Source organism: Rhinolophus ferrumequinum, chromosome 14 (assembly GCF_004115265.2).
Source record: "Rhinolophus ferrumequinum isolate MPI-CBG mRhiFer1 chromosome 14, mRhiFer1_v1.p, whole genome shotgun sequence".
Lineage (NCBI taxonomy): Eukaryota > Metazoa > Chordata > Mammalia > Chiroptera > Rhinolophidae > Rhinolophus > Rhinolophus ferrumequinum.
The window spans coordinates 5,077,565-5,221,743 of record NC_046297.1 but is presented as its reverse complement, the minus strand read 5'-3'; the positions used below and the strand labels follow the sequence as shown (position 1 = coordinate 5,221,743).

Here is a 144,179-nt window from a genome sequence, read left to right as displayed (position 1 = left end):
GGCGATGCCACACGGCAAGCTGGATCCAGGAGTCTGAAAGTCCAGGGAGAAGCCAGGGCTACACACAGACATCTGGCACCATGCATACACAGACGGCATCTCAGTCGTGGCTCTGGACAAGACTTCTGGCCCGAGGACCTAGACCAAGAAGCGTAGGCCTGAGATAACTCCAGGATTTCGATGGACGATGGAGGAGTGTCCAGGGAAGTGAGACAAAAACTAGGAAGCTTTGAGAAAAAGTCTTTTAAGAAGGAGAGTCATGAGCTCTGTTGAATGATGCTTAGTGGTCGCTGGATTTCGCTCGTCCGGTGTGTTTACCTCGCTAAGAGCAGTTCCAGAAGAGAGGAGGGCAGAAGCCAGATTTGAGTGGGTTCCAGACAAAATGGGCGATGAGAAAACGAAGTAGAGACATGTCTTGAGCCCTGAGTAGCCCGCCTATGAAGAGAAGCAGGAAAATGGAGCAGTGGCTGTAGGGTGTTTGGGCGAACGGAGGGTTTGGGAGACTTTTTAGTTAGAAGAGATCTTATAGCCCCTGTCTGCACTGTAAGGAGGGAGGTGATGGATTTGTTACTTACTGAGCTCCTACTACATATGAGGCATGTTACAAATTCCCGTAAAGTACTGGTTGGTACTTCGGGTTTGAAGCCAAAAGAGTCTGAGCTTTGGACTTCTTGGCTATGTGGCCTTGACGTCTTAGTTTCCTCATCTGAAAAATGAATGAATTAAAAATCATTTTGAAGCCAATTTACTTGACTAATGTATCTAATTACACATGGTACTTACCTCAAATGAATGGTGACAATGAAAATGAAGTAATACACGTAAACGCGTACACAAGGGCCTCACACATAGTATGTGCTCAATAAATATTTGTTCTTTCCAGAGATGAGACAAGAGAGCCCCAGAGGTTAAGGAACTCTGGTTATTGAACAAATACTGTGTTTCCCCGAAACTAAGACCTAGCCGGACAATCAGCTCTCATGTGTCTTTTGGAGCAACAATTAATATAAGGGTGTAATATAATATAATGTAATATAAGACTGGGTGTAATATAATATAATATAATATAATATAAGGTCTTATATTAATTTTTGCTCCAAAAGACACATGAGAGCTGATTGTCTGGGTAGGTCTTATTTTCGGGGAAACATGGTATACGGAGCTTCTGCTTTTTGCTGAGCATCATGTGATGCCAGGAGTACAGCAGCAGACAAGATCAGAAGTGTCCCTGTCCTCGCAGAGCTTAGCGTCGGTCAGTGGTGATGGTGGTGGTGATGATGATGGTGGTGAAACCAACCATCGCTAACATGTATTTACAACTCACCAGGCCCCGAGGCTTCACAGTAGTGAGTAACGAAAGCGGACTCTGTCTTGTTCCATTTTGTCACTCTATTATGTCACCCTTCCCAGGGGTATCATTTTACAAGAAGAATGAAACCCAACTCCATTGAAATAATCCCGCTGTGTGAGGACATGTTATTGAAAGGAAGACAGTACAGGCGATGACTAACCTTCCTTGCTTTCTCCTTGATTTCCCAAAGATCCTATCTGAACCGGGTTTGAAGTATTGTTTTCCCCCGCATCCTGCCTTCTTTCCCCTTCCTTGGTTTCTCCCAACGTTGTGTGATTAACGAATGACACAAATGTGAGAGGCACCATGTTAAAGCTCCTGTGGAGTATCAAAGATAAGTGTCATGGGCTGAACTACGGCCCCTCAAAACTCATGTTGAAGTCCTCACCCCCAGGACCTCAGAATGGGACTGTCTTCAGAGGTAGGGACTTTAAAGAAGTGATTACGTGAAAATGAGGTCATATGGGTGGGGCTTAGTCCACTCTGACGGGTGTCCTTGTAAGAAGAGATTAGCACACAGACGTGTACCAAAGGGTGACTGTGTGAGGAGAGAGGCCTCAGAACAAACCAGTGCTGCCAGCACCTTGATCTCAGACTGCTAGCCCCCAGAACTGTGAGCAAACAGAGTCCTGTTGCCTAAGTCACCCAGTCTGCGGCACTTTGTATGGCACCCGAGCTGACTAAGACAGTAAGTACAACACCCCGTGGCCTGCAGGACCTGGCAGTGTCGTGAGGAACTGGACATCTCCTACCTAACGCCAAGCAAGGAGGGCCACGCTGGCACCGTGTGAGAAACTGGGAGGTGAAAGTCCCGGCACCTGGGACAAATTAGTCATTTCCATCCTCGGAGTGAACAGTCAGGCAAAGAGCTAAGGAGGAAATACATGGTGATCTGGAACTAGGATGACCCCCGGGGACGTACTGGGTATCAGATGGTTGACAGGGCTCTCTAGTGAGATGGCCTGGCATGAATCATTTTTCTTCTACTAGGAGGTCACTCTCTTTGTCCCCTGATGTATTATTCTTACCAGGCTCTGTCATCGAATGATCGTTCTAGTATTACCGCACTATTATGTTCATTAAGGAGAAAAGGTATTATTGTCCCCATTTCACAGGTGGGGAAGTTGAGGCACAAGAAGGTGACATGACTTGTCCAAGGTCACACTACTAGTAAATAGTGGAGCCAGGTGTATACCCAGCAGTCTCCTGCTTCACTAGTCATATAACTGAGACCAAGCTTGGCCAAGGAGCGGGACGGGGGTGGATGGAGGCCATGTGGAGTGACGGGTGTTCGGGGGAGTGGGAATTCCTCTCTCGAGACACATAGGTTGGAATCTGAAGAAGAAGGCTAGGCAGTAGCTTGAGAAGGAAGGAGAGGTGATGGAAGTTGTTTTTATTTTTGAGGACAGGGAAGATTAGAAACTGTGGGTAACAGGGAGGAGGGAAGAAATAGTGAAGATAGGAAAGGAGGTCATTGGCAAAGAAAGTTCCGGAAGGAGAGCAGGAGCCTAGTGAACGTGCATGTGCAGGTGGGGGAGTTTGGGGGTGATGAGGACAGAAATTGGAAAGAAATCGGGGCACAGTTTCCTCTGAGGTGAACACGCAGAAGAGCTACAAGGAAGAGATTAGGAGACGGGGTGCAAGAGGATGGATGCCCGTGACCCCGGTCTGGTCTTTTCTTTCTCTCTTCCTTCCTGCTCTCCTTTATTCTTTCTTCTTTTTCTCTCTCTCTCCCTCTTTTCCCTCCCTCCCTTCCTTCTTCCTTCCTTTTTCTTCTTTCCTTTCTTTCCTTCTATTTATTGTATTACATATTTTAATTTTCCTGTGCCGTACAAGGCAAGGGGAGAGAGTGGGGAGGAAGACCAAAGGGGAGCCACGAAATGCGGGGACAGATGCCATAGGGAATTGGAGAGATACTGAGGACAAGCAAAAGGGCAGCCAGCAGTCACCCACTGCCGGGTGTAACTCTAGCAGGAGCTGCCGCGCTGAAGACGGCGGTGGTGGGAGGGATCAGATGGGGTGGGGGTGGGGCAAAGTCCCGGGATCCGAGAACTGACAGAAGGAGACAAGAGCCCCTGGGGCCACCGGCCATGATAGCATTACCTACATCCGAAGTGACAAGTGACGTGAGCCTGCTGGGTCTTACATTGTCCTCTACACCCCTTCTCACCTCTTTCATTGGACCACTTCAAGTGAAGTGAAAGCCTCTGGAAGGCAGGAACTATGTCCTATACCCCAGTTTACTTCCCACAGCATGTGCCCCCCTCTCCTCCTGTGCTTTCAGCAGCTTCCACATATGCAAGTCCGAGTTCAGCCCAAACAGCCCTTTGTGTGACGTGGCCTCTCCTCTACACACAAGTATTCCTGTTCCTTGGGAAAATCATGACTTTATCTCTTTCTAGTTTTCCGCATCATAGTACACTCATTTATTCGTGTCGTCTCTCTCTCATCATTGAAGATGGAGGTAATTGTTCTCAACCACTCTTTTTAAAAAAAAAAAAAAAACCAGGAAGAAAATTTCAGCCTCAGGGTACGCACGCGTAATGAGTTTATTTCCCCTGCACACTTATCACTCCGATTTTTGGGAATCTGACTATTTACGTAGGAAGTCACTCTCACATTTCAGAGACGCAGTATTTCTCCTGGGCATGCTGGGGGTCTCCGTAGGGTCTGCGTGCCGGAGACAATTGTTTCAATTTGTGTGGTCTCATAAGCGGTCTCAGAAGATTAGATGTGAACGAACGGGAATCTGCAGGAAATCGAGCCATAAGGAAACCAGGGCGACACGTAGTCACATGGGTGAGGAAGAAAAGAGCCTCACCCCGGGGTAAGGACCGGTAGCAGAAGGCTAATTGTTACCATGGCTGGTGTGAGCCCGCCGTGTCACTGCCTGGCCTAATGGGAACCTGATGTGTCCGCTTCCTGAAACCCCAGCCTGCACTTCAAACGCAGCAGCCGTCCTGCAAGGCCCGGCTGGCTGGAATGGAGGTTTATTTCCTCTCCCACAAAGGAGTATCTCCCCACCCCACTCTCACTCCATCCGCTAGGATCCTGGCAGGGCTCTGGGAGCACGCCCCCCCACTTTTCCCCATGTAACACTTCATTCTGACCCATCCAAGCCCCTCTGACTCTAGACCGAAGGGAGAGAAAGCTCACAGGGCATTTATCGGCAAAACCCACTGGGCCAGCTGGGAGTGCACCCAGGTCTGCACACACGTGTAGTGCCATCAGGCCCTGAGAACTCGCGGTTGGTGGGTATGGCAGTGCCAGGAAAGAGAGCCCACAGGTGGGACAAACCCTTCCGGCCAGGTCCTCTTGTCCTACCTGCATCTGAACACTTCTTTTTTGCCACCACTCCTGACAAGAGAATGACAAAGTGGCCTTGTCTGTGTGACAGGAAAAGTGCTTACAGTCCCTGGTGGTTGGGGCCAGTCCAAAGCCCCAAGGCAGGCCAGCTACCCTGCCTCCTCTCTGAGAAGGCGGGTGTTCTGGAAAGTAAAGCTTCCTGGGCTCTTTTTTCTGACTTCAATTCCCACTGGCAGCCTTAGCGCTTTTTCCTTTGCTGAGATTTCTAAAGTTCCCTTTTTTTTACCTCCCTTATCGACATGTAAGCTCCACACGAGGGTGAAAAGGTAGGTGTTTAAGATAGACGACAACAGCTGGGATAAACGGCGTCTTAAAAGGCTGTCTTAATGAAATGCATCTCTTTATATTGGGGGCGTTTGTAAGCAGAATGGGAATGAAACTCGAGAAGATTCTGTGATAACCAGACTATATCCTGTCAAGAGAGAAGACTGTTTCTCTAATGACACAAAGATGAGCTTCTAGATAGCCCAGCAGATAACCGTCTTCCGCTCTGCGTCTCCCATCATAAATCTTCATTCTTACTCAGGTTTTCTGTAGATTTCTGCGGATAGAGCTCATTTCCCTAGAGAGACAGGCCTAAGGAAAGATCTGGAATTCCTCCAGTTAAAAAAAGCCACCATTCCGTTTAGGGAACATGTGCTCCATGCAAATTAATATCCTGCAGAGGGTGGTCTGCGTCTTCTAAAGTCTGTTTGCAGGTGGCAGAGCAAAGATAAGGCTTCTGATAAAGATTTGCTGGAAAGGAAAATATTCCTCAGAAGAGCACAAAGCCCCCTAAACTTTCCTTTTCCAAGTAAGATTCCTTTGGTGAGATATTCTGCCGAGTTTTGCACTCTCAAGGCATTTTAGTCACCTGACCGCTAACTCCTCTCTTTTCAGAGTTGTCTGTGATTTCTCACTGAAAGGGCCCAGCCGTTTGCTAGGCCTCTAAGTTATTTGTCCTCTTTGAATCTTAATTTCTTTATCTTTGGTAACAGTTCCCTACCCTGCAGGTTGTAAATGAGATTGTGTGTGTGAAACTGCCCAGCCGACGGTGGACACTCCATCGTATATAAACTCCCTGCTTTATTTGATTTATTTATTTATACACAGACTGTATGGGGTGGGGAGGTTTCAGAATCTGAACTGGGTTCAAGTTCTGGCGACTTTTGTTTTGTACGAGGGGTCTCCTCACAAAAACCCTAGCCTGGTGTCTTCCCTGAACTTCAGACTTTTCATCTGTACACATGAGGAGACTGAAGTTCTCCTCTCTTCAGAAAGGCCTGATGAGAACCAAATGAGCAAACAGCAATCTTGTAATGGACATTTGTAGATGTGTAAACTGTAAAGCACATACATTTTGGTAGTTATCGTCATCAATAGTCTTTGCCATTGAATAAAATACACCAGATACTCCAGAAACCACAGATACACTTAAGAAATCAAAGAAAAATATTTCTTTCTTATAAAACAATTATCTTGCTCTCACTTTGACGGGTTTTCTTAAGATCTGACTCGGAGGAAGGCTTTTGCCGAGACGCGGTCCCAGAGGAGAGCACCAAAACCCACGCCCTGTGCTGCAAGGCAGAAACCCAGAAAATTAACGACGGTCTCTTGAAGTTCAAAATCTATGGATACCCAAATGATTTATGAAACTCCACTTGAGTGGAAGATTGTTGGTGTCCCTGGCACGCCTCTCCCTGTCTGGCCTCCCTTTCTTCTTCACAGGGATCCTGGCGTTCAGGGAGCCAGTGTAGGTGGAACAGCTGGAGGTCCCCAGAGCCCCCTGGTGTCACAGCTTATCAGTGTTGACAGACAGAGTACATGAGGCCTCGCTTCGTGCCCAAACAGAAAACACACTTCTCTTTTTCTACCTAAGGAAAGAGCAACTTTATTTATGACGCTAAAATATCTAGGAAGCCACGGGTGCATTGATGTCACTGGGGAAACTCCATGCCTGGACCTCACTATAATCTCATCCATGACCGACCCAATTCCTAGTGGTTCCAAAGCCTAACACAGGCAACTTTTGTTCGTCCTCCAAAGAAATAGCATAGATGTTATGAAAATGATAGGTACCCGGGACCCTCTTTTTGATGCATTTTAACTGGAAGAGGAGTAGGAAGTTTGCACAATTTGTGAATTGAAGAACACACACGTTAGATAAAGCAAAGACATCTGATGCAGTGAACACCTCCCCCAATCCCCACAATCCACTGATTCATAATTTTGGACAAAGTTAATCTCTCTACATTTTGACTTGAGTATTTCAGATATATATATTGCAAGGTCTTAGTGGAATGCTCTGGTTTTATTAAATTAATTTACAACTCCAATGAGAAAATAAACATCACCCCAAAGAAGTCCGGATTCACTTCCTCATGCTTAATATGAATAGGTGAAAATCAACGAGTGCATTCATTATTTATTCCACAAATATTTCCTGAGTCCTTACTGTGGACCGAGTACTGCGCTTGGTACTGAGTATACATTGAAGAATAAATAAGATATGGTCCCTACTTCAGCCCTGGCATTCCAATATTAAAACCACGTGCACAGCTTCCTTTGGCATAAGGAAAGAAAAACTGATACAAGAAAACCACCTCCAAACTCACGGTAACTTCCACTATATCCGGGCTGGCAGATAGGAAAGAGTCACTTGTCACCTGTCAAGGGGAACCTGGGGCTGTCCGAGCCCGGCCTAGCCACTCAGGGAACAGGCTCGGGAGTCTACCTGTCTGGGCTGAATACTGGCTTCTCCACTCTCTAGCTGGGCGCTTTGGGGCAAGACACTTGATCTCCCTGTGAATCTGTAAAGCAGGACTTACATTAATACCCACCTCATAAGGGCTGTTGTGATGATTAACTAGGTCAACACATGTAAAGCCGTTAGCACAGTGCCTGGAAAACAGCAGGTGCTCAATAAATGCTGGCAATGGTTATTCACGTCTGGGCTCTCCCATCAGGGCTCCCCACACAGCCTGGGGCCCGGGCAGGACTGCTTCCCTCCTCAGCATATGACTTCGACATCGGACACAGTTTCCCTTGCTGGCCCTCTCCCCCCTGACCCTCTGTGCTCTCCTTACCACACCAGGTCCCATCAGCCTGGGTGGCCTTATCATGTCCTTTGTTCCCAGCTGACTTCTCTTGCGTCCTTCAAGGCTCAGCTCCAGCTCACTCCCCTGGGGAAATCTCCTCACCCCGGAAGGCACTCTGCTCAGCTAACAGCTGCACGTGACGCTAAGGCACACTGGACTCCAAGAGCCTACTGTGTGTTCCGTCCCGCCAGAGGGGGGCTGCTCTGAAGCCACAGGACAGGTTCCATTCATGTTTGTTAAATGATTAGTGAGCAAACTGACAGAGGGAGAGAAGGAGGAGAGGAGGAAGGAGGGAAGAAGGGAGGGAGGGCAGGAGGGCAGGAGGGAGTCCCGGAACCACCCAGTTGGGCTTCATTGTAACACCTGGACCAGGCAGGGAGATAAGCTCCTTGAGGAGCTCTGAGCCCTACCACCATTGTCACCTCTTCCCGACTCCACAGGGCTCTGCTATTGGCCTAAAGACAGAAGGGCAACAGCCAAACCCCGGGAACAGCTAGCTTTATATGCACTCCCCACCCCTGAACTCTGAGCACCCCGGAGACCTGCACACAGTCTCAGCACAGCATAGGCGCCTGCCCTGTGTGTGTGAGCACAGGGAGCCCCCATTCTCGGGAGGGGTGGCTGTCTCGGCCTTGAGTGCATCAAGACTGCAGGCGCAGAGCTCCCCGCGGAGCACGTTTCTGGGAGCCTCCCCACAGAAACTCTCCACCTTTCTTAGCCCCTTAAATTGGGTTCATTCTTTCCATCTCTGGTTCACCAACAGCACTGCATTCTGATTAAGGAAGGGCACTCCCAACCCAATGACGAAAGGGTAACTTCCCCAAACCAAAGGCCCCGGCCGGCCGGCACACTAACATTTTCCAAAGCCTTGCTTGCTGAGAGCAGGGAGAGGGGAGATTCTGTGTCTGAATATCACAGCCCAGAGTGCTGCAGTGAAAAACAGTCACAGGAGGTGGGTCTCCTTCCCTGAGATCTCTGAAAAGGGCAGGTATTGAGTTCATCCGAGGAGACGGTTCAACTACCAAGAGCTTTTCATTCCCCCAGTCTGCACAGAAACAATTCAACGTTAGCATAACAAAGTGTAGTTTTTCAAGTTTCAAAACTGAGCTCTCCATACCCCGTGATTTTCTCTCTCCCCTTTCTTAGCCTTCTGCGCATGTACTCGCTTTGGGCGCACCGTGAGTGGTACCGATATCTTGATGTCTGGTGCCCAAGGCGATCGGCTACCCTTTTCAGGAATACGGCTTTCTGATCGCTGTCCTCAGAACAGGTTCACTGGCGCGTGCTCCTTCGTTGGGCAGGCATGACCTAGGGCACATACTCCACCCACCAGGCAAAGGGGGTGAAGTAGTGAGCTCAGCCCGCCCATTGCCCTCTCCCTGGGAAATGTGGCCTCGTTTCTTCCTGGTGGGTGATAATGTACATGTGTGTACCTAACTTGAACTGGGAAATGTATTTTTAAAATATGCCACAGGAATTGAATTTTTTAACACCGAATTTAATTTTTGACACAACGAGACACTTCTGTCCTCTGGCATAGTATCTGGGCTACCATAGGTGCTCAGAAAACATCCATTTCTTTTTCTCCTACCTTTGAGAATCAAGTCTTGTTTGAGATGAACTTGGGGTCTTGATTTTTCGGGCAAAGCATCAGATCCCACTGCACGAAGCTATGGAGCAGGGAAGACCATGGTCCTTGGACCTACCCTCGTCTGGCTTCCAACCCTGGTTCTCCCTGCCACTCGTTGGAGCAGCAACACCAAAGGAAGTCACAGAAGCTTCCTAAGCCTTAAGCTCCTCATCTGGAAAATGGGGAGAATGGGACCTGTCTCACCAAGTTGTAAGATTACTTGAGATAAAGTATGTAAAGCTTTGCTCATATGAATCAGGCATCAGTAGTAGCTACTATTTAATGCAAATAATCACATCCCCAGTGGTCCTGTGTTGGGAGACCAGCTTATTTACAGAAATTGCATTTTCTTAAGGAAAAACAAGCCTATAATTTGCAATCAAACATCGACCCTGGAACAGAGGTCCGTGGGAGTCTGGCACGTCTGTCATTTTTTAAGATGTGTTATGACAACCACCTCCTCCCCAAGAGTCCTTCTCGCCCCAGCAGGAAGGAGACCAGCACATACACTCTTTCCATAGGATGGACCCAAATCTCGCTCTCCACCTGTCTAACCTCCTTATCCGAGAGCTGTAGCGAGTCTGAACCAGGCTGTCCACTCTTTAAGGTTCTGTTTTATGTTTTCTCTCTTTCTTACCAAATCCTCCCAAACACTGCCTCGGGACTACAACTTCTGGAACCGAGGTATCGGCCGCCATACACATCCCAAGAGAGCCTACTCCCCCGTCAGGGTGCAGCCAGCTGTGGGTGTGCTCTGCCTGCTATTGTGTTTATTGCTGCAGGAATGGAAGGGGCTCCCCTATCAGTAGGCAGTGTGCTGCACTTTGCAGAGTCTGCGGTCAAGGAAAGCCAAGGCCCCCCTAAGATGACCTTTGGAAAATCTTTAATATAAAACAGTAGTTCTTGAATCTGGGGGACTCTTGGGCTCTGGAAAGTCTGTTGACTCCATAAGAGCTCTCTTTGTGGGACTGGGGGAAATATGCAACTTGTTTACACAGAGATTTTTAACCCAATTTCCGATGACTCACAGGCCCCCTGCCGTCTGCAACTTTTGAGTACGTGTCTAATCTGGGAGAGTCCCAAACAGCACCCCGGTTCTTGCCGGCATTCTAACTGTCTCTTTCTGCGACTCAGCACAATGGTGAGCACCTCAGAATCCGAGCATTGGGCTGGAGCCTGCACAGCCGACTGGCTCCGCTCTGGGTGTCTCCGTCTGTAACAGAGGGGTGATAATTCATCCTAATGGGGACATCCTGGCCAGTTTCCTCAGGCGCAGACATTGTGCAAACTCCAGAAGCTCCTCGGTCCAAGAAAAGAAGCATTATGCAGAAAGTACACTGCATGGTAATAAACCTGGGACCTTTCACGAGCAGTTGTTTGAGGTCATTTTCTCATCAACAGCACTGGGCTCAAAATGGATGTGCAAACCAGAAGGTTAGGGAGTGCTGGCAGCCTGGGGGGCTGTTTTCTGCCTGGTTCAGGGGAAGCTGCTGCAGGAATTTTTGCCTCCAGCCTCTTGTTGAGTGACAGGGAAAGAAAAAAAGAATCATTTGAAGCTCCCCGATTCAAACGGCTTTGGCGCGTCCAGAATGCCAGGTCCTCGCTGCCCTGGAGAAAGCCAGTCTGGTGCCAGCTTACGAACAAATGTGTTCCCACTCTCCCCTGGAAAGGCTCTCCCCACCCCTGCTGAGGGGGTGGATTTCAAAACAGCTGACTTCTTGCCCTTTCTAATAGGACTAAAAGTGTTCCTGTTTCAATTCTAAAACTCCCCCCCCCACACACAGACGCACACGCACACCCCATCTTGCAAGCTTCCAGGGCCTCCCCGGGAAAGGCTGGTATTCTGGGTCCCTGAAATGGCGCCAGGCTCTTAGGCACAGAGAGGAGGTTAGAGGAAGGGTTCGGCGCAGCACACAGTTATGGCCCTGAAAGCTCACGTTGCATGCTAATGAAATGCTATAAAACATCAAACCCGAAAGGTACCACTCAAAGCCACCAAAAGCCTTTGTGCAGCCTGCCTTCTGCAGCTGCGCATCTGCGCGTCCCATGCCTTTCCCATACTTCCGTAATCATGCGCTTCCTCCTTTAAAGACACACAGACGCCCTCCCTGAGCAGGGTGTTTGCAGTGCTGACGGCCCCATCTCTCCCTGACCCCGTGGAGCCTTTCAGTCTAAACCCCCGCGCCGCCGGCGGAGTCTGGCCGCAGCGCAGAGGACGGCACTGGGGCGCAGTGATTAAGTTAGCTGTGAGCTGCTGCGAGCGGACTGGGGATTTCGTCGCAGCAGCTGCCTGCCTCCGTCTCCCCAGCCGCCCTCCCACGTCTTCCTAGAGACCGGCTGTGTGTGTGAAGGAGGTGCTGTTTCCCACAGCTCTGATCTAATTCGGCTGAAATTCAATCTCCGTGTGACCAACGTCAGCCAGCGTTCTCCCACCCGCCACCAGGCTCCCCTCTCCGGGCTGTGTGCGCTGCCCGTTTACACTGCGTCTCACCGCCTCCCTCCACGGCCCCTGGGTATAGACTTACGGTGTCAGTGGGCCAGCCCTGGGGGCCTGCCTGCTGCCCGGACGCTCACCCCTCATCCCCAATGCTCGGAAGACAGACACCCTATACCTGCCACTCAGCGGCTTGAATGGGGCTCATGAGTTATCGCTGGAGAAAAGGCAGCTGAGCCAGATGAGGCTGGGAACTCAAAACAGATGTAAAAGACATCAGGCTGAGTTTTCTGCGGGTCTTCAATGCCCAGAAAGATTTATGACCCCTTTTAACCCTCTTTTAACGTAGGTTGAACTGGGCTTGTTTTATAACAAGGAAACAAGCCTGGCAGTCATACAGAAAATCATCAGGCGACACGGCCTGCCCCGGGGTCTGGGGACCCTGGCTTCCTTTCTTTGTCCTCTCTCCCTTAAGCTGGAGCCCTAAGCCTCTGCATTCGGTGGGAACATTCCATCACAACCTCTTTATAACTCTCGATTCCCCACATAGCCCAAAGCCACCAGTGGCTTTGACCCTAAAGCTGGCAGTGCAGCTTTATACTGAACAAGGAGATACGTATCTTTTTAAAAGGTGGAGACTGCAAGAGGCCACACTAGCCAGTGATGCAGTGAGTGGCCCTGGTTTTTTTTTTTTTTTCCCCTAATTGTCACATAATCACGTTATCCGGGCTCAGGCATACTTTCTTTTGAGGGAGAACGCTTTGAACTTTGCTTTGCACTTCCTGCAAGAAGAGGATTTCTACCTCAGGGCAGGGAGGTACAGGAAAGCAGAGGTTTGCGAGCCTTTTACAAGCCCTGGGAAGGGAAAGGGAAGGGGTTCACAAAGGCATGGTAATTAGGGACGATGTGTCAAGGCAAGCAGGTGCCTCCTGAACCTGACCCTGCTCGCCTTCTCAGGGGCTGCCTCAGGAGCTCAGCAGTGGGCACCCAAGCCCTTCTGGGAGGCCAGAAAGCACGGCGACCTGTCCTTGCTTCCTTCATTTTATTGCACAGTGAGAAAGTGGAGAGCGAGGTCACACATTTAGTTTTACTGTTATCATCTAAAGAGCAATACAGCTTGCATGAAAAGATGTCTTTTGGCTCACAACCATCTAGCTTGCTTATCTTGATACAGAGATAAGAACAGGCCGGTGGAACTGGAAAGTGTTTCCCTCACCTTCTGCAGACTCCCTGGTCTGGGTCGTACCACAGGGAACCGAACTGCAAATCCTGCTGACTCCGGGGAAGAGGAACGCTTCGTTTCAATTCAGCCTCACACAGAGTTTAGGGATCACAATTAAGACCAGACGGAAGAAGTCTTGAGCACTTTTAAAAAATGTTTTTTAACCTACTGTGGTCACAGTAGGCTGGGTCATGGCGGGAGGTGTCGTGAAATAAGGAACATGATTTTGGGGGGAGGAGAGTTTCCTCTAGTCCTGAGAAAGTGCCCCCAATGTTAACACATCAATCTTAAGGAAACAGGCCTGGATTTTGCCAACTTAATTTCATATAATTATTTCAGAGTTTGAGACTTTACAAGAAAGAGGGAGTGGAGGAAACAATGAGAAAATTGAAGAGGAGGAACAGGAAAGGAATGAAATTGTCTTTGTTTTCAGATCCACATTTCTGCCCCGTGCCTGAGGCTTCCTCTATGTTTTCATCCTTTAGGAGCAAACGCACAGCACATGGAGCCTCTCGGAGGGACTGGTTCCAGCTCCGGCCTACTTTCCAGGGACACTTTAATAGAGCATTCTTTTGTGTCTTGAGTACTGGGACACTAAATGTGTGGTGAAATGGGGCTGCAAGACCTACACGCCAGTCTGGCCCCTGGCTACTGAGTCCCAGTGTCTTTTGCCCAAGTCATTAAGCCGCAGGGTCCCCAATTCCATCTGTACAATGGAGGTAGGACTACCTCTCCTGCCCGCCTCAGGGGGTTAGACAGAGGAGAACACTTCAGAGGTTAAAAATGCTGCTATACAGATGAAAGGCATTACTTGTACAATAATAAAGCCTGACTATATGAGTATTTAAATAAACTTAACTATTTCTTGTATTCAAGTAAGAGTCAGATGCATAGACTTCGCTAAGCCAACAAAAAAACACAGCGATCATCTAGTTGACCTAAAATGCAAATTACAGAGCCCCCTCCTCCAGAAGTCTCCATTCAGTAGGTGCAGAGTCCAGCCTAGGAATCTGTATTTGAAACAGACACCTTGGGAGAGCAGACAGGTCAGCAAGCCAACTGGGAGAAGCACTTTGTTTTGCCACATGAAGACATTTGTCCTTCTCCCGGTCCCTGGCCATGTCCACGCTCCCATGGAGGCTGGCTGTGAGATGAGAGGACATTACTTTCACATCCCTTCATTAATATTTCAGTATCTACAACATGAAGGATGTCAAAAAAACAAAGCAGAAGGGGGGATTATTTAGATGGGTTTGGTTTCCCTTTAATGATGAGAAAAATGCATGTCTGCTATGAGTGGATGATAAATTGATCCAGAAAATGTTGCACAAGTGTTCTTTGCTAAGCTGCAGGGTCAGAGTCAACAATATAAAAGAAAATATACCTCCGCTCAGTTGAAAAGGACTTACGTTCGAGGCATTGCATAATGGAGCTGGTATGGGTTACACTCTGTCAAATAGCCCATTCGGTTATTCAGCTTTCCACAGCACTTTGCCAAAAAGGACAATAAGGGACAGAGAGATTTAGCTCCTGTTGTTGAGTTTGTTTTTGCACCTGTGTTTTTTTTGTTGTTTTTTTCCTTTAATGACAATAGTTTGAGAACATCATGATAATGTTTTTAAAGATAGTCCGTGAAACAGTTTGGATGTGAAGTTGGGATAAGAAAATGAAGAACCTCTTATAAAAGGAATCCCTTTCCACTAACCATTGCCTAGAATTAAGTGAAAACAAAGAATGAAACTGAGGAAGGAGTTTCTAGAAAGATAAATGACTCCTAGAAACCGGGGAGTAACTTTTCACCAAAGTTAAACTCACTTGTCTTGCAACTTTCTAGTTGCTAAAACTTTCATTCGCTAACATGAGAGAAAACATTAACAAAAATGGCCTCTGGGAAATCAAAATAGAGAAGTCACAACCTACTCAACCGACTCACAGAAAACCTGAGTTTCTCACACAGTTCTAATACACACGTGTGTGCACATGTGCTCCGTGTGTATTAGTCTTCTACGCCCAAAGCAAACAATGAAAATTATAAAATGAGGGTAGAAGAATTTCTGAAGATGGGTACATTGATAACCAGAAGTGACTGGTGATGGCCTGGTAGAAAGCAGGGAGACGGGGAGTCTATTTAGAAGTTTACGAAATAAGTTCAGAATCACAGAAATCTAGGGCTCTTTCTACCCCCAAAGACCCTCAGGACCCCACTGCACTGCAGCAAGTACAAAACCGTTGTTCACGAGAAGGTTCCCACGACATCAAGAAAAGGTTAAATTATGTTCTATTTTCTCTGTTCAAGAAGGGACTAAATAATATATTTGGGAAAGATTTCCATTAAAGTGTTTAAAATTAAAGAAGTTTCCATACTGAAGGTGGCAAATCCTTATCTTTCCAGAACTCTCACTGACTCAAAAAGACTTTCTTCCCAAAGTTTCTGGATAAGCAAGGTCTTAAGAGGAAGAATTGGGGGTGGCGGGGGAACAGCTGTTTTGAGTTAAACAAGAAGCATGTTAATGACAGCACAGGAGTCAGAAAGATACTCGGGCTCAGCCAGCCTGCTGGTCAGAGAAGTAATGTACTAAATAGCTGAACGCAAATAATGATTCAAGGTCTGTGATAATGGACGTGAGGAGGGAGATTCAGGAGCCACTGAGGAATGAGGTACGCTGGCATAAAATCCTTCCTCCCCCAGGCCTTCAGCCCACAGCTGGAACCGGAAGTAGGCGGGGGTGGGGGTGGGGTGGGGGGACACCACCTGCCCCACCGGGTGCAAGGGGTGCTGAAACTGGCCTAGGCTACCTCGCCAACGTTTGGGCTTTACAGAGAGCATTTTCTGAGCAAGGTGGGAAGCTGACCTACAGATGGGCCGTGGCAGGTGTGACAGGGAAGAACAGCGATGGTGTCAGCTGAATACGAATGACAAACACAAAGTGTCATGATTACTAGGAAAGTTACAGGCACCAGAGACACAACGAAAAGAAGCCAGAAGGTCCCTTTATCTTTACAGTGGTTCCGACGAGGGGGTCAGCAGGTCGGGGCAGAGACTGCCAGTTAATTACTTCCGTGTGTCTCTAAGACAGCAGAATGCCTGCTCAGAGAGCTCAGCCTCTTTGCAAGGAGACCCTGAGCTTCCTGGTGTGCACAGGGAAAGGCTGGGACGAGGATCCCCAGCTGAACCTTCCTGAGGAGACGATGCATGGCGCCAGGGCCCCGACCTGTGCCTGCCTTTCACCCCGACACCGACATCACAAGCCCCGGAAAACTGCCCCCAGCCTCCTACTGACTGGGGAGCTCTGTCTCCGCTGAAATGACTGAGAATGAACTGTCTCTATTTTGGAAGAGAAGAGTAGCAGGAACACAGTCAGAATCAGGATACGAACACCAAGTCCGGCCCTAACCCTCTCCCAAGACACTTGACAAGACGTAGCCACACGTAGAGGACTTTTAAACGCAGAAATTCTTCAGAATTTTTTTCTAGTTCTGTGTCACCCTCTAATTTATGCTACAGATTATAGGAAACACAAATACACAATTATTACAATTTTTTTTTTTTTGAGTACGAGGTCATGGTTATCAAACCACCCCGCTGTACATAACTAACTCCGGAATCCAGCTTTCTCCTCAGCCCAGCGTTCCAATTGCCTACTGGACAGCTCCTCCTGGATATCCGTAACTTCTCAAGTCTTTGTACTTGAATTTGCTTTTCTCCCAATGCAGGCCTGTTATCACCTTCTCTTCCTGGTAAGCTCTTGAGATGAAGTAAGACTCGTAGGCTGGGTGATGATAAACACACGTCCCACCACAGCACTGAGACACAGTGGCCCTGGCCGAACCTCAGGGACGTCCACAGGACTTAGAACTCAGGTGGCAGCGCAGACCACGGGCCCACACATCAGCGACACCCCTAAATCATTAGCACTTGAGGTAAAGGGGAACGAGGTCGGTACCCAGGCAGAAAGCTGCTCACCTGGACTCCCATTCCCAAAGGGCTCCCGCCCTGTCTTTCCTCATAGGCTCACGAAAGCGGAGCCTGAAAAGGACCTTGGAGACCTTCGAGTTCGGCTCCTTTGCGTGCAGATGAGGTCATGGAATTTTCTGCGCCCTCGGTCCCAGAAAACCTGTGGCAGGGCTGTCACTAGAGCCAAGATCATGTCTTTCTGCTTTCACAAGGACACACACACACACTGATGAGGAACAATTCACACCCTTTCCAGGGATCTTTACACTTTAGCAGGGTTCAAAGAACCCACTATCCCAGCTCTGAGGGCAGATCGCCAGGGTTCAGCCACAAAGCAGAGCAGGGCTTTACAGGCTAGCTGTCCACAGGGCTTCAGATTCTAGAAGGCATCTCAGTCGACATCACAGAGGTCTAACGTGTATACAAAGCCTCACTATCCCTGCAACTCTACTCAGTATCAACGCCTTCGCAGCCAGACAGGGAAACACCTGTGACTCCACCGTACATCATCAGTCTGTGTGTCGTAATTGGGGTCATCATGCCACCAGGGCCACCTTCTCACACGTGCAGCCGTCTACACGATTTCCCCCCAAAGAAAACTAAGGCTAATGAGAAACGCTCATTTCCCTGTCCAGTTGTTCTTGGTATTGTGTTGCCAATTTAGGGATTGCTCAGCTATACATTTGAGCAGGAGGGGCCACTAATGGTGTGGGGGTCACAGCCATGGGCCTGGATTCAGGAGATCTCTGTATTTCCTCTCCTTGGTGATTCTCAAGCCATTTCCCCGGGCAGCCTCATTAGATTGCACGAGGGCCAGCATGCCAGGTAGTAGGCGTTGCTTCTTGAACATGACCTCACCCACTTCTTGCACCCCTCATCCTTTCGTCCTTAAAGATTGGAAATAGCTTTGCCATTTACATTTACCTCCACCCCGATATCCCCCACTTCCTCCCCATTTATCTTAGCAAGGTAATTGCAAAAGAAACTATATTCAGAAGACACAGTTGAACTCGCACGTCGGAGGCACGCGATAAGCACGAAGGTTACCCTCATGGCTGGTATCCTTTCCTCTGTGCTTATGAATCAAGAAGCCCTGGAGCACAGGGCATGGTACTAAAAGTCAGATATTCACGTAGGCTGTAGGTGATAAAGATGGAAATATTAAATACTAATAAGGGTGAGGATTGTGACTCTAGACAGGATTCTTGACGTGATTCTAGATTCTGGAGTGGTTTATGATTCTAGATAGGATTCTCGACACATGGAGTTTTCCACCAATCCCAATAAGGAACCTACAGGATTTATTTCACAAAGGATCCATCCACCAGCATGAAATTCAAGTTCTGTTCCCAATCTTTCAAAATCATGACTTTTTCAGTCAACTCTATCATATATTCATGTTTGTTGTAATATAAAATCCTCCCACAACTTCTAATAAAACGGACGCTTGAAGAAGATTCACCACGTTTATTCTATGACTCTCAGTTGCCCCCGTAAGACCACTGCATAACCAACACGAGAAATCTAACTTGACCATCCAGAGAACAACGGAGAAAGCCAAGCTCTTTCAAGGTCTGAATTACAATTTTATTTTAAGCCTTTCCCCTGCCCCCTTCCAAAGAAAACCCTCTAAAATCTGACATATGTTTCTATTGAGTAAGTTTTGGGGTGCTATCCAGTCAATGCGCCATTTTTTCTAAATTATTTTTATCCACAGCCCTGTTAAAGGAATAGACCAGCCTTCCTTGTTAATTCTGTTTGCCAGCTGACTGGATCTGACCCAAGTAGGTCCAGTCAGACACTCGCCTGAGAATTTAAAATGGGGACCCCGCAATTACCTGGTGCTGGGCCTTAGAGATGAGAGGTCACACAGAGCCAGGGCTGGGGTATTCTTTCTATGCCATGCACAGTCTGAATTAGAGCAAGCCAGTCCAGAGAGAAAATGACTTTTAAACAAAGCCATTTAAAAAGAGAGAGACTACAGCAATGAATAAGTGAATAAAATATCTTTCTGATCAAAACAGAATTAAATTAGAACTCAGTAACAAAAAGCTATACAAAAACCCCACCAAATATTTAGACATTAAGCAGTATACTTCTAGATAAATCCCAGGTCAAAGAAAAAAATCTAAAAGCAAATGGGTGAAGGAAAAACACCCGTTGGTGTGGATGACTCTCTGAAAGACTTGTAACTATGCTGAAGGGTTAGGAAGCTGATACCGCCTCCCTGCTCAGCTGTTAGCCTCTGCACTTAATTCAAGGTTAAAGAAATCTTGTGTGGGTTTTTATGGAAACCAAAAGTACACGCAATTCTTCTGAAGGCTTGCTGATTGCTCTCAGGGCATTGTGTTTTAATTTTCATCTCTGGAAAATATCAGGAACAAGGAAAGCACTTCCCACCCCCACCCGCCAACCCCCGGCTCCATAGGACAAACAGCACTGAAATAATACCAACATCTTGGATCGACCTTCTTGAGAAAGAAGCTCGCCTCGCCCTCCCAACAGGCCCGACGTCTGCACAGTTTGTGCGCCAAGAGTGGGACTTGGCAGCACTCCTTGTAAACTCCAACCGCAGGAGGCCAGCGATTGAATTGAGATTGTTTCCTCTGGTCAGATTTTGTTGGTGGGACAGAGTAACCCGATGCTACCCAGATAGAATCCTGGAAGATGAGATTGATCTAGCCTCGATATCTTTTAAACTGATTGTCAGTCATTTAATCGACACAAATAAGGAAATTGGAAAAATGGAAATGGCGAGGTGCAAAGGCAAACTTGGCAGCAAATTTCCCACAAGTCATTACCCAGCGTCCTTTGAGGGCACAGGCATCCCTTGTAACCTCTGAAGAGCCAGCAGTCTTCAAAGGGGTGAGGACCATGTCGTCTGGCTTCAGGGGACAAGGGAGCAGGGAAGGAAAGCAGGCGTGGGCTGTGGGAAAAGTCCACCTTGACATCTGGTGGGCCAATACCTCTGTGTCTTCAAAGGAAACCCTACCATCTAAGCCAGGACACTCTCTATACTTTTTGGTTGTGGCAAAAAAACCCATAAATTAAATTTACCATCTTAACAACGTACATTTCAGGGTTCAGTTAAGGAGTGCTCAGTACATTCCCGTTGTTGTGCAACAGACCTCCAGAACTTTCCATACGACAGCACTGAAAGGCTGCACCCACACTACACACTAATTCTTCCTTCCCCTCCGTCAGCCCTTGGCAACCACCTTTCTACTTTCCGTTTCTACGATTCTGACTATTTTCGACATGTCATATGAGTAGAATCATATCGTGTCTGTCCTTTTGTGGCAGGTTTATTTCACTTTGCATAATGTCCTTGACGTCCATCCATGTTGTAGCATGGGATAGGATTTCCATGTTTTTTAAGGCTACATAATATTCCATTGCACGGACACACTACATTCTTCTTTATCCATTCACATGAGTATGTTGGTGGACATTTGGGATGTTTTCACCTCTTGCCTGTTGTGAATGAGGCTGTGATGAATACAGGTGTGCAAATGTCTCTTTGAGATCCTGTTTTGGGTTCCTTTGGATACATACCCAGAGGTGGGATTGTTCGACCATAAGGTAGTTCTATTTTTAATTTTTTGAGGAACCTCCATACTGTTTCCCATAGTGGTTCCACCAGTTTATATTCCTACCAACGGTGTATAAGAGCTCCAACTTCTCCACATCCTGGCTAACCCGGGCTATCTTCTGCTCTTTTGATGGTGGCCATCCTGAGGGGTGTTGAGAGGACAGCTCACTGTGGTTTGGATGAGGACACTATTTTACCTGAGGCAATGGGAAGCCCTCCCTGTGGGAGGTGGGGGCATTTTCTTTTTGGCCCCTAGGTTGAGAACTTGAACTTCTGCATTGGAAAGCGTGCCAGCCTAAGCGTGCCAGCCTAAGCAGACCCTCACTGGCTCTGAGCAGCATGCCAGCGAGTCCCTGAAGCCACAGGCTAAATGTGGTGTTATCCTCCAGTTCACCAGTTCTAGTCGATGGTAAGTAACTTAAAGCATTGTTTTTATATTAGAAGAAACACAAACATAGTATGAAATATACTAAATACTGACAGGCGTTTTTTTAAGAGAAAGCACAGGGTCACCGGCACTTTCGCCCCCAGCAGTGGGAAGCCCGAAGCCGTCCCCATGACAACCCTGGGAGGTGCCCGCGCTGTCTTCTCTGCCACTAGAAAACTGGTGGCACGATTTGAAAAGCACTCCCGTGGTCTGCAGAGTACCAAGAGCATGTGTCTTCTTTCTTATTTAGTCACAGAATCTGGGAGTGGAAAAAACATCAGAGACCATCTTAACCCCTAACGTCATTTTATAAATGAGGACCCAGAGGCCCGAGAGGCGAAGGGCAGGTCTCCCACCCCAGAGCAGCGCTTCCGGGCCCCAGACCCCAGTAGCTGCGCCCATCACGGCTTAAGGGACTTAAGCTGCTGAGCGAAAACAGTCATCGCAAATGTCAAGCTGCAACCCAGCTATGCAGAGAAAAGTCGGTTATATTTGTCCTGCATGTAATGAGAATTGGCCTCGTCCGCTGGGAAGTGAGAAATGACCACTAAGTCTGTCTGAAACTTGAATCCAGTGCGGAACACAAACGGTCGGTTAGGTGAGCTCAGCCTCTCCCCTCCTGCTTCCCCTCTCGGCGCCTCCTGCAGGTGGCTCGGCGTTGTGCGCCCCCACCGACCTCCTGGAGCCAGGGTGACGGGGCCTGCGGACTGGCCGGTGGCGCTGCGGCCAGCTGCACAGTGGCTCTCGGAGCGTCACCGGGGAATGGTTGACTAGGGAGGCTCCTGAGCTTCCAGCTGGTGTCTGTTGCTAGCATCCCACAGGTGATGGACTCGCAGGCTATGCTTTGTCGGCCCCGTCTGAGGACGGGGCCCCTCCCTGCCGACTTGGCCTCCCCTTGACTGTCCCTGGCGGCTGACCCCTCTGAGTGTCTGCCCATCCTCCATCTGGTCTGCTAGCCTTGCCGTCCTGGGCCTCCCTCTGTCTTGGCTGCAAAGCCACCTTACTCTCCCACAGCAGGGCCATGGGGACTTGCTGACTCCCAACGCCCATGTCACCTGTGAACCCAGGTGCACAGCAGACACTCCCTCCGTCTAACGCCTGGCCCCACACACTGTGCTGACCAAGAGGGCTGGGCCCCAGCCAAGTACGGTGCACGGTGCTCCCAAGTCCAGAGAGGAGCAGGGAAAGGGATCCCAGGCCAACGTGCTCTGCACCTTTATCTAACGTACCCATCCCTCTCGGGGCGAAACCTGGAGAGGGCAGATAGGAGAACCCCTCTTAACTCTTCTCCTTCCTCTCTCCCTCCCTCTCTCCCTGTCCTCTCCAAATCCACTGTCACAAAAGAGGCAACACTTCTCTGAATTTCACACTTTGGTCTTTTGGACAGGAGTTTATAGTTTGGGGCAAACTTTACGATCTGATGGGCCAAGCTACCTCTTGGGGGACTAACGAGGAACCAAAGAAACTGTGATGGTTAATTTTATGTGTCAACATGGCTAGGCCGCGGGGCGCCAGGATAGTTGGTCAAACGTTATTCTGGGTGTTTCTGTGAGGGAGTTTGCAGATGAGACTAACACTTAAATTGGTGGGAAAGCAGTTTGCCCTCCCTGAGGTGGGTGGGCCTCATCTAATCTGGTGACGGCCTGACGAGAACAAAGAGAGCAACCCTCTCCTGAGGAGGAGAGATTTCCTGACTGGGACATCAACTGTTTTCCTGACTTTGAACTTGAACTAAAACACTGGCTTTTCCTGGGGCTCGAGCCTGCAGGCCTTCAGATTGGAACAGCATCTGCTCTCCCAGTTCTCAGGCCTTCAGACTCGGACTAGAACTAAACCATTGGCTCTCCTGGGTCTCCAGGTTGCCAACTCACCCTCCAGATCCTGGGACTTGCCAAGCTCCATAATGGTGTAAGTCAGTTCCTTAGAATTAATCTCTCTACACATTATATATAAAATATTTATATATTTTATACAATTTATATTTTACTTTCTATAATATATACATTGTATGCATGTATAGATAATATGTAATATATATGCATGTATATATGATATGATATATGATTTGATGTGACAGGATGTGATACAAGTATGTATTTATGTAATATTATATAATATACAGTTTATGCATGTATATAATATGTCTCTCTATATAATATGTATCCATACGTCCTATTGGTTCTGTTTCTCTGGAGAACCCTGACGAATACAGGTACCTACAACCACCCTCCTTTCTTCTTGGTTGTAAAGCCTGTTGTTGAGGACTTGCCCGATTCTGCGCTCCTGGCTTGGTTTCTTAGGGGTGGGGAGCAACCAGATATTGGGAAATGCAAAGAGAGGAATTAAAATGCGTCAATTTAATGTCTGTGAAAATATTACCCCTGTACACAGATGGGTTTACGGAGTCGAATGACCAAACTGTAAACGATCGACATACGTCTCGACAGGAACACAGTTTCTGCTTCAGAATGCTTCCCAAGCATGCAAATGATTCGCAATTCCTGGAGGCCAGGTCTTTCCGGCACCTAGCCTCTCTCTGGGGGAGGACCACATCATCTGAATCAAAGACTGGAGTATCTTCTCTCTCAAAGAACTGTATGCAGTATATGAATGAAAGTGAATTTCTCCTTCCTGCGTACTGGAAGAAGAGCCCTAGAGCTAAGTCACAGCGTCTGGTCACAGAAGAGGGGAGTGTGAGTAGTGGAGACGGCCCCCAATATCACCCCATCATTTGAAATTTAGAAGAGAAGTCGTCCAATGAGCAGCTTGATGGACCCTGGGCCCATCTCACACGGCGCCCCCCGGAGGTGGCAGGACCTCTGACCGAGTCTAGGAACCCAGCACTGAGGTGGGCACTTTGGGGGCGGTGGTGAATGTCTGAGACTGTCACTCGGCCCCACTCTAGAGGAGTCACTTTCCTTCGAGAAGATGAAGGGGCTTCAATAAAGAGCTTCTCTTCAGCAAACATGTTGAGCTGAAGACCAGAAGCCTCTCCCCATTTCTCCCAGGAACCTTGGATGATTTCAATGGGGAGGAACTGAGAACCCTACAACAATAACTAAAACTGGAGGTACCCCCAACTAGATTGATAAGGGCTAAACTTCATTTACTTTGACGGATAACAATAAATGTGACATTTCTTGAGTCCCAGGGTTATGGAGCCATTTTGTACCCATTATATTTATAGGAAAAGTCTTACAATAGCCTCAATACAAATCATAGTTATATGCTTGATGCTTGAATCACGACATCTGTGATGGACCTTTCTGAGCCAGGCTTAAGTTCTGTGTCTAATGGCAACACAAAGGCCATGAAGAGACTCAGTTTCTGTGACAACTGGTCTATACATTACTGCAACCTGCCATCCTTCTTGAGCAGGTTAAGTTCTACCTTTTGAGTCATTTTGTCTTCTCCCTCCATTTTCCCTTCCCTCCCCCCTTTTGTTTTTCATTTACCAAACACTGACTGATAGCCTTCTATGTACTAGATGGTGAAGATAAAAATAAAATTGGAGCTTCCCGCTCTTAAGTACCTTACAGACCAGAGGCACAGAGGACAATGAACTTGGAATGTGGTAACTGCTCACATAGATTTGTCGACGGCACAGAAGAGCAGCCCGTAGCCCAGCCTTATATCTCCATTTTGCGAAATGGGGAGAATAATATTTTCCAACCGACCAAATCATGAAGGAAATGTGAGGGTTCTAAAAGCAGAAATTAGCAGATTAGCAAATCACATCACCAAACGACAGGATCTTCATTAATACGACACTTGCTCCTGACTAGAAATATGGCAGAATAATTTGGTGGTGAATCTTAAAAAATAAATATTGATGTCATTTTACATTTCAGTTCCCAGGAACGTGAGATTCCACCGAAGTTAAGCAGGACATTGTACACGAGGACTTTGGTCACAAACCCTTCGCTGTGGAACTGAGAATCCTTTAACATTGTCCCAGGGACGGTTTAAAAGGAGTCACCCTTTGGTCCCCCGCCCCAGCCCCATGCACAGGGTAGGAGGGAGGGCTGCTGTTTCCTGACTCCCCCTTCTCTGCCCCACCTCCAGCTCTCTCCTGACAAAGGAGGGAAAGGTGAGGCCCCATGGTTACAGGACGAATGCGCAAGTGGAGCTCAGGCTTGTACTTTTCATCCTGGTTGTTAATGTTTCCAAGAGCCTTTGGAGGTCGGGTACCCGAAACTTGTCACCCAAGGGGTATGGACCTGTTGTGGTGCAACATCCCATGTCATTTTTGACATTCCTGACCCAGGCTTGTTTGTCCCCTCTTATTTAATTTTGAACTGAGTCGGAACTGGAATCAAAGCTGATTTCAATTATACACCTAAACTCTAAGATTTACAGAAGTTTTAGAAAAAAAATAGAAAGAGAGAGAGAGAGAGAAAATTCAGCCTGAATGTGTGTTTTCTAAAAGAAAAAGAAAACCAATAAAGGGAAATTAAGTAGGAGGTTAAGAAAATATTTTCATGTATACACATTTCAATTTTTTATAGTGTGGCAATAGTTTTTACGTCACTGTAGCTGTCTTATTTTAATGCCTTTTATAGTTAAATGCATCTTGCAAAAACGAAAATTTTTCTGAAATGTTTATATCAGTGGCAAATGGATTTTGGCACATTATCTAATATGAATTCTTTGCTTTCAAATGATCGGTAATACTATTAAAACAATGTTGGATTATTTGTTTGAATTAACCTGCATAATAAAAAACCACAGGCAGAAGAAAAAAGATAAGGCAGTTTCCCAGCATTCAAATGGTTATTCTTGCTCAAAATTTCAGCTGGCTGAACCACAGTAGGTAATTGAGAACAAAACATCTTTATGTAGATTTTATTATTGCTAAAAAAACAAACAGCGACAAAAACACTTGGGGGCCGATTTTCGAAGTGCAATTCCAAAACGCACCCCATGTTGACTAAGGCCCAGACTTACATGACACTTCAGAAGTGACAATAAAATACAGGTGGCAGCAGCACAGGTCCCATCATGAATTATAAGTGGGGACCTCAACTGAGCCAAAACAGTACAAAGCACAACCCTAACAATTAAATATTTTTAAATTTAAAATATTGCACAAATGACATGTCCAAATGTTGCCGTTAGATGGTAATAACACCATGCCATCTTTGTCTATCTTTTTCCTCCTGAGTTGAGACCCATCAGCCAATTGGACATGCATTTTCCTGCCTCTGGGCTCTCACTTGGACAGCAGGGTATAGGGAGAAAGCGGTAGTCAGTGTGGAAACAGAACTGGGAGGGAGTGAGGACCAGGGCAGGCAGCGAAGGGCCTCTCTGCCAGAGCCTGTCAATAACGCGGGGCTGTCGGCGTGATCGCTGAGCGCCGCCCCTCTGCCCTGCTGCAGGCTCCTTTCCCAGTGGACAGTCGGGCCAGCTGTCTGGGCAGCAGGAATGGTCCTCCTTTCCCAAGCCCAGGCCTGTGGGAAAATCTTCATTGGCCAGTAATTGATTCCATCCTGCCAGCTCCATTACTTCAGGCTCCAGTCAAACTGGCAGGGAGCAGGGGAAAGGGGCCGCTGGAGGGGTGAGGGGGTGAGAGCAAAGGCCATCAGGGCCCCCTGCAATTAACACTAATCTGAAAATTGGCCTCTGACAGCAAAGCGCAGCACCTGACAGCTAATTACTTATGTCAGACTGATGTGTACTTCATGGAGAAAGGTTATTTATCAGAGACCGGGGTTTTCTGCCCACCCCCTTCCTCACCCCCGTTTTTTTTCTGTTGGTCTTAGTTGAGAACAGTGGGGAATTGTTCCTGGTTGCTTAGATCCTGGAAACCCCGAAAGTTCTCCTACCTCATTTAACTGAAAGGCTCCCAAATTTCCTTTCTAACACCTGGTGCACGTGTGCTGTGCAGCTCGCCTGTACTGGAGACCAGAGAAAGACGTGGACATCCCAGCAGGTGGGCTCACTTCCTTTTACAAATGGAGCCGAAGCGATGGAGACATGGGAAATCCCAAAGAATCAACGTAAGTGCAATAAGGGATTCAGGAAGGGAAAACCGCCTTCATTCATCTCCTTTTCAGAAAGCGAGTCCACACTGGGGAAGATCAGTCAATGGCTTATTTTGCAAATAAAATCAAAAGCCTTCTGTCTTAAATGATTTCAACACCCTTTCTCTAGCTTCATCTATCTGTGTAGGGAGTGTCCAGGTGACCCACACAGGTACATTGTCTTTCAGCTGGTGATGTGATCTGCCTTTCCAATAATGAAAGAGGTTATCAGTGGAGAAGAGGGGTGTACAGGGGGCTTCCCTTTTCTACTTTATACTTTCTGCCAACAAATATTTTTTGAGCACTATTTTATGTTAGGCACAGTGCTGGGCGTATGAAATAGAGTCCATTCTCGCTCTTAGGAAGTTTAAGGTTTGGTGAGTGACACAGATAAGTAAGGAAATTATGCTGTGGCATGATACACATTACGAAAAGGTTTGGAAGCACCTAAAACAAGACCGAAGCTAAATGTGTGGCACCTCTGAGCGGAGATCTGAATAAATAGAGGAGGTAGGCCAGTAAAGGAGGGGGCACAGAAAAGATAAAGGACATGGGACCTACACAAAATCCAACACACGACAGAATTTTGCAGGGTGGAAGCCCAATGTAGACATGACCCAGAGGAGGCTGGTAAGTGAGGCTCACGGTTTATTTGTCCCAAGGTTTTCCAAGTAGAAATCATAAGGCTTCCAGTTTAGTGGCCTTTTCACTATCCACCCTAGGCATCATCCCCTTTCATCTAACCTGACCTCATGCAGGTAGCCATGCAGGTAGCCATGCACTAGACGAAGCCACGCCAGGGAAACTTCAGTCCGATCAACAAGCAATAAGGCAACTGGGTGAATATTAGAGCCGGAATCAGAGCCAGGGAGAGTGGGCAACTACAAGTTTTTGCTCACCAACCACCTGTCTTTCCAGTGGGGATCCCTCTCCCCCGCATGTCATGTGAGTCTGGGCTTCCGTAAGGATTAAATTATCCAACAAATGTTGCTGAGTGTGTCCGCTGTGCCAGGTGATGGAAGTCACCAAGGATACTGAAATGGTCCCTTGGGACCATCCCAAGACAGATGCGAAACAAACAGTGATATAAAAAACAAAATAATGACACATGTGGTAAGGGATAAAAAGTTAAGAAGTACATTATCAAAACTCATCCTCTGCATGAAACTGTTTTGAAAACTGCATATGATAATGAAAATGAAAGATTCTGTCCTAAAGGTATCTAAAGTGAAGTCATGGAAAAACGAGTAAAGGAGAACACAACTTGAGTTCTCACCGTGTGTCCGTCCGGTACTGGGCCAGTGCTTTGTATTCACTATGGCACTGGTTTCTCTTAACAAACCTATGAGGGAGTTACTATTTCCCAAGAAGTTCCTGAGATGCAAAAGAGTTAGGTAACTTGCTCAAGGCCATCAGCCAGTAAAAGGGGATTGGTAAGGCCTGGGCCAAGCTGGTCAGCCTCCCGGCATCCCTCCCTGCCAAGAATGCATCCCCATCAGCACCTCAGCGGACTTCCTTCTTCAGCACCTGGGACTAGACCACACCCAGGCACATCACCACATCCGGCGGCCAGGGCAAACCTAACTAGAATATTCCATGCTCCCACAGAACACCTTTTCACTTAGTAAGAGTTACCACCTACCATCATCTTGGGAGAAATATTTATCCTTTCATAGGCATGAGACCCTTTTCATGAGGCCTGGTAGGTAGACATTGCGACACAAATCTAATTTCTATCCCATTTTTTTCTACCGCACTTACCACCAGCCCCTCTAAGAAGTGTGATACTGAAAATAGAAAAACTCATTAAACTTACGGTATGTTTTTGAAAGGCAGAGAAGTTACTATCAAAGCAGAAAAGCAGAACTATTCATTGTTTCTGAAAACAGGAAATCAGAGGAATAGACCAAAAAGAAAAGACCTTGCAAACAGATGTACCATCCTACAAATGTTAGTCTTAGCACACACGGTTGATTTCCAACAGGCCCTCAATGGCAGAATTAGGAAGGGACAGTCATTATGCTCGGTAATCACTTACGGAGCATGGCAGTTACCACAGTCACGACCAAGGCTCTGGGCACCGGCACAAAATAACTCTGCTCTAAATAAGTAATGAACAGAGAAGCACCAGTGCAGCTCAGACACAAACACCTAGACAAAGCAAGCAAGTTCACAGCCGCTTTGTGCCCAGCGGCCCCGGGTTCTGAAGTTGTTTCAGGATACAAAGCCCACAGCTCCAACTGAGTGACCCCTGAGCTGGGGCTCCTGTCAAGACAATGTCAGCAGCAGCTTCTGGAAACCGCAGACACTGTGATCTCCGTCCATAACAGATCGTTATGTTTCGGCTTGTTAATCGCCCGTTTGGAGGACAGAAAGAGAACAGTAACCAAAGTGACCAGGCTGTGGCCTGCACTTGGCCCCCGGCTCCCGCCTGGAAGCCACCTCCCCACACAGGCTTTTTATAGGCAACCAGTGGAAACAGGCAGATAGTCTCTCGGCCCCATGCAAGGTCTCCATGTCACAGCTCCTGCTATCTGTTTGCAAGAAACCCAAGGGTGTGACAACACTCGCATCCACTTGTGTTGCCTAAATGCTTCTTCAGTCAGTGTTGAAAACGCTTCAGTCTTATCAAAGTCTTATTTTTCTTTCACCTGTCTATGTTTCAAAACATCCTTTTCTTTTTGAATAAAACCAAACAAAAAATAAAATACCTCTGGTATCAAGAGTGAACGTGATTTTGGGGGGGTTTGTTTCTACGAACTGATCTTTGGCCAATTTGCTTATAAATGAATGGTGAGATGGTCTGATTAAAGAGTATATGTCATCTGTTTTATATAAAGGACTCGTGTTTTGGTCTTCTCAGAAGTACTGATTTTTCTCAAGAAATAGTACCTAACAGCATCTTCACTCCAAGCGTGGTGTTTCTTGCGAGCCAGCCCATGGAACAGCCAAGGACAAGAACGGCAATGTACCCACCTGGCTCCCAGCACCACCAGCACCACCTCCCACGCTCTTCCGCTTACCGCTTACCACATATCACGAGACCATATGTATGCCCAGGACCCCAAATATTTCTGCATGAGGGGTTCCCCATACAGCCCTCTGGATTGCTGGAACTCAGCCATAGTTCTCAAAGCTTCCCAAGTCCCTGGACACCATCAAGTGCCCCTCTAAGCCGAGTGACACCTGCTCTCTGCCTGTCTGGATGGGTGGAAGCCTGCTGTGAGATCACTGGCACAGTGGCAGACCCCCGGAGAACTCCCTTCACCAAATGCTAGGCAGGTGGGCTCCACGGCCACCACTCCAGGGCTGACTTGGAGCACATACTCAAAATCATCCTCATCTAGAAAAAAAAATATATTTTGGCAGCCCCAAAATATAAACTCTCATCAAGTTTAATTGAGAATTATTATGGAGACAGGCTTGACTTCAACTGTCCCTTGGCCATACATATTCCAATCTCTCTGGGACCTGTTTGACACCTATTGACACGTCCATGTCGTGTGATCTGGAATTACCTTTCTTAACCTGAATTAATTGCACCAAGCTAACTTCCAGATCGACGTTTTCTTAAGCATGAAGATGGTGTTTTAAAAAATAATAATGGTGACTTTGGCTCCTCCGGTTCCAACAAAGAGAAAGGCACACGGCTTGCAGTCATTATCTGGCACTAACTGACATGCAAATCCACCTCCCGCCGCCCGGTGCGGTGTTGGGGCACAGCTGTGAGTCACCAGACAGTAATGTGGATTTAATTTGAACTGGTGCTGGAGGTCGTGGGCACAACTCAAATTAGACATGTGGTGGGCGTTTAACCACAATATTACCAATTCCCATTCTGACATCTGACAGCCCTTAATGATTAACTGCATGTAAATGGTCAAACCTTCCCTCCCGGTTGGACCAGGCTCCAGCTCTACCAGTCCCTGCATTGTCATTGTCAGTTGCACTTGAGACAAATCATAAGCAGAAGATCAGACAGCTTCAGGGGTCCTACGCTCTCTGATCTAGCTGCTTTTTAATTGGGCTGGAAGACCTGCCAAGCAGTTCCCATATGCTGCCTCCTAGAAAGATCTAATATTCTCTCGGAGAAGAGGGAAATTGATTGTGCTTTGAGGCTCAACTGGAGGCTTTGGGAAGCAGGATTTGTGGTGGGATTGCAGGGTTCCCCAGAATACACCGACGGGGCCCCAACCCAAACGTCACTTCTCCTCTTCCGAATCTTCGTCCTTGTCTGACTTTTCTTCCTTCTCCTTCTAAAATCTCTTATTCAGATTAAGCCTCTGAGTGACAGAGTGAATTTCTTTTGGGTCCTCCATCGAACAAAGAAGGGAGCTCTCTGAAAATCTATGGGAAATGCTGCAGAGGTAATCAAACCCAGAACTGTAAACCCGTCATTTCTTAAAAAAAAGTAATGCCAATTCAAACTTGGAAGCCCACAAACAAAACATTCTACTGCTTCTACAGAGCTAAGCGAAGGTCCTAGAGCTACGTCTGTCTTTGTTGGACAACACGAACATTCAACTGATTGTTCAGGCAGCTCTGATCGTCCCCAAAAAGATGATTTTACCTGTCAGTAAAGGAAACCATGATTGATAATGCGTACAGCACACATATAGGGACCAATGACACAAGTACATTTATGATCAAATTATAGATAATTTGGGGGCGGCCGGATGGCTCAGTTGGTTAGAGTGCGAGCTCTGAACAACAGGGTTGCTGGTTCGATTCCCACATGGGCCAGTGAGCTGCCCCCTCCACAACTAGATTGAAGACAACGAGCTGCCACTGAGCTGCTGGAGGGGTGGCCAGATGGCTCAGTTGGTTAGAGCGCAAGCTCTTAACAACAAGGTGGCCGGTTCAATTCCCTCATGGGATGGTGGGCTGCGCCCCCTGCAACTAAAGATTGAAAATGGTGACTGGACTTGCAGCTGAGCTGCGCCCTCCACACCTAGACTGAAGGACGACGACTTGGAGCTGGTGGGCCCTGGAGAAACACACTATCCCCCAATATTCCCCAATAAAAATTTAAAAAAAAAGAAATTATGGATAATTTGGATAGAAACAGAAATTAGTTTGCTTTTGTATTATGGATGAAAAAGAATTTACTAAGCCAACGAATGATATAAAACGGATTGTAGAATTTGTAAAACAAGTAAAAGCACGCCCTTTGCAATGTTGTGAACTTCTGTGACGCACCATTTAAGTACAACTGAAGTCCGATTACGAACGTTTGTTCTCTTTTTAGTAAAACAGAACCCCTACGTACCCCCCTAAATGATGTTTTATGACTCTAGTTGGATATCACCAAAGCATAAACTTTGCCCCCTTTTCTTTTAAGATTCTACAGTTGAGACTGGATTTGTCCAAGTTAGGCAGTAGTGGCAAGGTTTCTAAAGGAGCTGGAGGAGCGATCATGGCAGCTATTAGGAAGCGTAGTGACAAGCCTGCTGTTCTGTGCTAAGTAGTAAGTAAGTAAACAGTCAAGGTGGCTCTCGGCCTCCTCTGCCCCTAATCCCGTCCTCTCTTCTCAGGTTAAGCACACTTGAAGTATCAGCTCAATTATGACCTAAACGACCACGGAAGAGGAGGAATAAGAAACAAAAAATGCATGAGAGAGAGAGAGAAGAAAGAAGTGTTCTTTAAACATCATCATGCATGAAGCAAACGCTAGATGTGAGGGCCCTTGGAACTTCAGCTGTGGCTGCGTCCTGCTCATATTTCTGTGTCACAGAAAAAGAATCAGCCCCCTTTAAAGCCAGGTCTGAAGGAAGGGCTAAGATCAAACAGCCTCAGAATAACCAGGAGATTAAAGCTCTTCAACTTCCTGCCCTGGGACTAACTAACTAATCTACTTAAGAGTTGGAAGAAGGTGAGGGGCACCATTGTACCAGAAAAGCTTTCCAGATCAGAAGCAGAAGCAGGACACGCCTGCAGGAGCCTGGGACCAGGAGTAAGAAGACTTCTGCTGTGCCCACCCAGGTCTGCTCCCATGACTTCAGACAAGTCCATACATGCCCCTTCTCTAGGGGTGAACCTGCTGGTCACCTCCCCACGTGGCTCCCCTGCTCAGACACTTTAGAAGGATGGGAAAGACTTCCCGGCAGGGGAAGAAATCAGCTCCTGGCATCCTGTACTGTTCTCCTGACCCTTGCATGGCCAGGGCACCTCTCAGCCTTCACTGTTGCTCAGGGTCCGTCTTTCACTGCTGGTTTCTCAGCACTCCCAGGTCCTGCCAACTCCGGGTCTGGCTCTCCTTTGTTCCATTCCCAGCCTCGCCTTGGCAGTCCTGGGTCCTGGCCTCAGATATCTGCCATAATTCAGGGGCCTGGCATGTATTTAACTAGAAACCTAAAAGTATTTTGGAAAATGACTGTGAGCTGATATGAAAGGGTAGAGCTACTTCCACAAACCAGTAATGCTGACCGACAGACAGGCGTACTGTTATTTGATGAAACTTAGGAGAAACTTTGCAGAAAGTTTTACTATGTCTCCTACCTCCCTTTCTCCCCCAAAATGTGAGGTATGTTTCTCCATCAGGCTTACACTCATGTACACAGTTGACCGGCTTATGAAACTGAGAATATTAATATTTAAACTAAAAAAAAATGAAGTATCTGTAAATACCTTGCAGTATCCTCAAATACTCACCATATCACAAAAAGGAAATTATTATAATGTACTAAAATCTACCCCAAAGGTACTGTAACAAGCTCCCTAATGAAAAAAAAAATTTGATGTGTTATAAACGTAAATATAGCATCAAAAACTATGGGATAGTATTCTAAGGTAACGTAATGTTGAAATAGAACCCTAAGAATAATTGTATTTTGCTTTCTAGATATATTGAACAGTTAAAACATCCGGACTGATCAGTCTTTCCTCCATCATCCAACTTCTTCCATTCAAGGTGATAATGTTATTTGGACATGTGGTGTCTCTAAGAATAGAAAAAAACAACTTGGACAATAATACAGAGATTACAAATGTTCATCAGGCAGCATTTATTTGAGCTCAGGCCTGTTCATTAAATGCCTGTTGAATTATGAATGGAAGAATGAATGAATGAATGAATGAATGAATGAATGCATGAATGCATGAAAATCCAAATGTTTGGACTGCTGCTGAAAAACTTCTAAGCCAGTATCTAATCTATTGTTTTTTCAAATCTGGTAGCTCAGAAGACTTTCCTCAGTCTACAGTGGCATTTAAGCGACAGTCCAGAGATATTTTCACAGTACAAAGAAACATGATTTGGGTACCTTTCAAAAGTCCAACCAGTTTGACCAGGCTGGATTTTCTCCGTCTGCGCACTTGACCCCCGCCTCCTTGGCTGAGGGAACTGAGGAAGGGGTGTGAGCGATTCCATCCGAACTGCTGTGTTTTCACTGCGACGAACCCCTTGCTAGTGACTCCAAGTAGAGACGACTGTGATCCCCACCTCCCACCTCACGAGAGTCATTTAGGAACCCACGAAGGTCAGGGGGAGCGGGGTGCCCTGACTCAGGATCCTGAACCCCGGAAGCACAGACGGCGAGCCTGGCGGAGTGGGCTGAGCAGGACACGCACAGAAAGCATTCCAACGCTCCATCACCACCAGCTGAGTGACAAATGCGGACGGTCCCCACGTCCTCAGTCCTCATGTGCCGCTCAGTTCAGTCCTTGCTACGGAATGAACAATTAGATTGCACATCGAATAGTGCTGCCCACTAAACAAAGTGTCCTACCAATGTCCAGATGGGCCCAATAGCAGTAAACGCAGGTTTTTACCTAAAACAATACACTTTCTAAAGTGCCTACGAGGAGCACAATTCAGCGAAACGTAGATCACAATACCACACTGGATCCCGACTAGAGGGCAATGACAAAAACTCTTAAGACCCTCAGAGCTGGCGTGGAATGCAGCTCCAGGTAGTTAGACTGTGATATTAGGTAGTTAGACTGCCCTGTGCCTCAGTTTCTTTATTAAAAAATGGAGATAATATCTATATGTAATGATTCATAAAGATGAAATGAAAAAATGTATAGGAGGAACGGAGAGCAATACTAGCACCTAACAGGTATTTAGTACCTATTACTACTAAGTACTATTCATACTCACCTAAAGGCTTTGGAAAGTATCAAGCCTTGGACAAATGTAAGACAGTGCTAATGACCACATGCTTGGGTTTGGGGGTAGGCAGGGTGAGGGGTTGCTGTTCTGAATTTAAAGTCAAACACACAAGTAATAGCATAGGGATAGGAAAAGAGATCAATGAAACAGAGTAGAGAGTCCAGAAATAATCCACATACATATGGCCACTGACTTCCAAATTAAGGTGCTAAATTAATTCAATGGAGAAAGGAAAGTCCATTTAATAAACGTTGTTGGAACAGCTGAATATCCATATGAAAACAAAACAAAACAACAAAAAAACCCATTGATCGCAATTTCATTCCATACACAAAAATTAATTTGAGATGGATCACAGACCTAAACATAAAACCCAGGACCATGAAGCATCTAAAAGAAAATATAGAATATCTTTACAACATTGAGGAAGGCAAAGATTTCTTAGACTGCATATAAAAAGCATTAACCATAAAAGAAACGATAAATCAGACCACATTGATATTAAAATTTTCTGCACCATTAAGACAATTAACAGACAAGCCACAGAATAGCAAGAGTCATTGCATACATACATCTGCTAAAAGACCTATCTAGAGCATATACTGTGTTTCCCCGAAAAATAAGACCTAACCGGAAAATAAGCCCTAGCATGATTTTTCAGGTGACATCCCCTGAACATAAGCCCTAATGTGTCTTTTGGAGCAAAAATTAATATAAGACCCAGCCTTATTTTCAGGGAAACATGGTAACGAACTCCTACAAATTATCAATTAGAGGGCTTTAAAATACTTTAAAAAGAGCAAAAGAGTTGAAAGACACTTTGCAAAGTCAGAAGTATGATTGTCCAATAAGCACATGTAAAAAAAAAAAAATGCACGACCGAGATAGTCATCAGGGAAACCCACGAGGATGCTAACACAAAAAAGACTAGTAAGAATACGTGCTGAGGATGTAGGATACTTGAAACTCTCACGCACTGCTCAAGTGGGGATGTTAAAACGTTACAAACACCTTGGAGAACCGTTTGGGGGTTTCTTAGGAGGTTACACTTACGTCCACGCTAGAAACTAGTAATTTCACTCTTAGGTTTTACCCAAGAGAAATGAAAACGTATGTCCACAAAAGGGCCTCATTCATAATAGGTGTGTCAATCAACCCAAATGTCCATCAAGAGGAGAATGGATAAATGGTGATGTACTCATACAATGGAATACTACTCACAAAAGAACTGCTAGTACATACTCACTGTGGATGACTCTTCAAAAACGTCATGTCAGGGGAAAGAAGCCAGACACAAAAGGCTACATACCATCTGACTCCATTTCCATGAAATCCAAGAACAGACAAAACTAATCTATGGTGACAGAAGTCAGAAAGTGGTTGTTTTATTGGGGAGGGGGGCACTGGGAAAAGGCTGAAAAGGGGCACAAGGGAACTTTCTGGAAAAATGCAAATATTATAGATCTTGTTTCGGGTGGTGGTCACAAGAGCATACACAACTGGCAAAGCTCAATAAAATGAGCCCTGAAGATCTGTATGTTAATATGTGGTAATTATACCTCAATTAAACATATGCACACAAAGCCAGGTGACCTAGGTCCTGCCTTCGCCAAGTCTGCAGCCCGGGTGAGGACAAAGGGATGGCCCCGTTTAGATTATCAGAGAAATTACCGTACATTTATAAAGCATTTGTGGAGCCCAGTTCATTCCAGCAGCATGCTGCATGGCACACAAAATGTCCCCCTGAAGCCCGTAACCTGCGTGAGCTGGAGAAAGCCTTGAAGGCATAAAGAAGCTCTTTGGCTCCTGCCCCACTGGCTAGTGATTGACTTAAAAGGAGTTGGCAGGTGGCTATGAAGGGGCCATTCTGCTTTGGCAGAAGAGCCCTAGGTTATTAAATTCTTCCTCTCTGGCCTGTGCACCTCCACTGTGTATTGTTTTGCCTCGTTTATGTGCGTCTGGCAGCCTGAGGCAGGCCCTTGCCCTCCGTGTTCTCCCCACAGGGAGCAGGCCTCACTCAACACGCATCATGTTTTCACTGCTGATCCTAGTGGTCACGATAGCACTGATAACACAGCAACCCTCTCCCTGCCTCACACGCGTCATCCTGGGACCAGAAAGTCCAAGTGCAAACCATTCGGCCCCTCTGCCTGTTCTTCTTAGGTTGGCTTTCTGTATTTGTCTCCTAGGGCAATCCTGCTTTTGAATTTGTGATGTTCTAATTGATACTGTCTTTGGCCGAAACCTCAAAACCTCTCCACAGAAGCCATTCCTGGTTCCCTGGGTCAGTGGATGAAGGGAAGTGTCCTGACACAGTTCAGAAAGAGTCTGTGGGGTGCAGGGGGGGAGAAGCCAAGAGCAAGTCCTTTATTTGGGGCATTGTTGCTGTTTCTAAACCATTCTATCTGTGTCCCCTTTTCCCTCACAAATGGAATATTGTTCCCTTTCTCTCCGCGAACAGGCACAAAGGGGAGAGGGGAGGGACAGCTTAAGAAATGGAGCAGGAAAAGGGTATACAAAATGGTTCACTTTATGAGTAAGACACATAGACGACAGAAAGGGGGGAAGGCCTGGGCGGGGCCGTTGTCCCTCTCTCATTTAGGGCAGATTAAATCGCACAGAGCAGCTGGAGACAGTCTGCAAGGGAAGAGCTCACACTTAGCGTTCCCCCTCGAACCTTCTGCTGTGTGCTCCCCATTCAGTAAAAACACTTCATACATGTGATTAAGGGTAGAAAACAACCTCACTGATAATCCCCTGTGCAGGTGCTGTGGCCATACTGCCCCTAACTCCTTAAAACCAAGGGGGTCTTCCCACTCAGAAGTGCAATTCTCGTCTTGCCTTCCACATCCCAGTCTTTTAGAGATGGAATCCTTTGAGCTCCCCAGCCATCTGACTTCCAGAAAGTCCGCATCGGATCCATGTTTCAGGATTCCAGAGCAAGTATTCCTTGACCCCCCCGCTTGGACCTTCTCTTGTTTTCCTCTACTGTTGGATCTGTGCTCTACTCTCTTAGGGCACTTAGAATTTTCAGCTGTAGCCATCCCCCTTTCTTCCTGCAACTCTCAGCTGAGGGACTGACTTCCTATTATCTCTGGGAAGACTGGCCTGCGACTTCATCACACTTGTGGGGACTTCCATGAAGTTCATGGAGTCCTGTCTCTGGGCTCCAGGAGAGCAGGAATGATGTCTCGTCTGACCGTATATCCGATGTGTTCCCTCATGCATAGTACACCATACATGTCGCGTGTGTTTCATGTTCAGGAAGGGTTCCTTGAATTTATCTATTCGAAGGTCACGAAGGGCCTTCTGTTTTGTTTTTTCACCCCAGAAGGGAAGTCAGAAAGAATATTGCAGTGAGAACAAGAGTAGCAGGTCTAGAGAAAGTGGCAATGGTAAGTGGACACAACTCTTTCGAGGAATTTGTTTATAAAAAAAAAGAAAGAGAGATAGAAGAGGAAATGGAGGTGGAAAAGGAATTGTGATAAAAGTAAAGGCTTGAGGGGTTTCTGAGAGCTGAGCACGTGTGTGGGCAGTAAGGGGGGGACCAGTGGAGAGAGAGAAACTGAAGATAAAGAGAGAAATCACGACAACGAGATCAAAAGCTCAAGAATGACAGGAAGAGTAGGTTTAAAAGTACAGATGGAGAAGAATAAAATGCCAGTTATTCTGAGATAACAGGACGATGAAGAAGACGAAATGAAGAGGAAGAAAGAAGAGACCATTAATGAACACAACCAACTGGAAATAAGAGTCTCATGTGGATAAACCTTCTGCGTGGGCAGTGCCTGCTGGAAGTGAGTCTGGGAAGTCCTAGAGGGCTGGGGGTGGGGGCAGGGGGGGAGGTTGGAAGAGCCAATGGGGAGGAAGAGAGTCGGGCAGCAGCTCAGTTAACTGTGAACTTCTCCCTGTGCCCCCTTCTCAGCTCCACCCAGCTGAAATGCTCCCCAGTCCGCATGAACCATGCAAACACAAATAGAGAGCAAAACAGACACATTTAAGAACTGGAACCAACAGGTTCAGGTTGAACCAGTATTAAGAAAAAGTTGCTAGGGGTTTCACTTATGAAGTTGGATTTCCTAAAATACCGGGGATGCCCAAACAATGTATACAAGTGGACACTTTGGTCAACGTCGCTCAAGCAGTAGTTCGCTGTCATCAGAAGTGTCTGGACGCTGATGGGAACCACTTTGAGCACCTCTTGTCATTGCAGACGTCAAACGTGACTTGTATTCATCTTTGTTATCAGTGTATATTGAGTATGACAATTTTAATACCGTTTTCCTTTCTTAAAATGTGTATACATTTCTTTTGGCACCCTCCGTATAAGCGGCTCTTCAGCAGACATCGTTAGAAGTTGTACTTCCAAATCAGTAACCTGATGACTTCAAATCCACCGAGGACAATGTATCCAGCCTCTCTGCTATATTAGGTCGTGTGCAAGGCCTGGGATAGAAGGGGTCTTCTGACTTCCAGAAGCACGTGGACTGGAGGTGGCACAGTGCAAGACGTCGTGTCACTCATTCGACAAGTTTGGCACGCTGCTATGTGCCAAGCGTGTCACCCTGGAAGACTGACGCCCTCACCATGAGCACGTACGGTCTCTTAGAATTCTGACACACACGTTATGTAAATACCAAATATTTAACTACAAACTTCATAAATGGTACAGAAATGCTTCCTAACTGCACGAATAAAAATAGAGCATATAACAGACCTGCCAAGGGGGTTGGAGAAATTCTTTCTCAGGAATTAAAGGACATAAAGGAATAATTTAAACCAGGGGGAGGGAGGAACCATCCAGGTGGAGAGGCTCGGAGGCTGAAGGCTCGGAGGCAGTAAAGAATGGGGCATCTGAGCAAGTGAGAGGTTGCCAGGGTAGCTGGCACACCTACCACAAGGGGATGACAGCAGGATGAGGGATGAGGACGAAGAGGAAGGTAGGATTGCCCCAAGGGAGAGCTCTGTAAGTCACGTTACTGAGGTCGGACTTACACTGAGGGCAGTGAAAAGCCACTGGCGTTTTAGAAGGTATCCCTGCCTGCAGAGTGGAGGGAGAATGGATCAAAGAGGGTGTCCAGATTGGATGATGGGAGACCTGTTGGATGACACGGTAGACGTTCAGCGTGAGAGAACGTCTACCAGGCTTGGACCAGGATTGGCACTGGAGGTGGAGGGAAGCAGGGAGAACTGAAGGACCAAACAGTGGACAGGATCTGGGAGAGGAGAGCACAGCGGGGTCACCGATGGGTAAGTGAGGGGACAAGATGCCACTGAGACAGAGACATGGGAGGAGGACTCCTTCTGCAGCCATGAAGTGGCTAAGCAGGAACCTGAACAATCTCACAGCCATGCCCGCACCAGGTGTCCTCCCAGCACAGTCAGGACACTGCTCCCTCAGGTCCGGCCCGACAGCAGCTTGGTGGCGGTGATGACAAGACAAGCAGTCCCAGCTCACACACGTGCACCCTTGTGCTATCGGACAGGGTGGCAGTCTTTCCTTCCTTCCTTCTTTCCCTGGCGGAGGCCTCAGTCTGACACCGGGAACAAAACAGAAGTCTGTGATACGATTTTTTGTTGTTGTTGTTGTTTTATTTCCAGTAGCCCTTTTACGTAACTTTCCACAATAACCGGTCTTTGAGGGCCTGGCACAGGCTGTTCTCTGCGCTGGGTGACACTTATCTTCCACACTCAGATGAAAAGATAAGCGTTGAGTCTATAGATAGAGCACGAGGCAGCTAATGAGGCATTAGGCAATGTGTTTCCTTGCTGCTCGGCCATTCAGCCACTAAAAGCGCCTCCGGATTTGCCTGGGCTGTCTCAATCCCTCGTCGCCTACTGCAGCTCTTTCCTACCGGTGAGGGATTTGACACCTGACACAGCATGGGACAGGCACACAGCGGGCTTCTGGTCTCTTTTCTTTAAAAGGAAAAGGCAGGGATTCAAAATTCAGAAGCAGGACGAGCTCAGATTCTGATCCTAAGTGGGGAGTCCCCAGAGCCATGGCAGCACTGAGTCAGGGAAGGGGTAGGGGTGCGCAGAGGGGTGGGACTTTACATTAGGGTGATCACGGGACACTTGAGGAGTAACATTTGAGGAAGGGAGGATGGTGGGGGTTCGGGGGGTTCAGGAATCATTCCAGGCAGAGGGACCGCCAGTGCAAAGGCCCTGAGGGCAGCGGTCTTGGTGAGTTTAAGGAACCACAAGGCCAGTGTGGCTGGAATGAAGGGGCTGACGCAGAAAATGGGAGCAAGGGTGGGAGCTGAGAGAGGGGCTGCTGCACAGGGCACAGCGGCTGGGCCTCGGAGGCCATTCTAGGGACTTGAGTGTTTATTCTGAGTAACATGGTGCATTTTCAGTAGAGGAATGACACGATTTGACTGGTTCTTGAACGATCATTCTGGCTTCTATGGTGAGAAATGTCCGTAAGGGAGCAAAGGTAGAGGCAGGAAGACCACTCAGGAGTCTACTGCAGTAATTCAGGGGAGGAACGAAGGTGGGTTAGACAGAAGTAGGGGTGAGGAGAAGGGGTTGGATTCTGGATATGTTTTGAAGGTAGAGGCAAAGGGTTTATTATGAAATCAGAAATGAGTCTAAATGGAAGAGAAGGGTCAGGGTGAGTCCAAGACTTTGACCCGAGCAGGTGGCCAAATGAAGTGAAGACAGAGACTGGGGGAGGTTGGAAGTGAGGGGGATCAGAAGTTCATTTTAGGAGATATTATGTTTTGTGACGCCAACCAAACATCACAATGGAGTAGATGTGGAGCAAACAAGTTATGCGTAGAAGCCTGGTATTCTAGGAGGGTTCAGGCTAAAAATCCAAATTTGGGATTGAAGCCATGAGACCGAATGACGTCACCTGGGGAGTGAGCGTAGATTGAAAGACAGCAGGGGTGAGGACAGCATCCCAGGCACTCCAACATTAAGATGTCGGGGAAAGGAGACGTGCAAGCATGCTTGCACATTCTGGAGGTGTTTCTATATTGTATTCTCCTCACAATCAGAGCTTCCACTAGAGTAAACCGGATTAGATAGATCCTTCTGCACCAAGGCCAGCAACTTCTGAGGTTGGCAGCGCCTTGGCTACAATTTTCTAGAAAGTCCCCTCAGAAGTGGCCACCAAAAGTTGTCTGTTGAGAGTATGGGCCCAGTATTCTAATCCCACCTTCTCTGTTTTGCATTTGAGGAGACAAGTGGGAGAAATGAGAGGGGCCTTTTTGATCCCTTCAGTAATAGTTCCCAGGCAGAGCCAGTCTGGAATGGTCAACTACCATATACATATTCGAATATCAAGATGTGAAAGTCACCTTGTCCTGCGAATTAAGATGCTGTTCACCGTCATTCACAAAGAGAGAAAGACAACCAACACCCTTGGCCGGAGTCTTTACAGACTACTTGGAGACCATGAGCCCTGAACCCAACCAAACCAGAAATTCTCTCATTTCAAAGGATGCCTTTTACAATTTATTTTTCCATGTGCGTTTTATGCCTGACTCTTGAGGTTTTAACATTGTGAAATTTTTTAAAATATGAAAATTACATTAAATAAAACGTTTAAGCTATTTTCTGATTGCTCTCTCTTCTCCAGCACAAACTGGGAAGAGAGAACGGGGGTCCTATTTATTTTTGAAATATGAATAGTTAAAGTGTTAGCTCATCGAGGAGCAAACACGAGGATCTGGAAAGAAATCATAGGGAATGTAGTTTTCTTTTAAAGAAAAAAAATAAAAAGGAAATTTGATACCCTTGGTGAAGGGCTTCCTAATTTTCTTTTTCACAAACCTAAACTTTGTGTTGTTACCTTATTGTACCTCTGAGAATTTCTTAAATGTCTAAACAAAGGAGTAGAAAGGACACGGCTCCAAAAGGCTCCAAATCCTTTCTCTGTGTCAGAATACGATGCCAACCCCTCGTCCCATTAACCGGCTAGACCTCGTCTCTTGGAGCTGCAGAGAGAACAGTCCTGTCTCTTAACTTACCCCTACGTTCATTGGGCAATGCTAGCTGCATTTTCAGCAACTTGGCTAAATAATAAATGAGATGCAGACACCTGACTCAATTTCTCGATTGATATTTCCTTTGAAAAGTTTAAATCTTTCTTGTAAAAGGAGGAAGGGGGAGGAGAAAAGAGAATGCCACCTTTCTGACACTCCTCTGATATTCAGAGTCTCAACACATATTCCCTACATTTGTAGATGCCTGAAGACGTGTGTGCATCCAGACCTCGGATGAACAAGCGGCGACCAGCAACTGGGGCCTTGTTGTTTCCCGCCGGCAGATGCGGAGGCGCGGGCTTTAGAAAAACACAGACCCGGTTTTGAAGACTAGTTCCATTGCTTTTACTACTCATGTAGATAAGGGCAAGTTACCTTCCCTCTTTAAGCTTTAGCTTCCTCGTCTAAAAAAAGAAGATAATAAATACCTTTCCTATGGGATTCTTGTGAGTACTAACCGAGATAACTTAGGTAAGCACCCGCCACACAGCTGGCGCTCAGCAAATGCGATTACCCCCCCCCCCCAATTAGCAATGCAGAGAAACAGACTCAAGTACAGTTACTGGAGAAAGAAGGTGGTTTGAGTGTGTTTTGAAATAGACATCATCTACTAGAGAGAAAGCACAAAATTCTTTTCAAATGTTTACATGTTGTAATTTGCATCGTCTTTTCTTAAAGCAAGGAAAACCTGGGCTTTACTAAATCTGTAATGTAGCTTTGTAATTACGGCTCCAGGGCACGCACGAGCTTTCCCCGCTTTTTAAATTGATATCAGATGAAGCTTTTTCCAAATTCAAATATTAGGATACATTTATTTTGGAAACCTCCATCAGTCATCCTTGCAATTGAGCTAAGCCAAATGAAATCCTAATCTCAGAATTTCGTTTCTGAGGCTGTATTTCCATTCACGTAAATTCTTTTCGTCTTTGTATAGCTCAGGAAGAAGCGAGTTCCTCTGCTCCGGTTTCCTTATTTTTTGTGTTCTCTAGAGAAACTGAGATATTCTCTTTTCCTATTTCTTGGACCATAACCGTGACCAGTAGTGGTCTGATGTGCTCTCGGTACCTCCAGTGTAACTTTCCATGTAATTCTTGTGGTCAGTTCTTAATTTGCGTTTCCCAGATATTTTCTGTAATTTTATCAAATTGCCTCCCAACCCTTAATGACTTACGCAGACAACCTGGTGACCCAAATCTAACATGGCTAGAACTCATGGTCTGGATCTGGACCGCACAAACTAAGCAAAACCAGGCCTTGACTCTTCTTGGATGGAACACCAGAGGAAAAGAGGATGGTATTATTTAGCGGATGATAACCTTTCCTGGGATCAGCGCTGAACCAACCACCCACCGTAGTCAGAAGTTTAACTGGAGGGCATCCATTGGAACAATATGTAAAACTAAGGTGCTGTTACTTTTTCCTATCACAGTGCTGCGTTTGTCTAGCCTTCTGGAGGGAGGAGGAATTCTACTTACATATTTCACAACCAACTGCAGCGTATTCCCTTAAGTGAAAAAAGTTTCTATTTTAAATCGAAATCTTGATGAACGTTTCCATCTACTCCCCTGCCTCTATTTTAAGCAGAGTGCAGTAAGCCTCATTTCACCTTGTCTTAATGATTCAAGTTCACAGTGCTTGCCATTTGGACTGATACATATGTCAGTGACCTCCAGGTCGTTCGTGCCGAAAGGAAAATTTCGCTCACTCACACGCACAGAGGCTCCAGGTGACTGTTTGCTTTTTCAATTATTGTCACTTCTTTTTTGGGTCTTAAATATTCTTTCCGGTTTCAGTGACAGTCAGCATTCTGTCTCCTAATGGTTCATGATGGGATGGGGAATAAAAAGCCAGTACCGTGAGAATCAGGCCTCAAGAAGAAGCAAATAGGCTCTGAGTGGAAGCCCGCAGGGATCACCTAATAATAAGACATCTAGCCTTTAGCATATGGCTATCTTGGGCTTTTTTTTTTTTTTCCTTTTTTTTTCCCTAATGCTCTCTAATTTGCTAGTTACATGTCTGAGCGTGAAGGCTGGAGTCCTGATGACTCCAGTGAAGGAGGCGCTACTGCAGCAGGGTATTTCCTTATAAAAGAACCAAAAGCATTTAGTCCTCATCACCTCCAGGCACTTTTATGTATTTATTTATTTATATTTTTTGGGACAAATCCTGCTTTCTTGCATTTATTAACGGGAACAGAGCAGTGAAGTGACTTACAATAGGCGGGCTGGACCAGAGACAGAAATGGCATCGTTTAACTTTTCTGATCAATTCAGTAAACTCATAATTTACAGGACTCACACTGACCTGAAATTTCAGTGGAGTTTTTTTTTGGGGGGGGTTAGATAAATGCTATGGACAGAGTGGTACCTGTTCATAACAATACCATATTTAGTGATTTTGCTAAATGGTTAATTTTCATAAATGGGAGGGCTGCGGAAGACCTTACAGAAAGAGAGAGCAGAGCTTTATCAGTCAAGTTTAACGGGCTGGATGCCTCATGGTACCTGTTTCTGCCACTTGGGCCTCAGGGATCTGAACCCGATTTAGACTTTCAAGATGAGAGTTACTGCCAATCATGTGGCCCCTCGAGAACATGTAATAAAGAGAAGACACGTGTTCCTTGTCAGGTGTCTGTAATTCCACCTGCTACATACAGGGCATTAAGTTGATTTATTTGATTTTTAGGAAGGTAAAATCCTGCACTCAATTCAACAACCCTTTAGCCTCAATCTTTAGAACACGAAGTTTTTGTTCGAAGTAAAGCAGTACCTAAGATTAACAGATTTATCAGGATGTATTAAAACAAATAAACAAAAAGGATGCAAGCAGCAGCCATACAGGCCATAGCAGGAAAACAGACTAAATGCATTGTGAGCCCAGAAGTTCCCACCTTACCCCAGGCCATTCTGAGGTGGGAGCACGGGAATGGGGGAGGGACCCCAGGTTACAGGAATGGAGGATGCTGAAAGCAAGGTACCTGCTGACCGCCCTCCGGAGACTCCCAGGCTGAGAGGAACACTGTCTGGAAAAGAGGGTCTCGCCGTCCACACCCCACCCTGAACAGATAGCAGTGGCCCCGAGAACTGGTGGACGCCTGGTCCACCAGGAATAAGGCAGTGTCCAGTGAACTGTTAGCTTCACTCAGTGCAATTATTTATCTTTTACATTAAATTCTGCTCAAGTCTCTTTAAATTGATTTTTCAAACACAGACCTATCTACTTGGATTTGAGCAAGAAAGCAGAAACAAAACAAAACTTCAATTTCGTTTTGGTGCCCGTGATCATTCAGTCACGTCCTCTGAAAATGAACGTGGCACAGAAAGGGAGGGACACGTGAACGAGGGGTATGAGGCCGCTTAGTTGGAATTAAGACACTACTTGCATCCATCAAGCGTCAGGAGTTCCCCAGCCTGGAATTTACTTGGCTTGAACAGTTTTTAAGGGGTTGACTTTTACTCTGAACCCAGTACCACCCCCCCACCCCCCCCACACACACATGCAGGCAGACACAGGCATATACACATCAGCTTATGTAAGGACGCCGACACAGGCAAGGGAGGGAAGTCAAGATGAAGTGCAGGGAGAGCCGGGTGAGGATTAGAAGGAGCTCAGCAAGTCCTATTGACACAGCACTTCCTTCAAGCCGCCCAGCTCCTGCAGATACCATCTCAGTAATCCTGCGTGGCGCTCTGCGCTCTGGCACCGCGGGGAGGTGGTTCAGTCGGTGGTGGTGAGGCTGGAAACCGAATGCCCGGCTCCTGACGCACAGGCCATTGTCCTGCGCACTCAACCGCGCCACCTTCCTGTCAGGTGTCTGGTAAACAGGTCAACTGATCTGCGATTAGGGTGCCTCCTGCCTACGTGCAAAGTGACTGGGGGAATGGAGCCTTTCCTTCCTCGTAGGACATGTTGAAGCACAAATCAATGAAGCTCGGGGTTCAAATATCATCTTTCACTGGAGAAAACGGACTCTGAGCGCCTGCACAGGGGGCGGCGACCTGAGTGGGAAGCTGATGCCTCTGGGGGACGCTGAGTGACAAGTCCTGGGACCCAGGGGCCGGCGAAACAAAAACAAGCCGCACTGGTTCATTTTTTTGTACTCTGAAATGCCACTGGCACATTCCTTTCCTAGAGAAAGAGAGAGAGAGTGAGAGTGAGAGTGAGAGAGAGAGAGAGAGAGAGAGAGAGAGAGAGAGAAGAGGAAAAGGGTCCTGAGAAATACAATGATCGGCGTCCGCACTGCGGGCCAGAAGGCAGACAAGTGTCCCCTCCAGCCCGGGCCTGGGGGCGAGCATGGGGGCGGGCCTGGGGGCGCCCCGCGGGGCCTACGCGTTCCCAAGCCGTCAGGGGTGACGAGGTGGGGACTTTGGCTTTGTGGCCACTGTTTTCACACAAGAGCCGGTCCCCAGCCGCTCCCTGGAAAGGCCCCCGCCGGAGGGTCCCATCCGAGGCGCTGCAGTCCGGGTCACAAGGGCATTTCACAGCCGCTCAGGCGGTAAATGGAACGTCAGCTCTGGGGCATCCCGCGTTTGTGGGGCGTGGGCGGCCGGCGGCGCTGCCCTTTCACGGCCCCAGGCCCGTGGGCGTCTGGGGGCCTCCGGTCCCCTCCCGGGGCGTCCCCGCGGCCTCCGGTCCCCTCCCGGGCGCCCCCGGGCTCCTGCAGCCTCCTGCTCTGGTGCAACTTGCTGGAAACCCAGAGGCCAAGCTGAAACCTGGAGAGAGAATCGTGGGGAAGAAACCGACCTAATCTAGGTCAGACCTGGAAAGATAACTAAATTCATCCTAATTAATTATTAGATTCTCCCTTTTAGGTAACATGTACCTCAAAGGGGAATTTTCACCCAATTCGATCAGATACCAACCTTTTCCTCTAAAGCCATTTCACCGTGAAACTGGGCGTGAGCACATCGGTCAGCCCCAGCCGGGCCTGGCCTCGCCTGCCCTTCGCCCAGGTCAGGGATTCCTGAACTGCCCAACACGCCCGTGTATCCCCTCAGCAGGGACACGGCTTCTTTCACCATGGCCTCTATTCTGTTTCGGGGAGAGGCAGCTTGAGCTCTTGGGAAACACACGAGGTCCTTGCCCCTCTCGGCGTCACTCACTCCTCGGAGCCAAAGGGGTCACCACTAATTGCTGTGTGATATCTGGACTCACTAACCTGTGTGATGACCTCCGCGACAGGGCACAGCTGGTGGGCCTGTGTGAGTGGATGCTCCCCACCCAAGTAGAGGCCCCAGACTCTGCATGCCTCACACACCTGCTTGGTACCTCCACGTGCATTTATTCTTATTTACTCCATACAACAATCTATTTCACGGATGGTAAAACAAGCTTCTGGAGGTGCAGAAAGTTGCCCAAGCTGCACAGTTAGGTGTCAGGTGTGTCAGCCTCCATGCTCATAACACATGTTCCACCGTCTTGGACTCACAGAGGAGGAAGGGTACTGTGTGTGGTAAAGCAGCAGAAAACATGGAGGGGGAGGCAGGAAGGGAGAGGCGTTCATTTTTTGTCAGACACTAGTTTAGAGACCCAGCTTGCAGATGCAACGTTCACTTTCTCACTGGAGGCGCCCTGCATTACCGTTTCACTCTCATTTTCCTCTAAGGGATTTCCTCAAAGGCTTGACATTCTGACCAGCACCAGTGGTGCCTGTTTCTCAAATGCTCAGCAGGGGAGATCCCAACATTCATTCCTCACTCAAGTCTCAGATAAGCTAGTGAAGAGTGTGAACCTGCTGTATTGCTCAGGTCGCCATCACGAAATACGGCAGACTGGGTGGCTCACACAACAGAAATGTATTTTCTCACAGCTCTGGAGGCTGGAAGTCCAAGATAGGGAGGGGGGCCAGCATGGCGGGTTTCTGGTGAGGACTCTCTTCTTGCCTTGCTGACAGCCACCTTCTCACTGTGTTCTGAAGTGACAGAAAGAGAGAGAACTCTCTTGTCCATTTATCATAAGGCAGTCCTGACAGATTAGGACCCCGCAGTTGCAACCCCCTTTAACCTTAATTACCTATGAATGCCCTGTCTCCTGCTACAGTCACATTGGCAGTTTGGGATTCAACGTATGAATTGGGGAGGCCACTGGGGGGACACAAGTCAGTCCATAGGGCAGTCCCAGAATTCAAAGCTCCCGTACCAAGCTTCCAGTTATAAGATAAATAAGTTCTGGGGAGGGAATATATAAAATGGTGCCTATAGCTAACACTGCATATGGTATGAAAGTTGGTAGGAGAGTAGATCCTAAGAGTTCTCATCACAAGAAGAAATTTGTTTTTTTCCTTCTACTTTTTCTTTTTATTGTATCCATATGATATGATGGATGCTAATTAAACTTACTGCAGTAATCATTTCACAGTGCATGTAAGTCAAACCATTATGCTGTATGCCTTAAACTTCTAGAGCGATGTACGTCAATTATATCTCAGCACAACGGGGAGCTGTGGCACCTTCAATGGCAGCAAACACTTGGATATTGGTTAATGCACTGATATTAATGGAAATGGGGTAGGAGTAAATAGGAGAGAAAGAAAGGGCTGCCTTGTTGCTGCCATAGGAGGGTTTTCTATTTTAGAATCCCTGACTTGATAGTCATTGTTCTGCACATACCATAAAGTGAAGCTTAATGCCATCTTCAGGGTGTGATACCATGAGACCATCTTCACGATGGAATTGTAATACAATGCCTTCCGACACTTCAAAAATTAGACTTCTTTCAGGGACGTCAAATAAGATCTACTTTACAGAGAATTGTGTTTAAGGAAGATTCTCTCATGTAAATTGGTGCAGCTTCTATGGAAAACAGTATGGAGGGTCCTCAGAAAATTAAGACTAAAGCTACCATATGACCCAGCAAGCCCGCTTCTGGGTATCTCCCAAAACATTTGAAAACCCTTATTTATAAAGATATCTGCACTCCCATGTTAACTGCAGCATAATTCATAATTCACAGTGGCCAAGACATGGAAACAACCTAAGAGTCCTTTAACCAATGACTGTATAAAGAAGATGTGGTAATACATACAATGGAATAGTATTCAACCATGAAAAAGATGGAATAAATGTCATTTGTTACAACGTGGATGGATCTTGAGAATCACGCTAAGTGAAATGAGTCAAACAGAAAAGGACAAGAACCACATAATTTCACTCATGTAGGACATAAAACAAAAAGCAACAAAAGAACAAACAAAATAAGCAAACTCATAGACACAGACAACAGTATTGCAGTTACCAGAGGAGAAGGTGGCAGGGTAAAGGATACAGAGGGTAAAGGGGGTTAAAATATATGGTGATGGAAGGAGAATAGATTTTGGGTGATGAACACACAACGGAATATACAGATGATGTATTATAAACTTTTACACCCGAAACTTATACAATGTTATTAACCAATGTTACCCCAATAAATTTTAATTACAAAAGACTGACTCACAACTAGAAGAAACTTACACAAATATTTTTACAAAGCTAGAATCATCTCTTTAAAAGAGCAATTTTGAATGCAATTCAAAAGAGCGATTTTAAATGAGTCAGTGGATTGCCATTTTGGTACAATTTTCATTTATTTGCAAAGCACGTCCAGGAAGGCCAGATTGATCCAGAACCTGATTCTATTTCTCCATATGTGAAAAAAGAATAATCTTATTGAGAAAACTTATCTTGTTCAAGCATATGGACAACAGAAGCAATGAATTCATGTTCACTTTCATTTGTCAAATGTCACTACATTTCTGTAAGTTTGGTTGATTGTGGTAAAGAGGTAGGAACTGAGCACTGCCAAGTTCTAATAAAATTCCTCTCTGACCTCAATGTCTGGAAAAGAAAAATGATGCACTGGACCTTGAGTGGTGAAGCACAAGAAACGACAGCTATAGCACTGGCCTAAAAAACTGCATCCTTCTGCCAGTAATCCTTCAGTCATTTACATCTGAGGGTGAATTTGTTTTCCTCTTAAGTGATGGATGGAATCAAAACACCTTTTCCACAGTTTAATCTTTTTACAAATCACTGTATGTTTTATTGTAGATAGTGTTTCTTTTCTGACCCACAGCCCTCATATTATTAGGTCACTGGCAAGTTTGATGGGATAGAGCAAGAGGTGAAAGTAGGGATAATTCTGATTGATTGCATCTGGCTGGCAAGCCTGGGGTGGGATGGGTAATTGACGGCAAGAGGTTTAGGGCTTCAGAACTTCTGTATTGGAAGTACTTACTTACTGCCCAGTGGGAAGAGGAAATAAGATTCCAGCAGATGGGTAAGGAGCAAAGAAAGGGGATTGGGAAGCAGACTTAATTTGCTTTATGGTTGAACTAGATTAGGTCCCCAGCACGGGCAGTAATGCCATACACCCCTGGAATACGGCACCCTTTTGGGAGGAAGGTCCATGAGGACCATCACAGAACTATTAAGTCAGAAACAGAGGTTACTAAACTGCTGTTTAACTGAGACAACTATTGCTCAGAAATAACGAAGACACTGCATCCTCAATTGTAACGATTCAACATTCCTAGTTCCTGGGCTATCTGTATCCTAGATTTATCCTTTTATCTTTTGTCTCCATAGATAAGTTATATTAAGTCACATTTACTGGGAAACTTAGGCTCTATTCCTTGACCACCAACTACAGAGTAAGTACATGAAATTTTTTTTATTGTGGTGAAATACACATAACATCATAAAATTGACCATCTTAACCATTTTTAAGTGTACAGTTCTGTGTCTGTAGCACATTCACCTTGTTGTGCAACTGTCACCACCATCCTTCTCCAGATCATTTTCATCCTCCGAAACGGAAACCCGACGTATTCAACAACAGCTCCCCATTCTCCCCTCCTTCCAGCCTCTGGGAACCACTGTTCCACTCTGTCTCTACGAGGTGACTATTCCAGTTCCCTCCTAGAAGTGGCTCATACAATACTTGTCTTTTGTATAAATAAGTCTGGCTTATTTCACTCAGCATGATGATTTCGAGGTTCTTCCATGGTGTAGCATGGGTCACAGTGTCCTTCCTTTTTAAGTCTGAATGATATTCCACTGCATGTGTGAACCACATTTCGTTTATCCAGTCATCCATACATGGAAGTAATGACTTTTTTAACTAGCACACCAGTACTTACATGTGTAAATTACACTATCTTTCAGATGAGAGCCCTTGGAAAGTTATACACTGCTCAAGGATGACATGTTATGGCTGAACTGTGCTTCTCCAAAGTCCTATGCTGAAGCCCGAAACCTGAGCACCTCAGACGGGGCTCTATTTGAAAAGAGGGCCTTTAAAAGGATGATTGAATTACCAAGGGTGGGCCCTAGTCCATTATGACTGGTGTGTCCTCATACGAAGAAGAATTGTGGACACACAAGGAGACACCAGGAGCGCACAGGCAGACACAAGGTCACGTGAGGACATAGCGAGAAGACAGCCATCTACAAGCTGAGGAGAGAGGCCTCAGCAGAAACCAACCCTCCCAGCACCTTGATTTTGGGCTTCCAGCCTCCAGAGCCATGAGACAAATGAATGTCTGTGTTCAAGCCACCCAGTCTGCAATATTTTGTTATGGCTGCCCAAGCAGATGAATACAACTTGTTACAAATAAGCATTTTGCATGGTTTTTTCTCTTTTTTGTGGCACTGCCTCAGAATCAGTGTAAGCCCATGCACCAGAATCAGCCTCGTTACTTTATAGTCACAAACAGTGTTACTCAGCTTGATCACTGGATTTTTTTTTCCATCATATTTGGCTTTAAATGACTTTTGACTCTTTAACGAAAAATTAAATCCTTTCTTAAAGGATAAAACACCTTCCACTGAGGACATTCAAAAGAATACTCTGCCAATTTCGAAGGCAATTCCAAGAGGAAATTGCTTTGAGCAACAGCGACAGAGTTGAAAGGAGTATTTTGCCTACCATGCATCAGAGGCTATAACACTCATTAAAATACGTACGCTCTGTGATATTTGCTAAAGAACCCGTCGCTTTATTTTATATTCCTGCCTCTTCCATCTAAACAAAATGCCTGTACCTTTGGAACCTGCCACATCCTTTTTGTTTCCTCCCAAAACTCAAGCTCCTCAAAGAGTTCCATGACCTGCCTCTTGATCCAAAGCTTCAGCCTCTGTGGCCTTAATCCGCAGCTGGATTGCTTTCACACTGTGGTCAGAAGGATCAATTCCTAGTGTAGCCCTCTCTCCTCTGCCCCCAGAAGGAACAGCAGAGGTGGCGTCGTGATGAAAACACCGAATGAGAGGAGAAGAGGGCAAGTCCTAGAAAATGGGGCTTTCGTGCTTTGAGGGAAAAGAACTGAGTTGAAATCGGGGACCTTGAACCATTATGGGCACTAAGCTTGGTGGAGCCAACATTTCCAAAAAGCTTTCCATTACATTGTCTTGCAAAGTCATTTTACCAGCAAAGAGGAGTTTGGGATAGGACTCACGCATCAGTCGGCATGACTGCACCAATGTCTGGCTTTACGGAGGGTCCTTGTCTACCAATATCCCAATGGAAACTTTTCAAATATAACACCAACTAACAGTCTCATTCTTTTTCTCCAAAAGAAAGTCTTATGTCTTGCGGGGCTGAGCTCCGTGAGGATGAGGTCTGTGCCTTCATCTTCCCCTATGTAGCACCTGGGGACACTATGGTGACACTTGATCCATCCATGTTGAATGAATGACCTATACAGCCCTTCACTAGGTTTTCAGGTCCTGGAATTCCTCTGTCCACTAGCCTCTCCTCTGGTTCCCATTTCTATCCCATTCCCACTTGATTTTCTCTCATTTTGTGATCCTCATGTGGAACCCCAAATTTATAGTAACCTTTTGCCCGTGGCCAGAATAGCTTGTAGCTTCGTCACAGCTCTGACTTTCAACTTGTGAAGTCGGTGAGGACTTTGAAACATAAACGGATGCTATGTAAGCCTGCGTCTGAGTCTACTGGAAATAGACCTGTACTGACCCTCTTCCCTCTTCTGGCGGATCATCTCTCAGGCATTTGGAACTTGGAAAAGATGGTGTCGTAGCCCAAGGAACCCAACCATTACAACTCCCTTAATTTTTGAAGTCAAATGGCCTTAAGGTGCCAGATTTCAGACGGTTAATACAATTAGGTTTATCCAAGAGAACTCTTTTAGTTAAGAAAAAGAAATCCTAGTGCATGATGACAATGCTTTTCATCAAAAAAGAGACCAACGGACGAACACACCTATTGAAAGACTGACCTTCGTCTCCCGTCTTGGAACTCGGTGACACTGAAAGAACTCATCTATTGTAGGTTACCCTAAAGCATGCCACATCCGAAATGACTGCATGTGGACGGAGACCAAGGAAGAGACCCCCACATGGTAAAAGAAGTTTAAACTCCTTATCCTTAGGAAAATACTTTTCCAATGATTTCCCAACTCTTTCTGCAGACCTCCTTGCAGGCTGGCGGGGGGGAAGTGAGGGTCCCCTTTGTGAGGAACTTAACTGTGCCTCAACTTGGCAATCATGATCATGCCTATTGAGAACGAGCTTTCTCTTTTGAGGACCAAGGAATGCAATATGCACAATTTCTCTTTTTTCCCTCGGGAGCGATTTTATTCCTCATTAATGCCAAGATAAAGGGCTTATAAGGGCCCTTGACATGTAAACGTCTAATTAGGAAACTTTCAAAGCTGACATCTAAAATGCTCACTTTTTTAAAAGGAGAAGAAAAAGAAAAAAAGAATTTATCATTATACTGTGAAAGAAGTCCTCCAATAAAACGAGCTTCTTATCTGTGCATTCCATTCCGCTAGGCTAAGCCTGCTGCTCTCAGTCCTGTAAATCACATGTTCACAGTCTCATCTGGAACAGTCCTGGGGGCACGTCTTAGCGTGAGTTTCCCTGAAGGATGAGCCTGACACGAGGCTTAAGTGCAGACAGGTCACATGGGCGGTGATCCTAGAAAGCAGGAAAGAGAGAGAGAGAGAGGAGAGAGAAGCACCTATCGTGGGAGGCAGGGGCGTGACTCTTCTCAGGGACCACCTGAGAAGCCCACTTAATGCTTTCCAGAATTTTCCTTGTGAAAGACAGGAAGCAGGTCCGTCTATCTATCAGCTCCCATCCAGTTGGTCAGAGGTCATCCTCAGAGTGTTAACTTCGTGATCTTGGCATGGGCTTGGGCTAAGCCAACAGGCTTCAGTATCATGATGCCGCAGGGTAGAAAACAAAAATGTGTGATACATTATCTACTGCTGTATAACAGACAACCCCCAAACTTAGTGGCTTAAAACCACCAAGAATTATTATTTCACAGTTTCTGTGAGTCAGGAATACAAAAGCAGCTGGGTAATTCTAGCTCAGGGTCATTCAGGGGGTTGCAGTCAAGATGGCGACCGGGTTTCTGTCATCTGAAGGCTTAACTGGGGCTGGAGGACCTGCTTCCAAGATGGCCCACTCACATGGCTGATGACATATCTCAGCTCCTCACTGGCTGTTTGCAGGTGGCTTTATTTACTCATCACATGCACCTCTCCAGACGGTTCCCTGAGTGTCCTTACAGCATGGCAGCTAGTGTCTCCCAGAACGAGTGATCTGAGAGAGAGGAGGGCAGGAGCCACAATATCCTTTATGACTTAGTCTATAGTACCCATGCTGTGGTCACACAATCCAACCTGCTACCATGTGGGAAGGGACTACACAGCATGGCCACAGCCGACAGTGGGGACAACGGTGGCCATCATAAGGCTGGCTACCACATGTGGGCATGGGCGTAAGGGGCACTGTCAGTACACCATGGGCCAACGCGACACGGAACTATTCACCCCGGCCACGGCTGAAACAACACGCGAGAGCAAGGATGTAAGGGGTGCTTTCCAGATGCCACTTTGAGCTTCGCCTCCATCATGCCTTCCAACAGTTGGATGCAAAAGTTCTGACCAATAAAATTTATGTGAAGTCTGCTGCTGAGTTCTGAGGTTTTGCTTTCCTGATACACACATTACTCCTGACACACGCCTTACTCCTGACACACGCACTACTCCTGACACATGCACTACTCCTGACACACACATTACTCCTGATACACACATTACTCCTGATACACGCATTAATCCTGATTCACGCATTAATCCTGGTACACGCATTACTCCTGACACACGCATTACTCCTGGTGCACACATCACTCCGTCTGGAAAGTCGAGATAGTGACTGCAGCTGGAGCCCAGGCAGCCACCTTGTAGTCACGAGGGAAGGGCCAAGAGAACCACAAAGGCCTGGAGCCACCCAACAACCACCAGCCACTGGCTAGCCCTGTACCTGTGTGAGAATAAGAAACCTCTCTAGGCTAATAATGGCTTTAGCCACTGTTGTCGACTTTTCTGTTTCATACAGTCAAATGCAATGGCTAATGAACGCAGGTAGCGCACACGCATATTTTTAGATCATTCCTAACCAAGTGATCGTTTCCATACGCCGTCCATTTTAAAATTTGTCATTCTCTTCAAAGTTGTCAGGTTTATAAGACCATCATTGTTGACTTTCTTCTGAAAAACATATCCGTCCCATGGTGAGCCTGACACTCCTGCACAGTGGTGTTTTTCAGTCTCTGCTCTCCTTTGGCTCTACACTTACGGCAGTGTTTCTATCCAGGTCCCCACTCCCCTCCTGACCGACTCCCAATCGGCCCCACATTTCCTCACAGAGGCTTTCCCTGACTCCTCCAATCTCAATCCAGTTACCCAGCTACATTCCCAGGCAAGCAGAACTTGTTCGTCCTGGAAGTTAACCAAATTTATATTTATACACACACGCGCGCACACACACACACACACACACACACACACACACACACCTGAGAATGTGTGTAACATCGTTTCCACACTGAAGTGTAAGCTCGGTGAGGCCAGGGCTACACTGGCTGTGTTCACCCCTATACTCCTGGTCCCCAGAAACGTGCTGGTCAGGGTGTTATGTCCACACTGTCTTGCAAGGAGCCCCTGGCAAGTCCAGGAGGAACGCTCTTGTTCCAAGGACTCCGAGAATTTAAACACTGTCAGAGAGGGTCCCCACACTGCTTTCTACTCATTGACATGTTTAAGCTTTTCTATTTGTTTCTCATTGTTGATTATTCCTCATTGAAAGCCTGGAGGGAGCAGAAAGGCGCCCACCCGCCCGGGACAGCCACCTCCCCATGCAGTCCAGCCAAACTTCCCCACTTGTCAGCGTTTCCAGGGTGACAGGCCAGGTACTAATCCCTCTTAGTCGCCCTAAACAGGGGGGGAAATACTAATTGTCCACAGTTAAGAGGCGAGAACCTCTTAATGCTTTCTCGGGTTTCTTTCTTTCTTTTTTTTTAAGGGCTGCATTTTGAAGAGGTAAATATAGACTGGAGAATATCTGTTTACACTCTGGTCGCAGAGCAGGCATCTGGGGAGCATTTAACTATGGTGATATGCTGCTCCCAAGTAAAGGTTCTGTTTGTGACAATATGACACAAAGTTATTTGGCTTTTCAGAAAGGCGCCATTCTCCTTCTGGCTTCTGTACAGAAGGAGGCAAGATTTCAAGATAAGCTATTTTGAGAATATTAAAACATGTGCGAACCCAAATGAAAAGACCAGGAAAAACTGAAAAGGAATCCAAGTCATAAGAAAAACTGAAAATATAATACCTGCTTGGAAAACATATTGCGATTGGCCGTTTCTGCTCTATATTTCCTTCAAGTACCTACCTACAATGGAAATGCCTGTACGCGTGTCCTGACTACCTGGAAGCATGGGTTAAGCCAAACTGTCTGGGTTTGAGCTCCATGGAGGCAGGAAGTGGGAGAAGCAGGGAGGTAGAGGCAGGCCGGAAGCTGCATTTCCGGCGTAGGCTACACACTGTGGGGCATAGTAATATCTGGAGACGAAGGTTCTGGAAGATTTGGGTGCTTTTATATCCTGATCACTTAGGTTCCAAAGGAGCCAGGGAAAAGAATAAATAAACCTTGGACTCAGTGATTTCATTCAAGGTAATAATTGCACAACTTGCTTCATTTTCTACTGGAATTAGAATATAAATTCTAAAAAATTAAACATTTTAAGTTACTAAATAAAATTAATTTAAAAGTAGACTATATGAGGAGACATATAAACCAACATCCCAATCCTTTAGTCATTATTTGGGAGGTACCCACGTGAAGAGGGGAAATGTGTGTGTGTGTGTGTGTGTGTGTGTGTACACATATATACATACATACACATTATATATTATATAAATATATATTTAAGTGTAAATATATATTTATAGATATTCATGGTTTTAATGTAACCTCAAAACACTAAAAGCACTGTGAGAAAAGAACTTTTTTTTTTTTTTTTTGAAAAGAACATTTTTTAACTGGTAACACCTTTCAGTGCCTTTTCGACAGGAGTTTTGAAAGGTTACTGGTAAGTTACCTACCACAGACGCATCATAAAGAACTGACCAGAAAATGTCAGAAACACGGAATAAATCTAAGGTAGAGAATTGTATCCTTTTGTACTTTTTGTGTCCCTGTAACAAGGGTGACTGGTTTAGATCCCATCCAGGAGATGGCTGCTTTTGTCAGAGAAAGAAATATTGTCTCTGAATGTTATTCCACCGGAAAATTTTTTTTTTTTTTTTAAAAACCTGACAGGGCCAGAACATCCATCAAGAAGTTATGACCGTATAAAGTCACTTTCAAGTACACAAAAACAAGGGGTACTGGCGTCCTCTCTCTTTCCTCCCTGGGAATCAGACTTGTAAATCTGAACTTGAGGTCAGAGAAATGAGTTGCTTCCAGCACACCGCTGATATTGGTGCCAGTAAAGTGTACACGATCGCTTAAAAATGGTCTCTACTGTTACTGTTTTGTTCACAACTTGGAAGGGACACAGCCAAGAGCAGGTCTACTGGTATGTTCTGAAGTCCAAACAGGGAAACAAATGAAGAAAATCCCTAGAACGTGCCTGTGAAAGGACAGGTAGGAAGGCTGCCCAGTGTTTGCAGTGTGGGTCTAGCTGGGCCTCCTTCATAGCGTCCATGCTGTGTTTTGATCTTTAGGTGAAGAGTAGAAATACTTCTCCATGTATGTCACAGTTTAATCTGTGGGGCTTGGGCTGGACGGCACACAAATGGAACTGATGGAATTCTACTGTGGGTGGGACAATGTGATTATTCTGAGTGAAAAGTGAACCTGCCATCATTTACTATGAGAACGGGGGCATCTGAGAGGTTCTCAAACCAAACAGCAGATATGCTCTCTTTGGGAGGACAAATCTGATTAAGAGGCACCCTTGTCTCCTTTCTCTAGTACTGAGTGAGATGCCAAATGCTTAGCTTCAATGGAACCATTTGCCAGCATCCATGAGGAAAACACTCCCTGTCAACACTTGGGGAAGCAATCCGTACGAATGACGGAGGGAAGCAGAGGTCATCGTGAGTCCACAAGACCTGCCTGCAGTTCATGAAAGAGCCAGAATGGTCCAAAGGAGAACACAATCCCGGGCCTTCTCTCTTCAGTCTCCTCCAACGCCCCACAACCTTTACACATGAGAAGTTCATCCCTGACTGCAATGACTACAGTGAAAACGCAAATGTTTGTGCCCCCAGAGAAGGAAAGGGCAGTTAACAGAAAGTATCACCCTTCAAAGCACACACAGTCACCTCCGTGTCTGCCCTGTAGGCCAGGAAAACGCTAAACAAGGAGCCATGGCCCAGAAACCAGCTTTTGGCTAGAAAATTACCAGGAGCTATGAACCAGACTCAGAGGGAGACCGGAAACCTGTGTGTCCATGAAATGTGTCAGTGCGGCACGACCTGTTAATTCCTGTTCAAAGCCTCTAAGGCCAAGTGATGCAACGCCCTTTACTCAGAAAGCGTGGGGTGATGGTGGAGTGGGGATGAAGGCTGTGGAAGAGAGGGGGAGAGAAACGAAGGGAATCCAGGGACTGTCGACCAATCTCACTGCCCAAATGTCTGCTCCCGGTCTTGCAGAGCAGAGTTTGCTGGACGTCTAATCTTTCTCTGTTGGTAGAGACTCTTGACAATGGCGGCCACTGAACCAGCTAAATTACATTCACCAAATTGAGACGACTATTTTCTACGGGTATGACACTGTGTTGGGCATAGAAGATACAAAGATGAGTAAAGAGCAATCCCTTTCCTGGAGATATTTACCACTTATTAAGAAAACATAAACAATTCTCTAAGAGATAAATCTACAAAGTACAAATTGGCTTCAAAGCAGAAATAATTAATCCAACCATCCTTCCATCCCCTCATTTACTTAGACACTTCAGGCCTAGGAAATTGCCCCAGGACACTCTTAAAACTGATGTGAAAAATAGTCAATTATTTTCTTATTTGTTTTCTCTTTTTCTAAAACTTTTCATTTCAGTGATAGACCGATCACAACTTTTAAAATCTCAAACAAAGATTTTTATGGGGAAACAATGGATACAACGCTTTGAAATAGGAATCACAAAATTTATGCACCGTTTTGCAATTCTACAAAATTTCTCTCAACCCTCTTCCAGATTACTGTTAAAGCAAGCTTATAAATTAGAAAAGCACACGGACACCAATAAAAGTCACAGCTGACAGCAGAGAAAGGAGGTGGCAAAAATGTGTAAAGCAAACAGAAGAACTAAAGGAAGCCCGTCACTGAGTCAGTTAGTATATAACCAAAAAGCTGCCACAGTTAAAGCAGCGTGGGGGTTTCCAGAAGAGGCAGGTACAATGGCATAAGTGAGAGTGGTATCAACTGATATCACGCGCAGCGACAGGTAACAAGTTAAAAAACTTCGAAGAACGCAGTGGTCCTGGGCCATTCGTTCAGCAGCAGCGGGCAGCTCTACCCACCTTAATCCCTGGGAAACCCCATCATTCTGAACTTGTTTTCCATAATGGTAGCCCTGAGTCATCAGGGAAGACTTTAAATCCTGTTCAGTATTCTCTGATTTTAAAAAGCAGGAAATGTGTTGGGGCCCGGCGACTGAGTAATTCATTTTAGAGTTTTACATGCAAGGTTTGGTTGTGTAGATATTTACCCACTCCCTAGCAACTGAAATCTGATCCATCAAGAGTTTACAATGCTTTTGATCAATAAAATTTCAAAAGCATTTTCTCTACTAACTATCAGCCAGGGTCACATATCATTAGAAATGTTAGTCAGAAAAAAAAAAAAACAGGTATTTTCCACATATCCCTAAAATTATTTTAAACCTGAAACCTGGCCTGTGGCAGGGAAAGCATTTTGGGTAGAATTGATACAGAGGGATAGACAATAGGGGGAAAGTTGCCAGCAGTAGAAACGGCATGGGGGTCACTTGGCATGTTTGCTCACGCTCCTAGGACCTGACTGCACAGGCGGAAGGTGGAAGGTAGGCGGGGTGGGGTGGGGGCTGGAAATCATAAGCTAGTGACCCCACGCCTCTACGCAATCGATGTGACAATAACAGTGTTTTGTCCCAATATGCAAATCCTAGGGAAGGGCCACACTTCTGTGGACAGTCCCTTCTTTCATTTGGAGGACGAGATCGCTGGAACAGGAAATAAACCTGACAAACAGGCCCTTACGGAGGGGAGCGGGAACCCCTAACACGCGCTGGGCCTTCCTCTCCTGGCCTCCACATGGAGCTGTCTTCACACTTTCAGGGTGGTATTTCAGGGGCCCTCTGGTGAAAGCAGAAGCTGGTTTCTGTCTTGGGGCAGGAGGGCAGGATAAAAGCCAAAACACACCCAAGGGTCCTGGAAGGATGAGCAAGCCTTATCCAAGGAGCCAGAAGTTCTTGGTTATAGGTGAGTTCTGTGTCTGTTTCCCTTCAGACCCATGGGAGCTTTGCACAGTCTTCCTTGCTGGTGATGGCCTTTCTCCAAGAGGCCAGCCAGCCCATACTGTAAACATCCAAGAGGGATCACCTCCTACGGCCCCAGGCAGGCTGAGGGAATTATTTAGATGACAGCCATTACAAAGTTAACTCACCTCACATGAGCAAGACTTTCATTTCTGGTTTACCAGAGGATCCAACTTTATAATCACACTCTTTCTTGTTCTTTGTGGAATAATGTGTTTTTTCTGGTTTTTCTAGTCCTTGCTCCACACCCATCAAGCACCATTTAAGTTAGATTATGTGGAGGCTGATGATAATATCCCCGTGGTAGATTTCCCAGGACTTTTTCAGGTCCATTTGTCATTTCAAACTTTGTTAACACCTGCACCGGAGGGAGAGCAGGAGAAGGGATGGTGCTATCAAAGACAGAAATGACCAATGGACCAGAATATTTTTAAAAAACAAAATTACAGGCATAGGATTACCTTAAATTGGTATCCATTTTGTGGTTCTATTTTGGAAATTTACTAGTATATTGGGCATCACTAAATATGTCTAAAAGATAGTTATGCAGCAACATAACTGAGACATACCATTATTTCTGACCCACAAGTTTGCAGAATTTACCCACAATCCTTGTCTCAGCTGCCTGCCCGAGTGGGATTCCCACTCCTTTTAGTATTGGTTTGGGAGTTGGGACATCATCTTTATCTACTGGCTTCTGTGGTCTTGACTGCATCGAAAATGAAAGATGCTGCATGTAAATGTTGCCTGGAAAAAACACAGTATCTTGCTTTCTTTTATTCACTCACTTGAAGTAATTATTGCTATCACAGTGTCATGCGCATTTTTTCCCAAACCATAATGATTTGAGACTTATAGAGTATGGTACAAGAGTTGGTTGGGATTGTTTTTTCAAGCAGGCAATTTTGTGAAGCAAATGGCAGTCGTCTAAGCCATTTTCTGCTTTCTAAAGTTTTCATCTGTCCACAGCATGATCTCAGGGGCCATACAATTCCTTACCTGGAGGCTAAGATCCTACGTTCAAAATCCTGTTTTCCATTCCCCACACACAGAACGCAAGGGTGAGACTATAAATAAGACACATTTGTTCACAGAGTTTCCTACGTACTTTTGACGGAGAACATCTCTGGGCTCTTTGTAATTTGTGTAAAAGAAACATAGGGAAAAGGTTATCGTCTCTTCAAATAAATGACACGTTTCCCTCAGGAATTTATACTAAAATGTGTATTTATTTTCGAAAACCCAATGATGTGAATATAAGCAATGCAGTACTGGGTCAGCCCGATGGTGTGACCGGCCTGTGGTTTCAGCGTCTCACAGGATCCCACTCACACTGGCCTCAGAAGTTGCGGGATTTGTTTCCAATTCCCTGCCTGCCTTTAATACTCAAGTCTGGACTTATCATTCATGGATTCACCTAACCCTTTCCTGACCTGACTTACATCTTTAGCTGCTAGCAATTACAGAAACAATGAGTCCCTGAATGGCCAAGGCTCCACCCCCACCCGTCACCAGGAGAGTGTAGCAGGTGAGTGAAGGACGGGATGAATAACTGAAACTGTCACAGTCGTCCTCTGGTTACAACCGTTCACATCTCTCCCACACACAAAACTCACGGACTCACCTCCTATGTCCCCCACTGGTCCCCCCAGCCACATAATCGTGGCCTCTGCCAAGAGTCCAGGATCTTGTGGTCTGCGTCCACAATCCTGCTACTCCTGCTCCAGAGACCTATAAACTGGCCAGAAAATGATCTGCGTTCCACACAGCCCGGTCGGCAGCTTCTGCGAGGGCTCCGATAGTCCTCCCCTCTTGGAACTGTGGCCTTGAGATGTCCTCTCCCCTTGATGAACTTGCTTCTAACCAACAGATTATGGCACTGTTGAGGGGATGTCACTTTTGTGATTAGGTCACATACTATCGTGACTTCCATCTTGCCAGCAGTCTCTCTCTCTCAAAAAAAAATAAAAATAAAACAACTTGCTTACACAGGGGGGCAGGAGGACACTTTGGGAGGTGACGGAAGTCTGTGATGGTGATGGTGGGGACGGCTTCATGGCTGTGTCTTTGTGTTCACACTCCTTGAGTTGTATACATCATGTACAGTTTTTTTCCATGTCAAACATTTCTCAATAACATGGTTTAAAAGAAGACAGTCTGATTTGAGGTGGCACGTAGACAGCCTCCACCTCCAGCTGCTGTACCTTCAGAACCCACCATGTGCATGCTGAGGTGACCCTCCCCGGGCATGTCCAGTGACTGAGCTTGGCGGCACAAACAGCAACGGGCCACCGCGGACTCACGGGCAGTCCTCTAATGGGCCATCTGCTCGGGGGGGCCGGACCTACGGAGTGTGTGATGTGTGACAAAATCTTTGTGATTTGCAAGGTTCCGTCTTTTGCCCGGACCCCTCCCATGAAGTCCAGACCATATGTCATGACCAGCTGCCTTCAGAACATCTCCACTTAGATGGCTCAGGGGCATCTCCAGTGTACCATGTCCAAAACTGCTCTCTGCACAGGCCCTCACTCACGCCAGCTCGTCCCGAGCCCGGTGAAGGGCAATTCAACTCTTCTAGCTGCACAGGCCAAAAACCTTGCTGTCGTCCCTCACTCCTCTCTGAGCACATACTCCATATCCAATGTCAGGAAATACCTTTGCTTCTACCTTCAAAATATATCCGGGTAGCATCATGCCCCACCACCCCCACTGCTACTGTACTGGTCCAAGCTGCCATCTGTCGCAGGAACACTGCAAGGCTACTCCTACAGGTCTCGTGGCTGCCGCCCCAGTTCCTCTTCAGTCTGTACTTCAAGGGATCCTAAGACGTCAGTCAGATCCCAGGCGGCCTCTGCTCAGACCCTCCAATGATGCTCCATCCCAATCAGAGCAATGAACGCCCAAGTCCACAGTAGGACCTCCGCAATCTCCGCACGTTCAGGTTCCTGTGCTCTCCCCTTACGCTCAGCTGCACCGGCTTCCTCCCTCCTCCCACTGGACAGGCCCAGTCCTGCCTCACAGCCTCTGCACCAGCTGTTCCCTCTGTTCGAATCCTTGTTCCCAGAGACTCACGTGGCTGGCTCCCTCATTTCCTTCAGGTATTACTCAAAAATGAATTCCTGGTAACTGTGTATGGTGAATGCTAACCAGGCTTATTGTGATCACTTCACAATACATACAAATATCAAATCAGAATGGTGTACACCTGAAACGAATATAATGTGGTATGTCAACTGTACCTCAATAATAATGAAAAGAACGTTCTTGGAAGGGCTTTCTCTAAATACTGTATCAGTGGAAAAATAAACAAAATCTTTTACATAAAAAAGTGAAGTCATCTGTGAGGCCTCCCACTGACACTGCCCCTAAATTTCAATCTGTCACTCTGATAACCTTAGAACCCCATTCTCTGCTTTATCTTATTTTATTTTGAGATATATCTAACATATAAGATTACATTAGCTTCAGGTATATGACGTAATGATTCGATATTTGCATATATTGCAAAATGATCACATTAGGTCTTGTTAACACCCATCACCATATATAGTCACAAAAATTATTTTCTCGTAATGAGAACTTTTAAGATCTACTTTCTTAGCAACTGGCAAATATGCAGTACAGTGTTATTAACTATAGTCACCACACTGTACATGATTTCCCCAGGACTCATTTTACAGCTGAAAATTTCTACTTTTTAACCCTCTTCACTCTTTTTGCCTTCTTTACCTTTCCCCATCAACCTGTTATAGGTATCCATGAGCTCGTTTTTTTCTTTTTGCCAGATTTCACATTTAAGTGACATCATATGGTACATGTTTCTCTGACTTCACTTAGCATAAGGTCCGTCCTTGTTGTCAGAAATGGCAAGACTGTCTTCTTTTCATGGCTAATATTCCAATGTGTGCGTGTGTGTGTGTGTGTGTGTGTGTGTGTGTGTGTGTACACAGACACATGCACACACATCACATCTTCTTTATCCATTCATCCATCAAGTTAGATTGTTTCCATGTCTTGGCTATTGTAAATGCTGCTGCAACGAACACGAGGGTGCAGATATCTTTTCGAATTAGTGTTTTCTTTTTCTTTGGATAAATACCCGTAAGTAGAATTGCTGAATTATATCGTAGTTCTCTTTGATAACAGCCATGCTGACAGGTGTGAGGTGGTACCTCACTCTGGCTTGATTTGCATTTCCCTGATGGCGAGCACCTTTCCATGTACCTGTGGCCATCTATACGTCCTCTTTGGAAAATGTCTATTCAGATCCTCTGCCCTCCCTGCTTCATTTTTGTCCTCAGCACATATCACGATATAACATACTATATATTTTACTTACTTACTACTTCCCCCAATTGAAGGTAAGCTCCACGACGCAAGCAATTTTGTCTAATCTGTTTAGTGCTGTTTCTTTCACGTTTAGAATAGTGTTGTGCACACAGGACACTCAAAACATATTTATTGCATGCAAGGGTTTCTCAGTACAGTTTACACATTCCAATCAAAGGGAGAAATGGGTATAAAAGCGCGTAGGGAAGATACAGCTAAAGAAAATTCTAACAATAAGAGCTATAATTACAGACTTCATTTATCATGTCTTCTTTCAGTCATGTATTCACAATTTTCAAGGTGCATTCTTGGTGAGTATGTGGGTTCAGCAAAGGAGTGGACGCACTAAGCAAAGTCCGTTTATTTCTCACGAGGGTCCTCTCTGGGTCTGGGGTCTTTCTCCTCCTGGAGTCCTAAGAGAACGGCTTCGGCCTCTAGTATCGTTGTGTCTGTCGTGGCTCCCAGGAACCTAGACGTCAGTTCAAGATCTAAAAGCCGCAGCCGGACTCTGGTCCCTACCAGGTATTTCCTAAATAGGAAAAACAGAATTTCATTAATGCTGCCTATGTCATCACGTGAACCACTAGTTTAAAGTAAAATCCAAATTCTAATTTTAATTTGTGTTGGCTGAAGTTCATGAGATTAACACTAGTAGCTGAGAAATAGTTGTTTTTGACAGACAAGTAATTTAGTTGTATCAGAAATTTCACCTTAAAGTTGCCTTTAAAGATTTTTATAGCCAAAATAAAAATGTATTCCAAACTGAAATTCAAACCAGTTAGTTCCTGAAACTGACATTTATTTTAATATGTCATTCATTTTTAAAGTCAGAGAGTATCAAGAGGACAAAAAGGTTTTCAGACACATTTTTTTCTTCTAAAATTAAAATCGTCTTTTAAAGGAAATTTTATAAAAGCAAAATGGAAAAAAAATCTAAGTGCAAGGTGCATACTAATGGGGCTTGACTGCACTGTAACTCAAGAGTACTGCTGGCCGTAACATGCAGGGATAGCTCCATCTGGTCAATAAAATATTCAAATTATTTTATAGTACCAAATAAAAACATACTCGTTTACCTTTATCCCTTGATCAACTATTGTAAGAGTTTAAACATGAATATTACACAAAGGCACAGGAGAGTGAAAATACTGCTACCAATTGAACAGTAGAAATCATTAAAAATCAAAATATATACTTCAAATACTCGAAGTTAATCTTAAAATTAAAATAATTCTATGTAAGCAAGAAATGCAGAAACCAATGCTTTCCTAAAAAGTCACTGTAAAATGATTCTGTATACCATATAATGAACTGTATCCATACAATGTCTGGTGAGGTATTCCGAAGGAATTTATAAATAACAAGTCATTTGTCTTTCTGATCTTAGAAGTGAATGTCCTTTTGTAAAATTTGGAAAATAATGAAGTCAGCTGCATTTTCTAGTCCTTTTCTATGTGTGTTTACATACATGTGTATGTGTGTGTACTTGACAGCAAAGATCATAGTTTCTGTTTGTTTAAAGAAATGAAACAGATATCCAAGACTATTGAGGCATAGCTTTATATTCTGAGAAAACAGCAATTACAGGACATACTGCATAGGAGTTAACCACTGGGAAAATGAGGTTAGTTCACAGACAGGGTGAAGCTGACCAGTTTGCACATTACCTGTGTCCTAATGGATTCTTTCACTGTCTTCGGAGCACGCCCCACCGTGATGCGTGACGCCCCTGCTACATCCCCTCCCCTGCTACATCCAGTTAGTTATCACGCTGTGTTCAGTTTTTGGCACGGTACTTCTTGAACGTAGCCCTTCAAGTCTTTCATCCCTGGTTAGAGCTTGAAGTACGACTCGATCTTCCCGGGGGCCACCTTTCTAGTCACTTCTCACGATGGGCTCCACATGTGGCAAGCTCCAGTGGAAGTGGCCGAATGTCCTCATACTTCTCTTCCTGTCCCTCGGCTTCCGTCGCCTGCACTGCTTGAACTTGCTATCTAAATCCTGGTAGTGCCTCAGTATCCAGGCAGAACGCATCAAATGCACTGACCACATAGATGGAGAAATGAACCCAAGAAGAGTCCCTTTAAAAAGGCCACCGACAGCCTGGAGGGGGCTGACCCTCCCGTACACACTGTCCGTTCTGGGAAATCCAGGACACGAACAGGTCAGCATATTTCTCCCTCAAAGGAACAGCCACACAACTAATGTGGAGGTTATCTGCGCTTTAACTTTGAAACACTTTATTAAAGGGAAAGCAAGAATGAATGTATTTCTGAGAACTCCATTTCTGCCAACGTCGTCTGAGGTGAACTTCAGCACTGTAGCCTCTGATAATCGCTTATACTAATTAGTCTTCCCATTTGGGTTTCCTTTGTTCCACATAACGAGATTTAAAACGAATATGCCAGTCAAGTCTTTCCCCGGATTGTTTGTGCAGCCTTTAAATGGTCACATTATTCAAAGATTTTGGCCGAGGTATAAAAAGCCTCAAGAGGCAATGCAGTGATTACAAGTGAGGGCTCTGGAGCCGGATGACCAGGTATGTCCCAGCTCCATCACTTACACATACGCGACTTTGAGCTAGTCACTTTCTCTCTCTGCTTCAGGGTCCTCGTCTGTAAAATGAGACAATTCTGCCTACCTCCCAGGTTCCTGTGAGCACGAAATGAGTTACCACTCATGCCAACCCCTTGTAAATGCTCAGAAATGTTAGCTACCATCATCACCATCACTGCCTCCACCACCACCACCACAACCACCATCACCACCATCAAGACAAGCCCAGGGACACCTGGCACTCTAGTGGAGCACACAAGAGCACTCCCAGCTCATTCCACGTTATAATTAAATCAGTAACGAATTTCAGTAGAAGAGAAATGTGGAGGTGGGTTTTCTTCCAGTATTTGCTTTGATTCAAATCCTACTAATTTTAATGGCATAATCGTTCCTCTGTTAAAATATAACATAAATGTTCTACAAAAACGAAAACCGTTTCTTTGGAAATGAATGTTGAATTTCCTTTGAGGATGTGAGGCAAAATAGCATTGAACAGAAGCAAGTAAAATTCAGAGAACTCCACATTTAACAGTCCGCATTTCTCAGCATTTATCAAAATACAACTAGAAACAAGAAAGCAGCACAAAGCGTCAGTCACTGAAGGGTCGCAGTGATTTATCTCATCTACTATTCTTTCCCACAGTGGCTCAAGGAAGACCGCAGGGCAGGTAGAGCTGTCTAACTTTACCTGTCTCCTGTCACCTGGCTTCTTTAATTCTTGATAGAGTTAAGCCTTCTATGAATCTACTATATTTTCAGCACACACCATTTCTTGGAAGTGGAAGATTAGTTTCTCTAGGTTCATTATTTGTTCTTCCAAGAAGCATACTTTTAGCTTCTTTTTAAATTTACCATTTCAATAATAAACTTCTAACCTAATCAACCACCCCCTTTCTTGACTTGATAGACCTGAATCTGTATCTTCTTTCAATAATGGGGTTCTATCATTCTTATACTTAACTGGTTTTTCTTATTCCATTAATATCAATGGACTCTTCTAAAAAATTGACAAATACCTATGAACATAATTTTGCTACAATTTCAAAGGATTACCTGAAGATCATCTATGGACCACTAAGATTAACACCTCTCGATTTTTAGTCTATTTATCTTCTTGAGGTCAAAGAAAATGGTCCTTATTTCACCTACACAACATCATGGACTGTAATAATTATTTCTGTTGCTTTAATTCCAATGTGCTTCTTAAGGTGGGAAAACCCAGGAATTCGCTGAACAAGCTCATTTGGCCAATGCTCAGAGCCACACAGCTAGTAAGTGGCAGAGCCAACCTCTACCACAGCCTTACTTTCCAATGGATGTAAGACAGAAGCCCTGTGTGTGTGTGTGTGTGTGTGTGTGTGTGTGTGTGAAGACATTTTCTTTTCATTATCCCTGGTCACTTAATCAAGTCTAACCTAGTAGGAATGAATAAGGACCAGTGTTAAAGAATTGGGCCCACAGCAGCATTACATTTTCAACTTAAAAATATGGAACAAAAAGATAAATCAAGAAAACACACCCAACAAAGGAATAGGCTTACGATCATTATCTTAAGAAGCCAGATGGGTCCACCATCTTGAATATTGACACCATAATGTGTTGGAAATGTTTAGAAGTGCTTTTTGGTTGTCACAATATCAGCTTGACATTTAGAAAGGGTGGCTGGGATGTAGACATTCTGTAAAGCTCAGAACTCTTTGGTACCACAGAATTGTCCAGCTTCTGAACTAGACATGGAGGTGGGGGAAAGGCCTAACTATGCCTGCCAAAGACGGAAAACAAGTTATTTATTGTTATTTATTGTTATTTATTTATTGATTATTTTTTTGTTTTTTAATAAAAGTTTAAGTATACAATGAATATCCAAGAATGCAATCACTGTGTACACATTGATAGAAGATTGACTTTGTTCAGAATCTTAGTAAGCATCGTTCACTGTTTCAGAAAATCACATTACTCAAGCGACACCACCATTTCACTTTTGTGTTTGGCTATATATGTTCAATGTATCTTTTTTACAGGTTAAACTTTAGCTAAATCTTTGCATTGGTAGACCAGTCTCCTCTATACCTGCCATCTAAAAATACATGACTGATGGTCTTACCTTTCAATGAAATGCATTGAAACTTAATTAAAATGTCAATGATACCAAACTCTGCTGTTCAACACAACTTTCTATGATAATGGAAACACTCGATATAATGTGGCTCTTGAGCATTTGAAATATAGCTAGTGTAATTGAATTGAATTCTTAAATTATATTTAATTTTAATTAACAGTGCAAATCTCCACAATTTCAAACTGACAATAAAAATAGTAAGCATACTTGTCCCACAATATACTAATATACATAGTTGCAGAAAGACTAGCTTCATAGGAAAAATGGAACTCTGAAATAATTTGTTATAATAAATAACTACTACTATTAATAGCTAGAACCAGCAATAATAAACAATCAGATCCACGTTTGCCGTTGCTAACTCCTCAAACATTTCTTTCCTGGTTTTGTATTCTTTCTCAAATCTGTGACACTGTACTAGACACACAGCAACTGAATTGTCTTATTAGGAATTTAGAGGTTAAATTAAATTCTCAATAAAGACCGTCCCCCATGTTACAGACATAAAATTGAAATACAGGAAGTAAAGTCACTTGCCTATACCACAAAGTGATATAAGAGGATTCACACATTTTTTTTTTCCTCTTCCTTTTCTTAAGTTCTCAATTACCTGTGACTTCTTGCAAGAACTGTAAACTTAATCCTTTTAGGGGAGGTAAGAATTTACCACTTCATACAGTCTTATAATGTCTTCCCTTTGAAATAAAAGGTAAGCCTTGTTGCTGCCATCCAACTCATTATTTTAATCTTTCCCCATTAGAAAAATGACTGTTCGGTGGTAACAAATAATGAATTAAATGATCAGAAAAAAAAAAATCTTCATGACTTCAAGCCCCGTTGTCTATTTTTTTTTAACATCTTTTAATTAGGAGAAAACCCAGATATTAATCTTTCAGAAAACTATTTCATGTTAAAATCACTAAATGCTGCGGTCTTCAAGGGCAACGAGGACGTATCTGATGAGCACATTCAAATGAAGACAGCCTAGTTTTCCCTGCTCGCCGTGCTGCTTTTAACTCGAAGTGTGTGCCGCGGACTGAAGTCTGAACTCCAGCCCAAACGGGTTCCATCCCGGCCTTCACCATGACCACGCTCCTCCACTGTGCACTTTTCAGACCATATGCTGCAGTAAATGAGCTGCACATCTGAGCTGTTTAGGAAAAGGGCAATTAAATCTGGTTTTGCATTTCTGTATTAAGGACATAGTTTAAAGACTTTTCTTTGGAGAGGTTTTTGACATTCTTTCCAGACATTCTTTAACATCTGTCAGTGCACGCTTGTGATGGTTCTCAGACTTAAAATAGAGAGACTCTCTGACTAGATCTTTGATACAAACATATTAAATAATACAAAGCTGACAATTACAAGGCTTGGATTGAACCTCAGTATCCAAAGAATAATACTGTGAAGAATTTTGACTTTGCTAGTCAATTGAGTTGTCTTGCTGTAATCATAATTCTCCGAGGTTTTAAAAATAGTTCTTTTGAAATCATTAACCATCTATGTTTTCATCCCAGTCAGTTAAAATACTTCAGAACTTTTTCTGATTTTCTTACAATTCCTTATTTAAAGCTTTAAGACTTTACGAGTAAATTTTTCTTTTTTGAAGAGAAAAAATGAAAATATTTCTAATGGTTTAATTAACACCAATCTATTTTTTCTAATTTGTATGAGTGTTCACAGTAATGTTGATCTATATGTAAGTGTGTGAGAGAGAGAGAGAGAGAGAGAGAGAGAGAGAATATGTGTGTGTGTTGAGTGTACTTTGTTCTTTAAATGAACTGTGTGCATTCTTCATCATTAAAAGGCACAGTGCTAGAATAGATCTAAGGTCTTTTGCAGTTCTATGTTTTATTCTATTTTTACACAACTTTAAGTGTTTGAAAACTAATTAATATAGAGTAGGGTAATATTAAATGCAAAATTGATTAAATATATATACAAAACGCAAAAATCTAAGATTTTTTATTAGCTATATAAAAAATTTTATAGCCTTAAAATTCAATTAACAAGTGAGCCTTTATACGCAGACTACTTGATATATTTTAGATTTGTCTCACTTTTTCAAAGTACCATCGCCATGTCTCCTTGACCCATCCAGCCTGTTGCTTCCTTCTGTTCAGCCTGTAAGTAAGACGCCTGTCAAGATCCTCTCACCACCAAACTCTCTGCACTGTATACCAAGCACAGCTGCCGTGGTTAACAAAATAAAGGGAGGGCGTGTGCATCAGCTCCATCGCTCTCCAATATGTCCCTTCATTAAAATTTAAAATACAGCACAAATTTTACATCCTAATTTATTATCCCAGTCAGCAGAAGATGTACTTGGAAACAAAAATTATTATAATCATAACTTCTGCTACATGAATCATTACCAAAAGCCCTTTCAAAAAACGCATGACTATTCCTTAAAAAAATACTATACAAGGTGTGACTATCAACTAGGAGAAAATACACAATGCATAACAACTGGCAATGGAACCCTGCGTGCCCTTAGGTATAAGCAAAGGAGATTGTTCAAAACACCAAACTACATTTCCTCAACTGCAATCATCCTGGATGAGGATTTTAATCTTTTTCTGCAATTCTAATGTAAATACTTACATGATTTTGTTTTTCCCTTAAGACAGCCAAGTTCCTTTCAACCTTGTCCTCTTAATTAGTATTTTTTGCCACCATAAACAAAAAAAAGTGTTTGTCTCTTATTCAAACTGATTTATTTTATGAAATGTGAAAAATGAAATGTTTAAATGTCCAATAAATAACTTCACTTTTTAATAATATAGAATATGCATAGAACATATTATATATGGCATCAATAATGACAGTTATAATCTTAGAGTTACAAAATAAGATGTGTTAAGAAATCTGGGAAAGAAAAATCCTATCATCTAACAATCATAGTAAGTCTATTTTTATAAAAAAATTGTTGCTGGTCAGAATATGAACATATGTATTCATACTGGAAAACAACTTTGCTCATCTAATATTTGATATTTAAAACACACAATTCTTACTTTGATGTCCATAATGTCTATACTGCATACAATTGTTAGGAAATCAAAGACACACACACACACACACACACACACACACACACACACACCCAAAAAGTCCAAAGGAAACAGAATGAGTAAATATTCTCAGGCACCTGAGATACACTGATGACTAAAATTGGGGTGACAGTTGGAGCTAATATTATGGCATCTAAGCAAAAAGGCATATGTTTTATGATATATAATTTTTATTTTATGAGAGAAGAAAAAATATACATTTATCGCCAGAGACAAGTTTTGTCAGTGTAGCAGAAAGGAAGGAGTGTGAGCTTTAAAGAATTAGAGAAAGATCTAGGTTTGATTGTGATTGAGTTTTCTCTTTCTTTTAATCTGGTTTCTATCTCTGAATTAGTTATACCGTGTTCCCTGGAAAATAAGACCTAGCTGGACCATCAGCTCTAATGCATCTTTTGGAGCAAAAATTAATATAAGACCTGGTCTTATTTTAATATAATGTAACATCCGGTCTTATTTTAATATAATATAGGACCTGGTCTTATTTTAATATAACATAAGACCTGGTCTTATTTTAATATAAGACCAGGTATAATATAATAATATAATATAATATAATGCCGGGTCTTCTATTAATTTTTGCTCCAAAAGACACATTAGAGGTGATGGTCCAGCTAGGTCTTATTTTCGGGGAAACACAGTAAGTATTGTTAAGTTTGCCACAATTACCTACTTAGCATCTGCAGGGGTGAGGATTTACCAACAAGGAAAGGAGACACTAGCTCATCCCTTCCCAGCCCACGGAGGCAAGATGAAGCGAGAGGCCATCCTCCACCAATTCCTACTTTAGCAGGTAGGTCCTGATTTCTGTGCCCTTTCATCACGAGACGAGACAAGACGAGACTTTCTCAGATGCCTTTTAGAAAGCCAAACACTTAAGAGACTGTTACCACGCTAGCTTGTGTGGGCTGGCAAGGGTCAGAGGGGAAAATCTTTCATAAAAGGATCAGACCCAGGCTTCAGATTTCATGCCATTCTGAGTTCTGAACAGCCTCCTCTGCAAGAAGATACCCAGAGGTGACAAGGGGAGTGGAGGGTGGGGGTAGAATGCAAAGACTCCTTCCCATGCTTACGAGGCTGAAGGTGGGTTGCTTTTGGAAAGACCCTCGGACTTGGAATAGATCTTGGGACTTGACACTTACAGGCCCTGGTTGATATTTGCCCTTTGTACCCCTAAATCTGCCTAAATCTGAGCACATTTATTCAACATTCCAGTTCATGCCCTTTATTAAAAGGAAAAAAGACAACCAACTACACAAGTACAGAAAGTGAGTAGTTTAAAGGCGCTTGATGTAATATCACATGGTTTTAAATAATTGCAAGCTGGCAACAGTCAAAGTGTGGTTTTGCTCCCCCAAAAACTTAATTCCGTTTTAGGCTGACTTAGTATAAGTTACATTCCACATACTACTGTCAATCTCCCTTCACTTTTCCGACCACACGCAGAGTATCGTGATCCATCCTGGCAACACAATTGCAGGTCACTGATCATTGGGCTTTACCCAGGAGACGGTGACAGAATCTTATATTCTGTGGAATGACGACCTTACGGAAAGGAGGATACTTAGCAGATTGAAAAACAAGTACAAAGAGGACCTTGTAACTGTCCGAAGAACTTGAAAGGCTTTCATATTAAAGAGGTCGCACTATTGATTGTGTATTTCTGGTTCATACGCCTACAAAAAGCAAAAATAAGAAAAATGGGTAGAAGGTCGAGGTTGGCAGGTCGAGTAGATTTCAGTTTAACATAGGGAAGAACTTCTAACCTGGCTGGCTAGAAAGGCGATCGATTATTTTGTGTATTAATGGAGGAAATCACAGGGAATTTTCAAGATGGAGGTCACCGTGGCAATGATGGAGTTTCAATTTAGTAAGGGCGGAATTAGACGACCTCCAAGACTCCTTCCATTTCTGAAATTCTATGATTGTTTGACTCAGAATGCCAATTACGTCCTCCAGCATCAGGAAGCACAAAAGCTAGAAAGCAAGTTAAAAGCAGCCAAATTAGTCAGAAGGTAGGTCAGATGTGCGGTAAAAAACGTAGAATCAGGTCACTTTCCTCACTTAAGAACTCTTCCAGACCAGCAGGCACGACACTCTCATTAATGACCTACCACCCCACAGGCGCCCTGCTTTATTTCCAGACAGCACTTATCTGTTATGCACGACCCGCTTATTCACCTGGCTCCAATCTGAAGCTAAAGATGATTTGTGACATGACTGCTGGCTAGATGGCCAGCTAAACAAATGCACACTTAACTTGACCAGGAAACAGAGTTATTTTACCCCTCCTATGAATCACCTCTGCAGGGAGGCGATTTCTACATCACCTTCTAGTACAAATGAGAAGAGACTTAAAAAGGTCAAACACCGCCATCTTTTTCTATGACCTGCACTACTCTCTGTAATAAACCTGTGTGAATGTGGACGTATGCCCTTCTACTTTGGCATTCGACAGATTGTTGGAGAAAATGATAGCACTAATAAATCTATATTCTCAGATGCTACCAAAACTTGTGCAGCTGGTTCTGCACGCTGTGGTCTGCCCTGGACAACTCTCCCTTGCACCAGCGGTTGGTCGGTCACACGAGCTCCTTCACCCGGCTTCCCGTCTCAAAGCCACACTTACTTATCTTATATCCTGAGTGGCAGCTTAGGTGCTGACAATGTGTCACTCGGATGCCTCAAGGACTCCCTGCTCTCTGGGTCATTCCTATCAAAACAGGAGTGTGACGACACAGTGACCAGGGGCGTATGCTCAGCAGCTTGATGGCTTGTGCTTCATATCTGAGGAAAGAAAAGGTTTCTGAGCAGACTGGCATCTCTAGGGTGACTTTGTCTTAAATGCTAATAGAGTAAAATACTGTCAAGAGTCAAATATCTTTGGAATAAAATTCTGCAAAAAAAGAAATATTACACATTCCAAAGTCTCTGAATCAAAATCAAATCATCTATTTATGACATAAAAATGTATATAAAAGCATTTTTTGTTTGCTTTTGGTTTTATTTAGTAGGAGGTTGTGCCTATTTCCTTGGGATTAGGTAATTAAATTATTTTAAAGCTTTCACTACCCAGAAAACAACTTTCAAAAAATACTAAAATTCCAAAAGAACTGTGTTAGGTTAGCGTTTTGTCTAATGTAAGTGTCTCTGAATAAATTCTTATGCTTTTAAAGTAAAACAATACAGGGTAGGACAGTGATGTAATTCTTTTCTTCACTACTCAGAGGGGGTGAGCAGGCCCTGGTAAGAAACTTTACTTTGAGGAGCATCCATTCCCCTGGCAAATTCCACTCTTTACAGGTTACCTGTAGCTAGCCTTCTTTGCTCATGCAACTGGACTTTCGAAATCAGTGCCTGCAAAATGGAGGGAAACCTCAAGATCCGGGAGCTTTTTAACATCCCAAGAAAAGGTGAATGAACAGACTTCTGTTCAGAGAGCATATATCACGTTATAATAATGGCTAAAGAGAGCCAGCCAGAGTCTATTGGTGTACTGGGTCGAGAGAACTAAAACCTCGGATGACAAACCAGCTGACAGAGTACCAGAACAATGCTGTTTCCTGATCCACTCCTGCTATGTGAACAGCTCTATGATCATTTACGTCACCTCGGGCAAGGTTACCTTTATTGGGAAATGGAATCCCCGTAGTACCGACCTGCTAGGATTGCTAGAAGACTGTACGAGAATGCACACAGAAAAGTCTACCAGGACAAGCCCTGATTTAACAAAGAATGGTTCGGGCAGAGAGAAGCATTCTAGGTACACACAGAGAGATTGCTAAAATGTGAAACGTGTATCCTGCACCTTCTGTTCGGTAAGAACACCTCACCCTAAATGAACAAGTGGGTTAAGAAGCAACAACCCAATTAAAAAGATATTTTCTTTGACAACAATTCTGAAACAGACTAGTAATTATGAGGGGGAAAAAAGTTCTATTTGAAAAGTGGTTACAGTTCTAACTTTACAGCCACGGACACTCTTGTTGGATGACACTGAATAAAAACTAGTCCTTGCAAAGTCATTCTGATGCCCGAGGATGGGACAGGCTCCACGGCCACAAAACACTGCCAGCTCTACCTTTTAAATAGAGTTTGCCAAGATGAGTGTGTCATTAGCCAGGCTTGGCTGAAACAATCCACTGCCCACAAAGCTACTTTAATGTACTGTCTCTATTGAAAATCACAGTAATCCAACAATACATGACGAGCCTTTCCCATCACTGCAGCGATTCCCACCACAGGCAGCACTTTGTCCCCAACAAAGAAGCCTCACATTCTCCGTCTGCAGAAGCCCCAGTCCTGCCTGAGCCTGTAAGGCAGCCAAGAGGGACATCTGTGTGCTCGACAGCACACGGCACTGGCTCTCTCCTTCGTCCTTTCTTTCCTTCCCTTTCTGCTTTCTTCTTTATTTCCTAGACAATACACTGGGCGATTGCTTGGTAAGGAAATGGCCTTTCAGTCCCTTCCTCTTCCCTTTTATTTATTTGTTTGTTTGTTTAACATCACAGTCAGACAACGACATCTGCCATCTACGATTAAGTCCAAATCCTGAAAACACAGTCAAATTTATTTTCTGATATCGTCTGAGCTTACTTGTGGTCATCCGAAGGCGCTGCCTTTAAAGATGACGATCCCTAACAGTAGCTTAATAAAAAGGAGCGATCCAATTCTGGAAATATTCTACAACTTCATTTTTATTAATAGAGTGATAAAGCCAAATAAAATACCTTAAAAAATGGTAATATACTCTTAAGAATTAAAAAAAAAACGTATAAACTACATGTTCCCTGTAGAAAAGTTACAATATAAGCAACTACTTCCACAAGAATATTACATTTTGGTATTTTATACCCAGAAAGACTTCTGTTATGTCAACTTTCACCTCAAATCAATATTTAGGCTTAAAGAAGTAAAAGAAATTCAGGCACACAAATGGACAAAGACTGTAAGTAGGACTTCACCAGAGAAAAATGAGGTATGAGAGGTCCACAACTTCTACCTGCTCCCCAAACACACGAGAATGCTCAATTTGATTAATGATCAAATAGATGTAAATTAAATCCAGATATTTTCATTATCAATATGCTTAATATTTAAAAACAGTGCCCATGCTTGCACAGGAATAGACTAGTTGGGATTTTTAATCAGTTCTGCCTTTCTGGAGAGCATTTGGGGATCTGGGCGCTGATACCATTTGGCCCCGCAATTTTACTTTTAAGATTTTATCCAAGAAGAGATGGGCATTAAGAATGTTTACTGTAACTTCATTTAAAATAGAAACAACTTAGAGAGAGCCAAATACCCAACTATGGAGGATTTATTAAATAAATTGTGATACATCTCTACAAGGAGTACTAGACAACCAAAAAAAAAGGTTTAAGAGAATATGTAATAAAAAGAAAATGTTCACCGTATAGTTCATAAATGAAAATAGCTGGTTATGAAATATGTATATATGATCGCAACCACCTTTAGAAAATGTATGCTTGCTTAGAAAAAATTAAAATGTTAGTGATGGTATTACTTTATGGTATGGTAAGAAAGTTCTCTATTTTATAATAAATATGCCATTAGTTTTAAAACCAGAAAAAAAGTCCCTGAATGAACTGCCTCTTAGAATTGATGGCGTAATTTATTATCATTAAAGAAATAAAGGGTAATTCATTCCTTCTCAAACATACATTAACATTTCCCTGGGTATCAAAACAGTTCCATTGAAATAACAACAGTTCCATGTGAAATAAAATGTCCCATGAAGGGTGCAGCGAGGGATACATAGGAAGAAAGAATCAGCACAATAGTTTAAGAGATTGGGACTGGAAAAGTCTCTTAGATTTATCATTTTATGTAGTAGGGGGCAATCACAAAATCATGGCTCAACAAGTTTAATGAAGATTCAACAGACTGACACTGATTTTCATTCCCGAAAGACCAGACCGTGTGAAATGTATCTCTAATTCTCAGTAGATGGAAACAACATAAACACCAAATAACTACAATCTGTGCAGAAGTGTGTGCGTAATTATTGGTAGAAACGGAACAGATGGAAAATAATGAAGTTTTTAATTCTTTAAGTCACAGACAATATGGGGTGCACTTTTACCTTGCACAGCTTCACATTATGTTACATGACAAAACTGCATTACCAAGGAAATCATTTTCCAACTGACTTTTAAAAGGACGAAAGCATTCTCTAAGACCTTACATCTGTTTAACCTCCTGACATGTTGCAGAGGAGTCAGGAAGCTACAGGCAGATCTGTGAGTTCCGAAAGCGTGGACCTGCTCTCTCGAGTTATATCACTGCTTCCAGTGCACATTTTGTAAACTGGTTTTAAATCACATAGTTTGTTTGTGATTCTGCTACAGTAACCTGTCTGTGTATTTCTTTTGAATGAATGAATGAATGAATGAATAAATAAATACAATTATCTGCTTAAAATGGCCAAAAAAAATAGTGTTTGCAAAGCAGCTGTTACACAAATAAGCGAGGCAGAGCTGTACTCTATTGATACCAGTTTATGACATGGTATTTAAAAACATCACCGAAAAAGTGATACAGTCTCCTGGTTTGTGATCTGGATTTCTCCTCACTGTACACAGCAGAGTTCATGTTATATTTTTAAAGTATTATAATTCTAGAAGCTCATGAATACACCTGTTTTTCTGTGTTCCCTAGAATACGACCAAATCATGCACATAAATAAAATTAAAGGCAGAATAGGAAACGAGGAATGTGAAGCCCTGCCAACACGACACAACTTTTTAAGGATGTACCGATTCCTTTTGATTTAATGACTGAATAAGCGTGCAGCGGGGGCACATTGCCTGTCATGTGGAACGCGAGTGCCATGTACCAAGATGCAGGTGTGGGTGTGCCAGAGAAACACACATGCCTCCACGGAGCGCTGGGCTTGTTTTTTAATGCAATTTCCTTAACTCCTACGATTGCTACACATGTGCTTCGGAACTTGACATGTTCTTCCATCAAGTCCCACAACTTCAGAAGGAGATGTTACTGTCACTATTTTCCGAGAGAAAAAAACGTCCCCCAAGTCACAAGCTAGTAAATCGTAAGACTGGGATTCAAACCCTGATCTCTGACTCCAGTCTGGGCCCTTTTCACTATGTTAGTGGGTCAGGACAAGTAAACTGACTGAAAGCTACAATTACGGGGACACCTTATGGTTGAAGTTTCAGCACCTGAAAGCCACCAGATCAAAAACATCTTGCTTTTGGCCAGTGTTTCCTTGTCCTCAAAGACACTGACAAAGCCCAACTGTTTACTCCAGTTAGACCCAAACCAGGTGTGTGACGCAAGAGAATTCACCGATAAGTGGACCATTCTGTTTGCAAATCTGTCAAAAAGGTACATTAGACTGTCAAGTTACGACTTCACTGATTTCTGGAGAAGTTGAACTGTAAGTTCAGTGATACAAATGCGTTTTCTGTCAGGGAACCCTGATTTGATCTCATAAATAAGTGAAAAAAACAGCTTTAGGTGCATTTACAAACATTTCTGCAGTGAAACGAAGCACTGAACGTCACACCTCGTAAGAGTGGAGGGGGCTTGGATGTGCTGAGCGGCCTGGGGGGGCTGGGGGAGCTGGGGGAGCTGTGGCGACTGCTGCTTCCACTTCTGGTTTCCACCCAGAGCACGGCAACCAGAGACGCTTACTGAAAGACGAGGGCAGGGCTTCTCACACATTCCTCAGACCGGACTCGGTTACCTCTCCCAGCTTTCACCTTCCCTTCAAAATGATTTCACTCACACTGCAAAAGCAGCTCCTGGGGCCGGCCACCTTCTCACACATTTGGGAGCAGGACCCCAGTCCTCTGAGAAAGTCCCTGCCTGCTCAGGGACACAGTGATTCCTGAAGTCCCATCGTGATGCCGTCACGCAAGCCAACGTTTTCTGTGCCATCAATTAGCCCGTTGTTTTTTAATACTTTGCCTGCATGGCAGTTTGAAAGCAGAAAGTATTCCTAGTCAGAGGTACCTGGAATACACAGACTTCCTTGCCCTTTTTAGGTCATTGCACTATATTTAAAAGTCTACGGTACAAGCAATAAATGATTATTTTTGTAATAAAACCCAGCCAGGTCTGTCATCATTTTGAAAAATCTGTTATTAAATATTCCACTGTAGAAGGTCCTCGGAAGGAGCGTACCTTTCGGCGTTTGGACCCTGTGGTCCACATCTCATTACTCCTTCTGTCGCCTGGCACTTGCCTCAACTTCCTACGTTACGTTGTTTTTAGAAGTACACCGTGCCTGTCTCTTCTTAGCTGGGAAACCCAGTCATCCTACTCAGAAATGCACGTTCATGAGGGTGGATGAAGCTCTTTCTGAGGCCGGAAGCACTGTTTCTTCAATTTCAGTCAGCACCTGGAGTAGCTGGGGATGTGCCGAAGGCCGGTTTCGGGGCCTCATCCCCAGACATGCTGATCCCTCACATTCGGGGGAGATCACGGGTTACACATTGAGCAGAAATGTCTGGTAGAAGATACCAGGTGTTCAGGGGGTTTGTGGCCACTGCTCTTAGAACCCCCCGTTCCGTTCCTGCAGGTTCTCTGCTCTGCTCTGGGGGGCGCTCATGACAGGAATCGCATTCTAGACAAACGATTTTTAATGTTTCTCTTATTCCAATTCTTCTGATGCATTTTGCTTTTCACAGCAGCTTTGCAGGATGGGGTATATGCCTATACTACCCACTTGGGAAGAATATCAGACGGGGATTAAGAAGCCCTGCCTTTATTTCACAGCGAAAGAAACTGTACAGCGGAGTCTCTCTTTCTTCACTGTCTCCAAAGGTGGCGCGCGTAGCTTTCCCAGAGTATCGGGTTGCTGGTCTAGGTCCACACACCACCTAGGTGATAATTCACTTAGATTTAAACTACTTTTTTCAAAGCCAACTTTCCCAAACAATGCATCATCTACATTTTAAATGCTAGGTGAAATTCTACCACCACTCTCAAAAAAAGGACAAGGAGGCGTATTGTACTGGACAAAAGACATGCAGAAAAGTATTGACAGTACAAGCCATCTATAGTACCCCTGGGGTAGAAAGGATTGTTGAAAGAGTTTTCTCACACATGAAAAAGCAACAAAGAGCACAACATTGATTATATTTCATTACTTTTTGGACCTCAGTACAGAAATAGCTGAAAAAAAGCCATCACTTGTAAAGATGAATTATCCCTTTGCCCCACAAACAGACAAGGCAGTGATATACACCTGTGCTTAAAACTTAAAATTTCAAATCACATTAGTGGAACGTTAGCCCCAATCCTAGAAAAATGTGTCTTTAAGAAAAAGTGAGACATAGAATCTTTGGGACTTATAACTTTATAAATGACATCATTTGGAGAAACATGAAAACCCTCAGCTCTTCCCGCCTTTCCTCATTCCCAAACGTGGCAATGTAACTTCCTGATCCATTGCTGCCTCTGTTCTTCCAGGTCTCAAGAGAAGAACGATGCTCCAAAGAGCACAAACATATAACTACTATTCTCCATACCCTCTGTTATTCTCTGTGCGTAACATTTTGTGCGTGTGCAATCTTAAAGCCAGAGCTTTTGCCAATGCTCATTTTCCCACACTAAGCAAATATTGACTAAGAAAAGACATCTGTGGGACAAATAAGTACAGTATTAGGTGGGTGCAAAAGTAATCGCGGTTTTTGCCATTTTTAACCCTTTAAATCGCGATTACTTTTGCACCGACCTAATATAAAAATTACACCCTCGAGACTCGCTGAGAAGTGACCTATTCAAACCTCCTGCTCCTCGTCTTTGTAAATCAACATGCTGCTTCTAACGAAATACAGCTCTTCTACGATCTTAGACTCATTTTTTTTTAGTCAAATTAGCTGGCATGAACTCATGAGCTAGAAATAAATTTGAGAAGTTTAGTTTTAAATGTTGAAAAGTTAAGTTCATTGCCAAGGATAAGTCACTTGCAATGAAAGAGAAAATAGTTTTGACAATTTATTCAGATCTAAAGAAAAGGTAGCTATGTATACCTTCCACGGCATTCTGCAGCGTGAGTATGCATGACTTAACTACTCTAAGTTAGGGAGAAAGGGATTAAGACGAAAAATGTTTTTCATGTCCCTGCTAATGGCTGCCCAGCTGCTATGGAAGGAAGTGAAACTTGGTTTGTGCGTGTCTAACTTATTTTAATGTGATCAGCTGGTAAGGAAATTTGTTGAAGAGGTTTAATAAACAAGCTGAGTCAGATAGAGCACCTGGAGATCCAAGACTCAACTTAGAGCCCTAATGCACACAATGTTTGGCACTGACGTGGCAAGATAGTGCAGCACAGAGAACTGAAAACTGCGGGGGGAAATGAGAACATTCCTGATTTGCTTGAGGAGGTTCCGGGCTGCATCTAATCCCGCAGGAAAGTGGGTAAATTGGTGGCAACACAGGCTGCACTGACTCCTGGCCCATCCTGGACTCAGGAAGTCATGCCTTTGGAAGAAGGGTGCAAATAAACTCACAATTCCCAACGCTTCACAAACTGTCATTGGCATGGACAATGCTTTATAACTAGCTCAGGACGGTGCAGTTTCAACAACAGACTGCTAAAAGTGAAGGTATGAAAACTCTGCGATTTTGAAGAGTCTCAAAATCCCAGAATTACCCCCAAATTTCTGGCTAAATGACCAATTCCAGGCAATGTCTGTATCCATCTGGTTCTGCGACACTAGTTTCTTTCATGAAACTTGCGTAAACAAAGCTGATACAGCAGGACCAGAAGAAGGCTGCAGCCAGAGCTGTTCTGGGATCTCTGTGAAGGTACCCCCAGTCCTCAAGACTGCTCTCTGGGCGCTGCTGGGGTGGTATTTGTGCACTTTCCCCATTTCAAGTTAATGAAACTGCTGTTAAGATTGCTTTTAAAATGCTACTAAAATAATAATTTTAAAAATTTTCTAACAAGCCATTATAACTACTGTGTTTCCCGAAAAATAAGACCCTACTGGACCATCAGATCTAATACGTCTTTGGGAGCAAAAATTAATATAAGACCAGTATTATATTATATTATGTTATATTATACCCGGTCTTATATTAAAATAAGACCCGGTCTTACATTATATTAAAATAAGACCTGGTATTATATTATATTATATTATATTATATTATATTATATTATACCCGGTATTATATTATATTACATTATATTATATTATATTATATTATATTATATTATATTATATTATATTATATTATACCCAGTCTTACTATATTAAAATAAGACCCGGTATTATATTGAATAAGACCCGGTCTTATATAATATTAAAATAAGACGGGGTCTTATATTGATTTTCGCTCCAAAAGATGCATTAGAGCTGATGGTCTGGCTAGGTCTTATTTTCGGGGAAACACAGTATTGCTAATACAAGAAAAAATCTCATGTGCCATCCACAGATAAAAGGAATTTTGAGTACGTGGCCCACTTTTGAATAAAACAAACAAAAAACCCACAGTTGTATGTCCCTGTCCTAAATCACTCAGGAAGGAGAGATGCTGGGGGAAAAAAGGGTGGAGGGTGGCTAGAGAGGGGGCTAGCAGGAAACATTTAAAATTACTTCAATATCCTTCCATTATTTGTATTTTTAGGAGGAATCGACAGCCCTATTTCATTCGAATTGGGCAGGATCTTAGATTAAAAGATTCCCCCGGCCAACTGTCTTGTTCATACTTCTGGTAAATTTTGTTGTTAATACCAAGTGCTATTTCCCCAGCTGTGAAGTCAGGCTAGCAGCTGCCTCAGCAAACCAGCCAGCGCTACTCCAATACATGAAGACAGCTGCCGTGCTCGTCTTTACAGATGAAAGAAGGGTGCTAAAGGCCGAGGAAACTCGGGGACTCGGGGACTGGAGTGGCTGCGAAGGCAGCTGCTTGCCCGTCATACCGCTGGAGAGTATGCCAGGTGACAACAGCTACAGGACACGAAGGAAAGAACGAATACAACTAGTTTCTACCGACAACACAGTACATTTCCAAATTGTTTTCTTTACGGCATGTTACATTGTTTTTGATCATTTAAATTTTAGATTCCTCACCATTCTATGCACAGAAGCAAAACCTCACTATTAGATAAACATTCCTGATTTCTACTTTAATTTGAATACACTACACAATAAGGAATCTTAAAAGATTTGTGTTCCCAAGTGTAAGAGTTACAAACAACAATTGATTTTTCTAACATTAGCATTGTTATAAAACTTCCAAATAATCTGAGAATCAGGCCAGGATAAAACTGAATTGGAGGCTGAAAACAATTTGATAGCAACTAACATTTGCAAGGAAGTGTTTCATTGCAATGGCCTCTGTATACGTTCAGTGTGGATTAAAAGTCTAGAGTTTATAAGCAGAACTGACAATCATATTTCTCTTTTAGGAAATATTTTTACTTTACTGAAAATAGTGACTATACTTGACCATGTCTGCAATTTCCTTTGAAATATTGAAGACATACTTATATACATTTCAGGGGATGGTCAACAGTAATCATAAAAAATCCGTATTTTAGAAGTGGTTACTTTAAGTGCCTCTATTACCTGTATTTCAGTGGACAACCGACCTTTTGCTAATCACCATATCGAATGTCAGAAAATGTTTCATTAGTGAAAATAATGGGCTATAATTAAAATGATGAATATTAAACACAGGGTCCCATTTGTGAAATAAAAAGCATTTAAGAAATAGGGGTTGACTTCCTAGCATTTGAACGCCTGCCCCGTGCTTCCAAGAACAGAGCCGAGGAACCCACGGGGCATGGATGCTTTTCCCTCTGGAAGATGCCTGCTTTTAATGAAACGCACCTCCGTCCCGCCTGAAATGCAGAAGACGCTGTTTGCCTGTCGCAGGCCATGAAGGGGGCAGAACTCTCCCTAAGTGCCCCCCTTTCTCCAGGGTGTTGGTCAGAGCCTCTGAGGACTGAGAGATGGGGTTTCCCCGAGTTCCAAGAACTGCCTGTGCCTGGTTGTGAATATCTAGCTGTAAATCTCTGTGTGTGTGTCTTTACGTGCAACAGCACGAGTTCTCAGATCTCCTTTCACTCTCACTTGATAATGAGGTTGTAAGTAGTAGCTAGTCCTCACCTACTTGGAATTTCTTTGGAGGCTATCATTAGCATTCAAAAGGAACCTACAGTGGGTTATGACCACACTGGCTCAGGTCTGCGTGGAATGGTGGTAAGATATGTGCACTTAAGAGTAATCTCATGGAAAGCCACAATTTTGTCAAACACAAAATTTCAAATCAACATATGACTGCTCCCATCAAGTGGCATTTATTAATATAGTTATGTCGATCTGCCTAAGAACATAGGACTTCACAACAAAATACATAAAACACAGTCAGTCTCAACATGGCCAGAATTTTGGAAAGTCCTAGCACCCTGTTCACACGGAAGGCCATTCAGAAACCTGTTACAGTTTATTAGAGAACAATACACACACACATACAGAGAACAACTGCACAAATGCTGGCAAGAAGCCTAACCACGAGGCAGCATATTTATAAATATAAATTTACTTTAGTAAACTCCCTGGGCAAGAGAACTGAGAAGAATGAACAGCCCTGAAACAATCCTAAGTATATATAGTGAACTTGGTATATGATAGAGAAAGCATTTTACATTTGTGGGGGAAAATGATGAGTTATTCAACAAATCACATTGGGAAAACTGATTTTACATCTAGAAAAAAAAAGTAGATCTCTATATCAAATCACACATTGAAATAAGCCATATAATGGGTACAGGGTTTCCTTCTGGGCAGATTGAAATGTTAGGGAACGAGATGGAAGTGATGGCTGCATAACATTGTGAATGTATTAAATGCCACTAAACTGCATACTTTAAAATGGTTAAAGTGGTAAGTTTTGTTATAGCGGGGGTGCCAAAAATATGTACAGACATTTTAAGAGATGTTAACACTTTGGCCAACGTTGCTCAAGCAGTAGTTCGCCGTCATCAGAAGTGTCTGGACGCTGATGGGAACCACTTTGAGCACCTCTTGTCATTGCAGACGTCACACGGGACTTGTATTCATCTTTTGTTATTGGTCTATATTAACACAGTTTTTTCCTTTCTTAAAACGTATATGCATTTTTTGGCACCGTCTGTATGTATTTTATCACAATTACTATAAAAAAATAATTTGTAGATACATTACAGAAATGAAGTGTGAAAACTCAAGATTTGAATTCGTGTAGTATACAAAAACAGGGGAAGTACCGTGTTTCCCCAAAAATAAGACCTACCTGGAAAATAAGCCCTAACATGATTTTTCAGGATGACATCCCCTGAACATAAGCTCTAATGTATCTTTTGGAGCAAAAATTAATATAAGACCCAGTCTTATTTTTGGGGAAACACGGTATCTTTTTTACCTCAGGGTAGGAAAGGCTTTTCCAGAATAGACACACAGAGCCATATTATTCCAGCTATGAAACAGAATTATCCCAAAACTCAGTGGCTTCAATCAAACAACAGAAATCATTTTGCTCCAGAATGTGAAATCTGGGCAGGGCTCAGACGGGACAGCTCATCTCTGCCCCACGGCGTGTCACTGGACTGACACTCGGGAGGGACCATTTCCAAGATGGCAACTAAGCACTGGCTGACAGCTGCTGCCCACATGTCCCTTTCCGCAGGGCTTGGGCTTCCTCACAGGATGGTGGTTTCATTCCAAAAACATCCCAAGAGACAGGAAATGGAAACTGCCAGTTTCTTAGAGCCTGGGCGCAAATCTGGCACAATGTCACCTCGGCTATATTTTATTGTTCAAGGAATCACGCAGCCCAGATTCAAGGGGAGATACAGATGCCCTTTAAGACTACGATAGCAATTCATAAAGGAAAAGATGGGCACAGTTGACGCTATCAGAATTTAAAACCTTTACAAAAGTCAGCATGAAAAAGGTAAAGCAGGAGATAGCTGGAAAAGAGGTAATTTGTAACACATGTAAGAAAGAACTAATATCTAGAGGACATAAAGAAGCGAATCAAAACATCTCATCTATTACACTGTCAAAATCAAGTCTACAAAAAACCCCCAATGTTTGGTGAATATGTGAGAAAATGGGAACTGCCATAAACTTGGAGAGTAAAATGAAATAATAACATTAGGGACCAATTTGGAAGTAACTAATAAAATAGAAAAGGTATACATAGTCTCAACCCATCAATTAAGCTTCCAGATAATACAGGGAAAGAAATGCATTTGTCTCTGGAGACATCTACAAGATTCTAATGCTCACAGTGTTCATAAAAAACAAAACTAGAAGCCACCTAAAGGTTCACCACGAGAGAAAAGTATAAGTAATAACTGGAGTGTAGTCAAGGAGTGAAATCTACGTAGGAGGTAAAGCGAATGAACTAGATCTCAATGTAGATTATTGGACAGATGGAAAAACACAAATGTTGAGTCAAAATATTACAAAATGATAACAAGCGAAACATTTAAAAATAATGTTTTAAATTTTAAAAACATACACACAAAGCAATATTATATAGTCTCTATGGCTATGTACACATAGAGTAAAAATGTAAAAACCTGAAGTATATGGAACATATTCTAGGAGGTAGTTGCCTCTGAAGAGAGGTAAATGACACAGGGGAGTTGAACGAAATAAATACACCAGAGAAACTTTGTTTGCCAAAGATCTGTTCGCCTCTTGACAGCTGTTGCTGGCTGGCCAAGGACTTTACTTCCCAGCACCCTTACACCAAGGTGGGGTCATGTGACTTCTTCTCACCAACGGCTATGAAGACCAAGGACCAGGATCAGCAGGGGGAATGCCTTGCTCAGTCTCTCTCCTTTCCCATCAGCTTGATACCCATGAGCACTGTGACCTTGGAAACCACGTGACGAAGATGATGGAGCCACAAGATGGAAGGGGTCTGGGTCTTTATACCACCAACTAGCAACACTCACACACACACGACAGAGCTATATGAGTGAGAAATAGCAGTAAGCCATTAGAATTTTGGGATTTGTTTCAGCAAGCTTCACCCAACTATACAAAAGGGGGCTTCAACTTTTTTTAACCTATTGATTTCTGTTTCTTTGATTAAAAAGAAGTCTTCAGTAAAACCACAACCACCACCACCAAAATGTCAGTGTTTGTTAATTCAAGGTGGTGAACATTCAGGTAGCTGTTACACTGTAGTTTTTCAGTTAAAAAGAGGTTTTATTGTGAAAGATTTAACAAAGTTGGCCATTCCTCTAATATTTTACAAGGCCGCTATATTTTTGCTGCAGTTCACATTTCCACTGTGGTACACTCCTAAAAGTTACACTGTCCTCTAATGAGGCTACGCCTGTTTTTTCCAGATTGTGAATATTGCTTTTACATCAAGGTTTCAGCTCAGTGTACCAGTATAGCTTTCCTCCCTTAACTCCATGTGTATCTGAATAAATGTAAAAACCTCCTTAACTGTTAAAATAGGTGACTTCAAAATGTTCAAAATTATATAGGAAGAAATTGTGTGGTCTAAAAAGGTGTGAAAGAATAAAGGGAAAAGCAAGCCCATAAGTAATCCTCTGCAAATGAGGAGAGAAATAGCTAACGGTTACTGAGCACTTGTGTGCCAAGTTCTATCATAAATCAATATGCTTAATATTAACTCATTAAGTCCTTAAAACAACCCTATAAATATGTGCATAATGTAAAACCCCATCTTACAATGGGAATGAAAGAGACTGGGGAGAAATAGTCCTAAAACTACTAAATCTAATTTGCGCTGGAAGCAATCCACAAAGGTCTAACGCAATTTCTAGATCAAGGTTCTTAAGATGGAAATCGGTTATAAAAACTCTCCTTGATCCCTTAAAATGCTCCATTTTAAACACCAGTTCCATTGTTTACTATTTTCTCAATGTTTCACGAACCCATTTCTCTGCTTTACATCCCAGTACCATGGCCCAAAGTTCAACCATCTCACTGTGACTATGGCAATAATTTATTACCTCTCTTCTGGGCTCTTCTCACCCCTTCCTCTACCTGAAAATTATTATATTACCTATATGTGCTACTAGAATAATCTGTATAAAATGCTTACCCCATGGAATCTGACCACATTACATTCCTTTACTTCTCAGGCTTGTTTTGAGTATTAAATCTACTTCACGTATGTAGCAGAGTGGTTGGCACATTGTAGAAACTTAAACGTTAGTAATGCTTTGAAAAGCAAGAGTTATCAACCCCATTTAACAGAACTAAGCAGTCTCAGAGAAGTTAAATAATTTAACTGAAGTAACGTGGGACGTGGCTGAACCCAGATCTGTCTGGCTCCAAACGTACCTATTTCCATTGTAGCCACATTGTTTCCTAACACCGTCCCAAAGCAAAACTTTGAAACTAAATTTCACTGTAAGTTGAAGAAATAATGAAAATCATGCTGTTATTATTTCTTTTCAAATTTATCAATAGAATCTTTTTAATACACCTAAAAGGTAAACTTTAAAACACACACCTACAAATCTCTGATAGATAGATCTACGAACTAAAAAATGTTTTCCAGTATGAATTAACAGCTTTACTATATATTGCACAGCAGCTAAATACTCAAGCAAAATAATGATACTAGGTAGTAGGTGGAAAACCCCAATAACACTTAGAAAATCCCATTAGAGATAGGTTTTAATATACCACTGCAGCATTATTGGATTACTATCTTAATATGTGTATGTTTGAAGTAAAGAAATAGATGTTGAAATGTTAAGTTTTTTCTTACTAATGAAAGTACAAATAATCCTGACACCCAAAAAAGTCTTCTTATTGAACTGAAATCCAATTTAACATTCTCTCCAAGGTTCAAAATCTTTCAGAAAGAGAACCAATTTGCCAAAATCAGAGCTAGCTATTAAAAACATCACCTCTACATATTAAACTGTATCTTGTCTATTTAAGACATCCTACTTGGAAAATAAATCCCTAGAATATAACGTACCATTACATCTCCCATGGTCCTCTATGAGTGGTAAGATTAATTTTGTATTTTTTCTTTTTAATCTTATATAATTTTTAAATTTTCTAGTTACTTTTACAGTAAAGACAAAAATTATCAGCAAGTTACTAATCATTGATCTACAAAATGATTGCTTTCAAATTAAACCAAGCTTCTTTTAAGAGGCATTATCTGAATTTCAAATTCAGAATGTTCCCTAAGTATTAACAAAATCAGCTTAGCTAAAACAGACAAAAAAAGAAAACCAATAACTTGACACTCTTGCTCTTTAATAACAGAAAGTGCCACTGAGTCAATGTATTTAGAAAACAGAAAGAAATGAAAAGCATAAAAATTAGAAGGGGCGGGGTACGTTTTTCGTTGTTCACAGATGATGGTTGTGTCATTGGAAAACCCCAAATAAACGAAGTAATAAATATTACAAAGTATAAATTTAGTAAGGTGACTGGATACAAAATTGACACAAAAAAATCAAGCAGTCTTCACATAGGCAAACAGAAATTAGCATGAAGAGCTAGTAGATGAAAAGACACCACTGAAAACAGCAACAAAAGATAAAGTACCTGGGAATAAACATGAAATTATGTGCAAGATATCTATGAAAACCAACCCACAAACCCACTAAAATTCTCATCTATATATCTCTCTTTTCGCCAATGTCAGACTGTGATTACTATAACTTTATAATAAATACTGATATCATTTACTGATATCAGCAAGAAGACACATTGCTTTGGCTATTTTCAGACTTTTGCCTTTTCATATAAATTTGAACACCAACTTGTTGATTTCTTCAAAAATGTCTGCCAGGATTTTGAGAGATTGCACTAAATCGGTAGATCAATTTGGAGAGAACTGACATCTTAACAATACTGACTCCTCCCTTTATTTAGCTCTTCTTTAATTTCCTGTTGTGATGTTTTGTAGTTTTCAGTGCAGAGGTTCTGCACATCTTGTTAAATTTATTCCTAGCGTTTTATGCTACTGTAAATAGAACTTTTAAAATTTCATTTTCTGATTGTGCATTCTTATGATACAGAATATACACTGATCTTGTATCCTGCAAGTTCGCTGAGTTTAAGTTTAGCACTAGTAGTTTTTTGCAGATACCTTTGGTTTCTCAACATACATGACCATGATGTTCGCAATACGGTTTCACTTCTTCCTCTCCAACCTCTACGTCTTTCATTTCTTTTTCTTGTCTTACCACTCTGGCTAGAACCTCCAGTATAATGCTGACTGGAAATGATAAAAGTAGACATTCATGCCTTATTTCTTCTAATTTCAGAAAATAGTGAACCTTTCATCCTTAAGTTTGATGTTAGTTGTAGGTTTTTTATAGATGCCGTAATTAGGTTGAAGAAATTCCCTGCTATTCCTACTTTGCTAAAACGTCTACTATGAATATATGATGGATTTTGTCAAATGCTTTGTCCATGCCTGGTTATATGGGTTTTTCTCCTTTACTTTATTAATATGAAAAATCACATTGACTGACATTTTAAGGATTTTTACACCCAAGTTTGTGAGAGATATTGGTCTGCAGTTCTCTTTTCTTGTGACACTTTTATCTGGTTTTGTTACCCAATATTTATTTTCTTATGAGTTGGTAGAAAGTGAGAAATCAAGCAGGATAAAATAACAGGGCCCTACCTAATGGGTATATTCCTGTCACCGTGATAATGTTTCATTAAATACTACCTTGAATTCTACCTTCCCAGGCATCTCTTATGTTCAGATCTTATATAGTATAATTAATATGTATAGTAGAGTTCTGGTGTACTATACCTACATGAGGGGTAGTTCATAATAATGGCTGCTCTCCTCACACGACAGAGAAATCACTTTTTGAGACTTCACTTTTTTGATGGGAAAATGATTTGTCAATACACACCAAGTCTCTGGGATGGGATGGATGGAGGCTGGCTTAGGCGAATCACTAGCTAAAAACAGAATACTGGATGTGATCGTAAAAATTGGACTATCTTCAATGTATCTCATTCACCCACCCGAAGGTTACAACTGAAAAGTACATACTTTCATACGATGCTTGTGTATTATCAACAAAACATTTGCTTACCTAATTTTTTTGTTAGTGATCTTTATTTTTAAGTAGTTTGGACTAAATAGTAGCAAAGCCCTGTACTCTCTAGCACAGCTTTCTCAGCGGAGGCTCAGCCAGAGAAGTAAGTCCTACCAAGAATGACACAAATGACTATTTCCTCAATTCTCCCAAGGATGATAAGAAGGTAATTCATTACACAGCGTTTCTTAGAACATTCTTTCAAAAATGACACACGTAGGTAATACAGCAGCAAGATTTATCTGTAAACGGCAACGTATATGACACAATTATGAAATGTCTCAGATACATAACTGGAGGTAAAATACTTCCCCCAAAATCTAAAAGCATCTTTCCCAATATACTTGTCTTTGTGAATAAGTCCGTTTTGCCATCTGAAACACAATTTTGAGTTCAGGGGCTTTTCTTTACATCAGACCAGCTGATCTCTCAGACGTTACTCAGGATAAGTGTGAAGCAATGTGCAATGAAGAAATCTCTGCTAGCTAACTGCCACCCTGGAGTTTCCAGTGAGCTCAGAGGACATGTCCTTGTGAGTTTCACTTTGGACTCAAATTCCAAACCACGTGTTTTCTCTGGTCACAGGAGACACTTCTGATTCCCAGCATAACGCCCACGCTTGCCTGCCACCTCCATTTCCTTCCTGACAGCTCCGTTCTGTGATCTTTTGCAGGGAAGGCTGGCTGCGGTCCCAATCCCAAGAGCTCACAGGGCCAGGGTCACGGGTGTGTGACCAGTGCAGTCACTCGGGCCAGTGCTGGGTGTAATGCTCTGTGGTCGCTGACCTGGTGTTCTTAGGAAATCTCCCTGTGCATTTGCCTTGTGTAAGTGAAGTGGGAAGAGACAATGGTGCATGCGCTCAGGGCGTGGAGACTCGGTCCACGAGTGGTCCTGCGTCCTTATCCCACGATCAGTGGGGAGGCCCACGGTCCATGGTCACCTCTGCTCACAGTGGGGACCCGGGCACAGGCGTAGGTCGGGCAAGCACACTGAGCAACCTCAGTGCAGGGAAGAGGAGGCCACTCCTGCCGCAGCGGGCAGTGCCATGGCACGTTCTGTGGGCGAACGGGTGGCAGCCTCTCATCTGTCCACAGTCCAGCTCCCTCTGTGTATCCTGGCAATCCTAGCACAGGCAGCGATCCCTCCAGGCGGCTCTCCACTGTGGGTGGGGGCCCGGGGGGAGGGCAGGTGAACTCCCCTGGCCCTGGCTCGGGCACTTTCGTTTCCCACGGAACCCAGCCCTCGAAACCTGACAAGTCTGAATCAGTGCTGGTGGTCTCACCCATCAATGACTGCTCTACAGCTCAGCCCAGGACGTACTGCTGGCCAATGACACACAGCAGAACACGTGCAGGGCCACTCAGGGAAAGGCTTCTCACCCTTAGAAGAGACACAAGAAAGTGATGCCCCGAAACTGCCGGTTCTGGATGTGACACCGGCATTGTTGCTGTCATGTTGCAACCATCCAGGGACCAAGCCCGAGCACAGAGCTGTGTGGAGAGGGGAGCCAGGCTAGACGGGGAATCACCAAGAGGAGGATCCAGTTCTTATCACAACTGAGTCACAAGTGCCCTGCCCCTGGATTCCTTGTTGTGCTCATTATTTACCCAAAATTGCCTGACTGCAAAGGAGGGTAAGATTGGGTTTCCTGTTAATTACAGCTGAAAGCATTCTGAACGCTGACAGCATCTCGCTACTTAGGATACTGCACTCCTGACAGTCGTACAGCTCTCACAGAACCTGTTTGATCAACTTTGGGAATTAACTACCCATTCATTCCTTTGAGATGTTCCCATGTCTCCTTCCCCCAAGTGAATTTTACGTATCACCAAGCCCGTCTTTTAAATCAAACCATTCAAAAATACCCTCTTCCCAAACTTGTCAGAATATTTTCAGTGATTTCTATGGTTACAGATAGATGGATAGATGCAATTTGATTCATATAGTTGGAGGCGTACTATCACGATGGACTTCACATGGGATATTAGGAGGAAAACTAAGTTTCTGGCAAGCCTACTTTCTTCCTCTTCCTACCCCAGCCTTCCAAAATCAAGCTCGTCAGGAACGAGCTGCATATCATATAAACAGAGAATAGGAACAAACATATTTCCACCGGGACAGAAATTTCGCCATACTCTATTTGGCAAGAGAATGACCTGAGCTAGTTTTCACGTTGAGGCTGAGATGTCCTTCCTACACAGCGTTCTGGTCTCAAGCTCCCAATGGGCTGGCACCTCATCTCCATGTGGAAATCCCCACAGCCAGTACCCCAGAGGATGCACCCTCCTCTCCCCGGATGAGCTCGTCCACCTCCCCGCACCAGCGGAGGGTCCTACACCCTCGAGAGTCCCTTACTGCTCACGGGAGTTTCTTCACTACAGGGAACCAGCTGTTCTATACGACGATTGGGCCTCTCTTGAGAGCTGCCTAGTTCTGCAAAGCAAATGATCTATTCCTGGATAATTACAGAGAGAAGACTGGACTGGCACATTTACCATAGGACATATTTGATAAATTGGGGTTAGGTGAAGCATCCGAGAACAGGCCAGGGACAAACATTTCATCTGATTTGGGGGGAAATCGTAATCGCTTACAAAAAACAAAACCAGCTAAAACACATGATTACAGCTTTCTTAAGAGATAACTCTGGGCAGTGAGGAAATTAATGGAACATTCTTCGGAAGCCACGGAGCTGAAGTCAGCGCAGGAACAGAGCAGCTGCCAGTGCGGAGCGGGTTCCTGTCCTAATCCTGTGCTGACGTCAGCCCCGAGCCTGAGAACCTGTCAGAAAGGTGCTCTCACAGTGGGAGACGTCGGGCAGCAGCTGCTGGCGCACACGCGCTCTGCAGGCTGCAGCCGTTTCCTGTCGCTTTTAACAACTCCAGGGCCGCTGGGGCTGAGTACTTCATGACACACGGGGGTGCACAGCTCTGGTGGCTGCCGCAGAGGACAGTGACTTTTCAGTTCCGTTAGCACAGGGATGTCAAGGGCAGGCGTCTCCCAGAAGCTCTCCCGGATCTGGAGCAGCTTCTGCACGGAGGATGCACCGAGTTAGGGAACACAGTGCGCAATGTAACTATCCTGCTCCCGGGAAGTTACATATTACTAGTCACCGACCTCATGTACACACACTGACACCAAAAGGACTTTTACAATTTTAGGACAGCTGAGTACAGAAATAAATAAATGCAATACAAAGAAAAGTTGAGGGAGAGAAGGCAAAGCACAGGCAGAGGGAGCTGGGCAGATGGGCAGAGATGAAGACGGTGGCCTGAGAGAAGCAGCACAACAGAGACGTTGCTAAGACTCTGTCCTAACGTGTGATGCTCATTTGTGTAACAGTCCTCTCCTGAGTTACACTGTTGTCCCCAGTGGCAACATCTCCAATGGCTTCTCTCTGATTCTTCGCGTGGGTAATTGGGGGACAGAGAGGGGAAGGTCATGGTGAAGAACAATGGAATACTGGGCCCGGGAACAACGATACAAACCCCCGGCAAAGCCTGGCCTGGATGGCTAGTCCACGGACCCCTGCCCGGGGGTGCTGCTGTCTCCCCACAAGTGGTCATTTCGCGTATCCCTAAGCAGCACGGCCATTACAAACAACTCCCAGTGGCTTTGCTTCTTCTACACCGATGGATGTTATTTAATCAAACACTAGGCACTGCGTGGATTGGGTGAGTGCCGACACTCTGTAACCACCCTCGATAAGGTGAGTGTGGGCCTCACCCAATCAGTGACACCCTTGACGGCAGTGATGGAGGTTTCCTGGAGAAGACACTCTGCCAGGAGGCTGCTGTGTCAGCTCCCGCCTGCGTCTGCAGCCTGGGTGCTCGGCTGACCTCAGCCTCGCCAGGCCTCTCAGCTGTGTGGGCCGATCCCTTAAAGTAAGTCACCTCTGTTCACTGTGTCTGCATTTCCCACCGGTCTGCATCTCTGGAGAACCCTGACTGACACAGATGGTGACGACACTTCTGCTCTGGGAGTGGAGACACTAAATCTTCCAGTGCCTGCTGGGGGTCCTTCAGGGCTGGGATACTGATTCCAGGTACCAAAATCGGCTCCTGAGCACGGACTCCCCAGTGTCCTGGGGACTCGGTTCACTACCCCAACCTTTGATCGAGGTGAGAATCTTTCCCGTCCAGTCGGCAGCTTTCCTCACTGTCCCACCTCAGCTGGATTCTTCCCGGGTGGAGATCTGCAGAGAAGAAGGACCTTCCCCTTTTGCTCCATCTCCTTTGCTACATTTGATTCTAACATATAATATATAAAAAAACATGTATTTTTTCAGGCCTATATATATATTTCTAACTGTATATATTAAATATATAGTTTTATATAAAATATAATTATATATAAATATATAATTTATATATAATTATATAATTTATATTATATATTGATAGTATAAGTATGTTATAAATTTTAACTTATGAATAAATACAAGTTATAAATAAGTTACAAATAAATAAAAATTTACAACTATAATTTATAATTATTATAATTTATAAACATTATATTAAAGATATAAATGGTATAAATATATTTAACTGCATACAGTTATAAACATATTTATACTTTAATTTTATATATATACATATATAGGGTGTGTGTGTGTGTGTGTGTGTGTGTACTTTTCTTTCTTAGAAAGTACAATAGGAAGATACACATAGAAAACCTTGATTATATCAAAACCTTGGAGGATGGGGCCCTCTGGTTAACTGAACTTCTTGGGTTGCTCGAAATTTGTCTCTTTTCTTGTTTGAACTTATTTAAAAATAGAAAAGGGGGTAAGCAACTAGTAAGGTGTTCATTTAAACAAAAATATCAGTACTTCATGAAATGTAAAAGATCTAAATATTCCAATTAAAAGTCAAGGACTGGCAGACTGGATAAGATAAACAAAGCTCAACTAAACGTTGCTTACAAGAGTCATACTTTCAATAAATATAACACATAGAACGTGGCAAATAGAAGTATGGGAAAAGATATACCATATAAACACTTTCCTACAATAAACCTGGTGTGAGCATATTTATAAGAGACAAAGCAGGCATCAAGGTATGACGCATGAGCAGAGATAGAAAGAAACATTTCAGAATGACACATGTCATTCTAAATGTTTAGGAAGCTAATCGTACAGCCTGAAAACACGTACAACGCTGCCTTCAGCGTAGACACGGCGCTAGAGGCTAGTTTGGGAGAGCTGAAGAACTAACGCATGTTTGTCCATCAGTGAGCCCCAGAATAAAGCTGTGGTGTAGACAACAGCAGCCGGAGCTACCTCAGTTTCCACGTGTGAGCTTGTAAAACACTGACGTGCACAAGAATATGTTACTTTAACTGTAGCAAAGGTGACTGAACTGACCATATTCTGTTGTTACTCTAACTTTAACTGTAGCTGTAAGTCAGCTCCAGGCTGAGAGCTGGAGATCTCCGTTACACAGAGGACACAAAACATGGGGAAAAATACAACTGTTATTCCCAGGGTGGTATTCTACCTATTTTTAAGAGTTATAGCAAAATTGGCTTTTCTAAATAAGAAGACACAATGAAGCCATTTCTAAGAACTACAAGATTTTAAGTTACATTTTTGTTGTATACATAGTTTTTTAAAGTGGAATTTCATCCTGAAATATTAAATAGTACAACTCTAAATAAATGAAACAAAAAGTTTCCTTCTATCCAAAATGGAAATACTTTCTGCTGTGTGAAGTAATTTTACCCAGAAAAATTTTTCAGCCAATAGAAATTCAAGCACATTTATAATATGGGTATTTCTGGTATAAAAGAAAGATTACTATAGAAGCTTTTGTCCTAAAAATTTGAGTTATGAACCATCTAAATAGCAAATTGAGTCATTTTAGTTAATAAGACAAATAGAAAGTACTGGATTACCATCCTTGACCTTTTAGAGTTGTACACGTCACAAAACTAGTGTGTTAAAAATAGTAATACATTCATAATATTTTATTTGAAAGGCTAATCTTATGATCAATATTAATTTTAATCAATAACAACAACAACACTGGAGTACTTTCCTTTCTTGAAAAAGCGCTGAGGCTAAACACTGACTGACTGAAACTTCTCAGCACTTCCCATCTCCCCATGGATCCTTCCGGAACATCAAATCCTGACAACATCCCGTTTCACCGGGACTGTGCTTCCCACATGGTGCGGGCTCAGAGGACAGGGCTTCCCTCAGTGGCCTTAGGCCGCTCCCTGAATGGAGCAGAGCAGTGAATCCCTACACAAGTCGTGCCTGCTTTTATAGAGACAGGTACAATCGGAGGGCTGGGTGCTCGTCCTGGCTGCTCGTCTCTGGTCTGCACAGCTCCTCTTTCCCACAACAGGTAGGCACAGCAGACTGCCGCTCAGCGCTCCCACCCTGGCCAAGAGGCTGAAACCACTGGTTTCCGCGGCTATTCCATTGTCTACAGATCTGGCTCTTTGCCAGAGCCTAATGAAGCCACTGAAAATGCCGGATGGTTAAGCCCCTCTGCACTGCACCCACCCACAACTCCCTGCAAAGCACTGTGACATGCTTTCACTTTTCCCCAAGATAATGTGCCAGACTGTGAGTGTGGGCGGGTGTGTGGTGTGTGCAGGTACCCACGGTCCAATACTCGTGAACGGCACTTCCTGTAAAGAACAGGGTTCAGGGAACCACTCCAAAACAGATGTGGAGTTTGGTTTTATTTGTTAGAGTTTGGAGAAAAGTATGAGAGAATTCTATACTTTAATCATGTCTAATCTTAGGGAAATAACTTTCCCTTAAGAAAAAGAAAACAAGTATTTGGATCACAATGTCTGTTGTGAATCCTTTTTACCAAATGAACAAAACATTACAGAGCTTTTGAAATTCCCAGAGCCACTGCTATTCATTAAAAAAAGAAAGCACCCTTTTAAGATGTAGGTGCTTTATCTTTTACAAAATGAAAAGATCAAACATACAACCTATTTGTAAGCAAAGCAATAGTGTCTCTGAGTCTCTCCCTAAGATCAACAGCCATGAGGATGAATGAGGGGAAGCGGTGACAATGGTGAAATGGGTGAAAGGAAGCTCTCTGCCGAGGCCAGCCTTCCCTGATTGCAATCTTTAGACCCAAGGCCCATAACTCTGTTTAACTACTACATCCTGAATAAAAGTTCCTTCTGCTCTAATGAGAAGTGAAGTGGCACGGCGAGAGGAACCCTGAGTAGCCTAATTGAGCCCATACCATCTGATAGGGGAGAAGATCTCGATTGGAAGATAATTTACGAACATCTAAATTGGAGTCGGGAGAAATGCAGGAAATTGATTAGTCAGGCTAATTATTTTCTCTTTTTGACAACAGGGTATCTCACTCTACACATCACGGAATTAAGTCATCTTTTCTCCTTCCACGTTGTCCAGCAACACACATCTGCTGCAGATGTTCTTCTGAACAAGGAGGCGATTTTGAAGAGACCCCAGTGACAGGAGTCGCTGCGCAGCGATCCAGTGTCAAGTGCAAATTCCCGTTTCCTCCCAATAGCTTCTCCCCATTCTTCTTGTGCGTCAGTTACTTTTATTTACAACGCCTATGACTTTGTAGGAAAATCACTCCCAAGCTGACTAATAACTGTGGTAGACACACAGCAGTGTTCCGACTTGGTGAAGACAGAATATTTCACACCTACACGACCCCACAACGTGGCCAAAACAAAAGAGTGGCTTAATTAATTGCTGGCCAGGAGCCAGATTCTTTCCAAACCAAGGCTTTTCTACAAGATGGCATATGGTTTGTGATTTCTTACAAATATGGAAAGCCTTTTGAAGTGATTCCACTTGATTCTGTCAAAATAATTCTGTATGTGAAACAGGAGTACTAAAAAGTGGGGGGAAAAGTATTATTTGTAAAAACGATTTTATCCTAAGAACTTGAAAATTGTTTTCACTTCTCAGGGTTAAGATAGCAAGTGGCATGCATTTTAGTAAATATTTTATTTCCACGTATAGTGCCCCACATAGAAAAGTCCAACTTTACTTGGGAACATAATGAGAAATACTATTTTTGAAGTGGAAGAAATATTTCTTCGTTATTTGCCCACCTTTCAAAGGCAGAACATATTTACTCTTTGATTTTTTTCTGTATTATTTATTCAATTTCAATTCAATCACTATGCCCATTTTTTTTTTCAAAATTGTGCTTGTGGTGAGGTTAAAAAAAAACCAGGCATTTATTTTACTCCAAGTTCCCTGAGGGTAAGTAAGAGTCTCATATTATTCATCATTATATGTTCAGAACGTAGGGTGCAGGAGGTAACGATGTGTTGCCAGCCTTTGAAAACCACCATGAGCCCAGTGCAACCAGCCCAGCGTTCTGCGATGGGCACAGCAGGAGCAGGCGCTGAGCCCAGCCTACAGGAAGGACTCTGGCTCAAAAGGTGGCATCACCCAGGCGCGCGGGCATCCTGAGTGCTTTCTCATCACGGTGCCAGTGGGACCCACTTAGAGAGATACTGCATCAACACACTGAGCTGAAAGCGTCAAAACCTAGGGAAACGAGCTTAGACAAACCCTAAGTTACAGTCTTAAAACTGTGTTGCTCTCTCCTGCATCAGCTCCACTCCTGAGATACCTCATAACGCTACTAGTGACAGTGGTGAATTAGAGACACTGAGGCAACAGATCTCTATTTGTAAATTGTAGCCCAATATCTAGCAGGGTCTACTACCTACACGGCTTTTAACAAACATTGTTCAAAGGCTGACTCTTGGAGGTGAATGGAAACAGGCACAGAACACTCTAGTGCTAACTGGATTTTCATGGTTGGTGGGAACACATTTCTAAACACCTTGTTTCCTAATATAAAAGTAGCTCTTCTGCAGGACGGCTGTATTCATCACTTTTGCTCTTTAGAATACTGAAAGAAACTAGAAAGGATAGGCTTTGTTAACATAATTAATAGCCATCAGCCTCAATTCACTCCAGCGTACTTGTCATGATGGGGAACGTGGACCTCTCACGAATACCATCGCCCACTAGGGGAGCCGGCAAGAGACCGTGGGTAAAACACCAGCAACAAGTGAAATGAAGATGTGACAGGCAGCCCTTTCCAAGTGACTTAGTATCCTGATGGGATCGTCCAGGAAGGAAGCATAACAATCCTCTTACCTTACATGCCTTAAAAATGAAAACTGAACCCAGACTACTGGTTCTGAGTCAGGGGAAAGCCCTGTGCGGGCAAAGGGAAATGGATGCTGACAGCTGTGGCCAGAAGCGATGTGAAAGCATCCACCTTGGTGATCTTTCTGTCCTCCCGACCCGTGATCTATTCTCGGTTAAAAAGCATGAATGTCCAGCATATGAGAATCTAGACACAGGACGAAAACCACGTATTTTTTTTCCTGTGGGGCAGTACCCAGATGTCAATAGCTGCAGCTGTGACTATATAATTACCTGTTTGCATTAACGCGGACCACAGTTTAGATTTAATAGGTCAGACGACAATGCAGCAAAATGCATCGAGCCTATGATTAGCCCTTTTCAAACATTCTGTCCCTCGCCACTTCGACCCTGGGAACAGAGCAGGCACAGACTTAGGTCAATAAGAAACACTGGTCCGCACAATAGGGCTGGCCTCCAACGGCACTGTTGACAGACACCAGCACAAAGGCCGTGAATAGAGGCCCCCTCAGTTCTCACACAGAGCGAAGAATGACTCAGTGTGCTGCTGCTTTGGGGCTCTGTTTGTACAGTGGATACAGCTTTTGTCCTCGGCCACTGTTCACAGCTCAATGGGGCTCAAGGGCCGAGGAAGTGAAGGCGGAAGAATGCTGCCCACTCTTCCCCGTGGCGGCCCGTTGTGTCCACATGTGCACAGGACGGGGCCAGGGAGAACGGGCACGTCACTAGAGGAAACGCCTCCCACCCCAGCTCACGAGGGCACCGTGGTGTTTGAGTTCACACACGGGGAAGGCAGGACGTAGCGCACCTCGGGAACTCACCAGTGCTCGGATGTTAACACCGTCATTGACGGACTCGTTGTTCATTTGGTTTTTCCTTTCTGTCATTTTTCTCTCCCCAAAGACTTGTGTTGGGTGCAAAGAGAAATCAGGACTGGCTCCAAGTAGGAATGAAAGCAACGCGGGCCAGGACTCAGCAGAGGCCAGTGGGAACGGGGCCAGCAAGCAGGTGAGGAGGCCGGATCCCGGCTGGGCCTGGGCCAGGCTGGCAGTGGCATCTCACTCCTTGTTTATCAATGGACCGTGTGGTCTCAAGTCTGTACACCCTCTCTTTATGCCTCCATCCCAAGGTAATGGGGCTATCACAGGAAAGAACCCATCCCACCCACCCCAGGGATTAAACAGAATTCTAGACAATTCAACGGGGCCCACACAGACAGATTCCACAGGCTGCAGACGATGTCACACTGGCCAAGGACACCTAGCTAGGGCAAGGGACAAACTCCAGCGCCGAAAGAAGCGTCACTGCCCTAAGCCAAAACCATCTGGGCAGAACTGGGTCTGCATTTAAGTGTACATATGTTCTGGAAGGAGACTACGTGTTCAAACTCCTGTTCTGCCAATGACTAGCCGTGTAACGTAGCACACAACCCCTGTGTGTCTTAATTGCTGCATCTGTAAAATGGGATGTTCATCCTGTTCTTGATTCAAAAAATAACTATTGAGATAATATGAGTATCTACTTCACTGGTTGCTCTGAAGATAAAACAAATCAATACACGTAAGGTACCTAGAAGAAGACCTGGCACCAGGTAAGCATTCAATAAACACCGCCTGCCAGCGTGCTGGCCCCTAATGCTGCAGGACCACCACTATAATCCTACAGCTGCGACCAATATCACCGCTCCTCCAGGGAGGGAACCCCCCTATTCATGACTCCACAGGAAAATTCCTACCAGGGAATCGACACTGATCCTCGAGTCCATGAGGATATCTCATTTACCCAGAGGCTGTTTCTAGTAAATACATAACTCAAGCTTTATGGATGCCCAAAATGTGACATAGCTATATATGTATGACACACAAGCCTATTAATATGAAAACTTTAAAGAACGTATATGCTTTGAATTTTTCCCTAAACCTACATCAATGTACAGCCTAATAATTATTCCCAGGGGGAAAACAATAGCAAACATTAATTAAGTGCTTGCTGTGCTAGGGGCCAGATATGCTTCTAAGTGATTTATCTAAGGTACTATTGTTTCTAAAGGAAAGAAACTGAAAAACAGAGCCCTGAGTAACTCGCTGACGATCACGCTGCTACATAAGCAAACCCAGGCAATCTGACTTCTGATCAATCTTGTGCTCATAAACACTGCACTATACTTTCTCACTACTAATCCCATGGAAGCATCCAGAACCACTTGTTAAGCAGTACTATCCTTATTCTTAACGCTCAGCAAAGGAAAGAAGTCACTTTCTCAGAAGGTTCTGGCATGGAATAAAACCATACATCCACAGTGGCCTCATAAATGATAATACACTATGAAATAAAATAAGCTTAAGGTACATCCTTTTATCCTTTTTGAAGAACAGGCAGTTGCTGACCACATCTAGTCTAGCAGGAGTCATAAAGTAAAATGTTTTGTTTAATTGCTTTCATAAACCCTCATCACCACACAACCTGAGGTTCATGCTTATAAATGTCGTCTTACATGTTAATTGTATGTGCAATGATTCTGAGAATGCAAAGAAGTTAATTAATGAAAATAAACGCCTTGAGAATAGATGCTTTAACCATAAGTGACTACTGAAGAGGAAAAAAGTCCTCCATTTCAGTAACTTTCAGAATGTGCTCCCCCCCCCACATTTAAATCTCTACTGGTATCTATTGGTCAGTGAAACATCAATACCAAGCAAGAACCATGTCAGAAGTTTAAGTAGAAGTTTGCACTTATTTAAAAGTTCATCCCATATGGCTCTGATCTAATTTATTCTTCAAAATCTAAATATACAAATATTCATGAATGATCTTGATTAAACTTAAAAATAAAGACAACAGACTTCCATATCTAGCAGTATGTTAGAACAAATAAACTGACTGAAGCTTCTGCTACAAAGGAATAAACACAGTGGTTAAAATACCGAAAACAGTTTCTTTAATGGAATCATTGAGTTGGCAACTTAATACTGATTACAGAAAGGCAGAAAAGGGAAAGACAGCTGGAACCCAAAGAATAAACAGCATTGAAGCTAGGTTTTGCAAAACTTGAGCTTCTTTTAACATTTCTATAGACACAAAGAGTCACTAAGTAACAGAAAAACGAGAGAATTACTTAGAATATAGGAAGATCCTAAACTTGCATGAAAGTGGCAACAGGTTCAGGTTATATAAGGTAAGAATTTAAAGGACTGCTAGCAGAAAAGACAAATCCATCATCAAAACTGTTTTACAAATGAGACATTTACAAAAACTGACCAAATACTGGGCTGAAGAAAATGTCTTAAGTTTCAAAAATTGGTGTCACTTCCCCTGATCACGACACAATTACGCTAGAAACTAATAATAAAAAATTTCTCACTTGTTTGGAAATTTAAAATACGAGTCAAAGAAGAAATAATGGAATTTAGAAAACAGCATAAAAAAGTACATCAAAATTTATACAACAATTAGCAAAGTTGTTCAAGTATACTATAGAACAACAAAATATACACTAGTAAAACACTTCATTTCTTTTCTTGTAAAGCAACTCATTTAATAGCCTGCAGTTTTTCTGGCTTTAGTTCTTTTATCTTTCAGAAAAAGAATACTTAATGAGCCCAGGATAATTATGTATGTTATGTATAAAAATGTGACCGATATGTTTTCATCATAATAAACGGTTCTACTGTACTTTGTATTTATCGGGACCCTTCTTTGCCTAGGCTGTCCCAAGGTATAATTTGTTTCAGTTAGTTTGGCATCTCAACATTTTTCATCTTGGAAGGAATCCATTTTGACTCTCTGACTCCAATGTGCGTATCTTTTAAAAACTGCTGAGCAATTGCATGCATGCTTTTAAAAGCAATCTTGATTCCTGAGTGCTACATATCCAAGGTTTGGGTTCCCACACCCACAGAATTCACAGGTGAAATCTTAATCCCCAAGGTGATGGTATTTGGAGGTGAGGCCTTCGGGAGGTGACCAGATCGTAAGGGTGGAGCCCTGGGGAACGGGACTGGTGACCTTATGAATAAAAGGACCCAAGAGCAACCAGTCCCTTCCACCCTGTGAGAACATGGTGTGAAGACGCCTGTCTATGAGTCAGGAAGTGGATCCTCCCAGACACGGACTCTGCCAGAGCCCGATCGTGGGACTTGCCAGCTCCAGAACTGTGGGAAATACATGTCTGTTGTTTAAGCCACATGGTATTTTTGTTACAACAGCCCAAATGGACTAAGACACTAAGTTCCATTTTCTCTATATTCATAAACTGGCTAGAAAACTTGGCAAGAATCAAAGAATCATTTGAAAAAAGGAAAAGAACAGTAAAAACCAGAACCGTAAATTAAGTGTTTAGAGATATACTGGATACGTACTTGGATTTAAACTGGTGTTGGAACGCATACCACTGTATTTCCCACTTGAGGTGCTAATTCTGGTAATGTTCAACCCAAATGCCTAAGCTGGAATAAAAATACGAAGGCCCGACTTCTATTTCGAATCATTAAATCCAAGTCTGTTGTCTGAAGGCCAAACACTGTTCAAAAAGGGTAGTCCTGGTATGCCTGACAGCACGTCCTGGGGGCGCAGCTTTCGGCAACTGCCAAGGCAGAGAATGAGAACGGAAGGGCTGGTGTGTGGGTACTGGTCCCTGGCTCCCAGAAATAGCAATGAACTTAAAGTAGCTTAAGGAGAGAAAGAGATAAGGGAGGGAGAGAGAGAGGGAGAAGCAGAGGCAGAGAAAGAGAGAGAGAATATGAATGACTTTTATTATAAGGATACATGGGTGCCTTAAGAAAGCCTAGAGCAGATTCAAGAGGGCTGGTCCCCGAAACAGAAGCCATGAGACTCGGGCACTGTTTTCTCTCTCTCTCCTCTCTTCACTCCACGTGTCCACATAACCCTCCCCCTTGCTCTGAGCCAGCTTTCTCTGCTCTCCAGTCTGCACGGCATCGATGGCTGTGCAAAGCCCATGAATTGACAAGTTAAAGCCCCAGACATGTGAAGAGTCTGCTTCTCTTTCGTTCCCCAAACCAAAACCCCAGGGCGGGCACTTGGATGGCTTCCGGCTTGGTTCAGGTACCGCCTGTGGTCCAGTCAGGTGGGAGAGGCCACGTGCTTCCACAGGATGCACACAGCTCACTCCTTGGGCGGGGGAACTGACGGTGCTACGGTGCTGCAAACTGCAAAAGGCACTCAGCAGAAACGAGACACAAGTGCCTGCCAGTGGAATCTTCACACGGCCCTGTTTACGGCAGCAGGTGTCAGGTTGGATAAGCAAGGGTGAAGGCATTGCCTGAGGCCGCGAGGAACGGTGGGCAAAGCGGTGGGGGCCGGCTCCCTCAAGTGTGAGCGAGCGCTGTGTGGCCAGCACTGCCCCAAGAAGCTGCCAGGAGACAGCCGACGGGCTCCACTTTCTGTCCATGCGGCTAGGACAGAAAGACTCCTCTGACAGAACCGCCCTTCCCCGAGTTTCTGCTTTCTACACTAACCCTTCTGCCCAGCCTCAATCCATATGTGATACATACTATTTATACTATCTTGACTGCACAAATTCAAGTAAATAATCTAGTTGTGGAGGGCGCAGCTCACACTGGCTTATGCAGGGATTGAACCGGCAACCCCGGTGTTGGATTTAAGTAAATAAAAGTTAGCATGGCAAAATGATTTTGCTCATCACTCAGGTAAAGCATGGTTACTAGCCATTTGCTCAGCCTATAAATCCTACATGAATAACCTTTATCTCTTCTCCATCTCCTTCCTGCTTATTTTCCTGTTGATACTTACTCTAAAATATCTTTTTAATCAATCCCCTCCATTCCAGCAACAATGCTATAGTCTTAATTCAAGTTCTTATTATCCTTTTGGAATTTTTAGAATATCCGTCTGATTGATCCTGCTGCCTCCAAATCGCCAACATATTTTGTACTAGCTTCAATAATTTGCACTTTAAAGCAGAACACTTGTCACGCCCCTGCTTATAAATCCCTACTAGTTCTCACAGCAGAGGTGCCAAGCATGCCGGTACCTCCATCGGAACCACCTGGATCACCGGCCCTCATCCTTTCTGAATCAGAATCTCCTGAAGTGGGGCTTAGCAGTTTGCCTGTCTAACGAAGCCCCCACTTGATCTGGAGGTAACCAGTCCAGCACCAGTCTTTGGATTTGCGTCACGGGAATGCTCTGTAATAAAAAGTCCAGACTCCCCGACTTGCACACCGTCTGACTCCATCCTCTGTCCTTCCAGGGTCCTCCCCGCCGACCTCCCCTCCCAGCCTTTTTCACAACACACAGCCAGCCCCTTGCCCACTGCTGGGCACCCAGCCATCTGCCTTCCGCCCTTCTCCACGTAGGGGACGTCTACGTTAGGAACCAGCTCCAACGTCACCTCCTCTGTGAAGCCTTCCTTCACTGCCTCTCGCATTTACTCATGACAGAGTGTAGGAGACAGTCTAGTGGTGAACAGCCCTGGCTCTGCAACCCGACTGGGAATGTGTGAATCCAAGCTCTGCCAATTACTAACGAGTGAGTAACACACAGCCTTGAACAAGTCCCTTAGCCTCTCTGTGCCCTTAGGTGGCTTCACTGTAAAACAGAAATAACAATCGTGTGAGCCCAACACAACAGTTGTGAGGGCCAGTGAGTTCGTGCATGGAAAGCATTTGCCTGGATCGTAGCAATTACTCATTAAATAGCATCCGATTGATTTAAGAATTCCCTTTCTTAGTTGTGGTACAAAATTAAGAAAAAAGTAATTTAATAATATAACTTCTTTTCATTTACTCCTCAAAAGGTGACTGAGGAGATGGACTAAACCCATTTAAGAACAAAAAAGTTATTTATATGGAAAGGACTTAGACTGCCTTTTGAAGTCATTCACTAGACAGGCAGAAATAATTTGGAAATCTTACCTATATATTTGATTTTCAAAGAAGAAAGGAAATATTGGGCCTAGTTTTGGGTCATATTTTTTAAATATATAGAGAAATAACTGAAAAATCTGGAATGAAATCTCATAGAGCAAAATTTCCATTACCTATAACATCAAAATTTTAGCCAAAAATATATTTCAAGAACTCTCATAGGTTTTCAGCAACAGCATAAAAACTTATGAATCCTGATCTTTGTCTAATTACTAAAGTAATACCTGAAATGGAAAAGGCAGAGTGATAAAACAAAACAAAACAAAAATGACCTCTTGGTCATCTGCAACAAGAGGAAAACAAATTATGGTGATACAAGGTGAGAAGTACACAGGCAAACTGAATTTGGGCTCAGATATAAATTGAACATCTTCTGTGATATTACTAGATGCATTCTTATTTTTCCCTTATTTTGCTTCTCAAATATCAGCTAACAGGAAACGGTAGACACAGATACAGTGAGGTCTGGAAACAAGTCAGCTCTTCCAGAGAACACGTTTCTCCTCGGACCCCTCATTCATTCAGTAAATATTTACCGAGCATATGCTTGGGGACAGCAGGGAACAAAAGAGCCAGGTGCGTGTGATGCATGGCGCGTTCCCACAGCGCTTACCATGGGGACAGCCTCTATGTCCCAAGCTCGGGACACCTCTTACACTGTCAAAAGGACCACACACTCCATCTCCACATCCTCACCAGGAGACTCCACAAGACAAAACCCATCTGGCGCCCACACCTAGGTCCATGGGTTCCTAAAGGTTAATGGGTGTGTTAGGGGACTCTGGGAACACCCTAAGTTCACACGCAAATGTGTGCACGTCCATGTGTGTGGAAATGTGCTTAGACAGACAAGGTGCTTTCTCTGTATTCTCAAGGGGGCCCGTGACCCCAAAAGTCTAAATACCCACTGCTCTAGGGGTGGGAAAACGCCTACAGTTCCATGCTATGGAAAAGACCGCTGCCAGACGCCAACACGGAGAGCACTTGGCAAATTCCTCGTCTGACATTTTATAGCACAATGTTCAACAATCTTATGATCGACCAGTTATGTTCTGATCACCTAAATTCTGTCCTCTAACGTTCTGAGTACCAAACATCTAGCCAGTGTATTAGACAAAGGCTTCTTCCAAAAAAACTGTTTATAGAACCTGGGCTCCAGCAACTCTTGCAATATAATCCTTGTGTATAACTGAACCACAGAAAAATAACTCCTTAATTTGTGGTTAGAATAACGACTGCACAACAACCTACAGTGGGTGGCATGAAACTATCACAATTATAAAGTAACCAAGCAAATAATACACTATGTCTATAACAGAGAGAACGTTATAAATCCAAAACATACATTGCTATAAATAAAGTCTGTGGTTATTTGCTGAGACCCTCTGACTCACACTGCAGTGACAGGGCTACTCTTAGCGTGTTTTCTGAGGGAGTCACTAAAGCTATTTGACAGCAGACTCCGTGGCACCACATGCATTGTTTGGGCTAAGAAATGAGGTGAACGGCACTGTGTAGTAACTTTGGGAAAATGCTGCCTTTAATATAAACAAACAATGAGCTTTCCCTTAGAAGCCATGATAAGGGAGGAGAGGGCAGCTGGATTCCTCCCACTAAATCAGCCTGCCAGCACTTTGGGAAACCATTGAATAAGAGCAATCAGTGTGTGTAAATGCACATTTGTTGACAGCTGTAATCAGATCATGGCCCCCAAAATGAAAATCATGGGTTTTAGAGCTGGGAAGGCTCTAAAAAGATCAACAAGACAACAGGACTGGAGACCAGAAAGGATGTGTGACTTGCCCAGTTGACAAAAACAGAACAGAAAAAAACTGAGTCTCTCGACTCCCATAGGTCGCCATTCTTACACAGAAAAATTCTTTTTGAAAACAACTAATATAGAATCCATGTACCACACAGTTCACCCATTTAAAGGTTCATCATCACAATCGATTTAATGCTTTCATCACTCCACACCCCTTAGCCATCACCCCTCTTCTCTCCTCCCATCCCCAGGCAACCACTAAGCTACTCCCTACCTCTAAACGTTTGCCTATTCTGGACATTTCGGACACATGAAATCATACAATATGGAGCCCTTTGGGACTGCATTCTTTCTCTTGGCATCATGTTTTCAAGGTTCAGTCATGCTGTATCAGGTACCAGTACTTCACTACTTTTTATGGCTGTGTAGTATTCCACATGTAAAACACACACACACACACTTTGCTTATCAGTTCATCAGTTGTGAACACTTGGGTTGTTTCCACCTTTTTGCTACTAGAAATAATACTATGAATATTTGTGTTCATAGCTTTTGAGTGGACATATATTTTCCTTTCTTTTGGGTATCGATACCTAGGAGGGGACTTGCTGGGTCAGGTGGTCACTCTGTTTAAGTACTGCAGGAACTATCAAACATTTTCCAAAGTGGCTGCACCATTTTACATTCCCATCCAGCAGAATGTTCTTGCTTTTAAAATCATAACCACTAATGAGATGATGAATACAAATTCCTTATTTTCTGCTAACAGGTAACTGAAGGAAAAAAAACAAGTATTGGTAACTATAGTTTTTATAAACCACATATATTAGTTCATGAAATTCAGAACACAGAGAGGTAACTTTAAATTGTTATTTTTAAAAGGGTTACCATGCAGTAAATATTCCCTTTATTACTTAAACCGTATGAAAGTATTATACATGGGCTACAGATATATGTCACACATTCCTAAAATATTGGAAAATCTTAAACATGAATAGAAAGGGACAAATTAAATTTTTCTCGAAAACTACATTAGAATTTAGTCAGGTGGTATCTATATACTTGCAGTCATTCGAAGGAGGAAAAAAAACTATCTTTAAGATAGAAAACTGATGGGCATTCAGCAGGGCAAAGTAAATGCAGAAGGCTGATTTGGAAAAGAAATGAAAGCTGGCATCTACAACCATATAGTAAATTTAGATAACAAAGAGTTACTGCCCAGTGGCTTTGGGGTAAGCGATCTGGGGACAACAGCTTTACAAACGATGCACATACTGCACAGCCAGGGGCTTTGCTTCTGTCCACTGGGCATGCTACCTAAGGGAGGGCTGGAGCAGCTCGAGCTTGTATCAGTGACTAAGGGTGAAGCAAAGACTGAAGGAAGTGATGGCCAAGCATCACTAACTGCCGTGGATGCTTCTGCCAAAGAGAGCCCAGAACACTGGGAACAACAGCAGGCAGCGAGTGGGCAAGGGGAAAGTGTGACCAGGAGCACAGAGAGAGGGTGGGCATCCCCAGAAGATCCAGGCAGGCGGTACCCAGCAATCTGAGCTTCCATCACATTCCAGCACCAGCCGCTCTGTCCTTTTCGGTCAGCAGGGCTTACACGGTCTTCCGTGACTGCCTCTAGCCTCACCATCACCGTTTCTGCCTAACGATGGCTGAGAGTCAGAAACAGTTCACATCATAACCAGCACCGTCATACTGAGATCTGCTCTGTACACACATATACACACACTGAAATAAGTTTCCCCAAAGCAATAATTAGTCTTCCTAGGTGCAATGCATTCCAATATCCCCTATTCTATTTTACTACCAAAAAAAAAAAAAAAGCTGAGACTGACCCAGTACATTGTGACTTACAGTTTATCAAGGACATATCTCAAAAAAAAAATAATAATAATATGAATAGACTAACTTTGCATACGGGCAGGCAATGACAACTATGTCACAAGTGTTACCTAGACATTAGTGATTTCAAGAAGGTAAGAGAGGTTACAATGCAAAGAAATGTGTGTCTTAGGAACAACAGAAGAAGGTAAATGAGAGCTCAATGCATATTAGCAACTATCATTATGGGAGCAGGAGTTCTGACTTATTCCAACATAAATTATAAATAGCTTAAAATAAATTGACCAAATATAAACTTATAAAATACTAGACGGAAAGATATATGCCAATATTTCCATGGAGGCAATGGTCTTTCTAAGTATGACAACCAAAGTAGAAACTACGAAAGAAAAAAATAGATAAATCAATTATATAACAGAAAACTTTTACACGGCAAAAGTAACGGAGAGTAAATAGTTTTAACAGTTATGGCAAAGGATATAAATTAACAAGAAAGTGATTAGGTCCAAAAGACTAACGAGCAACTGGGACAGGCCAATGAAACTGGAATATAAAATTAATTTAGAAGTAAATAAATGGCAAGATGTTCACCATTTAGCTAGTCATCAACAACACAAATTAAACCAATGATGTAATTTTAATATAAGAGACAAAATTTTTTGTCTATTAGGTTGGCAAATGTGAAAAATAAAATGATAAGACTTACTGATAAAAAAGTTACTTTGTGGCAAATAGAAAATATGCATAAATTTTTAAAGAATGTATATCCTTTCCAGTTCTCTCACTACAAAGAATTTATTCCAAAGAAATAATCAATCACACCAAGATTTATGCATAGAATTGTCACTGAAGTGTTGCTTACAAAAATAATGAAAAATGGAAAAAACATCAGTATATATCAATAAGGGACCAGCTAAATAAGTTACATTAGGTTGGTGCAAATGTAATTGCGGTTTTTGCAATGATTTTTAACCTTTTAAACCGCAATTACTTTTGCACCAACCTAATAGTAACGGAATGCTACGTAGTCTAATAATTTTGTTTACAAAATATTTGGGTATCTATTTGGAAGGAAAGCTAGTTGTAAAATGGTATTCAAAAATATGATTTTTTGTTAACTTTTTTACACATATATTAAAATGTGTAATATTTTAACTAGGTGCTCTTTGTTTTTTCCATTAATTTATTTGAATTTGTATCATGAAATAAGCTTGAATTACTTTTGTAATAAAATGGAATTGTTAAAAATAAAAAGATGAACAATCTTAGTTATATCAAGAGCTCCTATGTAGGTTAGGAAGATGCTATAATCCCAAAAGATAAGTAAGCTAAGCAAAGAAACTGACAGTTTACAAAAAAAAAATACTATTAATAAACAAACATGTGAAATGTTCAACCTGTTTGCATAAGTCTGCAAAACATCAATAACCTTTAGTTATTCCACTTAATCTTTCCTCAGGAAATAATCTTAGAAGTCTTATGAAGATGTTCATAGCTGTGTCACTTATAAGCGTTAAAAGAGTAGAAACAACCTAAATGTCTAATAAACACGAATGCTTAAAGAAATTGTGTTATATTCAGCAATATATAAAGCGTATAAAATTAAGGAAGAGACTCATGATATAAAATTATATAGAGAATGATTAAAACCATATACAAACAAAACAAAAATCTGTGTCTAGATGAAAAGTCTGGAAGGAAATGACCGATGGACCTTAGAGTTCTAGCAGTATTTTTTAAATTGAGATATAACTGGCATAGAACATTAGTTTCAGGTGTACAACACAACGACTTGAGATGTGTACATAATGTGAAATGATCACAGGAAGTCTCACTGACATCCATTACCACACACAGTTATAAAACTGGACCTATGAAGTTTTCTAATTTTCCTACTTAGGGAATTTCCCATAGCTTTTTTAATGAGAATGCATTACTTTTACAAGTTGAAACAAAAAAATTAATAACAGAAATACCAACATAATTTTAGTAATTTGGCTTGATCACTCAATAACATTAGCTTTGACACTGCAGTAATCAACATACAGAATACGTGAATCAAAGTTTTAAACGAAAATGAAAAAACCAAGAGAATTAATTGGGTTTGGTTTGGTCAGTAGTATATTTTTATAATAAACAAAAGAATATGTAAAAATGAGAAAGAATTCTTGCCTAAATTCAAGTGTATGCATTTTCAGTAAGCCATAAAATTTCAATGTAAAAAAGCACAGCATTTGATGATATTTTCAATGACAGATGTACAAATACTTCTTTTTCTACTTTCCTTTTTCGTATAAAAATGCAACTAGAAATATTTTGCTTGGTTAATTATGTAAAACTATGAACCTGAAAATAGAACTATACACCAATGCAGACAGAGCACACCGCAATGTCGTTCCTTAGAAAGACCAACTTTAAAATTAAGACTGAAAAGGTCAACACAGGTATAGTCCATCCCTTTATTAGTCAATGGCAGTTTATGGCAGACCACAGGTGTGGCTGAATTTAGCTTCATTTAGATAACACTGCTTGATAATATCTCTGGTAAAGTGAGCTGGTAAAACAGAAATCAAAAAGTGTGGCCTAAGATAAGATATGGCTTATACTTAATAATGCTTCTGAATTATTTTACAAAAGAGTATTGCAACGAAAGTTGTTGAAATGTAAAAAGTGATACTGAGAGGTACATTTTGATAAACATGTCATTTAAATACTTTTAAAAAGGCAGAAAGCTGTGTCCTCAGTGGACAGAACGTCCAGGACACTCCCAGTGCATTGTGGGAGAGTCAGACCCAACCCAGAGCCTACGGTACACCAGGTTCCCAATCTGCAGAGATTTCTGGACTTCTCCAGGCTTCTGTCTCCTCGCCTACAAAAGTGAACGTTATCTAGCTCAAAATGTTACTGTATCGTATCCTCTTTTTCTCCACAAAATTCAATGCAACTTACCTCAAATAGAAAAAAGACAGAATAAAATAGTAAGCTAAGGTGATATATTTGAGGAATGAATAGGAAATTTGGATTATGACCTAATTTCACCCACTCTTCATCCCACCCCCACCTCCGAAAAATAAATAAATAAATAAATAAATAAATAAATAAATAAGCAGTTTCCAAGAATTGTGACATAATTTTATTTTCAGAAAATGAAATCAGTGAATAACCACCCTTTAGGAAATGAGCAAAGAACAAACTCATTTACCATAAGTTAAAACATAATAATTAGAACGGAAAGAGGCAAAAACTTATTACCTTAATTATGTATTATGTTTTCTTTACTATAGAAAGTTGAAAAATGTTATCAGAAATTCCCTGGAACAAACATATCTTAGTAATCATGTCTAATATAAAAAGCATTCAGTCAGTAACTTTTGTTTTGTTTTATGATAGGGAGGGAGGGACACATAACCGTTACCTTCAAAATGCAGCCACTCTGCAAAGGTAAATAATTTTTATTCTGAAAAATACAAAATTTCAAGAAGAAAAACAGTACTATATGTAGATGTTGGATAATGTTTGCTCAGAATATTGGCAGAGCCTCCCGTACAGCTAAGGAGTGGCCATCTTACACAGGTCTAACAAGGAAAGGTAGGCTGAAGTCTAGAAGAGGTTTCTCAAAGAGCTTTTGTTTGCAAGATAAAAGAGACAGAACGTGACTGTCCCTCCCCATTCCCTTGCTCTCTGGGACACAGAGAGGTTGCTCGGGACAACAGCAGCATTACTGCCCCCTGACACAAGGAGCAGAAGCCAGTGCTGAGGCTGTCAAGCTGCTGAAGAGACCCTAGAAGCCATCAACACACAGAATTCTTCTGCAAGAAAAATACGTCCCTATCTGCATAAGCCACAAGTCTTCAAGTGTTCTGCCATGTGCAACTGACACAAGTCCAAGTCATCTGGAAAGTCACAAGTTCTCTGAGGCTCTCTTTTCTCAACTTAAAGTATGTATAGTATCTGTTTCACATGTAGAAAAGGGTCAATAATGTCAGTTGTTCACAATGATTGTGATGACGATGACCTCATTTGATTCTCACACCAACCATTTGGAGTAAGTACTATCATTTCATTCATCCATTTTTAAGGATAAGAAAATTGAGGCTCCGTGAAGTTGAGCAACTTGCCCAAGGTCATACAAATAATAAGTGGCAGAGCCAGGATTCAAATTCAGGAATTCTTATTTCAGGGCCAATGATGTTTAGAAAAGTGACTAAACATAGTAAGAGCTAGCAGAAAATGCTGGATGTTCAAACTGGATTCAAAAAAGAGGCGCTCGAGATCTAATTGCGAGCATTCGCTGGATGCTGGAGAGCTCCAGAGAATTTCAGGTCCGTCTGTCTTACAGACTACAGTAAAGCCTCTGACTGCATCCATCATGAAAAGCCATGGGTTGCTCCGAAAGAAATGGGCGTGCCTCATTCTACGCCTTGCCTGTATTGTGGACAGGAAGCCCTGGCGGAATATGGAGGAACACAATGGTTTCCTGTAGGCAAAGGTGTGTCAGATAGGGGTGCATTCTGTCTCCCAATTTGTTCAGTCTGTACGCAGAACATATACAAAAAACTGGTTAACCTCAGAGGAAAGAGGAGTGAAAACTGGCAGAAGAAATACCAAAACTTAAGATATGCAGATGACACCATCTTACTGGCAGAAAGCAGAAATAATTTGGAACGACTTCTGATGAAAGTGATAGAAGACAGTGCCAAAGCAGGGCTGCATTTGAACATCAAGAAGACAAAAATCACGACTACAGGAGAAATACACGACTTTAACACAGACAATAAAGAACTGAAAATGTAAAAGATTTTGCTGACCGTGGTTCAGTCGTCAGTTCAAATGGAGACAAGGGAAGGCTGAGACTCAGAGGGCAGCAATGGAAGATTTAGGAAAGATCTCCAAGAGCAAAGATGTGTCATCAGAGACCGAGGCTAAGATCACCCACCCCCTTGTATTCCCAGTTACTGTGTATGGATGCAAAGATTGAACAGTGAAAGCTGGTAGACAAAAAGGAAAAATCGATCATTTGAAACATGGTGTTGGAGGAGGCTCTACAGATACCACGGGTCATCAGAAAGATGAACAAGTGGGTCCTAGAGCAACTTAAGCCTGAAACATCGCTGGAGGCATATATGACAACTCTGAGGCTGTCCCACTGTCGGGCACATCAAGAAAAGAGAATGATGCTGAAGGCAGGAAAATGGAAGGCAGCAGGACAAGAGGAGGACCAAACATGAGATGGACTGACTCCGTAAAGACTCTCGCCATAGGCACAAGTCTACAGGAGCTGAGCAGGGCTGTGGGGACAGGACACTGCGGACGCCACTTCATCGTAGGGTCCCCAGGAATCAGAGACTATTCAACAGCTTGTAACACACATAACAGTTGTGATAATATTAGAAAATTATAAAGAAAAGAACAAATGTCTCCTAATTTTCAGTTCTGGAAAATAATAAATTTTCTTTGATTTCAACATGATTTTTCTACTTAAAATTGAGATGGCTCTCATTTCTTTACTGAAACAGGTATACTCAACCCTCTTCAATGAAGGTAATTTTATTCCTTTATAACACCAACAGAAAACTAAGAACAGTGTATCTCAACCGTTATCTACAACACCCTACTGTTAGCTAAATGCTTTTGTGACTCCTGTCTATCCAACAAGTAAGCAATGAATATTTATGCTGAACTTATAATCGGCAAGGCACTATGCCAGACATTTTAAAATTATTTTTGCCCAAAGATATAGCATATGTTTATTTCCTTAAAGTGACTTAAGATTCCTTTGGGGGAGAATTTTCTAAGAGTCCTAAAAATTAGGAAGTGGCTGCTGCTATTATCAGCCACCATCACCGCCACCACCACCGTCACCGTCACCGTCACCACCATCGCCACCATCACCATCACCAACACATACAGAACGTATCTCACAAATTAGCACATGCTGAGCTTTATACTTTTGGAACCTGTTCCTTCAAACGTCAAATGTCTCCTTCAGTAAAATAAATGAAATAAAAAACTTAAAGAATTCAGGCTGAAGGCACAGTATTTGAAAAACAAGCTAAACTCAGAATTCATGTTTCTAAATAAATTAATTACATTCAGGAAACAGGCAAACTAAAATATTTGCAATTGCAATTAGAAAAAGGTATTTCGTTTCTGGAATAGATTTTGAGATTCAAAGAGTTTATGTTTAGTTGTTAATGTTCAAAAATAGTTTGGCATATATCTTTCTAGCAAATATGAAATGAATGTAACGTAAAGGCCAAAACAAAATGGGTGGTGAGTAAAACAGAACTTTTGAGGTATGGTTAACTCAAGTAAATATCCTGAGTGTCAAAATACGGATATTCACAAGAATATACTTTGGAAGCTAAATGATTTCAAATCATAACATACTCCACAGTGAAAGCAGCATAGCTGTCTCCATCACGTATCATAGCAAAACAGTTGATGAATCCATTTTCAAAAAAGTACTGTACGTAAAAGAAAATGCTTTCAAGGAAAATACATCAAGGAAAGACTCATTTGCTTAATAAATTAAAAAAATGACACAGGCAATAGCATAAAACCCACATGAACATTATAATATGCTCAGTCAGTACGAATTAAGGACTTAATTATACCTACTTAATAGCTAATTTGCATTTTAAAAAGGAACACAAAGTATTCTATTTTAGGTCCAAATTAAGGTTCTGAATTAAAACTTTAAAAGAAACCTCACTATAGTATATTTATGAAAAATTCATTTCTTAAAAATTAAAGCTGAAAACAAAGTATCATATTTTCAAGCATCAGACTATATTGAGCCTGAATGATTCCTAATTACCAAATAAAAAAGGAATATCTATATACAGACACCTTTATGTGTCATTTATAGGCATACCAAGCATTTTTCAATTATTCTAATGCTGTGGTTTTTAAACCACAGGCAGACACCCCAAAGCACTGTGTTTTGAGCTAGGGTTTCAGCTCTTGGCTAAATGAACGAGCGGCTCCTGTTCTTACTGACGGATATCACCCTGGAAGCAAGCGTCTCGCTCTCCACCCATGTTCTGCCTGACCTGCCCTGCTCCACTGCCCTGCAGGTGCCAAATCCTCCTTACCCCCTTGTCCTCTAAAACACTGTTAGAGGAAGGTGAAAAAGGAACAGGGAAGTAGGAGAACAAGAACATGACGGTGTATGACAACTTCAGAAAAGGGAAGAAGGGCCAAGGAACAGTGCCGACTACCATAGAAAGCTTGAGCAAAGCTGCTGGGAAGGGGACCAGAAGGTCACTGACGAATTGAAGAGGTGCTTCCCATAATGGCAAGGGCAGAGCCGGCTGGACTAGACAGAGGAAGGCATGGAAATGCAGAAACAAGGGCAATTTGGGGGACAGGCAGTTTGAAGGAGAAACAGTAGTTTGAAGGAGAAACAAGGTAAAATGGTTTGAAATTTTATCAAACTCTTTAGAAAAAAATGATACACAGAAAATTTAAGGGAGAGAACAGGAAATCCAGAGAGTATTAGGTTAAATCATATGAAATTTCAGATATTTAACTATTTTTTACTTTAAATTAAACTAACGGATAAACTTGATTTCAATTTAAGGAGATAAGATTATCTGCTAAGGAGGTGGAAGAAAGGAACAAGAGGCCTAGTTGTAAAAAAAAAAAAAAAAAAAAAAAGTAAAGTAATAAGAAATCTAGAAATGAATGAATTTTGAGAACTCTGCTTGAAGCTGGATAATAAGAACATGCACTGAATCCACCTGGCAAGGTGACACCACTTCTGCCAAAGGGTCTCATCTGCTCTTTGTACATTTGCATTTCACTTGTAGAAATAAAGCTGCTCAGCTCTAACAGGACACCCAAATCCTGCAAGAGCTTCTCAAATCAGTTACTCACACTTACTGTGGCACAAACACAAATCTGCACTGATGTTGTTGCCTTTGGTTTTGGCATTTTGGTTTGGTTTGGTTTTTTGCTAAGATACAGAAACTTAGAGCTCAGTGAAGTTGCTAACTCCAGGTCTAGTGTTGTTACTCTACAGCCTGATTTCTCATAAATCCAACCCCATACAGCCAAATAGCCACAGAATAACCACGACGTGTCTGAAACTGAACTCTTGTCCTGCCCGATGAATAGTAACTCTTCCCAACCCCACTACTGCCTCGATCTCTATTTTTTCTTGTCACCTTGGCTGGAAACCCCAAGCACCACTCACCACATCCCAACAGTCTCCCTCGCTTTCCTTTCCCGTCTCTTCTCACTCTCGTCCGGCCCCTGATCAGCCCCCGCCGACGACAGTCTCAGAACCAGCCTCGTGCTGCCCGTTCCATCCCACACACCACGACTAGTGTCCTCGTCCCAAAATACCCATCCCCAAATACCGCTCCTCTGTTTCTCCACTGCCATACCTTTCCTGGCTGAAACTCAAGAGTTTTCTGTAAGGATTCCTGCCTGGATAGCAAAGCAAACATTTCATTCCTCCCTCAAACTTTAGCCAAGGCCATGGGCTCTTGACCACTGTAGTGGTTTTAAAATGTGTACACACACTTTGTACACACCTCCCTCTGAAAGGTGGAGAGCGATTCCCCTCCCCGTGGGCACAGTGCCTTGCTTCTAATGAACAGAATACGGCAGAAGTGACGACATGTGACTAGGTCACAAAAGACATCACAACCGCCCGAAGCTCTCTGTCAGCGGATTCAGTCTGGGGGCAGCTACCTGCTGTGCCGTGAGGACCCTCAAGCAGCACCCTGTGCAGACAGGCCCACGTGACAGGCGCCGAGGCCTCCTGCACTAACCCGCCCGCAGGCAGGGAGCCCTGGGAACAAACCCTCCAGCCCAGGCAAGGCTTCAGACGCCTGCCGCCCCGGCTGATATCTTCACTGAACCTCCTGAGCAACCCTGAGCCAGAACCGTCCAGCTAAGACACTCCCGGATTCCCGACCCACGGCATTTGTGTGGGCTAACGTTTATTGTTTTAAGCCCTTCGCTTTTGGAGTGCTATGTTCCACAGATGTAGATCGCTAATGGAATCCTGCCGAGCTCACTCTCCAAGCTGCGCGCACGCCGTCCTGCCATCCCTGTCACTACTCATCTCCCCACACTCCTTCCCCGTCCTTCAGAACCTAGCTCAAGTTCTGTCTCTTAGAGGAGGCCCCCTTTTTCTGTTGGTTTATAAAACCGTTTCCACTTGCATTTCTCTGGCTTGTCCTTTGCACACCTCCACGCCTGATCACATGGTTCCTTCAGGCATTCCTTCGTCTACTCCTCTGTGTTCCTGCACTCTGTGTATCTTTCCTCCTAGAGATGGAATGCAGTCCTTCCAGACTGCATTCAGCACACTGTAATTAAGAGACTCGATAAATATTTGCTGAGAAAATGATCACACACACACACGCACCCTGGAAGTGTAGTTGGTGGGCATAAAGCAGTGGTGAACAATATGGACTTAGAGCTTCACTGTCTGGGGTCTGCTCGCTTACTAGCTGCTGTCCTTGGCTAAGTTTCTTAAAATCTCTGCAAGCCATTCTTTCCTTAGTGGTTTTTGAAAATAAGGAATTTAACAGTCTGTACCTTAGAGTAATAAACAGATTAAAGAAAACAATACATGCAAATCTCTTAGCCAAGTGCCCAGCACAGAGAGTGCTCACCAACTGGTAGCTGTTATTGTTCTTATTAATCACAAATTACAAAATACACGCTGACATTCTTGGTCCCTGAAAGTCTCTAGATGTTATCAAGTGGCAATCGAAATGAATACAAAATTCTAACAAACTAAAATAGAACTCACGCTTTCTATTAAGATAGCTTTTATTTTTTTTTTAAACCTACTCTTAAGTCAATAGAACTACAGCCTGAACCAATTGTAGGAATGCAGCCTTGACTTTTTTTCCTCTTTGTCCTATTAAGATATTAACTTCAAAGCTTTTGTGGGAACACTTAATTGCTTGCATTCCTTAACAAGCAGCCACCATAGTAGTTTCCAGATTCACTTTTAACCTTTACAGTCCTGGGAAGGCACATACAGCACACTTATTAGACATACAAATTTACACAACGTCTGGGCTAATACAGCAATTGTACATACGTGACTATGGGACACGAAGCAAATCAATGAAAACAGAATCCAACAGAGCGAATCAATCCAATAAAACATGGCCATGCCATACATCCTGGGGAGACCTCTAATACTATTCATTAAAAAAAAATTTTTATTAAGGGATAATTGACCGATAACATTGTATTAGTTTCATATGTACAAAGTAATGATCTGGTATTCGTACAAATTGCAAAATGATCACCAGAGTATTCTAGTTAACATCTGTCGCTGTGTGCAGTTATCCAAGAAATTTTTTTTCTCATGATGAGAACGTTTAAGACCCACTCTCTTAGCAATTCTCAAATATGAAATACAGTGTTATTAACTACAGTCACCATGCTGTACATGACATCGCCAGGACTTTTTATTTTATCACTGGAAGTTTGCACAGTTTGACCTCCCCACCCGCGCCTCTGCTTCTGGCAACCACCAGTCTGTTCTCTGTATCTGTGAGCTCAGGCTTTTTTGTTTGTCTTTTTAGTCTAATGTTATTCTAAGTCTGAATTACATGTGCTTCACGAACTCAGAACATTTCTGAGATCATATTTTATAATTTATACATATTCTCAAGGTTTTTTACTAACAGGTTAAATACAACAGATGCTCTTTTATCCTAAAAAATAATAAGAGATCTGTTAAGGAAAATCTAATAGAATGATTTTCAATCACCATCTATTGAGAAGCATGCACTTTTTAACTGTGGACCACATTTGCTGGAATAAAAAGGACCACTTAATTCAAATTCTTATTCTTCTCTTTCCCCCCACCAATCCATCTTGAAAACTTTAGTTTTTGAAACACTCAATATCTATCCCACTCTTTATTTGACCCTATATATCACACAACCTGAAATAGAAACAAAGACTGGGAAATTAGCTTGTTTATTCCACCTTAAAGCCAAACAAAGTACAAATAACATTCAGTGCATGTGCTAGTTACATTAGAACTGCCAATCATGCTTGTTTTGAAACTCTTCGATTTTTCAGAGCTGTCAATCATGTGTGCTGTGAAAGAGATGCCAGTGCAGGAATAAGGCTTTAAAACGTATCGTCTTCATTACCACATTAATTAATAAACGGACTTTACTTATAAAACCGGACTTCAGGATATTACAGAAATGTATACCATTCTTGAAAAATTAAAATATAACTTAATGAAATGAAAAGACTTGGAGAATTTGGTTCTTTAACCAAAAAGATAGGCATGGTTTGCTTACCCACATGGATTTTATATTTCAGTAAAAAGAGGAATGGTCCTTAAGTATTATGACCATGAGTGGGAAGGAGAGAATCAAACTCATCTAAACCTGGGTGTTTTTATTTTCATTTTTGAAGCAGGCAAAAATATCAATACATTCCCCTTCTCCACCCGCACCATACAAGCCAACTTCCTGTTCACATAGTCATTTGCGTCTGAAATCAAACATCATTCGAAACTTTTCCCTCTACTTCACAACCCACAATTCCTCAGTCACCGAGACCTGTTTCTTCTGTGTCCTAAATTGCTAATGAAAGTCTCCTTTCCTGGTGCTCAGACTTATTTCACGCTCTCATCATTTCTTTCCAGAAGCTTCCTTACTGGCCTCCCTAACTCCAGTTTCATTCTTCCAGTATATGCTCCACACCACTAGCAAAATGATCTCATTGAAACACAGATCTCGTCCATGTTACCTGTTACAATACTTTAATGGCTCTTTACCACTTTTGGCACAAAGCCCCCATTTTTCAGAAAAGCATGCAAATCCCCTGGCGACCTGGCTCGTGCCCCCTGGCCACTCTGCCTTACTTCCTCCGAAGCAACTTGAGTTCCCAGGAGAGCAAGCTGCCCCTCACTTGAAACTTCCAGGTGTGGCTCCCTCCCATCCCTGACAACTCAGCTCCACTGTCAGTTCCTCTGGAAAAGCTTCTGATACGGCTGCCAGATTCATCGGTCCCCTCTTCTCCAGGGCTACAGAACATAGGAACTACACCTCATTTGGAGTTACGTACGTTTACTTCTCTATCCTCTGACTCAACCATCAGCTCCCTGAGAGCAGGGATTGTCTGTCATCTATACATCGCTAGCATTAGACACAGAAGAGGCACATAACAGCTCCCCCTTAAATATTTGCTGGCTCAGTGAAAAATTGCACCATGACCCAGTTTATCGAAAAATGAAATGCATAAAATCAGCAGCTTAATTCTTGAGACTGGTAAAAGGTATCATAGGTATATGCCAAGCCAATCAAACTAATCAATGCCATAAAGCAATATTACGGGCTTATCAATGTTCTTAAGAAATTTACTGATTTATGTACAATTTCACTGTAAGAACTGGCACCATCTCAAATAATACTTGAGATGCACTAATCCCATGTTCTTTCCATGGCTGTTCTGACTGGAGGTGTGAAGGTCTCAACCACAGTAACTGCTCATGTCCAGGACACTCAGCAGCTTGACGGGCTCCGCAGACGCGGTGCTGATATGCGAGCAGCCCTGCCGAGGGCATCAGTGAGCAGGCAGTCGACACGAGCGAGACCCTCACACGGCGACACTTCACTTATCAGGAGGCTGGTCATCTGGTGACATCGAGTCTCCTCAGCACCCAATGAGAATTAAGCAGAGGAGTTTCGAAGCTGTCGAAATACATGTTGAAGTCCATGTACTGAAGTACATACACTTCCTTACAGAAGAGGCTGCCAGGTCCTTAAACACTAGTGATTCTCTTTCTTAAGTACAATAAATGTAGTGACCAATTTCCCAGGCATCAGAATATTAGAAGAAGAAATAATGAGGTCTAAGAAAGCTAAAAATGCAGGCACAGGCACAACAGCAGAAAAAGAAAGATGACACCTAAAGAAAGATGAAATACGAAAATTATACGTAACTGGGGGATTACGTGGTTAAAGAGGAGTAATTCTATACGCCTGAACTGATACAATGCAGAAATTAATGTTTACAATTATGGTCTTGGTCATCAAAAACAGAGACAAAAAAAAATAACCAGGTTAAACTATTTTGGGTCTAACAAGATTAAAAAAAAAAAAGTAGATGACATACCTTATTTAAAACATCAAAGAATTAAAAATTACGTATTACATGTAAGGAGTCAACTTTCTACTATTTACAGAATAAACTTTTTTTGAAATGTATCATTCCCAAATAACAGCATGGCTACTGACTCCACGCTACTACTAATCATTGTTAGACATTAACCAGTTCCTGTGACCACAGGTATCACTATAATTACGACACACATCCATTTCGAAACAAAGCCTGGGCCCGCTGGTCGTTAGCTCACTGGTGGTGACACTGCCCAATCACACTATGGACACCACCCCAAGGACCACGGTGTACTATAACCATGGACACCTTCACCAACGGTGTGGTAACAGGCGACCTATCATTCTTTAACAGATCCCCAGAGCTTTACTACCACACTGCCTTCAGGGTCCCTGGTATGAAACTGGTTCACACGTGAGACTACTTTAAGAGGCTCTGATGACACATTAGTAACTATATGCTGTAGGATTTAGAGACCAGCACAGTAGAGTGAAAAGAACGTTTATGGGTGTTGGATGCACAAAGCTTTAGGTGTCAGTCCCTGCCTTGGTAATGATCAGTTGTATGACTGTAGCACTTTATTTATACCTGGAAACTCATTTTCTCCATTTGGAAAATGGGGATAATACCCTCTACTTCCTAAGCCTCTTATGAGGAATAAATTGGACAATATACATAAAATGCCAATGTAGGTTTTCAAAAACTAGCTGTTAGGATTATCAGATGGAGATATGGAAAGGGGTCTTGATCCACACTAGGGCAGATTTTGGGAAATTGTGTGCTGTATCAATAAGAAAAGAAAAAATGTCTAAAGAAAAGGGCAGGCAGGTTCACACAACAGGCCAAGTGATTTATATTTTTAAGTCACAGTAGAAGCCTTCTGACTCAGGTTGGTTCATGAAAAAGCAGGTCAGAGTGAGGACTCATAAGTAAAATATACACATACACTGTAAAGACATTAACTTAATTAGCATTAACGCAAATCCTCTGACACAGGGCTGGACCTTCTCACTGAGCAGAGGTCCACTCCCTGGAGCTGGGTACTGCTTTCCTCATGTAAACAACACCCCTGCTGCAGTGGCTGTGATCGCCAGGGTCAGTCGCTTTCAAATCAAACAGGAACAGAAGGATATTTGGAAAGCAATTGATTTCTTCCAGATTGTTATGCTTTCCCCACAGTCTTTATGATTTACTTGCTCAAACTAATTCAGTAGCAATTTTGTTTTAAAAAAGATCATCTCTCCTTTATGGAGTCTTTCCAAAAATTATCTTTCCTAAGAACAAAAACCCTTTCTGTACTCATGTTTTATTAATTTATGCCATAATCAAATAGATTACTTAACAAGAATATAAATAGGTTTTGGAACAAACACAACAGGTTTTTCCCAAACTATACCTCAACTGCAAGAAGCAAAAGTGCCCAGGTCTAGCAGAGGACTACTAATTTCTAATTTTCCATGAAGTGTTGGTATCAGTCAGTGGATTTTAGAGAAGAGAACAGAGTTTGATTGATTAATTTAGCAAGTCAGTTAATTCAAAGATAATTGCCAAAGAAGTTTTGGCAATTTGTTTTGTTTCAGTCTGATTTCTGATTTCAAGTCATAGCTGATATGAAAAAAAAAAATTTTATAAAGGTTAAAACTTTTAAGGTTGGTACTGTAAGCGTTAGGGCCCTCCCAAATCTCCAAAGTGAATTTTCCAAATTCATTTATAATATTTCTATTTTGCACTTCACCCTAAGTAGGTCACAATATATCGATCATATTTAAATACATGGTTATATTCTATTCTGAATGTTACTATTAACGTAGTGTCTTTCTAGAACTAATTTCTCTTCCAAAAGTTTTTCAAACTTTTCATTTGTTTGCAGTAAAAATACTCATCACCACTCCCCACACACACTTGAAACAAAATGTTCCCAGAACTGTAATATTTAAAATAATGAATGTAGAGCTATTCTGAGAATAGGGCCTAACTTACCCTCTTGCCCCCGAGCGATCACTGAAGCCTCTCTGTACAACTCAAGAGCTTCTTGAGACAAAGGCTGAAAACTGTTTCTTTAAACTATAATCAAAAACTACTATTAAACAAGTTATAGAACTTATTAAAAGGGTGCTACTTACCTAATTGGGATATTCAGCTAACCAAAATGATTTTTGATTCTTATCGGTTACTCTAAGTTTGAAATGCCACCAAACTTATTAAAAGCAGTAATGAAAATATTAAAACATGTGCTAAACTGGGTATTTTTTAAATTTCAGTTATTTTTCATTGCATTTAATCTTTAAATTGTTCTAACGTAGAATCAATTAAATCACACATAAGTCTAAATGAAGAAAAAAAACAGTTCTCAAAAGGAATTTTAAAAAAGGAGATTAGGTTGATGAATGATGAACGAATTATGTAAATACCTACATCTTACTTACAGTCACTTAAATAAATGTAGCAAAGCAGGAAGATTGGCCATTACTGAGACTTCGCCTCCCAGAATCCACCCTGTCAGAGGCCTGACATCATGAAGACAGACAGCAAATGTGTGTTCAGCCCAACAGCTATTCTATGTGGTGGTATGACCTAAACTTGCAGGTGGGAAAAGGGGAAGACCAGAGACCCACCCGGGGCCCTTACGTTCCCATTTGGTGTTATCATCCTTCCACTAATGATAAAGACAACAGGTAAGATTTGGTTAAAATATTTCCCATCCACAAATTTGGTTTTGGATATAGGTAGCAAGGCAAAGTAACTGGTACAGTAATTATGCTGACCTGGTCCTTTTCTACAATACTTTCAAAGCATAAGTGACAAGTAGCTAAAAGAGACCTAGAGAATGGTTTTGGGGAGAACATAAGCATTTCTACGTGTAGAAACCAAGACATTTAATAGATATTCTGAGAAGAGTCTAAACCTTCTTTTCACGACAAATTAAAAACTGGACAACAGGAATTGCTAAGTTAGAAAATTTCTCCCCCAAAACAATGTATGCACATAAGAGGTGTAGTTGTTATCTTCATAGCCATCGGGGCTTGTGTACATACAGGTAGGTAGGAAAAGAAGTTAACCACACTCTTCAGGTTAAATCTTGGCGGAAGTGAACTACTCCCTTTAGCATGCTGTTAGAAATAAGACTCCCAGATTATAGAACCAGAGGAAGAGAGTTTAAGCCTCGACTCTTGTTTATCATTTGGGGAAAAAAAAAAAAAGATGAACATTCAAATCTTCCCCAAAACTATTCTCACTGCTTTGCAATGACATGAATCTGGCCTAACTTGACTAACTAGCATTATGAAAGGAAATAAGCATAATTTCTGTTTTTTCAAAAAATCAACAAAGTCCAATACTTCTGAGGTATCCCAACTTTAAAGAACATGCTTAAAGCATTCATAAATAATTCTACTTACTCTCCATCCACTTCTGGTCTTTTACATACACAGTGAAACTTGCCGCCAAAATCTATATAAAGATCGTTCTCCACAATGTGAAAGATTCGTCCAATGACTAGTTTATCCTTGGCAGGGCCCATCTGTGTGAGAGGAGAATGTCTCAGCATAGACGCGAAGGATTGCTCACTTTTTGGAGAGCCCTAAACATGAAAAGAGATACTTAGATGCATATAATACAGTACAAAGGTATGATAGTATAATAAGATCTTACAGGGAAACATTTTAAAAGTCATCTGCTGTATATTTACATTTTGTAGCAATAATACGATATATTTACATGGAATTTTGCTTTAAAAAGCCAGGTAGACTCCCTTTCCTTCATGAAGAGGAGCCAGACAAAAGAAGGCTTCTGCACGTGGTGGGGGATGGCATGGGTGTGGTGGCCCAGAGTGGAATCTGGAATGTCCCCACATGGGGAAGGTCTGAGTACCCGAGAAGGACATCCAAGAGGGCGGTGGGCTTTATTCCTAGTACTGACCATCTGCAAAAAAAATGCCTTCGAATTCCGGTTTACTGAGATTATTCTTGTAATACAAATTTCAACAACGTATTAAGGTAAAAATGATGAAGGGTCCCTTCAATTAGTAGGCTGAACACGAGTTCTCATTGCGCGATATTTTTACATGGCTTGACTTTGTTATAATTGTCTTCTTTTTCCTAAAGTAAAATTTCAGAGGAAAAAAATAGCTTCTTTGTTTTGTGCTGCTCACTTTCTAGGAGTCTTTTTAATATTGAATTTAACTTGAGGTATGACTGAATAAATAATGCAGACTGATTACTTTTTTTAACTGACAGCATATTTGCCAAACATTCTTTTTCAGATATCCATGCATACAGATTTGTGCCTTCAGCTCGCCTGTGTGTGTGGTGTGATATGTGAGCACTTTGGCTCAAGCTAAAGGAAATCCTAAGTCCCTATTTGTGAGAGCTAATTACAGAAGAATATTCATTGGATCCAACTACATACATCCTGTATTTGGAATGAGTTTTACATTTGTTATTCAAGCGAGAATTTTTAAGAGTTTGATGGTGTACGTACTTAAAAACTATAAAACCATAGTTCTGACTGAATGCTACTGCATGTAGTACTCCAAGAATTACAAACACGAGTGCCAGGCTGGGTGGAGGCTCAGTAAGAAGAGGACGTGCCCGCCTAAGGTACAGTTACTCCTTGTAGGTCCAGCTGCTGCTGCAATTCAAGTCCAGTGTTGCCATAACTTTCGATTTTCTGAGAAAAGCCAGAAATCCATGTATCGATGCAAAATTTGCACTATTTAAATGTTATATATTGAAAAGAAGTTTTTCATTTTATAAGTCTGGCAAAACACACCTGCTGGCCCATGGTCCAAAAGTTTATGGCCTTTGCCTCCAGAAAGTCAGAATGCATTTGGCTGATGCCAAGTCGCTTAGATGCTGGAGGAGGTGGTGATAAGTTTGTCCCAGCAGGTTGACACACACTGGGAAGAAATCCCTAGCACATAGGGGTCGCTCTAAGCCAAAGACAAGCCGCAGGCCTAGATGCCAAATAGAGCAGAAAGGTAGCCAGGAATACGAGCCATAATACGAGTTGTATAATTCCACACAGGATAATATTAAAGGTCCTTAAACACGTGTCTTGAAAAACTAGTTCTTTCTCGCAGACAGCCAAGGATGAAACACACACATCCGATAGGCTCGACACGGACGGAGCTACGAGCTGTCCTCTACAGGTGACGCGAAGTAAGTCATCAGTGACAAGAGCAGCTACTGAGGTCCTCTGCTGGGAGCCATTTCGTCACCCTCAGCAGCTGCCACCTGGGCAGCCGAGAAGAGCACTGCTCAGAGAAGAGCAAGCAGAGCAGCAGCTGGAGGGTCTCGTCCTGCTCACTCGCTCGCAACCTGGGTGGCTCCTTCCCAATTTCCCCAGTGACTCGCTTTCCCTTGTCCCACTCCTGTGGCTGACGGTCCCTCTCCTCTTCCTCCCACTGCCCCTTCTTCTTTTCTTTGGAAGACTTTCCATTGAAGCCAAGGTCTAATTAAAACAGCCTTAGATAACAGGAAGATCCCGGAGTAAATACACTAGTTACACATTTATTGAAGATAATGCAGCCATCACGAGGGCCTAAAACAACATAATCTCCCTTATAATCGGGAAGAGCTGTGTGGGCTACGGCTAGTACGACAGTACATGGTGATGAAGGACCGTCCCTGAAGCAGTGCCCGCAGCAGTACAGAGGGGACACAGCAGGGTCTTGCTCCCACCTGGCTGCAGAGAGTAAGGGCCAAGGAGAGCAGTGCCACAGAAGTAAAAGAGTGAATTCGTTTGGTATAATACGTACTGGGTTGTGAAACCCATACATTTCAGGGAACACTGGCCCTCCGGTAGGTGTAGTTAAAAACAGCAGGGTGCATATTTATATACATACATATATTATGTATACATGTATATATATACATGTGTGTATATACATTTATATAAATTTACACACGTCTACAGTGATATTATACAGATATAAATTCCTCAAAACTATCAAATGCTAATAATTTCTATATAGAACTATTTTTCTTTGTATTTCAGAAAATCTGGAATGCAAAGAATATATATTACTTTTAAAATGTAATATATATACCAAACATCGAGCATAGATCTATTATCACTCTCACGTACATGAGGGCATTTACTATACAGCTTGGAACCAGAGGTGATTATTGCGAAAAGAAACATGAGCTATCAACTGGTCCAGCTACCTCAATGAACATGTGAGCACCGTACCTAATATTCAAAGCGACATAATATCCTGAGCAGTGATTCTTGAATACAAGTTGCCTCAGAAGAAGAAAAATAGAAACGTTATTTAAAAACTTCAAAGGAAGGCAACTATACAGCAGAATAACAGAAATACTTCGGAAACCTAAGTTCTGTGGCCAACTCAGCCATAAATAGCGAAAAAATCTTGAATAAGTCATTTAACCTCTCTCTGGATCTGTCTTCCCATTTGTAAATAAAAGGATTGGATACCTATAAACTTTAGTACTAAGAATTCTTAGATATTCTAAAATATAAAAAGGATTTTATAAAATAACAAACATTAAAAATGGAAGACAAATCCTACCCAGCTTCCTCTCCTAATGCAAACAATAACAATAAAAATAATGAAACAGCGTATGTGTTTTACTTCATATTAATTAGCAAGAAGAAAACAATTTCAATATGCATCTTCTCTGACAAGTAATTTTAAAATGACTCCCTTCCATTAACTGTGCTGCAACAACTTTTGTTTCCTCAACCCTAACCAATACATGTCATGCTCATAACAATGTTTTTTAATTAAAATAAATGGTCTCGTGGTTCAAGGTGGCAGAATGAGTGCTTACATTTCTCTCTCCCTCCTGAAATCCCATTAAATGATGGCAAAAGAATGAACGAAAAAATTACAAACCCTCAGTACTGAAGAGGACAGAATGGAGACAAAAGCCTACAAGAGATTTCAACAAGGTTCTAGGGGACAGAGAGCACGTGGAAGAGTGGTAATTAACGAAGCAGATGGAAGGAAACTGCAGCTAAAAATACATGTGAAAGGATGAAGCTGTGAAAATAAGTCAATCTATTGTGAAGAATCCCGTGAAGGTGTGGGACTCAGTCCTGCCAGGAATCCCAGAAGCTGGAATGAGAAGAGAGGTCGAACACGACAGGAATAATGAAAAGATTACAAGCAGGGCAGTCCGTTTTCTGTCAAGCACAAAATACCTGGCAGTAAGGCCAAATGCAGACACCTAGTATGAGGCATTAATTACCCTGCCAAAATTAATACAGTATTTTTTTTCTCTTCTGTAAAAAAATAATTGAATAAATTACCTAGAGAAGAATTAAGTTTGGGATGACTGGTCATGGAGCAAAGGTAACATATCCAAGCAGTAAAGAAAAGAATCAAAATGACAGCTGTTTGGCAAGGTGTGAACAATTAGTCAGGACGGGAGCAGGAGGGCTCCACAGGCAGGCTCTGCCGTGTGACATGTGGCTCCCATCCGGGCTCTGCCACTCACCAGCTCTGAGGCGGGGGCAACACACACCAGCTCACTGTGCTGCTGTTTACTCATCTGTAAAATGGGTGAATAGTTATACAAATTTACAGGGTTGCTGTGAGGATTAAATAAATACACAGCCATCAAACAGTGCCTATAAAAAAGGCAGGTTTGAAAAACATTAATCAATTTCTTATAGGTGTCAATAAAACACCAAGTTTTATTGACAAACCAGTAGTTTTCAAGCGGGACATTTTTGCCTCCAACATTTTTGCCACCACCCCCAACATTTGACAACGTCTGAATGTGTGGATACACGTTTGATTGTCATGACTGGGGGTGCTACTGGACTCTAACGCATAGAGAGCAGGGGTGCTGCTAAACATCCTACAATGCACAGAACAGCCCCCACAGCAAAGAATTCTCCAGTCCAAAAAGTCACTCGTGGAGAGGTTAAAACACCCTGGACTAAGCGGAGACAGCAGCACACAGCAGACCAGTTATCAGAGCAATGTGTGTTCACTGAAGGAGACCCAGGATGGCAGGCCAGGCAACAGATGAAGGGAGTACAATTCCAGAAGGTCAGAATGGCTGCAGGCGGTCCCAGACTGAGTGGGATGGGAGGAGGGCCCAGAAAAATAGTGGCAGATAAAGGTCTGGTGAGGGGCCTGGAGAACATGACCAGGGTAAACGGCGATCCGGGAAGGGCTCCGGAGTTTGAGAACCTGAAGGTAAGACCGTTCCAAGTGATACTGATACGGACATTATTAGATCTGCAAGTGAAGGAAACTCACAATGAAGGTCTTTTTAGGTTGGAGCAAAAGTATTGCGGGCTTTGCATTTACTTTTAACCTTTTCAACTGCAGTTCCTTTTGCACCAACCTAACAGAATGCGATCCTGAAAAACTGCTGTTAACGTGCTGGTAAAGTCATCACCAGAATGCTGAGGTCAGAGAACCTGCAGGTGTGAAGACAAGAGGGAAAAGCTGGGAGCCAAACATGGAGAAAGAAACTGAAAGAACAAGAAGGTCTCGAGCAGGGCGTCTTTTCTTACATACTTTTTCCCTGGTCTATGGAGTGAGGGCTCAAGGTAGAGAAAGCCACGCGGAAGATACTAGAACTTGCCCTACCTACCAAATACGTCATACACTGCATTCCTGGAGGCACTGCAGCAATTAGTGCCACTTTCAAGGACACGAAGGATGCGGGGTGGTGACCCCCACAGCCCCGTTCAACTCGCCTCTGTGGCCCTGCGCTAAACAGATGTTCTTAGAGAATGACAGTTGATGATCGTGAACTTAATCAAGTGGTAACTCCAATTGCAGCTGTTGTTCCAGATGTGATTTCATGGCCAGAGCAAGTCAAATATCCCCCAGCACCTGGTGTGCGATAACCGAGCTAACAAATGCTTTCTTTCTCTAGACATGCTGGTAGACGACATATATAGCTCAAGGTTACATTCATTCTGGTCCGTTACACATGCTGATTGCACTTGGAAACAGAAAGTTCCACCTACTGCAGACATGGTAAGACATGTATGCCAGAGGGTGGGAGGTAACTCCCACAAAAATTCGGGGCCCTGGGCAAGTTCCAGGGGCCAGCGGTCTGGGCTCCAGCAAGATACGCTTTCTTACCACCGAGAAAGCAGCTCAATGCCCAGTGGGTCTCTTTGAATTGTGGAGGCGCAATACCCTATTTGGACATGCTTCTCCAACTTTTTTTACCAAGTAATCCAGAAAGCTGCCAGTGCTGAGGGGGCCCAGAACAAGACAAGGCTGAGCACCAGGTCTGGGCTGGTGGGCAGGCTATTGTACTACTTGGCCCTCACTACCCGGCAGACGTGTGCCGGACCCTGACGCACAGCGGGGATGCTGACACACATGTCCAGGGGACTCCCAGGGCAGAGCTGCCGTGGCCCTGAAGGCCAGCCTTCCAGTGGGCGGAGCTCTGAGCGGTGCCCCAGTGATGGCTTCACCTGGACAGAAACGCCTCAGTATATGGGTTTATACTGATTTGTGGGAAATGATGAATGATTGTGCTGGACACTCAGGGATTTAGAAGGAACATGATTGGAACATAGATGATGCGAAGGTCTGAGAAAGAGATATGCAGATAGGCCCCTCTGAATGGACACAGAGTGAGAAAATAAACAAACGAGTCACATGTGAATAATTTGTTCGGGGGAGAAGGATCTTAACAACCAGGGGATAAGATAACCAGCCCTGTGGACGCCGGTCAGCTCTTTCCCCTGCCCCTCCTGCCCCTCCTGCCCCTCCTGCCCCTCGCAAATGGGTTCAGGAACAAAGTGGCCATGGCAACGGGGATGTGCTTCAGTCGTAGGGGAAGGGGGGTTTCCCAGCATGTCCCAGACCACTGGCCAACTACAAAGTTCACCGAGGCAGCAGGAGCCTGACTTTTTGTGGGACGGATGTTATGTATGGATTCAGGAACAATGACTTCTACTCACCCACGTTGATCTCGCCACAAACACGGCTAAACGACCCACTGCGGACAGCAGAGACCAATACCCAGCCTCCAGTCTGCATCGCTCCCTGGGGGGATCAGTGTGTACTCAGCTGATGACACAGGACCATTCTGAATGGGTGTGTTATCACTGGAATAGACACTCTGAATATGGATGTGCCTTCCCGGCCCACAAAGCGTCCACCACAACAGCCATCCAAAAACGTACAGAATCTCATTTTCATCGTCATGGTATTCCACGCAGCGTGCTTCTAACCGAAGAAACCCTTTCACAGGAAATGATGTGGGATAATGGGCTCGTGTTCATGGAATTCACAGGTCTTACCAGCGCTGGGCCTACCAGACTAGTGACACGATTTTAAACTTTGTTATTTTGAGACCACTGTAAATATACATGCAACTGTGAGATAATACATGGAGAGATAATACATGGAGAGAAACCCTGTCCTTTACCCAGTTCCCCCAATGGTACCACCTTATAAGACCATAGTACAATATTACACCCCGGAAACTGACACTCAGATTTCCCCAGTTGTCTACGTGATCTCTGTGTGTGCGTTTAGGTCTGTACAATTTTGTCCTATGTGAAGGTTCATGTATTCGCCGCCACAGTCAAGTCACAGGACAGTCCCACAACCACAGGGACCCCTCGTGCTGGCCTTTTGTAACTCTGTCTCCCTTCGGCCACCCCTGTCCCTAACTCTCAGCGACCACTGATCTGTTCCCCATCTCTGTAGTATTGTCATTTCAAGAACGTCACTTAAATGGAATCACAGAATATAAACATTTGGGACCTGCTTTTTGCACTCGGGATAATTCCCTTAAGAGAGAGGCATTCCAGTTGATGCGTGCAAAAATCACTTGTCCCTTTTTATCGCGAAGTAGGATTTCACGGTAGAGATGGACCAGTTTAACCACTGACCCGCTAGGCTGTTTCCAGTTTGGGTTATTACAAGTCAAGATTCTGAGGACATTTGTGGACAGGTTTTTATAGGAACGGAAGTTTTCATTTCTCCGGGATACGTCCTCTCTGCCCCGGGGTGCACTTGTTTCCTTTGTGGAAGTCTCCACTAGGCCAGGGACTTCTTGAGTCACCTACTCCAGACTGGGCATCACCACTCATTGTCTGCCAGTTGCCAACAGCAGGCTGCCCAAAGCTTTCAAGAGGCAAAATCCAAACTGAATCAACACTGTTGAATTTTATTCCCAAATCCCTAAAACCAAGCTCTACTCAGATGCGAGTTTCCTCATTTCTTGCTATTTAATGCCAATAGATAAAAACAAACCTAGGGTCACACTTGTGTCACAAAAGTCAATGTAATTAAAGGAGAAAAATTTAATATAACCTTTAAAAGAGAAAACGAAGTAAACCCAAACCCAAACACATTAAAAGAAGGGAACAAAACTGAGTTAAGAAAGATATGCAGATAGTGAAAGCTAATGCTGACGAGAAACCGAAAAGTCCGACGGCACATTTTCAAATCATATGACCACCCATGAAACAAATACACACAGAATATGTTCACTTTCTTTCAGGAAATGTATGGTATTATATAAGCATATTATTGGTGTTGATAAAAACCTACTTTCCCTAGAGATTTATATCTACTTCAACACACTCTTTCATTGTTTTTCTATTAACTGGTCATTTCCTCTAAACATGCTTTGAAAATGTTAGGCTCCACTGTGAAACTAAACATTTCAGAAGATTTTTATTACTAACTCAGAGATAAGTCTCCTAGAATTCTATTAATGTAAAAACCAGGTGACACCATGGTTAAAACCAGAAGTATTTTTCAACATTCCTTTACATATTAATTTATAAAACATTGGTATAATTTTTTAAATTGTCAATATAAAACCAGTGAAAAAACAAGTGGTTAAATAAAACTATATAATATTGCTACTATATGTATTTAGCAGACTTAAAACTTATACTAAAAATATGAGAATTTTTTCCCATATATTGAAACAAATACTTTAAATAAGCTATATTTTGGATTTTCCCAATATTCTGAAAAGACAAATTATCTGATTTAAATACTGTCTCCTGGAATATTCCAGCATTTTAAAATAAAAAATAGCACTAAGGATATACATTTATATTCAAGAGAGAAATAACATTTTAAAAATATTTGCATAAAATCTCTCTATCTCTAAAATGAAAGTATGAACTGTGTAACATTAGTATTCTACATAAATAAGCTAACAAAGTAAAATGTTATTCGCCATCTTAAAACAATACTGCATGGCCTTAAATTCTTACAAACCTTATCTTTTCAAAATGCTAAATATGCCACCCTCTACCGTTAGGAAACAGTAATATTCATAAAGCAGAAAACCAATTCTTGGCTCAACTGTCGCCATCTGGTGGCTATGAGATGCGGGATCGGCCGAAACACAGTTTCCAATTAGCTTAACAGCGTCAACAAATCTCTACTGACATAAGAGGGTTCAAGGTGGAAGGAAGGGAAGAAAAGGTATCTGACTTAAAGAATGTATTTTACCAGGTGCTCTATACATAAATGATGTATTATGTGGGTTACAAAAATGAAAAGGACTTGATCCCCACCGTCACAAACACACACTAAAGAGACAGCTGCATAAACCAACATTAAAAGTAATGAACCAAAGGAAAAGAGGTGGCTCGGTGAGTGGAGTGAGGGCACCCACAAATCTGCATACAGAACAGTGGCATTTCAGGTCACTGAAACTTAAGGTCGCTGTAAGTGGTAACCTCATTGAAATTTTAGGATAAGGAATTCATGATGAACCGCCCTTGAATAAATTCCCACCAGCAGGGGAAAGTTCCTTCTAAGGAAAACTCGCTTGGCTCTTACTGAATATCTCTTACCTCTGAGGCGCATGTGTAGACACACAAGTCCGCACTTTCAGGATAAGAATTAAATTAATGGGTACAATTTCAACTTGCATCATTATACACATTTTTAAATCCAATAGTAGGCCACCTGAGATGTTACTGCTCATGTATAATTATTTAATCATAGAACTGTATAAATTTAATTCCAATTCAAATCAACAAATATTCATATGCACTCGATCCCTACCTATGTGTAAGGCGTGATGCAAGGAATGAAAGGAGTAAATGAAAACATGACCCCTGACCTCCAGGGACTACAACCCAAAAAACAGAATAAAGCAAATTCACTTTGACATAAAGAGAGTGTGTGTACCATACAGGTAGCACAAAACAAAGCGCCCCCAGACATCCGAAGGAGTTTCATCTGGTTGGTGACATGACAACCGCCTAATAGAAGAGATGGCTTTTACAACTGAACTTGCAGGCAGGGACGCTAAGTCCAGGACAAAGAACAAAAGCAACGAAATAAGGATTTATTTAGGGAACAGCAAACTGTTTACGTTCCAAAAAAATTTTTAATAGGAAACCATGTTTCAAATGAAATTTTACATAGAACCCCAACATACATATAACATAAATGTATTACTTTGTTGGCATAGTGTACTTTATGAGTTCAAACTGATAGCATTTACTTATTATTAGGTCAAAAATGTGAAATGAACACGCAGTTATTTTGATAAAAATCACAAATTGGTATCAGGGGTGAGGGATAACAACCTCAGTCTCCAATTTCTGTATTTTGTTTTCACTGCCCAATATCAAGAAAACCCACTTACAATAATTCCCCACATGGGTAAGGGGACGAGGAAACAAGCACTGTCGTGCATTGTGAATGGGAATGGGGTACACACAGGCCGCATCCACCGAAACACAAATTGTGTGCACACTTTGTCCCAGTATATATTCCATAAATATTCAACAAAATGCAAATGCTCATTGTAGCACAGTCTGTATTAAAGAGGAAAAAAAAGAAAAACAGAAAGAACCCAGAAGCTCATTAATTCCTGGTTAAATAAATTACACTATATCCACACCGTAGAATACCAAGCATTTTTTTCAATGAGGTAAATATACACTACACATATGTAATGAGAAGGAAAAATAGTCAAAGTTGTACTTAAGTGACAACAGCAATTTTCAGCAGCAGCAGCAACTAAAATACATACTCGTACGAGTGCTTAAGTATCATGCATTTGCGATAAGTGTTTAAATAACGAATTCATTTAATCTCATAATAATCCTATGATCATTTCGTAAAAAAGGAAGATACACAGACATTACGTAATTTTCCAAGGAAACACACCTAGTAAATGATAGAAGAACCAAGATTCAAACCAAGACTGTCTGAATCCAGAACTTACGCTCTGAAACAGTAATGTACTTCAAAACAGTACCAACCAATGTGTCAAGTTTATAAATATATACACACGTATGTATCAATAATTAGCTTATATTTACATGTGTAAACATAAACTTTCTGGAGTATGCATTTTTAAAACATACACCCTCCAGCCTTCAGAAAGTGAGAAAAAGAGAAAGGGGGTTTTCACATTTCTCATAGTAATCTTCAGTGCTATTTAAATTCTCTTTTTAAAGTAAGCAAATATTACTTTGTAAAATTAATTCTTTTCAAAAATCCTGATCACACAATAAAGATGAACTTTATTCATCTAGTAATCTCAGGACACTATTCAATTCAAGATCCAGAAACTTCAAACACTAACGTGCAAATTTTTTCACAAAGTTGAATCTGTCAACACCTAGTAACTGCTTAAATTGCGCATAAACATAAGTCAGAAAAGCACTGAAAACTTCCAATTAACATTAAAATTAAAACAAGTGTGGTATTTTCAGTTATCTTATTAGTCTCACAATTGTTTTTGCTGAATTACTATTCTGGATAAGCTCATACAAGGAATATGTGCAAGCCTGTACTAGTCTCACTTGTACAGCTTTTTTTGAGCAGTCACACACAGATCTCAGTTCAAAGAACAGTCTAGGCCTAATTCAAGTTCAAATATGCACTATGCATACATTTCATTCATTCACCCATTTGGCAGACACTTACTGAGCGCCCACTAAAAGGTAGGCACTGTGCTAGATGCCAGGCAGTTTTCTATAGTCCCGGACACTATCAGTCTGCTAACTGTTTGATACTGGGCCCCAAGGAGATAAATACAGAAATTGAGTGTTTTTAAATAACTTAATATTGCCAGACATCCAATTTCATGTCTGTTGACTCCAATGATTAAAAAAATCTGGCTTGCATTTACATCTATTTCTTCCCCTTCATTTATCTAGTAATTCTATCATATTTGACCAATGTAATGTATTGCCTGAGACAGATGGGAATTTTTTTAAAGTCGTGTGGGGACAGAGCCAGGAGTGCAGTTTCTAGGCTCTCGGCCTCAAGTGGAAAGGTGCTGGCTCAGGTAGTAAATGGTCATCCACTGTGACTGGATGGCCGTCAGCTGTAACCAGTGAGCCATTGGCCACTAATGCAACTGCCGTGGCTACGCTAGCAGCAAATGGGGGCTAGCAAGAAGATGGGGGCTGAGCTACAAATAGAGAGGCAGATCCTGCCAGCGACAATACACTGGTAGGACTCCCCCATCCATGGCTCCGTGGGTGTTCCTTTTTGGCCTCACCATACCCTGTGTTCTTCTGTGGGGAGCAGGACCAGACCCCGCAGGCCGCCCCGTAGGACAGCCGCCCTGCACGACAGTCGTTTACAGAAAAGGGAAATGCTAACAGGTTCAACTGCTTGCTCGAGTTCATAGAGACAGTAATTCTCTCCACCTATCCACTGAATTAACACATATTTATAAAGAATCTTGCACGCCAGACAGCAAGCTCCATGCAGGAGCTACAGCCTAGACAAGAACAGCAGAGAACCCAGCCTCTTCGGAGTGAGTCCCATTCGCCTCCGAGTCCAGGACTCGCCCTGGACCGCCTGACTGGCAGCGCTCGCTTCAGGAAGACACGCGCAAAGGAGTGTGGACACCGCGGGTGCAGCATGTAAATGCGGCACAGAAACACAACAAATGAAAGAAAACCAGCAACCACGCGCCCTCTGCTCCAAGCGGCCCGCCTGTGGGTAGGCAAGACGCACCCCTCCGCCTGCACCACCCCGTACGCCAGGCCCCGCCCCAGCCACCCGGTCCCACCCCCTTCTCCAGGCCCCGCCCCAGCCACCCGGTCCCACCCCCTACGCCAGGCCCCGCCCCAGCCACCCGGTCCCTCCCCCACACCAGGCCCCGCCCCACCCCCGGATCCAGCCCCTGCTACGGGTTCCGCGCAGACTGCCGGCTCCACCGCCAAGGCCGGCGTCCGACCCCGACTCTCGGCCGCGCCCCCAACGCCGGGCTCCGTCCCGACTCCCGGCCCCGCCTACCGCGTCACTGGCACAGCGCCCGCGACTCACCCTCATCCGTCCGAGCTCCGCCTTCCGCTGCAGGTCGGAGTGACGCTCCAGAGCGCTCGCGAAACCGCCAGGGCGCGTTCCAGACGCCGTGGACTCGGCACTCTCGCTCCCGGAGCCACTTTCAGTGCCTGCGCCTCTACAGGGCCGAGAGACGAGGAACACTCGCAGGAAATGACTTTCGGCAGTCATGGCACGGGTCCGACAGAGCGCTGCCATGATGGCTCCAGAACCTCTGACCTTTAACCTCTCCGCAAGCGCGCAGGTCACGGATGGAGCAACAGAAGGTCCGCCCTTATACCGCAAAGCACTGATGCGTGGTAGGCGTGGCCTATGCAGCGCACGCGCAGAATGGTGTGGGAGAGGCTGAAAGTAATATCGGTGGGTGAAGTGGTTGGCTGGAGGTCGTCTACTGGCTGCGATCCGCTTCGTTTTGCGTGGAGAGCGTTTTTCACTTCGGGAATTTCGCCCTCCCAGGTATCCCTGGGGCCTGTCCAAGGGGCTCTAAATTCTGATAATGCGACACTCTGGCCCCGCCCCCCACATGGCTGCAGGGCTCGTTCCCCCATCGCGCTTCAGGCCTTTGCTCAGATAGGAGGTTCTCCTTGATTTCATTCTGTAGAATTGGAACCCCAGATACACCCCATCGGGCTCCCCCGGCTTTCTCTCTACCGTTTACCGGTTCTTCATACGCCATTTTACTTTCAACAATCGTTTCGTGCAGCGTCTGCCCTCCCAACTTGGTAACAGGAGTTCCGCTGTCGGGTCCCTGGCACGGGGCACGTGATGCAGTGGGGCTGAAACAGTTCTGAAACCTTGGATCCCAGGTTGTCCTTGCCCCTTCTGCGGGCAGCCCACCCACGTTACAGAAAAGCTTCCCGAAACGTTGTTGTCACTTCCAGATAAAATTACGGAAGGTGCCTAACTAGGCACCAGCAGAGGGCGCCCCCCGCCTCGATTTTCTCCCTTTCCCGACCATCTTAATCCCCAGAATCGGCCCCGTCT

The 144,179-nt window shown here is 43.3% G+C and overlaps 1 protein-coding gene across 3 annotated transcripts; it reads right to left on the bottom strand.

Moving 5' to 3' along the window:
• Positions 1-66,440: 66,440 nt before the first annotated feature.
• On the bottom strand, positions 66,441-143,461 carry MRPS28 (mitochondrial ribosomal protein S28). Of its 3 annotated transcripts, XR_004424994.1 has the most exons (4): positions 143,178-143,461; positions 130,345-130,526; positions 76,708-76,865; positions 66,728-66,861 (listed from the first exon to the last, which is right to left on the bottom strand). XR_004424994.1 is itself a non-coding variant. In XM_033126553.1 (3 exons), the coding sequence occupies exons 1-3, from the start codon at positions 143,391-143,393 to the stop codon at positions 66,693-66,695; spliced, it is 567 nt and encodes a 188-aa protein (XP_032982444.1). In that variant the 5' UTR covers positions 143,394-143,456; the 3' UTR covers positions 66,441-66,692. The 3 variants fall into 3 exon arrangements, 2 of the variants coding, with proteins under 2 accessions (XP_032982444.1, XP_032982445.1); XM_033126553.1 differs by lacking the exon at positions 76,708-76,865 and having other exon boundaries at positions 66,441-66,861; positions 143,178-143,456; XM_033126554.1 differs by lacking the exons at positions 66,728-66,861; positions 76,708-76,865 and adding an exon at positions 126,583-126,736.
• Between the last annotated feature and the right edge of the window lie 718 nt (positions 143,462-144,179).

Excerpts from the sequence above, each read along its gene's own strand:
- MRPS28 (XM_033126553.1), bottom strand. The coding sequence starts at position 143,393 with ATGGCAGCGCTCTGTCGGACCCGTGCCATGACTGCCGAAAGTCATTTC. Across the intron at positions 130,527-143,177 it reads CGGAGCTCGGACGGATGAGG|GGCTCTCCAAAAAGTGAGCA; the intron begins GTGAGTCGCGGG and ends TTTCATGTTTAG. Across the intron at positions 66,862-130,344 it reads AGACCAGAAGTGGATGGAGA|GAAATACCTGGTAGGGACCA; the intron begins GTAAGTAGAATT and ends TTTCCTATTTAG.